We start from the raw sequence: 119,062 nt of genomic DNA, 5'->3' as shown, positions 1-119,062 counted from the left end.
CAAACAATATCAATTGGATATCATGATTGAGGAATCATGGGTCATTTTTGGGGAGCAGGCTTCGTTCGTGATGAAGGGAACTTAATCATAATACTCAACATAGGGAACTAAGCAGCTAATATTTTATTAAGGTTTTGAAAATAAAATGCAAAGGGCATTGGAAGTCATTAATGTTAGTTGTTAAATTTGCCAGTACTGATTCATAGAAATCATAGAAACCCTAGTGCAGAAGGAGGCCATTCGGCCCATCGAGTCTGCACCGACCACAATCCCACCCAGGCCCTAACCCCCCATATTTACCTGCGAATCCCTCTAACCTACACCTCTCAGGACCCTAAGGGGCAATTTTTAACCTGGCCAATCAACCTAACCCGCACATCTTTGGATTGTGGGAGGAAACCAGAGCACCCGGAGGAAACCCACGCAGACACGAGGAGAATGTGCAAACTCCACACAGACAGTGACCCGAGCCGGGAATCGAACCCAGGACCCTGGAGCTGTGAAGCAGCAGTGCTAACCACTGTGCTACCGTGCCGCCCAATAGGAAAGGATTCTAAACACAAGGTTTTCTTGTATCAGACATGACAACTCAATTACAATGTAACTTGAATTTTGATTTGATTTATTGTCACATGTATTAACATACAGTGAAAAGTATTGCTTCTTGCATGCTATACAGACAAAACATACCATTCATAGAGAAGGAAACGAGAGAGTGCAAAATGTAGTGTTAGTCATAGCTAGGGTGTAGAGAAAGATCAACTTAATGCAAGGTGAGTCCATTCAAAGGTCTGACAGCAGCAGGGAAGAAGCTGTTCTCGAGACGGTTGGTACGTGACCTCAGACTTTTGTATCTTTTTCCCGAAGAAGGTGGAAGAGAGTGTGTCCGGGGTGTGTGGGGTCCTTAATTATGCTGGCTGCTTTGCCAAGGAAGCGTAGACAGAGTCAATGGATAGGAGGGTGGTTTGCGTGATGGATTGGGCTACATTCACTGACCTTTTGTAGTTCCTTGGGGTCTTGGGCAGAACAGGAGCCATACCAAGCTGTGATACAACCAGAAAGAATGCTTTCTGTGGTGCATCTGTAAAAGTTGGAGTCATAGCTGACATGCCAAATTTCCTTCGGCGTGGTGGACTTTCTTAATGATAGTGTCAGCATGGGAGGACCACAACAGGTTGTTGGTGATCTGCACACCTAAAAACTTGAAGCTCTCGACCCTTTCTACCTCATCCCCATTGATGTAGACAGGGGCATGTTCTCCTTTACGCTTCCTGAAGTCGATGACAATCTCCTTCATTTTGTTGACATTGAGGGAGAGGTTATTGTTGCTGCACCAGTTCACCAGATTCTCTATCTCATTCCTGTGCTCTGTCTCGTCATTGTTTGAGATCCGAACCATTATGGTGGTATCATCAGCAAACTTGAAAATTGAAAATCGAATAGGAGTCTGACATAGGTGTCTTTGTTATCTAGGTGTTAATAAGAAATAAGAACCAGGAGCAGGAGTAGGCCATCCAGCCCCTCGAGCCTGCTCCGCCATTCAATAAGATCATGGCTGATCTTTTTGTGGACTCAGCTCCACTTACCCGCCCGCTCACCATAACCCTTAATTCCTTTACTGTTCAAAAATTTATCTATCCTTGCCTTAAAAACATTCAATGAGATAGCCTCAACTGCTTCACTGGGCAGGGAATTCCACAGTTTCACAACCCTTTGTGGGAAGAAGTTCCTCCTCAACTCAGTCCTAAATCTGCTTCCCCTTATTTTGAAGCTATGCCCCCTAGTTCTAGTTTCCCCGCCAGTGAAAACAACTTCCCTGCTTCTATCTTATCTATTCCCTTCATGATCTTATGTTTCTATAAGATCTCCTCTCGTTCTTCTGAATTCCAGGGTTGAGTGCAGGGCCAGGGAAATGGCGTCTGCTGTTGACCTGTTGCGGCGGTAGGCAAACTGTAGTGGATCCAGGTAATCCGGGTGGCTGGAATTGATTCGTGCCATGACTAACCTCTCAAAGCACTTCATGGATGTCAGAGCCACCGGCCAATAGGCATTAAGGCACACTACTTGGTTTTTCTTAGGTACTGGGATGATGGTCGTCTTCTTGAAGCAGGTAGGAACCTCAGATTGTTGTAAAGGTTGAAGATGTCTGTGAATACCCCCGCCAGCTGATCCGGGCAGGATCAGAGTGCACCTCTGAGGTCCCCCATCCGGGTCAGTCGCTTTCCGTGGGTTGACCTTCAAGAAAGCTGCTCTGACATCTGCAATGGTGACCGTAGATACAGGTTCATCCAGGGCTTCCAGGGTAAAGGGCATGCTCTCGCTAACATGGTACAGTATGAAACCATCCATTGTTTAAAAGAACAAATTATGTACATTTCTATTCGAGAACAAGTTTAGTCTGGGAATTCTGCCAGATTTACGGGCCCACATCCAGCAGAAAACTGGTTCTAACCTCCTTGCAAAACACTGAATAAGTTAAAAATATAGTTTTGTTAGCTAAGCAACAAGGAAGTCATTTTTATTTAGGAGTATGATACACTATCAATCGAGCCAAGACTAGTTGTGAGCAAGACAAATAGGCTTTTATTAGCAAGAACTTGGAGCCGTCCCTGTCGGTGATCTGGTCTGGACTGAGGGCAAGGGGGAGGAGCCACCGCCTTTATACCCAGACCAGGGGGAGGAGACTTGGGCAGAACCGACAGGGATGTACCACATATACAGGTACTGAGAAATACTAACTACGGTGGTTAACCACTACAGATAACATATAACAGTGGTTTACCACAGAGTATACTTCCGATAGTTGAATGGACAAATGACAAATCATTATTTCAGGTGTCAGATTATAATTCGATTTGACAATGTGTCATGAATAGATTGAAAGTTAAATATTAAATTAGATCATGTTAAGTTAATTGCTGGGCTGTATCTAAGATAACCAAATTGTATAATTGTCCAAGTTTTTGGCATGAAAGTCGAGATCTGCGGAGAAGACTCGAGGTGCTGTTGCATCACCAGATCCCCCTTCGGCCGAAGTATTGTACGTCTCTTGTTCTTTGTATTGTTTGCATGTTTTATAACAAAACCAGTTGTGGAAGTAATTTTATTACGCTTTAAATCTGGGTTTCATTTACCTTTGCAAAAAATATTAAATAAATTTACTTTTTAGTCTTTCTAAAGTAAACCGGCCACTGAAAACAGAATTCCCCACTTCATTCAGTTATATCTTTTTTGTAAATATATGCTCATGTAAATATTGATATGTTTGCATTTGATATCCTCAGTGATCAACATTTGGACAACAAACGGGTTGTAAGCAATGTTTACGTATGAAGATCTATGCTGTGATAACACTGCAATGACTTCAGGGACATTCGCTCTGTTGCCATTTCTCATGATATAAATATAAATTAATACCATTCCATACACAGAATTCTGAACGAATAATTAGAGATATTGCTCCTTTAAAAAATTACCATTATAGTGAATGCAGTCGTTGATAAGTTTGTGCAGCCCTCCGCTCCTGTCCAAGTAAACTAGGGCCATCTCCTTCAAAGCCAGATCCTCAGCTGCCATTTTAACACAACAACGTTAACCTCAGCCTGTGGAATTTACCAGAAAGCGGCTGTACCGCCGCCATTAACCGGAGAAAGATTCCTCCCTCCCGCCTCTCCCCAGGTCCCGACACCTGCGAGTGCCTGCACGCGCTGCTAGTGCGCATGCCTAACAGCACCCCCCCCATCCCCCGGCAGGGCGCGTGGCCCGCACTGTGCCCATGGACAATCTTACAGCCCAGCCTGAGCAACTTGTCCAAACCGAAGCAAATTGATTTCTAGAGCAAAACACACAGCTGTCAAATCCAAGATCACTGTTAGTCTGAGATTTATGACCAAAGATGAATCATTCTGCTTTGGCAGTCAGTAACATTGAGCAGGCTGATCTACTGCAAAATTTAATAATCTCTTCTCCAAAATTAAGCACCAGTATTTCCCCCACTTTCAGTTTTCTTCTGAACTTTTGACACTGTTGTCTCCTTGTCAAAAAGCGGTAACAAATGAATTCCAGGAGATCACAATCACTAACCAATAACCCACCTCCAGTCTATATAAGGTGATGCACCTCAATGAGCACCCGGAAACAAGGCTTTAGTACTGAAGGCTTTAATACATTAACAATGAAACTACTAACACAAATTCACCCGTTCAGACTGAAGGGGTCCTGCCGGAGCAGGGGGTCTTATACCCTGCCACCGGAGGCGGGACCCCACTGGAGTGTGCCATGATAACACTTAGGACAGGTAAACACCCTATCCCAACAACATAGTACAACCCCCATAACAACAACACCCTAGCCCAACAGTAACACAATAACAACCCCAGTGGTGAACCAACGATGGTTCACCACATTCACCCCTCCTTTAGGAACCAAAGGTGGCGGGGTGGATGAAAACAGACAATGACAAAAAAAAATAACAGGATTCACAAGTCCAGACGGTCTGGAGGACCACACCGACGCTGCGATCTTCTCAACACCGGTTGCGAAACCGGAGCAGGTGCTTGCGGTGGCTCTCTCAAAGCAACATCTGGCTGTCCCCTCAAAGACTCCCGGGCCGGCCGGCCCTGATGAGGCGATGGTGCAGGGGATCCTGGAACGTTTGGTGGTGGTGGTGGTGGTGATGATGGTGGCGCCGATCTCCGAGTCTCAGGCAAGCTGTACATGAGAGTAAAAGTGTTATGCACTGGTCCCGGTGCTGACCGCGCCACGTCTGGGGAAGTAATGAGGAGTAGTGGATCTGTGACTGGGGGAATAGGAGCGACAGGAGTTGCTACGTCCCCTGCGGGCGCCAGGTCTCTAATGGAGACAGTGTCCTCTCGCCCGTCAGGATATGCCACATAGGCATACTGAGGGTTGGCGTGGAGGAGTTGGACCGGTTCGACCAAGGGGTCGGACTTGCGAGCCCTCACATGGCGCCGCAGAAGGACGGGTCCTGGGTACGTCAACCAGGCTGGCAATGAGGTCCCCGAGGACGACTTCCGAGGGAATGAGAACATCCTCTCGTGGGGAGTAGCATTGGTTGCCGTACACAGGAGGGAGCGGATAGAATGGAGCGCATTTGGAAGGACCTCCTGCCACCGGGAGACTGGAAGGCCCTTGGATTTCAGTGCCAGTAGGACAGCCTTCCAGACTGTAGCATTCTCCCTTTCCACCTGTCCGTTACCCCTAGGGTCGTAGCTCGTGGTTCTACTAGAGGCAATCCCGAATGAGAGCAGGAATTGCCTCAAGTCGTTGCTCATGAACGACGAGCCCCTGTCGCTATGAATATAGCAGGGGTACCCGAACAGGGTAAAAAGCTCACTGAATGCCTTGATGACGGTGGCAGTCGACGTGTCCGCACAGGGGAAAACAAACGGAAACCGGGAAAATTCGTCTATTATGTTAAGAAAATAGACATTCCGATCCGTTGAGGGAAGGGGGCCCTTAAAATCTACACTCAGCCTCTCAAAAGGGCGAGTGGCCTTGACCAAATGTGCCCGGTCTGGTCGATAAAAGTGTGGTTTGCATTCTGCGCAAATCCGACAACTTCTAGTAACTGACCTGACCTCCTCCACCGAGTAGGGTAGGTTGCGGGCTTTTATGAAGTGGTAGAGTCTGGTGACTCCAGGATGGCACAGATCATTGTGGAGAGCCTTCAAGCGGTCCTCCTGCATGATGGCGCATGTTCCGCGCGAGAGGGCATCCGAGGGCTCATTGAGCTTCCCTGGACGATACATAATATCGTAATTATAGGTGGAGAGCTCAATTCTCCACCGCAAGATCTTATCGTTCTTGATCTTGCCCCTCTGCGTGTTACTAAACATAAACGCCACGGATCGTTGATCCGTGATCAGGGTGAACCGCTTACCTGCCAGGTAATGGCGCCAGTGTCTGACTGCCTCCACAATGGCCTGAGCCTCCTTCTCCACCGCTGAGTGCCGAATTTCGGGGCCTTGAAGGGTGCGGGAAAAAAACGCGACGGGCCTGCCTGCCTGGTTTAGTGTGGCGGCTAGGGCGAAATCAGATGCATCACTCTCCACCTGGAAGGGGATGGATTCATCCACCGCGTGCATCGTGGCTTTCGAAATGTCGCTTTTCAAAACCTTGAAGGCCAATTGGGCCTCCGGCGTAAGTGGGAAGGTCGTGGACTTAATGAGCGGACGAGCTTTGTCCGCATAGTTGGGGACCCACTGTGCATAGTACGAAAAGAACCCGAGGCATCTCCTGAGTGCTTTCGTGCTAGCGGGCAAGGGAAGTTCAGTGAGTGGTCGCATACGGTCTGGATCAGGGCCAATGACCCCGTTTTCCACCACGTATCCGAGGATGGCTAACTTACGCGTACGGAATACGCACTTCTCCCTGTTATAGGTCAGATTCAGGCGAGATGCAGTGCGCAGAAAGTGTTGGAGATTCGTGTCATGGTCCTGCTGGTCATGGCCGCAGATGGTGACGTTATCCAGGTACGGGAAGGTAGCCCGCAACCCGTTCTGGTCCACCATTCGGTCCATAGCACGCTGGAAGACCGAGACCCCATTGGTGACACCAAATGGAACCCTGAGGAATTGGTATAGACGACCATCCGCCTCAAAGGCCGTATATTGTCGGTCCTCTGGGCGGATGGGGAGTTGATGGTGGGCGGACTTAAGGTCTATGGTAGAAAACACTCGGTACTGCGCAATCTGATTGACCATATCAGAAATGCGCGGGAGAGGATACGCATCCAGCTGCGTGTATCTATTAATGGTCTGACTATAGTCGATGACCATCCGAGGTTTGTTCCCGCTTTTGACTACCACGACCTGCGCTCTCCACGGACTAGCACTGGCCTGTATGATCCCTTCCTTGAGGAGCCGCTGAACCTCAGATCTAATAAAGATCCGGTCCTCAGCGCTGTAACGCCTACTTTTAGTAGCGATGGGCTTGCAGCCAGGTACCAGATTTTTAAAAAGGGATGGTGTCGTGATCTTCAGGGTGGATAGATTGCACGCGGGGCGTTTTGGGCAATTTGGAGGCTGCGGCTGGTTCCCTACGGCCAGTGAAGGGAGTGGCCCACCGTACTGTAGGATCACACTCTTCATGTGGACCATAAAATTTAGTCCGAGGAGAATTGGCGCGCAAAGGTGAGGTAACACAAGGAGCCTGTATTGCTCGTAGACTGTGCCCTGTACCTCAAGAGTTACCATACATCGTCCTTGGATCGGTACAGACCGGGACTGTGATGCCATGGAAATGGTCTGCTTGGCAGGGAGAACCCGGAGTCCACACCTTTTAGCAGTTTCAGGGTGTATGAAACTTTCGGTGCTCCCACTGTCAAACAGACAATTTACAGTTCTGCCACTAACCTTTACCTCCATCATAGAATGTTCCAGTCTGAAATGCCTGGTCTGATCCAGAGAGATCGACGCCACCGTTGGCCCCTGGGCGTCACTGCATGCTGCCGATGTGGATGCTGAGGACCCCTGCTGGTCGCTCCTAGTCGTCGTGGACCATGATGGCCGCCCCCATGAATAGCACATGGGCGAGGGCGCCAAGCGCAGCGACTCCTGGTGGTCTTCCTCCTCCTCTGTTTGCCACGATGGCGCCGTCCTGAGGTCGCACGTGGTCGGACCTCGTGAGTACTGCAGCGCCGAAGGAGATGGTCTCCGTTCTGGAGGGTTACAAGCTGCACTGCCGTTTTTAGGTTTGGACCTGCAGACTTTGCTGTAGTGGCCTTTTTTACCGCACTGGCTGCAGATTGCCGTTCTTGCCGGACACTGCTGCCGTGGATGCTTAGCCCCACCGCAAAAATAGCATCGCTGGCCCCCTGGAGCTGCCGCCGTCGTCGAATCGATCTGGGAGCGCGGGTTCGCGGGGCGAGGAGGGAGCAGAGCTTGCTCCAACCACGTTGACTGCACGTGGTCCTCGGGGTACAGCGCCAAGCTCTTCGACGCCGCCTCCAACCTCACGGCCATCCCCATTGCCTGGGTCAAGTTGAGTTTCCCCTTTTCTAGTAATTTAAGTCTGATATACGAGGACCCTACCCCTGCTACGAACGCGTCTCGGGCGAGGTCGTGCATGTACTGCTCGGCGGAGACGTCCTTACAGTCACAAGCCCTGGCAAGCTGCAGGAGTTCATTGGCGTAGTCTTCTATGGTCTCGCCCGACTGCCGACGTCGTGTAGCGAGGAGATAACGAGCGTGAATCTCGTTGGGTGGCGTAATGTACCTATTCTTTAGGAGCTCGACGGCACCCTGGTAAGTGGAAGCTGCACGAATGGCTAGGTAAATCGTGTCGCTTACCCTTGCGTGGAGGACCTGGAGTCTATCACTGTCCGTAGTGATAGCTACCGAGGCTGCCAGGTAGTCCTCGAAGCACTTCCACCAATGTTCGAACGTGTTAGCTGCACCGACCGCACGTGGGTCCAGTGTCAGACGATCCGGTTTTAGGATCTGCTCCATATTCTCAGTTAATGTATTAAATTGATGCACCTCAATGAGCACCCGGAAACAAGGCTTTAGTACTGAAGGCTTTAATACATTAACAATGAAACTACTAACACAAATTCACCCGTTCAGACTGAAGGGGTCCTGCCGGAGCAGGGGGTCTTATACCCTGCCACCGGAGGCGGGACCCCACTGGAGTGTGCCATGATAACACTTAGGACAGGTAAACACCCTATCCCAACAACATAGTACAACCCCCATAACAACAACACCCTAGCCCAACAGTAACACAATAACAACCCCAGTGGTGAACCAACGATGGTTCACCACATAAGGTGATGTTCTCCAAAGACTCATCTTGCTCCCTCCTGTTTGGAAAAAGTCCCTTGTGACTCACCTGATGAAGGAGCACTCCGAAAGCTCGTGCTATCAAATAAACCTGTTGGACTTTAACCTGGTGTTGTGAGACTTCTTACTGTGTTTGGAAATGTTAACATCGTTAATTGAAACAACAAAAGATATAAGCAGAAATTATGTGAGGCTTTCAAAAACAGGTCTCTGGTTTACATAAACAACTGATAAGGAAGGAAGCAAATGCCATATGACCAAGTGGTAAAAGAAAACTGAGACAGAAGAGATGTAAAGCCTTGAGAGGGTCTTGACCCAGATGAAATGCGGCCTATGCAGTCTAATCGTTCATAAAACAATTGGGGAGATGGTGATACTATGATAAAATCACCGGTAATCCAGAGACCCTAAGGACATGGGTTCAAATCACAGTTGATGGAACTTAAATGCAATAAATAAAATCTGGAATTGAAAGCTAGTCTCAGAGAATGAAATAATCAGCAATTGTTGTAAAACCCCATCTATTTCCCTTCAGGAAAGAAAATGTGTCATGTTTACCTAGTCTGCCCTGGATTGCCAGATCAGCAATGTGGTTGACTTTTTTTAAATTGCCTTCTGAAATGGCAAGCCACTGGACAATTAGGGATGGGCAACAAATTCTGACCCTGCCAGTGATACCCACATCCCATAAAAGGATAAAAGCACAATATATGAAAACAGCAGGACCAGCACTGCAAATAAGAGCCTAATGAAGCTCTGTCAGAATAAGAATCAAATGCCATGTGAGAGCTGATCACTTGGCTCCCTTGATGTTGATTTATTGGTTTAAAGAATGGCGTTTGTATGCTTGTGAAAATTGCTTTAATGCGTGCAAGGTAATTTTGATTAACATAAATCATATCATTTTCTTTGGTTGGCATCACTGAATGGGCAGAAATAAGACTTTTTGGGCAGTGACAGTTATCAAGGAAAGAAGATTGGTTTCAGGTAGAGTACTGAGTCAGATTTTTCTGATGTATATGCTGATAAGTGGAAACATGTATATTAGAAGAATGGCCAAAGATAGCGATGGAGAAGGCACTGGAGAAGATGTGCCAGCAGGAACTCGACAGTGCTAATCCAAAAGCAAAATATTACGGATGTTGGAAATCTGAAATAAAAATAGAAAATTTTGGAAATACCAGGTCTGGCTGCATCAATGGAGAGACAGAGTTAATGGCGGAATTTTCCAATTTTTGGCCAAGTATCAACTCGGGCAGGAAAAACTGAGTATAACCCATTGGCTGCAATGCTGTCTTTTCCTGCCATAGTTTTTGACACCTAAAGTAAAAAAAAACTAAGGAGCAAGTCCCACAATGGGTGGACTTTGATTGAGCCTTCCCTACCAGCAACTTAGGCTCCTGAAAGATCGAGGCACCCTTTTTAAAAAGGCACCCCAAGTAAAAAAATAAATAAAACATCTTGGGCATGACCCTCTCCCTCCCCAGGGGCTGAACTCACCTGTGCACTTCTGGTGGGTTCTGTTCACCAGGTGCATGTCATGGGGAACTTGTCCTGATTCACATCAACATGCCCTCATGCGGATGTTAATAGAGAGTCAAACATGGAGGGGACAATCAGGTATAAATGCCCAGTGAGATTTAAATTAATACAAATAGGTATCCTGACTTTTAAAGTTGTGATCCCTGTTACATCATTGACAGGAGGACAGGGACAATAGAGTAGGGAAATTCTGCCAGCATTTTGGGTCTCCCGCAGGATTCTCTGACCTCCACCTGCATTCCCGCTCCCAAAACCAGGGGTGGAAAAATTCTCCCCAGTATTTCAGGTTGTGATCTTTCATCAGAACTATCTGATGAAAAGATTACAACCTGCAATATTTACTCTGTTTCTCTCACCACAGATGCTGCCAGATAAAAAGACAACTGACACTGTTAGTTTCTTGGGCTGAAAAATAAACTGGTGATATGGTTGTTTGAATATAAGATTCACATTTGTGCACAAAGAAATAAGGCCAAAATGGATGAACTAATTCAATTGAAAGAAGTGTCCAAGATGTTGTTCATGAATTTGGTAAAACAATAGGGGCAGCTTGCTCAGAAACACATAAGGTGGGATTTTCCAATCTCGCTCGCCCCGAAACCGGAAAATCTTGCCCACAGTCAACAGACTTTTCCATGGTCTGCCCCTCACCCATTCCGATTTCCGTGGTGGGTGGGACAGTAAAAATCACCCTATAAAGTTTCTTTGGGGGAAAACTGAAAATATTGCGATGACCTTAGACCGGAAACTGTAAAGGAAAATTTGTAATTTCATTAAAAAGTCTCTGGAAACCACAATTGTTTTAAGAATAATTGAAAAGGATTTCTAAGAGTTTGTATCAAAGGTAATATTCTTGAATAAGAATTACTGGTCTATGCGATCTGGCAGTGCTTGATATGGAAGCAGTATCAACAGAAAGGAAGTTAGAACATAAGAACTAGGAGCAGGAGTAGGTCATCTGGCCCCTCGAGCCTGCTTCGCCATTCAATAAGATCATGGCTGATCTTTTTGTGGACTCAGCTCCACTTACACACCCGCTCACCGTAACCCTTAATTCCTTTACTGTTCAAAAATTTATCTATCCTTGCCTTAAAAACATTCAATGAGGTAGCCTCAATTGCTTCACTGGGCAGGGAATTCCACAGATTCACAATCCTTTGTGTGAAGAAGTTCCTCCTCAACTCAGTCCTAAATCTGCTCCCCCTTATTTTGAGGCCATGTCCCTTAATTCTAGTTTCAACTACCAGTGGAAACAACTTCCCTGCTTCTATTTTATCTATTCCCTTCATAATCTTATATGTTTCTATAAGATCTTCCCTCATTCTTCTGAATTCCAATGAGTATAGCCCCAGTCTACTCAGTCTCTCCTCATAAGCCAACACTCTCAACTCCAGAATCAACCTCGTGAATCTTCTCTGTACCCCCTTCAATGCCAGTATATCCTTTCTCAAGAAACCAAAACTGTACACAGTACTCTAGGTGTGGCCTCACCAGCACCTTATACAGCTACAACATAATCTCGCTGTTTTTAAACTCCATCCCTCTAGCAATGAAGCACAAAATTCATTTGCCTTTTTAATTACCTGCTGCACCTGCAAACCAACCTTTTGTGATTCATGCACAAGGATAGCCAGGTCCCTCTGCACAGCAGCATGCTGCAATTTTTTACCATTTAAATAATAGTCCATTTTGCTGTTATTCCTACCAAAACAGATGACCTCACATTTACCAACATTGTACTCCATCTGCCAGATCCTTGCCCACTCACTTAGACTATCTATATCCAGATATACCACATCCACAGGTTCCCCATTGTCTGCTGCGCACGTCATGTTCTCAAAGAATTCCACCAAATTAGTCAAACATGGCCTGCCCTGTATGAACCCATGCTGCGTCTTCCCAATGGGACAATTTATATCCAAATGTCTTGCTATTTCTTCCTTGATGATAGATTCAAGCATTTTCCCTCCTACAGAAGTTAAGCTAACCAGCCTATAGTTACCCGCCTTTTGTCTACCTCCTTTTTTTAAACAGTGGCATCACATTTGCTGCTTTCCAACCTGCGGGAACCACTCCTGAGTCCAACGAATTTTGGTAAATTACCACTAGTGCATTTGCTATTTCCCCCGCCATCTCTTTTAGTACCCTGGGATGCATACCATCAGGGCCAGGAGACCTTTAGCCCCATTAGCTTGCCCAACACTACCTCTTTTGTGATAATGATACTTTCTAGGTCCCCACCTGTCATAGCGTTCTTGTCATCAATTTTTGGCATGTTCTTTAGAAAGAACAAAGTTATTTGGCAGGCAAACATAAATGAGAACTGCAGACACAAAGGAGAGCTACAAGCAGAGGAGCTGGAGGGTGAAGGCTCAGGTGCAGACACAGAGTCATAAAGAAGTGTTCTCGTGAGGAAAAGCAAATCACTCAGGAAGAGGTCCGTTTTTCTGTTTGGCAAAAAAGAGACAGAAGCTCTTAGAGGCAAGTTGTGAAAGCTCTTGAAAGCTGTGCAAATAGCATAGAGACCTAAAGAGCTGGATCTTTTCCCAGAAGTGGCCAAATCGTGAATTGTGATGTTACTGGTTGGTCAGTTGATAAGGAACTATGGAAAGAAGCTATACCATCAGGACTGTCATGACCCAATTGGGAGAAGGTTCACTGAAGTGTGCTGCTGATGATAATTAAACCTGTGAAACTCAAGAGAAAGCGGTTGTTGATTTGACTCCTGACCTACCCTGCACGAATATGCACACCTCCTTGTGGAATGTGCCTTTGCAAAGGAGGTCTGGAGTGAGATGCAGTGGTATTTGTCGCGGTTTGTCCCGAGCAGCTCGGTGACACAGGACTCTGTGCTCTACGGGCTGTTTCCGGGGACGCACACCGAGACAAATATCAACTGCTGCTGGAGGGTCATCAACTCGGTGAAGGACGCGCTTTGGTCCGCCCGAAACTTGCTGATCTTCCAGCTGAAAAAATTGTCCTCGACCGAGTGTTGCAGACTGGCACATTCCAAGGTCCAGGACTACGTGCTCAGGGACACGCTCAAGCTTGGGGCAGCTGCCGCAAAGGCACAATGGGGAAAGGCCACCATGTAAAGCATCTCAACCGAGGCAGACCGAGGGCCCGGTAACTGCAGAATACCCTCGGCCTGCGTAACTGTGTGCCAATCTGAAAAATAACGGCACACAGTAAACTCTGTCGCATGTATATAGTTTTAAGAAATGAAATGTAACAAAATGTAATGTTTTTGTAATTAAGCACTGTATTGTACTGTAAAAATGATTCTTTTTTGCACTGTTTATGACTTTTGGATCTGTCATTTTGCAATGTTTTATTGGAGAGTTTCTTTTTGTGAATAAAGTATATTTTTGAAATAAAAAAAAATTAGTGCATTTTGAAACTGTGCAGCTACGTAATGCATACATGCTGAAAGGGAATGCTTGTGGAAGACATCTTTCTCATACTAACTATTTAAAGTGAAATTTAGTTTTTTCAAATATAATTCATGTTTAATTGACATTGATTTTGGGTCATGTTAAAGTAAAAACTACAACCAGTGGAATCTTATTAGTAATTCCTTCATTTGGAAGTCATTCAGTAAATTTGGTTATTTTGCATTATCGTTTCTGCATGGGGATCATAATTTAACTTTGTAAACATGGTTTACAGGAATGCAGCATCAGAGCTGGAATTTTGAAACTAGCAATAAAAGAGGCAATAACAGTGTTTTTTGAACATCTGTAGTAAATCCACAATCACTGTATGAGCTGGTGGCAATGTATTCCAAAGACTTGCTAAATAGAACAACCTCCTGAAATCTAACATAGTTCTATGCTTGCATATCTTATGCAAGTCCCCTCATTCTGCATAACCTAATTTAAATTAGCATCATGCATACAATTGTTGCCATCCTGATTTTGGATGAGATGTTAAACTGAGGCTCCATTTCCCCTCCCAGATGCATGTTAAAGTTTCCACTGCACTAAGGGAGAGGGGAAGGGAACTCTGCTCAGCTGACCAATATTTATTCTTCAACCAACATTAGATAACTTTTTTATTGTTACTGTTTATGGAATCATCTGGAGTACAAATTAGCTGCCACATTTCCCTACATTATATTTGGTCAAGAAAGATTTTGAGAAGTCTTGCAATCATCCTTTCATTGAAAATGTTTTAAAATCTTAAAACTTTTTATGGTAATAATGATGCAGATTGCCAGCCACAGTGAAAAGCTGGAGTTTTACTTTGCATTCACTGACTCGTTTCAGAGAGGAAGTTCAGCAAAATATACAGAAAGACAAAGAGTATTGGAACATGCTTAAAGTTCAGAGCATGGATAGCTACAGGACATGTTATATAAAAGGTTTGAAATTAATTCTGACAGCAATACCCAAAATTTGCCTTGTGAGAAGAGTGTAAAGTGACTTCTACAGTTAAACCTATCACATACAGTTCTTGTAAGTAGTGTTGTGGGAGTTAATCACATTTATGTAAATTTTAAAAAGGTTTCTTAGATACCAAATGGGGATTTATCCTCTTGTTCAGATCTCAATTTCACAGATAGACCAGTTAAAAAAAAAGATTGGTTAAGTTATAGCTGTGAAAATAGGGTGTTTATAAACAAAATATATACAGTTATGGTGAGGTATCGTAAATCTAACTATACAGTAAAGTAATATTTGAAACACTGCTGTTTTATTTGATAAATGTATTTTGTTACTTTAAACTTATTTGGAACTATTACTGTTTGTCAGAAAATCAATCTAAATCTTAAGAGTCAGCTGCAGGAACAAAAACAGTTTTTCCTTGCATGGATGTGAGCATCGCTTGCAAGGCCAGCGTTTATTGTCTGTCCCTAATTGCCCTCGAGAAGGTGGTGGCGAACTGTTTTCTTGAACTGCTGCAATCCATCTGATGTTGGTACAACCAGAGTAGTTAGGAATAGTGTTCTGGAATTTTGACACAATGTCAATGAAAGAAGGATGATATAGTTCAAAACCAGAGTATTGTGTGGCTTGGAAGGCAACCTGCAGGTCCTTCTAGGTGGTAGAGATCGTAGGTTTGGAAGGTGCAAACAAACAAGGGAGGTTTGATGAGTTGCTGCAGTGCATCTTGTAGATGGTGAACACTGCTGCCGCTGTGAGCTAGTGGTGAAAGGAGTGAATGTTTAAGGTGGTGGATGGAATATCAATCAAGCCTTGTCCTGAATGTTGTCACCAAGCTGCAGGAAAGCAGAGATTATTCCAAAACACTCCTGACTTGTGCCTTGTAGATGGTGGTCAGAGGTGAGTTACTCAGTGCAAAATATGCAGCCTTTGCTCTGCTCCAGTAGTCAGAGTATTTATATGGCTTGTTAGTTAGGTTTCTCGTGACCTACGATGTTGATGGTGAGGGATTTTGGCAATGTTAATGCCATTGAATGTAAAGAGAAGGTGATTAGATTTGCTCTTGCTGGTAATTGCCTTGTACTTGTGTGGCATGAGTGTTACTCGCCACTTAGGCCAAGACCAAATGCTATCCAGTCTTGTTCCACAGGGACACAGACTGCTTCATCATCTGAGAAGTTCCAAATGATATTGAACATAATGCAATCATTAGCAAAAAAACCCACTTCTAACCTTTCATCCAGAAATGCAAAAATAACCCTTGGCTTCTTTTCTGAATCCTCAACCCCAATCAACAAGTGCATGTTCATGGACTTTTCATTAAAATTGAGACCATCTAGTCAGCTGACCTATCCTTCCCCCAGTCCTACTGGGTCAAATCTCTATAAGATTTCCCCTTGCTCCTGCCTGAACTCTTATTCTTTTTGCGTTTTTCTCTTCCATCATCAGTCATACTCTCTCCAAGCTCATCTTGTCCACAAGACCTAACTCCTGATCCCTTGACCCTATTTTCACCAAGTGCAGAAGTAGGCCACTCAGCCCATAGAGTCTGCACCGACAACAATCCCACCCAGGCCCTATGTCTGTAACTATTTACACTGCTAATCCTCCTGACAACTAAGGGGCAATTGAGCATGGCCAACCTAACCCACACATCTTTGGAGTGTGGAAGGAAACCCACACAGACACAAGGAGAACGTGCATACTCAACACAGATATTGACCCGAGGCCAGAATTGAACCTGGATCCTGGCACTGAGAGGCAGCAATGCTAACCACTGTGCCATCGTCCAATCCAGATGATCTACAATGGTTTCCAGTTGAGAAATTCAATTTGAAAATTCTTTCTTGTTTTCAAGCTGTCCATAGTTTTGTGTCTCCTTATTTCCGTAACCTCCTTCAGCCACACAACCTTTAGGGGTTTCTGTTTTCCCTCCATTCTGGCTTCTTGTGCATTGATGTGGAGATGCCGGCGTTGGACTGGGGTAAACACAGTAAGAAGTTTAACAACACCAGGTTAAAGTCCAACAGGTTTATTTGGTAGCAAAAGCCACACAAGCTTTCGAGGCTCTGAGCCCCTTCTTCAGGTGAGTGGGAATTCTGTTCACAAACAGAACTTATAAGACACAGACTCAATTTACATGAATAATGGTTGGAATGCGAATACTTACAACTAATTCAGCGCCAACAACTGCCAGTTTCCAGATGCAATTTTACATCTCATCCGCTTCATCCTGGACCACAATATCTTCACCTTCAACAACCAGTTCTTCATCCAGACACACGGAACAGCCATGGGGACCAAATTTGCACCTCAATATGCCAACATCTTCATGCACAGGTTCGAACAAGACTTCTTCACCGCACGGGACCTTCAACCGGTGCTATACACTAGATACATCGATGACATTTTCTTCCTTTGGACTCATGGTGAACAATCACTGAAACAACTCTATGATGACATCAACAAGTTCCATCCCACCATCAGGCTCACCATAGACTACTCTCCGGAATCGGTTGCATTCTTGGACACGCGCATCTCCATTAAGGACGGTCACCTCAGCACCTCACTGTACCGCAAGCCCACGGATAACCTCACGATGCTCCACTTCTCCAGCTTCCACCCTAAACACGTTAAAGAAGCCATCCCCTACGGACAAGCCCTCCGTATACACAGGATCTGCTCGGATGAGGAGGATCGCAACAGACACCTCCAGACGCTGAAAGATGCCCTCATAAGAACAGGATATGGCGCTAGACTCATTGATCAACAGTTCCAACACGCCACAGCGAAAAACCGCACCGACCTCCTCAGAAGACAAACACGGGACACAGTGGACAGAGTACCCTTCGTTGTCCAGTACTTCCCCGGAGCGGAGAAGCTACGGCATCTCCTCCGGAGCCTTCAACATGTCATTGATGAAGACGAACATCTCGCCAAGGCCATCCCCACACCCCCACTTCTTGCCTTCAAACAACCGCACAACCTCAAACAGACCATTGTCCGCAGCAAACTACCCAGCCTTCAGGAGAACAGTGACCAAGACACCACACAACCCTGCCACAGCAACCTCTGCAAGACGTGCCGGATCATCGACACAGATGCCATCATCTCACGTGAGAACACCATCCACCAGGTACACGGTACATACTCTTGCAACTCGGCCAACGTTGTCTACCTGATACGCTGCAAGAAAGGATGTCCCGAGGCATGGTACATTGGGGAAACTATGCAGACGCTGCGACAACGGATGAATGAACACCGCTCGACAATCACCAGGCAAGACTGTTCTCTTCCTGTTGGGGAGCACTTCAGCGGTCACGGGCATTCGGCCTCTGATATTCGGGTAAGCGTTCTCCAAGGCGGCCTTCGCGACACACGACAGCGCAGAGTCGCTGAGCAGAAACTGATAGCCAGGTTCCGCACACACAAGGACGGCCTCAACCGGGATATTGGGTTTATGTCACACTATTTCACATAAATATTTCTGCTTTTTTCCTCCTGAGTCTTTATCATGCGATCCTAGAATCAGAATTTATGTCACACTATTTGTAACTCCCACAGTTGCGTGGACCTGCAGAGTTTCACTGGCTGTCTTGTCTGGAGACAATACACATCTTTTTAGCCTGTCTTGATGCTCTCTCCACTCCCATTGTTTTGTTTCTTAAAGACTGGATTAGTTGTAAGTATTCGCATTCCAACCATTATTCATGTAAATTGAGTCTGTGTCTTATAAGTTCTGTTTGTGAACAGAATTCCCACTCACCTGAAGAAGGGGCTCAGAGCCTCGAAAGCTTGTGTGGCTTTTGCTACCAAATAAACCTGTTGGACTTTAACCTGGTGTTGTTAAACTTCTTCTTGTGCATTCCCAATGTTAATCTTGGCATGGTAGCCGTGTCTTTAGCTGCCAAGGTCCTAAATCGCTAGAGTTTTCTCCCTAAAACTCTCCCCATCACTTTCCTCCTTCAGGACTCATCTTAAATCTATCCTGTTAACCAAGCTTTTAATCATCAGGTTGAGTATCTCATGTGATTCAGTGCTAAATTTTGTTTAATATGCTTTGGGAAGAAACTTGGGACATTTAATTACATAAAAGATACTATATAAATGCAAACTGTTGTTGAGAAACATTTTGACAGCATGCTATATCTATATTGAAACTCATCTTTTCTCTGATAAAGATTATAAGTAGAGCTGAATTTTCCAAGAGTCTCCCTTCAGTTTTGGTGTTGGGCTTTGATTTGCATAGAATAAATGAAAATCCCTTAGGCAAAACAAGCAAATGAAAGGTGTCCCAATTACCATAAATTATCTGAATGCATTGTTAAAAGATTTTCCTGTGCGACCTTCAGATATATTAGAGACTACTGTCTCTTACAAGAGACTTTGAATTACAATTTTAATTGTGGTCCAAATAAAAGAAAATGGATAAAAGATTACATATATTGAATATATTTTAAAATAAAAATTGTTGTTTATATTCCATACTATTATGCATCATTCCACAGTTGACAGGGCAGGCAGGATGCATTATTTGACATTAATGGATATGGGAGGCAGCTGGATGACATTTCACACACAAATCTTATTCCTTATCCCAAAAGAAGCACCTCCTGTCGCATCTGCTTGATAATTTCTCATAATCTGGCAATAGAAATAATTCACCACGTAGGTGAAAACATCTGTCCTACCAGTCCAAAACAGTGTAGGCATATATCAACATATGGTACCATTGGAGTAAAGGGGCAGAAGTACTTGCTTGGATTTTGAACCAACCTTTTCATTAGGGTTATTCTTGAATCCTTGCTTTTTTTAAAAAAACAGAACATTAAAGCAAGCTAAACAAAAAAAGTCATTAAAATTCAAGTTGTTAGAATATATATATTTTTTTTCTGAACATGTGCCATCAATTCTTGTTATCAATATATATCCATCTCCAGAACATGGCATGGAGTTAAATACACTTATGCAATTATAAAAGTTTCATCTAATTCAACTAGTTTGTTAATTTGTACATTTCCAGTACAAATCTCAAACAAACAGGCATGATTAATAATTCGTGGCCAGAACACATTAAATAACTCAAACAAATCTTCACATCTCTCACCTGAGTGACCACAACTCTCCCTCCATTATTCAAGTAATGTCTATATCATATATGCAATTTTATATACAATGACAATTTAATTGGATCTTCTAGTAAAGAACTGAAGTTATAACCAAAACCAATAGATGATCTTGACATGTTACATCAACATAAGATGGCAGTGAGGTCAAAATGTGTAAAATATCATAATCAATTTGCCATGTTATGATATGTGATCTCAACATTCTTTTTGGACCACAATACATTATTAATTCTTAAAGAAATATCACACAGCATACATATCCAAACTTAATTATCCAAAATTGATAAGCAGTGTTCACAATATTTAAATTTTATATATAGAGTATGTCATCAAAATTTCAGCAGAGAAAATCTTACATAACAAGTAGGCTCTCCTTAAAAATGCATCACTTTGGAATCTTCAGACTTAGAAAGAGTGAAGCAATTAAATATTTGGATCATTTGTAAGTTGCGCAAGGAATGTACAATTTCTTTATAGTATTTTTAGGGTGTAAGCTCCATTAATTCATTGCTCTTCACCCAATTGCTACAAGTTTTATTTCAGGCATTCAATAGTTGTACAAATTCAAAAGCCCATATGTAGATACCTTGAAGCTGAATGGTGCTTTCATTTCCTGCTAAGTAGTCTTTTTTTCCTATAGAAACATTCAGTGAAAGTGTCCTTTATAAGAATGAATCTTCAATTGGTGGGGCATAAGAAAAGCCAATAAATGCATCATCAGCTTCTAAAACACTAGCATTAACTATTGAACGGTCAGGAGATCGACAAATAGATTGAGGAACCTGTTCTTCTGTGAATTCTGGATCGAAGTTTTGTAAATCTTCAGGTCCAGCCTGAAAACACAAATATTACTGTCACATACTCACAAAACAACATTGCATACAGTTTACAGTACCCTGATATTAAGTAGTATTTACGATTTAGTTTTTTGAATTACTGAAAGACAGATACATACCACACTGGGGTTAAATGGTGGAGGAATTTCCTTACGATCTAGATCTTCCCAGTTGATAACATCAAAAAAAGGATGGCTTTTGATTTCAACCTGCAATAATGCAACCCACAACAAATCAATGTACAGCAGAAATTCTTAAGAGCATTTATACACAAAGGCATATTAGTACTAAATACACAGAATGATACAAATTTGGTAATTGGCTCAACTGACTATCTTTAAGATGCAAGTTCAGATAGTGAAGCTCCCATTTGGCAAAAAACTGGGCCTAAGTGTCTCCAAATTATTTTACACGGGAAGCGTAATTGCCGAGTTTAACAATATTCACACTCAATTTTATATGTTCAAAGGTTGTTGGTCATTATTGCTGTTGGATCAGTCATCTTTTCAAGAACTGGGTACATAATCTGGATTAAAATTTAAGTACACTATAAAGGGCATGCTGCATTGTCAGAGGTCCTGGGCTGAAGCTTAATTTCTAAAAATGGGTGGGTGGGGATCATATCGGCAGTTAAATTTTCAAAAAAATCTGAAATAGAAACCCAACGCACTTTGAACCAACAAACCATGCCGATTTAATGGACTTGGGATGAGGGACAGGGAACCAAACCACTCATAGGAAGTGAGTTGGCCATTTAAATATTATGAGGCTACCTGCCTTCATTAGAACAGTTATTCTTTAAAATTCAGACCAGGTTTCACAGGCTTTAGGAAAGCTGGCACGTGCAAGGAAGCAAGAAAGGTTGGATCTGTAAGCTATGGTGTGAAGATCCCATGGATATAACTTCTGTTAGGTAGATAATTTTGAGATGTTAGGACTGGTTTCCTTGAAAAAGAGGTTAAGTGGAGATTTGATAGCGATATTCGAAATCATGAGGGTTATGGATAGAGTAGATAGGGAAGAATTGTTCCCATTGGCAGAAGGATTGAGAACAAGAGGAACAAATTTAAGGTAATTGGCAAGAGCAGCAACGATGACATGACAAAAAACTATTCCATGCAGTGACTGATGAGGATCTGGAAAGCACTGGCCTGAGTGGGGTAGAAGCAGGTTCAATTGAGGCATTCAAAAGGGATCTCAGAATATCTGATTATGAAGGACGTGAAGGGCTACAGGGAGAAGGTGGGGAAGTGGCATTAGAGGAGTTGCTCATTCAAAGACCCAGCACAGACATGATGGGCCAAATGGCTTCCTCCAGTGCTGTAATCATTCTATGATTCTGAGAAGTATTTAAAGTAATTGTCAGAGGTCCTGGGCTGAAGCTTAATTTCTAAAAATGGGTGGGTGGAGATCATATCGGCAGTTAAATTTTCAAAAAAATCTGAAATAGAAACCCAACGCACTTTGAACCAACAAACCATGCAGATTTAATGGAGATGGGATGAGGGACAGGGAGTCCTTCCAACATCTTGGCCAATATGCCTTTCGAATACTACCACTTAAAAAAAGGAACTGGCTGCTGTTCGTAGGACCCTATTTGGAACTTAAATCCAACTATAGGGAAAGACTATTTCAGAACCATGGTCCAAGAGTGAACCTTAATTTTCACACCAGTATATCAAGTCTCAATTTCACAACACACTTGTGAATAAATTTAGATTAGGCATTGCAAGAAGGGTTTTGAAAATTATCACCAAAAAACCAGGCTATAAACCACTTGCCAGATAATTATTTGATCTTTAAAGTCGACATGTAAATTTGTTCATATTTCCGTTATTGTCACAACATCATAATCCCACATGGCAATCTGCGCCTGTCACTCCCTAATCTATACTCTGTGCATTCACGTACATGCCGTATAACCCTAATTTAGACTACATTACTTTTTCCCCCCTACTCCATCTATTAATTTACTATTCTCTGGGCTACTCTTCAGATTCCCACCTCCCTAACAAGCTAGTTTAAAGCCAAGCCTACCCCACAGCTGTAGCAAATCTCCCGGTGAGGATATTAGTCCCAGTCCTGTTAAGGTCTTAACCTGTTTAGCTTGTACAGGTCGCAATGCCTCAGAAATCGGATGCCCTCCTTCCCACAGCAATTCTCCAATGTTCAATTGCTCAGTCCTCCCATTCCTATGCTCACTAGCATGTGGCATTGGAATTAATCCCGAGAGCACTGTTCTTTAGGTTCTAATTTTTAACTTCCTTCTTAACTCCCTAAAATTTGCTTTCAGGACCTCATCCTGCCTATGTCATTAGTACAAATGTGGACCATGACTCTGGCTTTTCACTCTCCCCAGAATAATGTCCTGCAGCTGCTCCATGACATCTTTGACCCTGGCACTAGGGAAAAAACACACCATCCTAGTCACATTTATTGCCACAGAAACACCTGTCAGATCCTGTAATTATGGAATCCTCTATCATGGTTGATCTTCTACTCTTTTTCCTTCCTTAACGTGCAGCTGAGCCACCGATGGTAACACAGACTTGACTCCGACTGCGCTCCCTTAAGGAGCAATCACATTCATCTGTATCCAAAATGGAAATCCATTAGCAAGCAAGATAGACTCAGGGGATCCTGCACCACCTGCCTGGATCTCAGACTGCTAGGCAGTCACCCATTCCCCTCTGCCTGCATGCTCTTAACCTGCAGTGTGACCACCTCCCTAAATGTGTCAACCACATAGCTCTCGGATATACAACAATGATTCCAGCCACTGCTCAAGTTCAGAAAAACTTGAAGCTCAAGCTTCTGCAGCCATTGACACTTCCTGCAGATGTGTTCGACTAGGAGGCACGGCGAGTCCATGACTCCCCACGTACCGCAGGATGCACATGACCCTCAGCCAAACCTGCCATACCGTACCCTTAAAAACTATTTCTTACAAAACCAAATGCTGCTATGATGTACAAGATTTTATGAGTTAGGAAGAACCTGGTTTATAATCCTAAATGCTAGTAAATGGTGCATGATTTCAAGGATTCATAAGAACTTCTTACAAAATCTTCCTTTGCTCCTAATCTTTTCTGCCTCTCTTTTTCAAGTAGACCTTCCAGGATTGAACAGGCTTCATTACTTGCCCCAGGTCTCAGATGCAATGGCTTGTGAAGGATATATTCATACATCTCAGCAGTATCACGACTGTAGAAAGGAGGCTGCAAAAAAAAAAACATTTGTTTTTCAGAATTACTTATTTTACTTTGAATCAATTTGTTGTTATCCACTCAAAAAATATTTTTGCTTTCTCTCAGAAATTCATTTGTTCTCTGGGTACAGAATATCCCAGGCATTAAGGGAAGCAGATAGTGTCTTTACCAAATTATGTCACTTTAGACATAGCCCCCATGGCTGACTGCAAGAGTGATATGAAAGTTATTTTTTCTGCTGTGGAATATTATAGCTGCTTCCAATACCATGTATAGATGGAGAACATTAACAGCCAATCATGCAATATGAAGTTGAGTCACAACAACTAGACCAAGTAAGAGTGGCAGCTTTCTTTCCATGAAGTAATCAACAAGTTGGATTTTTAATAAAAATCTGTCTGCTTTATAGTCATTTTTTCTTGTGCTAGTCAATTTTACAAATGGCCATGACAGGATTTGAGTTCTAAACCTATGGGTTGCTTTGGACTACACTATTGTACCCAATATGCAGTGTAGTCTGAAAACAATGGACTTCATTCAAGTTGATTCATTCACAGAATCATAGAAACCCTACAGTGCAGAAAGAGGCCATTTGGCCCATCGTGTCTGCACCGAGCACAATCCCACCCAGGCCCTACCCCCATATCCCTACATATTTACCTGCTAATCCCTCTAACCTAATCATCTCAGGACACTAAGGGGCAATTTTAGCACGGCCAATCAACCTAACCCGCACATCTTTGAGCTGTGGGAGGAAACCGGAGCACCCGGAGGAAACCCACGCAGTCACGAGGAGAATGTGCAAACTCCACACAGACAGTGACCCAAGCCGGGGATCGAACCCAAGTCCCTGGAGCTGTGAAACAGCAGTGCTAACCACTGTGCTACCGTGCCGCCAATTGTAGAATACTTGATTCAAAATGTATGATAGGTGCTCAATAAAATACCCGATTATGCAAGCTAGATTACATACCAGGCCATACAGCATTTCAAACAGAACAGAGCCAAGACACCACCAGTCAACTGTATTATCATAAGGTTGTTTTTTCAGCACTTCTGGTGCAAGGTACTGAAAAATGGAGAAATAAACAGTTACCAGAATGCTGTAAACTCTTATTAAAATACATCCTCATCATGGATTTGTTTGCATTAAACAATTGTTTTCTCTAGTTCAAGATTTAATTTTTTGGATTGGGCTGAGCTCATTCCCATGTTCTACTCCATCTTTCAGGTCCATTATAAGGATACACATGAAACTAATTGGTATGGGTAAGGACTAAACATGTTAAATTGGCCAGTAAACCAAATATAAAATCTGACAGAAGCATCCTGATTAAATCCTGAGTTAACCATTGGATCCCTTCAAATAGTAGGTTGTGTAGGGAGTGTTTAATTAGATTGCACTGGTTCTTAACTATTTATAGAGGGAATGTCAGACCAAAGTATTGTACTCATGGGGTCAAAGTTCTTATTAAAAAAATGAAAAAGGACAATGCTAATTTTTGTCCTTAATTAAATGATTCATATGAATTTGAATCTCAAAATTTGCACATTTTAAAAGGCACATTCTCGACTACAATGGAACATAGGCATTTATTCACTTTTTATTAAGGAAAATTTCAAGTTCCCAAGTTATTCTTTTAAAATTGTGTTCTGTTGCCATATTGCATCTTCACTTCAGCTATCCATGTTGCTTCAACTGACAGGCTTGATGATTCACCAAATATTTTAAATGGTCAACATCATGCAGTGCACCCATCCCAAAAGAAATGGAGATCCATCCATGAATCGTTGCTCATTCGCACCCAAACAATTGTCACTGTGGTCAATAGATCTGGCCTGACAACATGGCAGGGACAAAAGGCAGCCTAAAAACACAGCAGGGATAAATTGCAAAGTTACATGACAGCACAGAAGTCACTTGGGGCAATCAAATTTTTCATTAAATGTGGATTAATAAAGTGAGGCTAAATAAATTATTTGGTATCTAAACTAAAGCCACTTTGATAATTTATCGATTGCAATAAATGTTTAATGAGTTAATCAAGTGTAGGAAGATAAAGTTTAAATTAAATAACAACGTTAAATGATTCTGAATTTTTCAGTAAATTATAAGTATATCAATAATAAGACATAAGTAAAAACATACAATTTACATAGGACAAGGAAAGCAGCTGAAGGCTGGTGAGCCTTTATTGATTTAAGTCTTAGGATTATTTCTGTTAAGCCTGTTAATATTCTAATAAACAGAGCTGTGGTGGGCATTTTGGTCCTGTCGAATGGCATATTCTTACCCATGTGGGAATTCCAGGATGCTTCTCAGATTCTGAACAACCACATGAGCAGGAAGTGTCAGCAGTTGGAACAGCTGAGCCCTGGTTTCAGAGCTGGAGCCACTGCCATTCTTCTGTGAGATTGAGAATTTAATGGATACCATGGTTCTGGCTGTGATCACCCTGCAGTTTCAAAAAGTGCAGACATTGAGGAAATGGGTGACTGGGTAGACAAGAAGGACCAGGCAGGGAGTGGAAGAGTTACTTGAGTGCATTGTGCTCTCTCACCAGTACTCAGTTCTGTGCACTGCTGAGAGTGATGGTTTCTCTGGGGAGTGCAGCCAGACCAAATCCATGGCACCACGACTGGCTGCGGGCTGGTGGTAGGGATGCATGAAGAAGATGGGAAAGCAATAGTAGGGAATTCTATAGTCAGGGGTAAAAGACAGGCATTTCTGTGGCTGCAGACACAAATCCAGCATGGCACATTGCTTCCCTGTCAGGATCATGGATGACATTGAGCAGCTGCTGAGCACTTTGAAAGGAGAGGAGATGGTGAGGGAAGAACAACTACCAGAAGCATATCTTAGGAAACTAGGAAGGAGACTAGCAAGCACCACCTCAAAGGTTGTAATCTTCTGATTACTCCCAGTGCCATACGCAAGTGAGTATAGATGCTTGGATGGATATATGGTGGAGGAAGGAGGGCTACAGATTTTTGGGGCAGTGGGACTGTTTCTGGGGAAGTGGGAATTGTACAAACTGAACATATTGCAACTCAACAAGACTGGGACCAATGGCCTTGTAGGGTGGTTTGCTCGTGCTATAGGGGGCTGATGGTTTAAACAAACTTGACAAGATGATAGGAACCACAGCAAAACATTAGAAAGGAAAAACAAGGTGCACAAAGGATTAGGAGATACAGACTACATAAAGACTTAGAAAAAGAAACAGTAAGACATCAGATGGAGTAAGGAAGAGAAATGAAGTAAGTCCAAATTAAGTTTACAGTGCACACATGTAAATCCATGGAGCATGATAAGGTGGTGAGCTTCTTGCATAGGTGTACACATGGGAAAATGATGTTGCGATGAGAATGGAGATAAGGTTCGATAGAAGGACTGGTTAGTAACTAATTCTGAATACTAGGAAAATTTACCATTATACTGTATTCAATAGGCTACAAACTAGTAGGAAAGATATAGAGAAGTAAATTTGCACAGGAATTACAGGGAGGTGCAAAAACCATAAGTAATTTAAGTGGGGAGTTTTAATTATCGTAAGATAGACTGGAAAAGTAATAATGTAAAGGGTAAAGAGGAGGAATAACTTATGAAGTGTGTTCAAGGTAATTTTCTACATTATGTTTCTGGTCCAACAAGGAAGGAGGCATTTCATGATCTGGTTCTGCGGACTGAGATCGGTGACAATAGAGGGAACATTTAGAGGGCAGTGACCACAGTATCAAAAAGGTTTAGGTTAATGATGGAAAGAACAAGGGGCAATCCATCTGCACTTGGAAGGATCAGCATTCAGGTCAGAGTGGGCATGACCCATGAAGGAATCCCATCCATGCAATTTCAACACTCCCCACCGCCTCAAAACCTGCCTGGCGGGGAGGGGGGGGCGGGGGGGGGGGTAGTGTAAAATTCAGGCCGGAGTATGATGATACTGTGCCACTTCACTGTATTTTGTGTTTAAAGAGGCAATGTTTTGCTACAAGAGTCGATTGTCTGGTAAACATGTAGCAGATGCTAAGAATGCAAGCTAATAATTGATTTTAGCTAGGGATACGTTCCTTTGTAGAGTTAATGGATCTTTTACTTAGGTTCTCCTGGGATTTCAGGTTAGGTACACAGAGTTACACAGTTAAGCTTGCAGGGAAGAAATACTTTTTCAGTTTCATTTTTAAAATACAAGCAGTCGCTGTATGGACTGCCCCAAGAAAGCAGTGCCGCTGTCTCTCTTTCTCTCGCTCTCTCTCTCTCTCAGAAGGCCCGGAGAATTTCAAATTGCAACACGCTTGTTCAAAAAGGGGAGTACGGCCAAGTTCAGAAACTGCAAACCAGTCAGTTTAACCCAATTGATAAAGATTTTCAAAGCAATAATCTGGGACAAAATTAAGTGTCATGTGGAAAATTGTGGACAAATCAATTGAAAGCCAGCAGTAATTTGTTAAAGAAATATCACATTTAAATAATTTGATAGAGTATTCTGATGAGGTACCAGAGAGGGTTACTAAGGGGGAAATGTTGTTGATGTAGTGTACTTGGACATTAGAGGGTGAAGAAAAAATTCACGAGTTCCAGGGATGAGGGACTTCAGTTACTGGAGAAACTAAGATTGTTTTACTTAGAGCAGAGAAGGTGAGAGGAAATTTGATAGAGGTGCTCAAAATCATGAGCGATCTGGACAGGGGAAAGAAGATGAAACTTTTCCCATTGGTGGAAGGATCGAGAAACTGATGTCACTTAATTAAAATGATTGGCAAAAAGAAAATGGTGACATGAGGAAAACCTTTTTAAAAAAACTAAGTCATGGTTAGGATCTGAAATGCACTGCCTGAGTTTGGAGGCATATTCTATTATGTCCTTCAAAAGAGAGTTGGTTAATTATCTGAAATGGAAAAAAAAAATGCAGGGCTACAGGCAAAAGCTGGGGAATGATTCGAGGTGTATTGCTCTTGCATAGAGCTGGCAGAGATATGATGGGCTGAATTACCTCATCCTGTGCTATAAATGTTCTACACGTATTTTTAACCTGGATCGCAAAATAAAGTTTTTCATGCAAATCACTAAATACGGTAAAACAGATCTAAATTACATGTCAAGCAGTATGAAATTTTCTATAAAATGTGAGCACCTCTGGCGTTCCACAAAAAGTAGATGTGGTGTCAGTGCAAGCAATTCCTTCTTTACAAAGGCCAAAGTCTGTTAAAGCTATGTGCCCCTGCAATGCAAAATAATCAGCATCAGATAATAATAACAAAAATCATTTAAACAAAGCAACAGAAAATACTGGATATAAACAGTAAGCCAATCACCATCTGTAACAGAAGTCAGGGTAACACTTGGGCGTAAAAACCTTCCTGAGTTCTGAGGAAGGCTCTTTCCATTCACTTGCCTCTTTACAAATGCTGAGTAACCCGCTCTTTTGGGTTTATGGCATTTACAAATTTATTTAAAATGTAAACAATCAAATAATCGAAATATAATTTCAATAACCTGGTAACCACTCCGGCAATTAACACTAGTGACCATTTAAGTTGACTAGAAGCTTCAAAAATTGCAACGTTGAAGTAAACTGGCAAGCACAGACAAATATGTACTTAAATGATTATGACAGGAAATTTTCAGAACATGGAGCCACTAATGACCCCTATACTCTTATTGCTTAATTATTGTAAAAGCATTTGTGCTTTATGCAAACAATGGACAGATTGGTAATTGGTGCAAAATTCAGTTATGTAGTGCAATTTCACATCCAAAATATGCATAGACTTTTCTGAAGTGTGCTATATTAGATGGCATTGTGGGTACACTGTTAGCCAGAGGCAGCAATCACTCCAGAATTTGGGTCCGGCACACCCACAATTGTATTGAAGCATCAAGTGCAATATGATGCATCTAGCAAACCTGAATATTATTGCACTTTGTGTGATGGCCACTTTGAAATGTTTGCAATGTTTGATGAGATATTTTACAAATAAAGTACATTTTTGCAAAAAAATAATTTGGGTCTGACGCATATATGGTGGTTATTGTGGGAATAACAGTACTGTCCACACAGTGATGTGAGAGCTGGGGTCAGTCTGGTGTTGGACAGTGCCTTGTGGACCAGCAAGCATGGAGACTGCTCCTAGCTAGTACCCTTTACTGTATATTTGTAAAGAGTTCGAAGGGGTAATAAAAACTAATGGTAAACCTATATATGACTGTAAAGACGGAAAATGCTGGATAAACTCAACAGGTCTCACAGGATATGTGGAGAAACAGAATTAATGTTCTGTGTTCATATGGCTATTCTACAGAACTGCTCTGTAAAAGGGTCATTTGGATTCAAAACGTTAACTCTGTTTTTCATTCTCCACAGATGCTGCCAGACCTGCTGAGTTTAGCCAGCATTTTCAGCTTTTATTTCGGATTTCCAGCATATGACTGAAGATTTCTTCAGACATATCAAGTATTAACCAACACCATACAACAACCACTACCAAGAAGGACAGGCAAAGTCGAGCGCAAAATGGCAACATTTTGAGATAACTTTTGGCATTGGATCAAGCCCAAGATGGGGTGCAATGCCTTTTCTTGTCAGCTTGGATCTTGTATGTCTCTCTTGTGGGGACTATGAATTAGATACAATTTTTGAATGATGGAGAGGTTCAAAAGTCTGAATGGCCTACTCCTGCTCTCAATTCATATGTTCATATGTTAATCTTGTACCACTGGTGTGCTCAACAGCTGAACCAGCACTGTTTAAATGGATCGATCATCATATGTTTGGGAGTTAAATTGCTGATTGATTTCTACTGGTTCTTGCTGAGCTAGTAGTGTTTGGAAGTTTGTCTAGTTCCTTAGAGGAGGTGAAGATGACAGGGAGTGGTGTTGTATATGGCTAAAGATATTGGTTTTTACTGGAAGATCACTTGCTCTCAAAGCATGGGTTCTGTAGTTTCTATCACCCTTGGTTTGTCACATGACAGGAAAAACACTCAGTGACGCAGAGAAGGACCAGCTGCTCAGAGGGAAGAGGAAGAGGAGGGGAAGAAGGGTTCCCAGCAGGAGGTGCCATCCAACCAGAGTTGCAGGCAAATTCTTTGCTCCTTGCTGTGGCAGAATGAAATGAATGCGATATCTGTTTCACTAAGGAAGTACTTACTGAAATCTGCCACCTCTTGCAAGCAGTACTCAAGCCTCAGAGCAGGCTGAGGGTGTGTCAGGCTCCTATCAAACTGGATTAGTGACATTTCCAACATCTTGTAGTTGTCTGACCACAGTTGCATCAGGGAGGTCACTGATGCTGTATATGTGAAGAGAGGGGAGAACACTGCATTTGTTTTTTTACAAAGGGAAGCAGGTGGAATGACCATATGACTTTCACCATGATAAAAGGCTTCCTCATGGTTTAAGGTGCATTGATCACACATACATGCAGAGCCTGTAAAGTGATGTCAATTCTGAGATATACTGCAACTGCGAAGGGCTAAACTTCCTCAATGTCCAGTTGGTGTGTAACCCACATTCAGCACATCATGCAGGTCAACGCCCAGCATTTTGACAACATTCATGATGCCTTCATTCTTTGCGTCTTCTGTACCTTCAGGATTTGACCCCCAAGAAACCACAGAATGGTACTGGCACCAAGGGCATAACTCTGTGGGAACCCATGCACGTGAGCTGCATGCATACAGTAAGAGCTGGGGCAAGGAACCGAGAGGGAGCAAGGGGAGTGGTGGTGCCAGGGTGGAGCGTGGGGTGGAGGATAGGCACAGCAAGGAGGATGCAACCAACATACTGGGCCATCAGTGATCGACTCATCTGACTCTAGTGCCAGTGAATTCAACTTCAATTCCCCATTCACCAATCTTACCCCTTCCCCCCATTACTGATCATCGGAGTGTCCACTTGTTTGCAACACTGAAATAAATTCCACCACAACGTTCCAAATAAACCTTATTAAACGATCCAATATTCCAGACAAAAGTCAACTAATCACTCTGGAGCACTCCCTTAGTGCCATCTTTGGTGTACCTTTGCCTGTCCTAGTGATCCTATGCAATGCTGCTCCAGTAACTGCAGCATGGCTGGTGGAAGACTGCTGACTTTGATTCAGATGGCCTTGCTCAACTCTGGCCCTAGAAGTTCCAGCTGCATTTTGCAGCACCTCACTATGGACAGTAACAGTATCAGTTAGCTAGCTGACAGGCAAAGATGCTTGGTGTAGTGGCAGTATGGAAAAATGAATTCTGCCATCTTCAGAGAGGACATCAGGTTTATGCACCTCAGGATACTGCCACTCTTCTGCTGCAATGCTTCAGCCATCCTAACAATCTGTTGAACAGCTGATATTACTGTTAAACACTGGTACGCACAGCGATGATGGTAGCAAGTTATTATTGCAAGAGTTCAGTCTGAGCATTTAATGAAGAACAGAGAAGTTGGGTGGCATATTCTTCAAGGAAGCTGGCACATCACCATCAGATGCTGCACCATGACTGGGCCTACAAATGTAGTAATGGATTTGGAGCTGGAAAGGATGGGCTTTAAGTTCTATGCAATTATATGCACAAGGTTGGTGATGTACACCTCCAGGCTCCTTGACGTTAACAGCAGACTTTCTGGCAAGCCTGCCAATGCACTAAACATCATCAGCCTTTTTCAGTACACTGCACCATTGAAGTTTGAGTGCTGCCTGAAATAGCAGCCGTTGGTTATTTGTGTAGCATAATCCCCGGGTCTATTTTCAAGCCTCACTGAATTTTATGGCCATTGCCTTCAGTTATACCACCAACGTCAATGCCATTGCATCATCTGCACCAACAACCATGGGATTTGGTGTTTACAATCACTAAGTAATCTGTAATTTTTGTTGAGAAACATTTAAATTCGCATTAAAACCTATCAAAATACTGCATCTAATACTTTAGCTCTATTCCTTAATTTCCTGTTTCCACATTACAGACTAACATTGAGAAATGGAACTTAATAGTGGCCCCTATTTCAGTTTTCTTAAAGAATCAAACTGGCTTACTAATAGGAAATTCATGTGCATACCTGAGAGTCTAAAAGGATATTTTCTGGTTTCAAATCCCTATTATAAAAAGAAATAAATTAATATTAAGTCAAACAGCATGTAATTTAATACTGCAATAAGAAATGAGAAAATTGAAGAGAGAACATTTGGGAAAAATCATTGATTAATCAAACTTCAAATGTAAAAAACTGACTCAGTTTGCTTCTGGTACAAACAATTCAGATCAATAAATATATACATGCAGCCACTGCAACACCACACTGCAACACCACCATCAACAGCACTGCCAAAAATATCACTAGCACAATACCCCAATCCCACCAGGAAGCATTCACAAACTGGGAACAAGCAATATTGGCAAGGTTAAGGGCAAGATGAGTATTGTCCAAATAAACAGAATACAAGTGCCAGAAGTTTTAAAAGTGTTGAGGGTTGTATATTGTGAAGGTGAAAGGCTTGGAAAATGTGAAAAAATTGTTCAGATATTCCTGTCTAATTTTCCCATTGAGCTGTTTTGCCAAATGGCTGCAAAGTCCACTGTAAGGGGACTCCCCTTTGCAAAACAAAAAAAAAGGCCTGTGCACTTAAACAAATTGTTTTCACAAGAAGAACTAGATGGAATGTTGTTTCTGCCCACAAAAAAGCAGGGCAAATTGAACCCAGTCAAATAATACCTTAATAGCTTAATCCCCATCATCAGTAAATTGATGTAAACAGCATTATGAAGCGGCAGGTGGTCACCAATAACCTGCCTGCTAATATTTAGTTTGGATTCCACCAGAATCATTCAGCTCCAGACCCGATTACATCCTTAATTCAAATATGGCATAAGAGCTGAATCCCAGAGTGGAGGTGAGAGTAACAGCCTTGAGATCAAGACAATACTTGGCAGACTATGGCACCAAACAACCTGGTAAAATTGGGGAAAGCTCTCCAGTGGTTGGAGTCACACATATTGCAAAGGAAGATCATTGTGGTTGCTAAAGAACAATCATTTCAACCCAATGATATTGCAGGGTGTTCAGCTACACTGACAATTCCTCAGAAACAGTGCGAAACCACATGCAGCAAGGCTTGGGATGATTGAGAGGAAGTAATATTCGTGACATTCACATGCCAGCTTTCCAACTATCTCCAATGAATTACTTCCTCCCAAAATCAATGAGATTATTATCAAATCCCCACCATCAATATCCTGAGTTTCAGCATGAACCACAAACTCAAATAGACCAAGCACAGGTTACTGGAGAAGTTCAGAGATTGGGCCATAACTGCTGAGCTCCAGGGCGTAGTATTTCAGGCATACCCCAAAGGTGCAGGTGCACTAAAGAACCCATACCAGCCCTCCGTGAAGGCTCATAGGTAAAGTTGGCACAGTGCAAACTTTCCATGGACGATTGTCCTGCACTGGGAACCATCCAAAAATGTGATCTCAATCTCAAAACATCAGATGCTTCCTGATTACATAATAGTTACGCAGAAACAATTAAAATAATTAAAACCAATTCTAGCTTCTGGGTAACTACTTACAGACCCGACCCAGGGCATTCCCCTACCACCTGGACACCCCATGTGGCTCCCCACCACCTCCCCCCCCCCCCCAACTACCTACCCACCCAACAAGGGATCACAACCCCAACGTGAACTTCCCAGCAAACAGAATTCCCCTCATTCCAATGGAACTCTCCACCCCCATGGGAACTCTTTCTCCTCTCCCACCCTCACTAATGCCTGACTCAACCCCTCCCAAATTTGACCCCAACCCATCACCCCTTCTCCAAGGCCCAACCTGGCCCAACCCTGCCCCTCCTCCCCCTCCACCAACACCAAGGGTCGTAGTTAGTGACCTGACACTACTCCCTCCCGTTCCCCCCAAAAAAGTCCTACCCCTTATCTTATATACTTAGCTTCTCCCTGCCTTGTCAAGGAATTTTAAACTTACCTGGTTTACATTTACATACCCAAGACTCTACAGCCCTTAATACTAGGCCCCAGAGACAGTGTTCAGATCACACTCGGCTTGAGTTGGAAGATCAAGCGAGGTAGAATCGCTTGGATATCAAGGCAAAAACTTTTGAGGGGAGTAGCAATCCGACTCAATTAGAATTCCATCACAGGTTTCGGCCCAATGTGTAGTTGCCCAATGTGAGTTCTGAACTCGCCTATGTCTCTCCAAAACATACAAGACATAAGTCAAGAATATGATGGGATATGCTCCACACCTGTCTTTGATGCAGGTCTAAAAAAGCACTGCTAACATTCTCTAAAGGCTTCGCTGGTACAGTTTTCATAGTCAGATGAGTATTGCTTGTACTCCCACTTTTGATGTGTAGAATGTGATGCAGTTGAAATACTTAAGCGTAGAGTTTCCATTTCCTTTTTTCACTTGGTAGTATTGTGCGTTGATATAGAACATAGAACAGTACAGCACAGAACAGGCCCTTCGGCCCACGATGTTGTGCCGAGCTTTGTCTGAAACAGATCAAGCTATTTCCTCCCTATCATCCCGAAGTACTCCATGTGCCTATCCAATAGCTTCTTAAATGTTCCTAAAGTTTCTGACTCCACTATCCCTGCAGGCAGTCCATTCCACACCCCAACCACTCTCTGCGTAAAGAACCTACCTCGGACATCCTTCCTATATCTCCCACCATGAACCCTATAGTTATGCCCCCTAGTTACCGCTCCATTCACCCGAGGAAATAGTCTTTGAACGTTCACTCTATCTATCCCCCTCATCATCTTATAAACCTCTATCAAGTCTCCTCTCAACCTCCTCCGCTCCAAAGAGAAAAGCCCAAGTTCCCTCAACCTTTCCTCATAAGACCTACCCTCCAAACCAGGCAGTATCCTGGTAAATCTCCTTTGCACTCTTTCCAGTGTCTCCACATGCTTCTTGTAGTGAGGTGACCAGAACTGCACACAATATTCCAAATGTGGTCTCACCAAGGTCCTGTACAGTTGCAGCATAACCCCACGGCTCTTAAACTCAAACCCCCTGTTAATGAACGCCAACACACTATAGGCCTTCTTCACGGCTCTATCCACTTGAGTGGCAACCTTCAGAGATCTATGGATATGAACCCCAAGATCTCTCTGTTCCTCCACATTCTTCAGAACCCTACCTTTGACCCTGTAATCCACATTTAAATTTGTCCTACCAAAATGAATCACCTCGCATTTGTCAGGGTTAAACTCCATTTGCCATTTTTCAGCCCAGCTCTGCATCCTATCTATATCTCTTTGCAGCCTACAACAGCCCTCCACCTCATCCACTACTCCACCAATCTTGGTGTCATCAGCAAATTTACTGATCCACCCTTCAGCCCCCTCCTCCAAGTCATTTATAAAAATTACAAATAGCAGAGGACCAAGCACTGATTCCTGTGGCACTCCGCTGGTAACCAGTTTCCAGTCCGAAAATTTTCCATCCACCACCACCCTCTGTCTTCTGTTAGATAGCCAGTTACCTATCCAATCGGCCAAACTTCCCTCTATCCCACACATCCTTACTTTCTTCATAAGCCGACCGTGGGGGACTTTATCAAACGCCTTACTAAAATCCATGTATATGACATCAACTGCACTACCTTCATCTACACACTTAGCTACCTCCTCAAAAAATTCTATCAAATTTGTGAGGCAAGACTTGCCCTTCACAAATCCGTGCTGACTATCCCGGATTAAGCTGCATCTTTCTAAATGGTCGTAAATCCTATCCCTAAGGACCTTTTCCATCAACTTACCGACCACCGAAGTAAGACTAACCGGTCTATAATTACCAGGGTCATTTCTATTCCCTTTCTTAAACAGAGGAACCATATTCGCCACTCTCCAGTCCTCTGGCACCACCCCCGTGGACAGTGAGGACGCAAAGATCAATGCCAAAGGCTCTGCTATCTCATCCCTTACCTCCCAAAGAATCCTAGGATATATTTCATCAGGCCCAGGGGACTTATCAACTTTCAGTTTATTCAAAATTGCTAGTACATCTTCCCTCCGAACATCTACTTCCTCCAGCCTATCAGCCTGTGACACCTTCTCTTCCTCATATATATTATATATATATATTATATTGTAAAATTAAAATTATATTGTACAATGTAAAGCTTGTACTGATAATGCATTAGTCATAGTGGACTGTAATGATTTACATTAAGTTTAGAACAATAGGATACCTGTAAACAATGTTGAGTGAATGCAAATATCCCAGTGCACTGGCCATTTCTGCAGCATAAAATCTGGCTCTGTCTTCTGGGAAGCATCGCTCCCTTTGTAGATGGAAAAACAACTGAAAATAGTTCAGGATAAGTACATTAACTCATGATGCTCAAATACAGCACAAGCTTTCCAGGAACTAAGAGGAAACGTTTCTGTTTTAAATTTGTTAGTACATGTGCTGCCACTTTTTAAACAGACAAATTAATCATGGCTTATATACAGAGAGGGAAGGTTTCATGTGAACAGTAGTTACAGCAAAATTGTAACATCTTGCATGATATTATGCCTTTAATGTAGTAGAACAGCCTATAATGTGTTGAGTGTGAGGTTTTATGATAATTATGTTTAATTACTATACCTTTAATTTAGTGATGGGCAACCTAGGCTAGCAAGTGGGCCGCATGAGTGGCCCTATTCATCTCAGCGGGCCGCAAGATTAAAATGGGGCATGTTCACTAACTATGGCCCTTAAATAAGATTGAATACATTTAATACAGTGAATATTTCTTAAGTGATAGAAAATGCTTAATCATTCATATATTTTTAGAACTATCAATTTCAAGTGGCAAAAATAAATTAAATATTTATGCTTGATTGGCTGACAGTCAATGTTGTTTGCAATCAGCATGCCCCTCACTTCACACGCTCTTGCTATACGTGCGTAGGAAACATGCTATGCTGATGGAAAGCAGCAGAATGTGGCAATTCTGCATGTGGGCAACAGTCAGGAATGTCTCATGGGCCCCACTCTGAACCCTGATGGGCTGCATGTGACCCCTGGACTGTTTTGCTGCTTTAATTCAAGGTAAAGTGGAGGGTGGCACAATGGTTAGCAATGCTGCCTCACAGCGCCAGGGACCTGGTTTCGATTCCAGCCCTGGCTGACTGTCTGTGGAGTTTGCACGTTCTCCCCGTGTCTGGGTGGGTTTCCTCCGGTTGCTCTGGCTTCCTGCCACAGTCCAAAGATGTGCAGGTTAGGGGGATTGGCCATGATCAATGTGTGGGGTGGGATTACAGGATTAAGGTGGGGGTCAGGTGCATTTTCGAAGAGTTTGTGCAAACCCGATGGGCCGAATGGCCTCTTCCACACTGTAGGGATTCAATGAATGGAGGGTCATGTAATCAGTTATAAGTTCTGTCTGGCAAGAAGTCAGGTGGCTTAGTTGTCATGGTGATTGGGGGACCAAGCAAGATGCAAAATATTCACACCTGCAACAAAGGTAAAAACAGCTGTGGTGCACTTTGTCGCTGAAATTTCAGAAAGAAAGAGATACAGAGAGGGGAGTTCTCACAGAGAGGTGTAGCTGGTATAGTCAGTACAGCAGTGTATGTCTTTTCTGTAGACAACCAGGCAGGATACGGGAGGAAAGATGATTTCTGCTGAAGAGATGCATCCCTTGGCATAATGTGCTTGACTATGGGAATTAACTTTTTATTTCTGGGTGAAAGGAGTTTCAAATCAAAAATGCTGGTAGGAAATGGAAAAGATATTAAACTGAGGCTAGCTGCTTCCTCACACGTAAGTGGCTGCATTGTAATACACTAGTGGCCCTATTATAAGGAATTGCATATTATGTTTTTGCATATTTAACGTAACACCAGTGCGGAACTTGGAACATATTACCTACACTAATGCTACATATGACAAATTAGCAACATACCACAGATTAAGGGGAGGGAAAAGAAAACATGAAGAAAAATCAAAATAAACAGCAAGTGTTATTATATGCGATTACCAACAAGTAGTTTTCAGTAATGCTGTCTTTGTCTTTTCATTTTAACAAAAGTACCAATTTTCTAAAGTGTTAAACATACTGAAATCTGTTTCTCTTGGTGTCAAAGCAGATCGCAATTCAGTGTTACCTGTTTGTAGTTGTCGACTGGTTCAAATAGAAATACTAACCTCTCCACCATTAACGAAATCCAGAACAAAGTAGAGCTTGTCTGTGGTTTGGAATGAATAATGAAGCCCAACCAGGAAGGGATGTTTCGCATTTTTCAACAACACATTTCTCTCAGCCATAATGTGCCTTTGCTGCATTAAAAAATATTTTAACATCTGAAATGCATACACAAATCAAGAAAATACTAAAATAAATCTGGTAATAAATTAAATGTTTAATGTCACCTCTTTCTTCTTTAGGATTACTTTCTTATGCAAGACCTTAATTGCATAAAATTTCCCATCGATTTTATGTTTCGCAAGTAGAACCTAACAATATAATTTTAGTCATTGTTAGGTCAATAAGACACAAAATCAAGACCGTATATATCAAAAACTTTAATGGATTTTGCTATTTTAAAATTGACTTTTTGATTACCCAAAAGGTGGCTGCACAGGGATTGGCCCTTTGTTCTGGAAGCTACCAACAACAGTTACAAGAACAAAATAATGCCTCTCTCAGCCTGTGGAATCTCACACCTCATTACACAAACTCCTTGTAACCACGAAACGACTTGCAGGTTGAAACTCATGCCTGCAGGGCTATTAACAGACTCATCTCACACCTGGGACCATCCAGATTCCTTTCAAAAGGGGACAATGACATCATTTGCATCTCGATAAGCTGACCCCTTTAGCAGAGTAAGAAGTTTAACAACACCAGGTTAAAGTCCAACAGGTTTATTTGGTAGCAAAAGCCACAAGCTTTCGGAGCCTTAAGCCCCTTCTTCGGGTGAGTGGGAATTCCCACTCACCTGAAGAATTCCCACTCACCTGAAGAAGGGGCTTAAGGCTCCGAAAGCTTGTGGCTTTTGCTACCAAATAAACCTGTTGGACTTTAACCTGGTGTTGTTAAACTTCTTACTGTGTTTACCCCAGTCCAACGCCGGCATCTCCACATCATGACTACCCTTTACCAGAGTCAGAGGGTCAGCCTAGATAATGACTTCCTGCAACAAGAACCTGAAACTAATGGCTAGGACATTGTCAGTCCTGAATCAAAGGCAGTTCCAAATACCGGATAAACATCCTTTTTGAAATCATCATGGAGAAAAGTCACATGACTTGATTGACCATTTTTAAATTTCCATATTCCTTTCAGAATTAAGAAATCCTCAGATTGTTGTTTTAACACCAACTTGAAAGGACTATAGCAGCCTCAGCAAGCACCAGTTACTGTCTCTCAACTTCCTGAAGCCTGCTTGATTTTACGAGTCTCTGATCAATGCCTGCCAAGTGGTCTAAACACAGAAAGCCCAGCATGCAACAGTGTCATTCATTTCACGAATTTTTATATAGTTGTCTCCGATCAGAAACTAATCAGGACTGAACTCCGCCATGAAGGAACAACCCTCTGAAATTTGACTTCTTGGACTCTGGAAATCATGTGAACTAATATTCAATTCTGTGATTCTTGTGCTGTTAAGGCAAGTTACTAGAAAATTGGATCACACTAACCAAGTGTTTGGGAAAACACAGTAAGAAGTCTCACAACACCAGGTTAAAGTACAGGTTAAAGACACCGGCTCCAAGTGAAGAGGATCTCCAAGAAGATCGCGCATATTGACATGGACTTTAACCTGGTGTTGTGACACTTCTTACTGTGCTTACCCCAGTCCAACACCAGCATCTCCGCGTGTTGGGAAAACACACCAAAGCATTCTTTAAAAAATAATTCAAAGTAGCTTCTGCTTATGGACTTTTGGTGTGAGGAAAGAAGTACAGTTTGCCCATTTGCCTGTAACATTATGATTCACAAGGGCCATCGCTTAATGGATAAAAATTGTGGCACATTGAACCTGCGAAATGTTGCAGCTAATGCATTAGAGTAAGCAAGAAAAAAATGGAATATTCAAAATCTTACCTTGCCAAAGCTTCCTTTGCCAATTAGCTTCAGGAAAGCAAAGTCTGTTGGCTGAGCCCTGAAATAAAATACCAATCCCATAAAAGTCAAAAAGTGAAGTAGTGTGGGTTAAAATACGCAAAACATGAAATTGCAATTTTGTGTAACACAAAATTGGACAACGTAACAATATGACACAGTTATTTTTAAATGGCAAAGTGATTGAAGTTTTTATTACAATCAAATACCAAAATAAATGACCAGAACTATAAAATACTCACTGGGGATTTCCTGACACACCAAGATAAATGCTTTCAGAGGTAGAATGTTGCTGTGGAAATAAAAATGATCTTAGATTTCTGTGGCATGAGCATGAAAAAAGATGCCCAGTTTGAGGCAGTAAGTGCATTTTAAAACTAAAGAATTTATCTGTGACACTACCATATGACCAAGCTTTTCATCCTCATCTTCTGATGGATCTGACTGATTCTTTGGGTTGTCCATTTGAAGAAATGCTCGAAACTCAAGGCTAAAGAAAAGAAAGAATCACATTTTTAATGGCAACGTGCTTTGATATTCTAAAGGAATGGGTATAATTTTAAAATTGTAAATACAAAAATGCTCATAAAATATCAAAAGCCATGCTGACACCACCGGAAGTTTTAAAAGGGAGCTGCTGCAGCAGCTCATAGTCCTCAATATACATAAGCTAAGTGATTCCACTCCCTTGATGTCAAGGTGGAATGTGACCAAAGGCAGAATGCCATGCAGATCAAAGTCCAGTATCCTGGCAGTAGTCATGATAATGCCTTCATTCTGTGGCATTCATATTTGAGCTATGATGGCAAACATGGGGTTAAGAGGATAGGATCTGGGTGGGATTGTTGTTGGTGCAGACGTGATGGGCTGAATGGCCTCTTTCTGCACTGTAGGGATTCTATAATTCTATAAAAACGAAGGCTGAAGGGTGATCTGACAGAGGTCTTTAAAATTGCGTAAAGGCAGACATAGACAAGATATTTCCATTTGTGGGGAGGCCAGAACTAGGGGTCATAAATACAGGATGGTCACTAATAAAACTAATAGGGAATTCTTCACTCAGAGAACTCATTATAATGTGAAGTGGTTGAAGATAGGTAAATTTAGGGGAAGCTAGATAAACAGATGAGAGAGGAAGGACTGGAAGTATATGCTGATAAGGAGAGATGAAGGAGTGATGGAGGCAGCTCACGCGGAGCATAAACACCAACATGGACCAGCCTGGCTGAATGAACTGTTGCTGTGCTATAAATTTGATGTGAATGATTACAGGACATCTCTCCTTGTTTGCAACTTGGTCTTCAAGGCCTCCAGAGCAGTGTCTGAAAACCTTGAAGTCTGTTATCTCCCACGTTATTTTAAAAAAGTACTCCGCAAATCAGATAAACTTCTTTCATGGCTGCAGCATCTGCTCCAGTCAACACGATAGCAGTGAAGGCTAGCTTTAACTAGTGATAGTGGCCTCTTGCTGTCTTGTCCAGCCAATTAACAGCATAGTTGGTGCAGGTTGGATGCTTAGATCAGTTAAATCAGTGGGAAGCATGAAGTTGAATACTGCCTGCCTTGCAATAAACAAAGATGGGTCAACCTTGTATCACAATCTATGCAACCAATCTCAGGGGCTACCCTAGGCTATCCCAACTTCAATCTGATCATTCTTTGATTCAATAAGTTGCAATTCCAATATGTTGCAAAATCATATTTATTTTTCACAGCAGCTATCCTACAACTTTGTCAAGTAGAATTACAGAAATAGCATTTATAAGAAACAGGGACAGTAGCATAGTGGTTATGTTACTGCGCTCATAATCCAAAAACCTGGACTAATACTATGGAGACACGAGTTCAAATTCCATCAGGGCCACTGAAGGATTTGGTTAATAAATAAATCTGGAATTTGAAAAGCTACACTTGTTAATATCATGAAACTGTGGATTGTTATAAAAACCCATTCAGCACTCAACATTCATTCAATCTACTTCTGACTCAGACCCACAACAACATGATTGATTTTTAACTGCCCTCTAAAATGGTCTAGCAATTCACTCATTTGTAGGTGACTCACCCCCACCTGCTCACGGGCAATAAATTGGAGCCTTGCCAGCAATGCTCACGTGTCAAGAATGAATTTGAAAAAACAAATATTAAAAAAAGATGGTTATTCAGCTGCATTTAATTCAGAAAGCTGCTTTAGCTGCTAACAAAAATTCTCATATTTAATACATAATGCATCGATTAAAATGAAGATGGTTACCATTTTATGGAAGAAATGACATGAAACTTACTGTTGACTTAATGATGGATGTGATACTAGTTTCTGAATGAATTCATTCAATCCTGCTCTTCTTTGCTTAATAAATGCTGTTAAGAAAAGAACACAAGTCTTATCCTTCCACTCCTGATCAAATACGGATAAACACTACACAACTCTTGTGCTACTAATTCAAAAACTACAAAGCATTTTCCAAGTAATATCTATTGAGGCTCCCTCAATTACAATAAGCCCACAGAAACACACAAAATATGAAACTGAACTTGAAGAGCACACATGGCTTCCAGATGGTTTCAGTAATTTATAAAATGTTTGAGATGCAAATTTACCATTCTATTCCTACATACAAAGATGCTGCATGTGACTGATGTAGAACTTCAAATAGTGAAGAACGTTCTACTGCAGACACTCCCTCATTCATTTAGTTTCCATATGCAGGGGCTTTGCATGTGGAGGCTGGAGTGCAAAGAATAAACTCACACCAAAATTAGGCAAACTTAAGCCACATTTATACTGATGCTGAGGCAGCTGTGCTCAAGTAGAGAAACAGAGTTCTCTCTTTTTACTTTCACTTTTCACTAGTTCCATTTGGGCCAGCTGAAGACACAATAGGAAGAAGCCATACAATTTCTACACTCGATGGTGGCTTTTGAACCCCAAGAAAAGTTGGATCCTAGACATGGTCAGACACAAAGATTCCTTCCTTAATATTACAGAACACAAAATTTGCATTGAAGTGCAATGGAAGCTATAAATTACAGAGAAGTGAAGGGCTGGCAGCAGCTGTCTTTATTTTGCAGGTGTCTTCATATTTAAAATGGTCATTGTATATCCTGACAGTTGCTGCAATGAGTCATTGCATTCTGCCGCTGGAAGGGGCGGTTCAAGAGTAGATACTGTCAAAGACCAGGTTTCAAATACAAAGAGGCAGCAGGTAAATTTGCCCTCGCAAGCCCCCAAAAGGCCCAGATAAAATCAGTGACAGGAGTGATAAATGAGAGAAAAGTACATGAGAGAGACAGAGTCTGCAAGGAACTGCCCCAAACAGATTCTGCCGCTCCCACGCTCATTGCTCCACTTCCTCCAACCACAGGCTCCGTCTCTCCTGCTCTTGCTCCTCTTCAGGAGGCAGAATCTATGATTGGAGAATCAGCAAGGGTGAGAGAGCAGGGTCTTGTGACTGGGGGAACCGGAGCAGTTATTCCAGCTGGTCCTGCTTCTGCCATCACACTGAGCACAACCTGAATGAAAGAGGGTAAGATAGCAACAAGTAGCAGGAGGTTTCACCCAGCAGTGTTCATCCAAAGTGAGGGTCTACAGTGCCCAAGTTGGGCTGGGATCTGGCTCAGGTTCAACGCATGCCAGTGGTGGAAGAGAAGCAACTGCAGCAGTAGGAGTCGATAAAGGACAAAGAGGTGGAGAAATGGCAGGGTTTCCACCTGGATGAATTCTATTCCCTGACTCTCAAAATTCTTTACAGACACTGAGACTCTCAAGAAGATACTGATTTTGACTCTGTGCAACTTGGAGCACGAGTATAGCCACAGAAATGATTCCTTTTAGAAACTAAACAACAGTTAATTCAAGAATAAAGTCTGGTTATTCAGGTATATACCCAGTACTTCGATATATTCTATGGCTGCAATCGAATGTATTTAATTAATAAGGTTATCTCATCTCCCCTTTCACCTACTTGACCTTTCTCAAGAATTGAAAAGAAAAACTGGGATATTAAGCTGATGAAAGCAAGATTCTGTAAGAGAATCATCAACATGCCCATCCATTCTAATTAATACTTCCAGTTCCCTGATTTAATTTCAAATGCTTATACATTCACTTGCAAAGACTGCTACCGTGACACATTTGTCTTAAAACATAGAACAGTACATCACAGGAACAGGCCCTTTGGCCCATGATGTTCTGCCTGCCCTTCGTCCATTTCTTGCATTTTCACGTGTTCATCTAAAAGCCCCTTTCGTACAAGCCTGCACCACCACCCCTGGCAGCGCGTTCCAGAGGCCTACTACTCTATTGTGTAAAAGACTTGCCCCGACATCTCCTTTGAATTTTCCTCCTCTCACCTCAAGTGCATGCCCCCTAGTATTAGACATTTCAACTCTGAGATAAAGATTCTGACTGTCAACCCTATCTATGCCACTCATAATTTTATAGACTTCTATCAGGTCTCCCCTCAGTCTCCATCGCTCCGGAGAAAACAAGCCTAGTTTACCCGACCTCTCCTTATACCCTCTAATCCAGTCAGCATCCTAGTAAACCTCTTCTGCATCCTCTCCAAAGCCTCCACATCATTCCTGTAATATGTCGACCAGAATTGAACGCAGTACTCTAAGTGCGGCCTAACCAAAGTTTTATAAAGATGCAACATGACATTCTGACTCTTGTACTCAATGCCCAACCAATAAAGACAAGCGTGTCATATGTCTTCTTTACCACCTTATCTACTTGTGTGGCCACTTTCAGGGAGCTATGGACTTGAACCCCAAGATCCCTCTGTACATCAATGCTGTTCAAGGTCCTGCTATTAACTGTATACTTACCCTTAACATATGACCTCCCAAAGTGCAGCACCTCACACTTGCCCGGATTAAATTACATCTGCCATTTCTCCACCCATATATGCAAATTATCTATATCCCACTGTATCCTATGAAAACCTTTTGCACTATCCATAACTCCACCTATCTTTGTGTCATCTGCAAACTTACTGACACACCCATCTATATTTTCAATGCATATATCACAAACAGCGGAGGTCCCAGAACGGATCCCATCACAGACCTCCAATTAGAAAAACACCCTTCCACACTCGTCTCTGACTTCTATTGGCAAGCCAATTCTGAATTCAAGTGGCCAAGTCACCATGGATCCCAGGCATCTTAATTTTCAGGATGAGCCTACCATGAGGCCTTATCAAAAGCCTTACTAAAATCCATGTAGACAACATCCACTGCTCTACCCTCATTAATCATCTTTGTCGCCTCCTCAAAAATCAAATTAGTAAGACATGAACTGCCCCGCACAAAGCCCATGCTGAATTTCCCTAATTAGGTAATACTTTTCCAAATGCGCATAAAACCTATCCTTAAGAATCCTCTCCAATAGCTTCATATCCCTTCTTCAGTATTCTTGCTCAGCAATTTGGTAACCAGGTTCCCATCTCCAGCATAGTGCTGTGTTGAATAGTGCAGTGCTGTTGCTCAGTCTTATTACTCAAGCTCAGCAAATTTGAGCTCACGTGAACACATTTCTTACATCAATTGTTGTCTTTGACAGGGATTTAAATAACTGCATTATGTAAGTTCTATTGACTTGCTATAATGAATCACTATAATGGGCAGCACGGTAGCACAGTGGTTAGCACTGCTGCTTCAAAGCTCCAGGGACCTGGGTTCGATTCCCGGCTTGGGTCACTGTCTGTGTGGAGTTTGCACATTCTCCTCGTGTCTGTGTGGGTTTCCTCCGGGTGCTCCGGTTTCCTCCCACAGTCCAAAGATGTGCGGGTTAGGTCGATTGGCCATGCTAAAATTGCCCCTTAGTGTCCTGAGATGCGTAGGTTAGAGGGATTAGTGGGTAAAATATGTAGGGATATGGGGGTAGGGCCTGGGTGGGATTGTGGTCGGTGCAGACGCGATGGGCCGAATGGCCTCTTTCTGTACTGTAGGGATTCTATCATTCTATCAATGAATGAAACTGAAAGTGTTGAAAATACAAATAACTCAAAATACTTTCAAGACATCTACATTTTAATGTCAAACTCAAGTTCAGCCAAATTCTCTGGCCCATGGGGAGTCTAAAACTAGAGGGCATAGGTTTAAGATGAGAGGCAATGTCCAGAGGGGCAATTTTTTCACACAGAGGGTGGTGAGTGTCTGGAACAAGCTGCCAGAGGTAGCAGTAGAGGCAGATACAATTTTATCTTTTAAAAAGCATTTAGATAGTTACATGGATAAGATGGGTATAGAGGGATATGGGCCAAATGCAGGCAATTGGGATTAGCTTAGGGGTTTAAAAAAAAGGGCGGCATGGACAAGTTGGGCCGAAGGGCCTGTTTCCGTGCTGTAAACCTCTATGACTCTATTCCAAGAACTGAACTGGCTGAATAATGCCCTGTTCTTTCAATCTCTTTAATACAGTATCTACTTTCTCTCATAAAGCGTATGGGGTACTGATCTCGCCCTAAAGAACCGGAGGGGTTACCACAAAAAGCATGGGACCGAGCATTGAGCCCTGTGGAACACTGCTAGAAACAGCCATTCCAGTCATTAAAAAAAAGTTGACCATTATATTTTGCTTCCTGCCCCGAGCCAATTTTGGTTCCAATTTGCCACTTTCCCTTGGATCCCATGTGCCTTTACATTTCTGTCTCTCATGTAAGGACCTTGTCGAAAGTTGCAATATCCACACAGACTTCATCAAACATACAATCGTCGTCTACCCTACTCGTTACCTCCTTTAAACATTCAATCAAATTAATCTGCCAAACCGGCGAGGTGATGAATGAATACTTTTCTTCAGTGTTCACCAAGGAGAGGGGCCATGTTTTTGAGGAAGAGAAGGTGTTACAGGCTAATAGGCTGGAGGAAATAGATGTTCGGAGGGAGGATGTCTTGGCAGTTTTGAATAAACTGAAGGTCGATAAGTCCCCTGGGCCTGATGAAATGTATCCTAGGATTCTTTGGGAGGCAAGGGATGAGATTGCAGAGCCTTTGGCGTTGATCTTTGGGTCCTCGCTGTCCACGGGGATGGTGCCAGAGGACTGGAGAATGGCAAATGTTGTTCCTCTGTTTAAGAAAGGGAATAGAAATGACCCTGGTAATTATAGACCGGTTAGTCTTACTTCGGTGGTTGGTAAATTGATGGAAAGGGTCCTTAGGGATGGGATTTACGACCATTTAGAAAGATGCGGATTAATCCGAGATAGTCAGCACGGATTCGTGAAGGGCAAGTCGTGCCTCACAAATTTGATAGAATTTTTTGAGGAGGTAACTAAGTGTGTTGATGAAGGTAGGGCAGTTGATGTCATATACATGGATTTTAGTAAGGCGTTTGATAAGGTCCCCCATGGTCGGCTTATGATGAAAGTGAGGAGGTGTGGGATAGAGGGAAAGTTGGCCGATTGGATAGGCAACTGGCTGTCTGACCGAAGACAGAGGGTGGTGGTCGATGGAAAATTTTCGGATTGGAGGCAGGTTGCTAGCGGTGTGCCGCAGGGATCAGTGCTTGGTCCTCTGCTCTTTGTGATTTTTATTAATGACTTAGAGGAGGGGGCTGAAGGGTGGATCAGTAAATTTGCTGATGACACCAAGATTGGTGGAGTAGTGGATGAGGTGGAGGGCTGTTGTAGGCTGCAAAGAGACATAGATAGGATGCAAAGCTGGGCTGAAAAATGGCAAATGGAGTTTAACCCTGATAAATGTGAGGTGATTCATTTTGGTAGGACAAATTTAAATGTGGATTACAGGGTCAAAGGTAGGGTTCTGAAGACTGTGGAGGAACAGAGAGATCTTGGGGTCCATATCCACAGATCTCTAAAGGTTGCCACTCAAGTGGATAGAGCTGTGAAGAAGGCCTGTAGTGTGTTAGCTTTTATTAACAGGGGGTTGGAGTTTAAGAGCCGTGGGGTTATGCTGCAACTGTACAGGACCTTGGTGAGACCACATTTGGAATATTGTGTGCAGTTCTGGTCACCTCACTATAGGAAGGATGTGGAAGCGCTGGAAGGAGTGCAGAGGAGATTTACCAGGATGCTGCCTGGTTTGGAGGGTAGGTCATATGAGGAAAGGTTGAGGGAGCTAGGGCTATTCTCTCTGGAGCGGAGGAGGCTGAGGGGAGACTTAATAGAGGTGTATAAAATGATGAAGGGGATAGATAGAGTGAACGTTCAAAGACTATTTCCTCGGGTGGATGGAGCTATTACAAGGGGGCATAACTATAGGGTTCGTGGTGGGAGATACAGGACGGATATCAGAGGTAGGTTCTTTACGCAGAGAGTGGTTGGGGTGTGGAATGGACTGCCTGCAGTGATAGTGGAGTCAGACACTTTAGAAACATTTAAGCGGTTATTGGATAGGCACATGGAGCACACCAGGATGATAGGGAGTGGGATAGCTTGATCTTGGTTTCAGATAAAGCTCGGCACAACATCGTGGGCCGAAGGGCCTGTTCTGTGCTGTACTGTTCTATGTTCTATGTTCTATGTTCCCATAACAAATCCATCCTGATTGTTCTTGATTAACACACAATAGCCGATTTTTATTACTCACTTGAACAACTATGGTTCTGCACGCAAATTGCTGTGCCCCAAAATATTGCATTGTCATGGTAGAATTAGAGATATGATACCATTCTAATCACAGGAGGTTGAGCAGTTAGAATTGTTTTTAAGTTGTGCTGTGGGATGCAAAGTCCTTCTTGTTAAGTCAAAATGCATAATCATTGAAAAATAAAGCTATTGGTTAATGCATCGGAATCATCATCATCTTAGATCGCATTACATAATTAGAATAGGTAAGAGTTAAAAGCTAACACCAATACTATCTTTATCTTGGGGGTTAACTGTTCTCTGCTACATTGTTCATGACAATCCCTTGACCGAGAGTCCACTTGCCAACCAATCAGCACCCTTTCCTCAAGCAGTATAAATTGTTCCCTTTGAAATTTGCTATTCTTGCCTGTACCCTGATGAATGCAAGGTAAAAAGCTTCAACAGTATGTCTGCATTTCCACAATATTATCTTTAAAAATAGCTAAAATTATGCAGACACAGTCAACTTGTATATCAAAATGTTCTATCCACAAATGAAAATTGATTTCACTATTAAACTTCGCTGAAAAGTGAAAAAAGGGAACCATCCATTAGTTTCAGAAGGATTTAACACCTTTCTGATTAAAATCAAAAGGAGAAACCATCACTTTCCAACCTTAAGGTCCCATTCTATGCTGCATTCCCACCAAGGGGACCATGAACTTCTTCTGGAGACTACATTTTCATTGACTTCTTGTACTTCAATATTTTTGTCTCGGGTTTTTATTTCTTTCCAGTTACGAAGAAGCTTGCTGAAACATAGGCTGGGAATTTTCTTGGAGCAGCTGCAGTTATTTTTCAGCAAGTATGATGAAATCCTGTTTTGCTGCACTCTCAACAAAGTTATGGCGAGGAAGCAAGAGCAGTTTCAAGCTAGTATTAGACTAACATAGTCCATTATCTAGGTCAATTAGACATGGGCAATAACTGCTGGTCTGGCCAGCGATGCCTGTATCCTGTGGACAAAGGAAAAGTATACAAAAAGGAGAGTAGCTAAAGTAAACATTTGGGGGAAAACTATCACAGGAAATGAGGAAATGTCAGAGACACTGAACAAATATCTTGTGCCTGTTTTCACAACAGAAGACACAAATCACACACTAGAAAAAGAGGGTAACAAAGAGGCTAATAATAGTGAGGAACTTTAGTTAATTATCAGAGAAATGGTACTGAATGAATATGGGGCAGCACGGTAGCACAGTGGTTAGCACTGCTGCTTCACAGCTCCAGGGTCCTGGGTTCGATTCCCGGCTCGGGTCACTGTCTGTGTGGAGTTTGCACATTCTCCTCGTGTCTGCGTGGGTTTCCTCCGGGTGCTCCGGTTTCCTCCCACAGTCCAAAGATGTGCGGGTTAGGTTGATTGGCCAGGTTAAAAAAAAAATTGCCCCTTAGAGTCCTGAGATGCGTAGGTTAGAGGGATTAGTGGGTAAATATGTGGGGGTAGGGCCTGGGTGGGATTGTGGTTGGTGCAGACTCGATGGGCCGAATGGCCTCCTTCTGCACTGTAGGGTTTCTATGAATATTATCAATGGAGAAATGATATTCAAGGAATGTAAAGCACTGAAAGTCAACAAATCCTTAGGACTTGATGGCTGACATTCTAGCATTCTAATTGAGGTGGCTGCAGAGATAATGGTCATGAATTTCCAAAATTCTCTAAATATTAGAACACTCCCGACAATCCATGAAGCAGAACCATGTCCAAATGCAGCAAAACCTCGTCAATATCCAGGTCTGGGCTGATAGGTGACATGTGCGCCTCACAACTGCCAGAATGACAATCTCCAACAAGAGAGGATCTAACCATCGTCCCTTGACATTCAATGGCATTACCATCGCTGAATCCCCCACTATCAACATCCTGGAGGTTACTTACCATTGATCAGAAACTGAACTGACTAGCCATATAAATAATATGCCTACCGGAGCAGGTCAAAAGCTAGGAATCCAGTGGTGAGTAACTCACCACCTGACTCCCCAAAGCCTGTCCACCATCTACAAGGCACAAATCAGGAACAGATACTTTCCATTTGCCTGGATGAGTGCAGCTCTAACATCAGTCAATAAGCTGGACAGCATCCAAGTCAATGCAGCTGGCTTGATTGCTACCCCTTCCACAGACATTCAATCCCCTCCACCACCAGCAATCAATGGCAGCTGTATGTGCTATCTACACGATGCACTGCAGGAATTCACCAAGGTTCCTTGGGCAGCACCTTCCAAACCCACAATCACTACCGTCTAGAAGGACAAGAGTAGCAGATATCTGGGAACAGCACCACCTGAAGGTTCCACTCCAAGTTGCTCACCATCCTAACTTGGAAATATATCATTGTTCCTTCACTGTCACTGGGTCAAAATCCTGGAACTCCCTCCCTATATCTCAGGGGCTGCAACGGTTCAAGAAGGCAGCTCATCACCCCCTTCTGAAGGCAACTAAGGATGGGCAATAAATGCTGGTTTAGCCAGCGACACCCACATACCATAAATGAATATGAATATAAAAGATTGAAGTTAGCAAATGTAACACCGCTATTCAAGACAGGAGAAAGAAAATGGGAAATTAGAGGCCAGTTGGCCAGTCATCATTGTCGGGAAAATGCTGGAATCAATTATTAAAGAAGCCTCAACAATATACTTGGAAAATCAAACTATGATCAAACATAGTTTCATAAAAGGGAAGTCCTGTTTAACGAGCCTTTCAGAATTTTTTGAGGATGTAACTAGTAGGATCAGAGAGTTCCAGTCAATGCAGAATATTTGGATTTCCAAAAGACACTCAAAAAGGTGCCACACAAAAGGTTAATGTGCAAGGGCTCATGGAGGTAGGGGTAATATATGAGCAAAATGGAGGATTGGTTAATGGACAGAAAGCAGGGAGGAGAGATTAACAGGGCATTTTCAAGTTGGCAGGCTATAATTAGTGAAGTGCAGCAAGATTCAGTGCTGGGCCTCAGTTATTTCCAATGTATATTCATGATTCAGTCCAAGGGAATGAGAGTGATGTATCCAGGTTTGATGACAATACAAAGCTAGGTAGGAACATAAGATGTCTGGATGGAGGGCACAAATAAGCTACAAAGAGAAATAGACATCTTAAGTGAGTGGGCAAAGTGGATTATAATGTGGGGAAGTGAGAGGTTATTCACTTTGGTAGTAAGAACTGAAATACTTTTTAAAGTACATGGATCTGCTAAAAGTTAACAACACAAAGTTAGCATGCAGGAACAGCAAGCACCAAGATTTCTCATGTACATTGGCCTTTATTGAAATGAGATTAGACCACAAGAATAAGGAAGTCTTTCTGCAATTGTATAGGGCTTTGGAGAGACCATGAGTACTGTGCAGTTTTGGTCTCCATATCTACGGAAGGCCACAGCTGCTAATTGCTCTTGAAGTGGTGCAGTGAAGATTCAACAGATTGGTTCCTGGGATGAGAGGCTTGCCCTATAATGAGAAGCTGAGTAAATTGTGTCTGCACTCTCTGGAGTCTAGAAGAACGAGAGGTGATCTAATTGAAACATAAATAATTCTGTATGAGCTTGACAAAGTAGACACTGAGAGGTTGTTTCCATTGGCTGGGGAACCAAGAACATAGGGGCACAGTCTCAGGATAAGGGGTTATCAATTAGGACCAAGATGAGGAGAAATTTATTAACTCAAAGTGTAGTGAATCTTGGGAAATCTCCATCTCAAAGTTATGGGTGCTCCATTGTTGGATGTATTTAAGGTCAAGATAGACAGATTGTTTTTTGGTCTCAGGGAATCTGGGGAAATGGGGTGTAGGCAGGTAAGTGGATTTGAAGCTAAAGCGCAGCCATGATGGTATTCAATGGTGGAGCAGATTCAAGGGCATATATGGTCAATACAGGTTCCTATTTCATTCTTAACTTTTAAGAAGGGGTTCAAGAAATTCTGTTGTGAATCTCTTTTACAAGTCACATTTATTACTCAATATGACACATTTAGATTCCCTTTACATAAGTAGCATTGCTGGAAGAGAAAAAGAAAAAACTATTCAAAGTGTAGCCCAACTTCAACAATATTGCTTTTTAAAAATCTATAGTAGAGATTACCTGGATCAAAATTGTCGCCAAATATCCTTTTAGCAGGAAGCTTCAGGGGAAATTGAGGGTACTGCTTCTTTAGCTAACACAGACAGGAAAGGAAGCCATATCAGTATTTGTTTCACAAAAACATTTTTATTGAATACATTTCTGCTGCATAGAACATATTGATGTGGAGATTCCCCTAGAACATATTGAGCCATGGAAGGGTGTTTCTGGACCACAAAAAAAGTGGATCTCATGATCTTTTTCATGGGTGGTCTGTGGTTTGACACATGGTTATGATGTTTAGTGGTTTGCCCATGGTTAAAAGTTATGTCCCATGAAAAAGTCACCAGATCACATAACTCGAGATCAGCAGACAATGGTTTTGAAATTTCTGGCCACAGTTCAAAACATTGAGATGATTGCCTTTCTTTTGCTTTTTATATTATATCTGTATACATTGTGAAATACGAGTGTGACTGCTGGAATACATACCAATTTAGACCTTACTGTTCCTGACTCTGGGGGACATCTTCACCCAGCATTCAGTTGATAGCTTTTAGCTGCATCGGTCCCACTCTCAAGAACTCTCACCCAAAATCCCTTCATTTTATAACTTCCTGGCTACTGTTAAAAAGCTTATTCAGAACCTTCCCTTGACTTGGCTTTTCACCAACTTTCTAGAATCCTCAAATACTCAGTCCATATTTTATCATGCGAAGCATGAAATGTCTAAAAAGGGCTTCAGATCAATGTTTAACTGTTCTTTTATAAGGCAAGTTTGCAGATTGAAGTTTGCTAAAAAAGTGTATTTTAAAATTTATTTTATACTTCTGACACTATTGTGTGACATCTTGAATGTGATACTTTTGATTCTATCCAAGATACCTGTATAGGAGCTCCTCACTACCTGGCCATCCATTGCTTTGCTCCTCTAAATCCTCACTTCTACTGATTAGGTTCCCCTAATTCTAACAACATGTCTAACAACATTAGGTATGAAAATGCATGACATTAGGTTCCCCTAATTCTAACAACATGTGACAGTAAATGGTGATGATAAAGGCTGAGAAAGGTGCTAAAAGCGTCCATTGAGTAATTGGAATGTGTGAATGGCAGAACAAAAGTACAGATTGTTAGATGACGAACTAAGAAATGTGGCAGTTGGCCCTAGAATAGTCCCCAGTTAGTCCCCTAACAATCTGTACCTTTGTTCTGCGATTCACACATTCCGATCACTTAAAGGATGCTTTTAGCTCAACCTTTCTCATCACCATTTACATTCCCTTTGTCCAATTACACCAAACATTTCTTTCCCCTTTCCGCACACACGAGGACGGCCTCAACCGGGATATTGGGTTCATGTCACACTATCTGTAACCCCCACAGTTGCCTGGACCTGCAGTTGCACTGGCTGTCTTGTCTGGAGACATAAGAACATAAGAACATAAGAAATAGAGACAATACACATCTTTTTAGCCTGTCTTGATGCTCTCTCCACTCACGTTGTTTTGTTTCTTAAAGACTTGATTAGCTGTAAGTATTCGCATTCCAACCATTATTCATGTAAATTGAGTCTGTGTCTTTATATGCCCTGTTTGTGAACAGAATTCCCACTCACCTGAAGAAGGGGCTTGGAGCTCCGAAAGCTTGTGTGGCTTTTGCTACCAAATAAACCTGTTGGACTTTAACCTGGTGTTGTTAAACTTCTTACTAATTTTCTTTGCCTTCAGCTCTGATGAAGGGTTATCTCGACTCGAAACATTGGCTCTATTCTCTCTCCACAGCTGATTTCAGACCTGCTGAGTTTCTCCAGCATTTTCTGTTTTTGTTTCAGATTCTAGCATCCGCAGTAGTTTGCCTTAACCCCTGATTCTAACTGTGGGTGCATTTTAACTTAAAGTTCCAGTTAATTGTTAGAATAGCCCCTGTCTGATAGTTCAACGTCCATTCCCCAATGTACCGTCTGAAACAAGCTAGCTCCAGATTTTTTTCGAAATCTGGCTTCATAGAACATAGAACATAGAACATTACAGCGCAGAACAGGCCCTTCGGCCCACGATGTTGCACCGACCAGTTAAAAAAAAAACTGTGACCCTCCAACCTAAACCAATTTCTTTTCGTCCATGAACCTATCTACGGATCTCTTAAACGCCCCCAAACTAGGCGCATTTACTACTGATGCTGGCAGGGCATTCCAATCCCTCACCACCCTCTGGGTAAAGAACCTACCCCTGACATCGGTTCTATAACTACCCCCCCTCAATTTAAAGCCATGCCCCCTCGTGCTGGATTTCTCCATCAGAGGAAAAAGGCTATCACTATCCACCCTATCTAAACCTCTAATCATCTTATATGTTTCAATAAGATCCCCTCTTAGCCGCCGCCTTTCCAGCGAAAACAATCCCAAATCCCTCAGCCTCTCCTCATAGGATCTCCCCTCCATACCAGGCAACATCCTGGTAAACCTCCTCTGCACCCTCTCCAAAGCCTCCACATCCTTCCTGTAATGTGGGGACCAGAACTGCACACAGTACTCCAAGTGCGGCCGCACCAGAGTTGTGTACAGTTGCAACATAACGCTACGACTCCTAAATTCAATCCCCCTACCAATAAACGCCAAGACACCATATGCCTTCTTAACAACCTTATCTACTTGATTCCCAACTTTCAGGGATCTATGCACACATACACCTAGATCCCTCTGCTCCTCCACACTATTCAAAGTCCTCCCGTTAGCCCTATACTCAACACATCTGTTATTCCTACCAAAGTGAATTACCTCACACTTCTCCGCATTAAACTCCATCCGCCACCTCTCGGCCCAACTTTGCAACCTGTCTAAGTCTTCCTGCAAACTACGACACCCTTCCTCACTGTCTACCACACCACCGACTTTGGTGTCATCAGCAAATTTGCTAATCCACCCAACTATACCCTCATCCAGATCATTAATAAATATTACAAACAGCAGTGGCCCCAAAACAGATCCCTGAGGTACACCACTTGTAACCGCACTCCATGATGAATATTTACTATCAACCACCACCCTCTGTTTCCTATCCGCTAGCCAATTCCTGATCCAATTTCCTAGATCACCCCCAATCCCATACATCTGCATTTTCTGCAGAAGCCTACCATGGTGAACCTTATCAAACGCCTTACTAAAATCCATATATACCACGTCCACTGCCTTGCCCCCATCCACCTCCTTGGTCACTTTCTCAAAAAACTCAATAAGGTTAGTAAGGCACGACCTACCTGCCACAAAACCATGCTGACTATCACCTATCAATTCATTACTCTCCAAATAACTATAAATCCTATCCCTTATAATTTTTTCCAACATCTTGCCGACAACAGAAGTGAGACTCACCGGTCTATAATTCCCGGGGAAGTCTCTGTTCCCCTTCTTAAACAATGGGACAACATTCGCTAACCTCCAATCTTCTGGTACTATACCAGAGGCCAACGACGACCTGAAGATCAGAGCCAGAGGCTCTGCAATCACTTCTCTTGCCTCCCAGAGAATCCTTGGATAAATCCCATCCGGACCAGGGGATTTATCTATTTTCAGACCCTCCAGAATATCCTGCACATCCTCCTTATCAACTGTAATACTGTCTATTCTACTCCCTTGCAACCCAGTGTCCTCCTCAGCTATATTCATGTCCCCTTGCGTGAACACCGAAGAGAAATATTGGTTCAATGCTTCACCAATCTCCTCCGGTTCCACACATAACTTCCCTCTGCCATCTATAACTGGCCCTAAACTTGCCCTAACCAACCTTCTGTTCTTGACATACCTATAGAACGCCTTAGGATTCTCTTTAACCCTATCCGCCAAAGTCTTCTCATGTCCCCTTTTAGCCCTTCTAAGCTCGCTCTTCAACTCCCTCTTAGCCAATCTAAAGCTTTCTAGTGCACTACCCGAGTGCTCACGTCTCATCCGAACATAAGCCTCCTTTTTCTTTTTAACCAACAAAGAAACTTTTTTGGTGCACCACGGTTCCCTAGCCCTACCAATTCCTCCTTGCCTGACAGGGACATACCTATCACAGACTCGCAGTAGCTGCTCCTTGAAAAAACTCCACATGTCGGACGTTCCCAGTCCCTGTAATCTCCTAGTCCAACCTATGTTTCCTAATTCTCTCCTAATAGCCTCATAATTACCCTTCCCCCAGCTAAAACCACTGGCCCGAGGTTCATGCCTATCCCTATCCATCACTAAGGTGAACGTAACCTGGATTTCATGAGACATCTCAGCCATGTTTCTGCATTGGAAAAAAGCAAGACCCTGTCTCCACTGAGAATCTGCTGCTATTATTTTCTTCTTTCCTGATCTGCTTCTTGTGGAAATAAACTAAATCTAGATCTATATCATCTTTCAAGCTTATCAAATTCCTGGACTCCTCTCGATATCTGCTCTGGACTACATTCAGGTCAGTCTGTTGTCTTTTCCCAGCACTGCAATGATTGAGAAACTTCAGTTTCCTAATGAACCTCTATCTAGCTACAGGTTTTTCTGCTTCAGTCTATTTCTGGCCACAGGTTACATACATATCTGTGCACGATCATCCACAGCAGAGCCTGGCCTCCAATTGTCTTGGAATGCCCTTGCCATTGGACCAAGGCCTTCCAAGGAGAAATTCTACAACAACTTTCAGAAATCCCTAGTCTGAGTCCCAGGAGGTGAACAAACTGATCCTTCTCAGAGATTTCAATGCCAGTCAGAAAAGACACAAATCTCTACAAGGGTGTGACAGGCAAAGAAGAAGAAGGGAAAGTTGGAATTTCCAACTCCTCATGATGAAACATCTACAACATGGACCTCGTCATAACAAACACCCTGCTCTGCCAGCAAGATAAGCACAAGACCGCATGACAATCCCTATGGTCCAAACATTGGCACTTGCTGGAATCATTCAAGCAAGGGTCTGCAGAGTTGCCCACATCACCCAGCCCATGATAGGTACTGTTGGCTAAAAGCAAATTACTGTGGATGCTGGAATCAGAAACCAAAAGAAAAAATGCTGGAAAGTCTCAGCAGGTCTGGCAGCATCTGTAAGGAGAGAAAAGAGTTGACATTTCGAGTCCAAATGACCCTTTGTCAAAGCTGTTGACAGCCCTTTGTCAAAGGTATTGTTGACTGTTGGACTGATAACTCCCTTATCTAATCCACTATCTCCATCAGCCTGTCCCCCAAACAGAGGAGGCAACAGAAACAATGCTGCAAAAAAATTATGATCTCATACATCCCACCAAGGTAGCCCTTCTCAGTCAGAACCTCACTGCCAACCTCTCAATCTCCAGTTACAAGGAGCTATAATGAGCCCATAGTGCCTGGTTCACCCTAAAGTCCACCTGTAAAGAGATCCTTGATGTCTCTACCAGGAAACATCATGACTACTTGGACAAAAATAACCAAGAAGTACTTAATCGGGTAGATGTGCAAAAATTTGATTTGACTGGAAACTTAACCACAGCGCAAGGAAAAAGCAGTAGTTTTACAGGTGGTTGAAGGCAGTGGTACAGCATAAATCCTGCAAAAAGAATAAATGGTGGGTAGAAAGGTAGGAGATCCAACAGTTCACAGAGACTACTGACATGGACAGTTTCTTGAGCACTATCAAAACAATCTGGCCGAAGCACTCAAGGGCACACTCCGCTGAGAGTCAAGAATGCAAATAAGCTCAACAAGAACAGGGAGGCATTCAGGGCTCACTGGAGAGAACATTGAAGAATTCCTCAACTGAGACTCTGCCTTTAAATGTATATGTCCTCAATATTCCACCTGATTCGATCTTGGCACTACCCTGATTCACGGCAAATCTAATAATCCATTTGACAACTGATAAACAACAAAGCCCCTGGAGAAGTTGGAACCTCTGCTGAATTTCCAAAATACGATAGAGATATAAACCACAATTGTAACCCAGGGTGTACGATTATTATATTTTGGGGCTGTAGCAAAACTTAAGGTTAATGAAGTCATGTGATCTCTTCTGCAGTCTGCCTGCCAGTAAGCCTGGGTGGTTTGATGGAGAGAGATCAAAAGAATTCTGAGATTGACAAAATGTTTAAAACAAATATTAAATTTAGACGAATGATTACTTAATCACGGTACGGTGGCAGAGTGGTTAGCACTGCTGCCTCACAGCGCTAGAGACCCGGGTTCGATTCCCGGCTTGGGTCACTGTCTGTGCAGAGTCTGCACGTTCTCCCTGTGTCTGCGTGGGTTTCTTCTGGGTGCTCCAGTTTAACTTTTTTAAATTGGTTTCGATGGTGTTGGTTGAGGAATAAATATTGGCCTACACAGAAAGTTCAATGCTTAATTGCTTGTAAAATATCGCGGAATCTATCTTGAATTTGCATCTTATTTGAAAGAAGTGTCAGGTCAGATTAGTAGTTGAGCTGTGGAGTTGGCTTGAGCTCAACCTTGCAATTTTATAAAGAACTGTATGTTACTATCTATTTGCAAAAAAATATATTATATATCTACATCTGACATTATAGCTCAACCCCAAGTCAATTTATAATTTGGCAATGAAAAGCTTAAAACATGGTTAGCACTGCTGCCTCACAGCGCTAGGGAACCAGATTCGATTCCCAGCTTGGGTCACTGTCCATGCGGATTTACTCTGGGTGTTCTGGTTTCCTCCCACAGTGCAAAAGATGTGCTGGTTAGGTGCACTGGCCATGCTAAATTCTTCCTCAGTGTACCCAACAAGCGCCGGAGTGTGGCGATTAGGGATTTTCACAGTAACTTCACTGCAGTGTTGATGTAAGCCTACTTGTGACACAAATTAATAAACTTTAAAATCAAAAATTGTTGATTGAGGTAATCCTTGGTTCAAACAATATTTAGTGTCATGGACACAAATGCGGGAAGCTGAGGTTAAGATCTATTGTTTTTCCATCCTGATCGTACAGAGAAAATTGTAGCCTTAACTGTGTGCCAAACTTTTATATGTTAATTTGAGAAACAAATTATTTATAAAATAAATGCCATTTTATGAGTAATATATATTTGAAGAAAGATCATAAGACCAAAACACCATAGGAGCAGAACTAGACCAATTGGCCCATCAGATTTGCTCCGCTATTCAATGAGATCATGACTGATCCAACATGACAATCCTCAACTCCATTTTCCTGCCTTATCCCCATAACCCTTAATTTCCTTACTGATAAACATCGATCTACCTCAGCCTTGAACATGCTTTTAGTGACCTAGCCTCCACAGCCCCGTGGTAAACAATTCCACTGATTCAGTATCCTCGGAGAGAAGAAATTCCTTCTCATCTCTGTCTTAAGCGGGTGACCTCTTACTCTGAGATTAAGCCCTATGGTCCTAGACTCACCCAGAAGGGGAAAACAACCTCTCAGCATCTACCCTGCGAAGTCCCCTGAGAATCCTATATGTCTCAATAAGGTTGCCTCTCATTCTTCTAAAGTCCAATGAGTACAGGTCCAATCTACTTAACCTCTTTTCATAAGAAAATCCCTCCATACCTGGAATCAACCTAGTGAACCTTCTCTGGACTGCCTCCAACGTCAGTATATCTTTCCTTAGATAAGGGGACCAAAACTATTCACAGTATTCCCGTTGTGGTCTAACTGGTGGCTTGTATAGTTTCAGCAAACTTGTCTATTTTTATGCCATTCCCTTTGAAATGAAGGTCAACATTCCATTTGCCTTTCCTATTATCTGCTGAACTTGCATGCTAGCTTTTTGTGATTTATGCAAGAGGACCCCCAAATTCCTTAGTGCTGCAGTTTTCTGCAGTCTTTCTCTGTTTAAATAATATTCAACTCCCAAGTGCATAACTTAATATTTTTCCACATTATATTCCATCTGCCATGTTTTTGTCACTCACTTAACCTGTCCATATCCCTCTGTAAACTCTGTCATCCTCACCACTTGACTTCCCATCTATCTATGTGTCATCCACAAACTTGGCTATAGTACATTCATTTCCCTCTTCCAAGTCATTAATATATATTGTAAATAATTGTGGCCCTAGCACTTATCCCTATAGCACTCCACTAATTACAGGTTGCCATCCTGAAAATTCCCTTCTTATCCCAACATTGTCTTTTATTGGTTAGCTGATCCTCTATCCATGCTAATACACTACTCCCAACACTATGGGCTGATCCTTGCACTACAGAATGTCTTTAAATGAAAGCTGCAAGTTCAAGGGTAGAGATGAACATACAGAACCGAGAAAATGTTGACACTACTGATAACAACCAATTGTAAAATCACTTTGAGAAAGTAAACATACATATTCTGAAAGATAAAATAGCTAAAGGCTCATTTTGATTGGTGTTCAATAGAGTACTTGGATGATATGCATACACCTGTAGAAGAGCATGAATTAAGTTTTATTGTGCACATGCATACAATTGCATGCACAGAAACGCTGCACTTACAGTGTTGTACAATTTGTCAAACTCGGCGTAGCGTCTCAAGACAAACCATTCATTCCTACCCACTGTCACCATCACTTTGTACACCTGTAAGAAAGAAAGAAGAACATAAGAAATAGGAGCAGGCGTAAGCCATTCAGCCCTTTTGAGGCCACTCTGCTATTCAACAGCTGTTCTTCTACTTCAACATCATTTCCTGCACCATTCCCACATCCCTTGATGAACTTAACATGTAGAAATCTTTTCAACCTCCACCTTCAACTGAACGATTGAGACTCCACAACCCTCTAGGGTAGAGAATTCAAAAGATTTACCATCCTCTGACTGAAAAAATTCCTCCTCACCTCAGTCCTAAATGGCCTGCCTCTTACTCTGAGACGGTGTACCTGATTCTAGATCGCCCATCTAGGGGAAACATCCTTCCTGCATCTGACAAGCCCTAAAATAATTTTGTATGCTTGAATAAGATCACCTCTCATTCTTTCTAAACTTCAGGAAATAAAGGCCTAGTCCATTTAATCTTTCCTTGCAGGATAATCCCTCAAACCCAGGAATTTAGTTTGGTGAACCTTTGCTGCACTCCCTCAATGCAAGTATATCTTTCCTTCGGGAAGGAAATCAAAACTGTGCACAGCACTCCAGGTTTGGCCTCAAAAAAATTGCAATAAGACATCTTTACTCCTACCCGCAAATCCCCTTATAATAAAAACCAAAATACCAATTTTCCTTCTTAACTGCTTGCTGTGCCTGCATGTTTGCTTTCAGTGATTCATGAACAAGAACAAACACCTAAGACCCTTTGACATTCAACTTAGCCTCTCACCATTTAAGAAATACTCTGCATTTCTGTTTTTCCCTACAAAAGTGGATGGTCTTACATTTTCCACATTGCATTCCATCTGCCATATTTTTGCCTGCTCAGTTAACCTCACCAAATCCTCTTGAAGCACCTTTGCATCCTCCTCATGATTTGCACATCCACTTAGTTTTGTGTCAACTGCAAATTTGGAAATATTACATGGGTCCCAAGTATTGATGATGATCATCACACCCCACTTGTCACAGCCTGCCAACCTGAAAACAACCCATTTATTCATACTTTTTGTTTCTGTCCGTTAACCAGTTCTCAATCCATGCCAGTATATTCCCTCCAATCCCATGTGTTCTCATTTTGTTTACTAACCTTTTGTGCAAGACCTTATCAAAAGCTTCCTGAAAATCAAAGTATACCACATCCACCACGGTTATCCCTTAACTATTCTGCTAGCTAAATCGTCACCAAGTTTTAACAGGTTTGTTAAACAGGATTTCACTTTCATCTCAACTCTGCCCAATCCTCCCATTAAATTCTAAGCTTCCTGTTAATTTTTTTTAAAAAGTGAATTACCATTGATAATTTACTTGTCATGGCCTGCTGCTCACTCAGGTTGAACTTGATGGTGCATGATCTGTCCTGCCGAACCACAAGATGAGCTTCAAATTACACATCCAGTATCACCATGACATCTAATTTCACCTTCAGTAAATCATTTGCCCACATTGTTAGCACATGCCATTGGCAAATAAACACTCATACATGCTTTCATTATCCTTTAATCTTCATTCTTAATTGTTCAGATTCATGGCCTTCCCAGTTCTACACTGCATCAACTCCAATTCATCCAGAATTTTGCTGCTAATACTGTATCCTGCACTAAACTCTCCAGTCATATTGTCTCCACCCTCATCCCCATCCTAATCCTCACTACAGTCCTTGCATTTTTCAGTGTCTTCTATCTCCCAGTACATTAACATTGAATAATCTCATCTAATTACCCTTGTTACACCTACTCCATTTGCCTGAAAGGTACAAAAAAATGTTAGTTCTTATTATATAAATGGTGGCATTTATCATTCACTCAGTGGCTTTACATAACAAAATTAGATGCACATATGCATATCTGTGTACGTACGACGTGTGTGTGTCTGAAAATGAAGGGCCGCACAACAACAGATGCATGGATTTTTTCAATTAAACAAGCTCCCAAATTGATTACTTAGTATGAAAATATTCTAATTATGACCATAGGCCAAATAATTTGCAAAGTACTTTTTGCCTTAAATTATTTTAAAGGTTTAAATTTAGAAAGTATTTATATATTTTATCAGCAAAGCTCCCAGATTGTTAGTTCTGTTTTATACTTACGGTGTATCGCTTTTTTTTCTCACGATGTTCATCAAAGCTAGGAATACTGACATTGGGGTGGGTTGATTTTGAATCCATTTTTGTTCCGTGTCAAACAGTTGCAAATAGTTGCTTCAAAACTGATAAATGGTGAAAGTTGAATTTTATGTGCATTTATCCAAAATCAGTAACTCATGTGTACAGACCCGTATATCCATTATGATACCTAGAAGAGAACAAATGATCTTATTCAGCCTGTAGGAATAATGGCCATCTAGGCTTAATGTTATATCAATGTTAAATTACAGCTATTTTCATGCACTCGGCTTCAACGTTTAAGTGGAGTTATTTTATGCTGTGTTTAACCAATTTCCTTCTTCTTGATAAGAGGGTCAGGGTGTAATCTAGAACTTGCTGCCTGGAGTGAACAAGGAAATTCTTCATAGAGAGGACAGCTCACCTTTGTTTACTCTATCACACAATTAATTTTTGTACACAGTGAGATGGCAGCCAGATTGTGCAGGAGGCCATGCATGCTTGTGGTGGGAAATCCTCCCCTGATTAAGACAGAGGTAGGAAGGGATTGATGGATGCAACTTGCACACATTTGGCAGATTGCTAATTAGGTTCATTAATGAGCCACTTGACACCAGCTATCCCCGAGCCCATCAGAATTTAGTGGTGACTCAATTAAATTGGTTTGCTGTTGACAAGCTCTCAATGATTGATTAAGAGACCTGACATTAGGGGGGAACCCTTTATTTAAAAGCTATAAGGATTATTTACGCAGGTCATTCAGCATAACTTTTTTCATATTATGTAGTAAAGATATAATGTCAATGGCATTCTTCATATACAATCAATTAGGGCGGCCATTTGAGCATTTTTGTGTGGCAGTATGAGAGACGATAGCAGCACATAGCTCTCAGCTGAAACGGCCAGGAACCTCTAAGAACTCTGAGACATCAGAGGGGTTTTCTCTCTGCCACTGGGAGTCAAAGAGGAAGTTATAAAGCTACTGTCTTGCCAAAAGATCCAGGCAATCTTCAAATGTTGCAATCGCAGAACGAGTGAGGAACAAGGACCCTCCTCTCTCCCAGAACTTGCTACACCTGTTGAGTCCACCTGAAAAAGGCAAACACCAAGTACAGAAGCCATCGCAACTGCTAAACCAAACCTCAAAGGAACTCAAGCAAAGGGCCCCCAGCAATATCTTAGAGACTAATTTGAAATTTCATCTTTTTAATGTCTTTATCTTTGTATCTGTATTTTAGGTAATAACTTTAGCACTTTAGATGCAATTGCTTGCAGCAGTTTTTGTGATAAATTAATTTTTATCTTGTTTAAGGCTTGCCTGCTGGGTTATTACATGCACCTGCACACAGCAGGTCTACAGACAATGTTTTCTGACAAGGAGATGAAGAAAGAGTTGGCGACAGTCCAAATGATAACACTTGTATTATTGCAAGAAACGCAAATGAAGAAAAAATGGATCAATCAGAAGACAAAGAAAATAATGTTTAGTGGTGTCCCTTGGGGATCAGAGTGGAGTCTTTGTGTTTCACTATAGTTCTAGATAATGTAGATGAAGAACAGAGAGCTGTATAGCTAAATATGCTGATGACATTAAGTTAAATGGCAAAAGGTAGAAAATAACAGGTGAAGTGACTCTAGATCTGGCCGAGCAAAACAAACCAATGATAGCTGACCAAGTTATGGTCCGGGAGTATCTTGGAAATAGTGACCATAATATAATTGAATTTGGTGTCATAGTTAAAGAAAGATGGACATTGAGTAAAATGGGGAAACATATAATGAAGAAATACTGGAATTGATAGTTAAAAGTAATTGAGCTTGGATGAGAAATGGGGTACAGCGATTACAAAGATAATTGATATCAATGTTTAATAAACAAAATGAATTTGTCCTGTCCTGGTCCCCCCCATGCCGACACTATAGTTAAGAAAGCCCACCAACGCCTCTACTTTCTCAGAAGACTAAGGAAATTTGGTATGTCAGCTACGACTCTCACCAACTTTTACAGATGCACCATAGAAAGCATTCTTTCTGGTTGTATCACAACTTGGTATGGCTCCTGCTCTGCCCAAGACCGCAAGGAACTACAAAAGGTCATGAATGTAGTCCAATCCATCACGCAAACCAGCCTCCCATCCATTGACTCTGTCTACACTTCCCGCTGCCTCAGCAAAGCAGCCAGCATAATTAAGGACCCCACACACCCGGACATTCTCTCTTCCACCTTCTTCCTTCGGGGAAAAAGATACAAAAGTCTGAGGTCACGTACCAACCGACTCAAGAACAGCTTCTTCCCTGCTGCTGTCAGACTTTTGAATGGACTGACCTCGCATTAAGTTGATCTTTCTCTACACCCTAGCTATGACTGTAACACTGCATTCTGCACTCTCTCGTTTCCTTCTCTATGAACAGTATGCTTTGTCTGTATAGTGCGCAAGAAACAATACTTTTCACTGTATGTTAATACATGTGATAATAATAAATCAAATCAAAAATTTAAAAATATCAGTGGCTATATCAAAGGACATAACACAAAGGAAAATGACATATAAACAAGAATAAGTTTAGATATAGCAAAATGCCCCAAGATGCTTCCTGAAAACATGATCTGATAACTAAAGTTTATTGATTATTATCGCAAGTAGGCTTACATTAACACTGCAATGAAGTTACTGTGAAAATCCCCTAGTCACCACACTCCTGCCTGTTCGGGTACACTGAGGGAGAATTTAGCCTAGCCAATCCACCTAACCAGCACGACTTTCGGACTGTGGGAGGAAACCGGAGCACCTGGAGAAAACCCACACAGACATGGGGAGAACGTGCAAACTCCACATAGTGACCCAAGCTGGGGATCAAACCTGGGTCCCTGGCACTGTGAGGCAGCTGTGCTAACCACTGTGCCACCATGCTGCCGCTATGGGACTATGACTTTGGGACTAAACCAAAAAAGGAGATATTAGGGAGGGTTAATTAGAAAAAAGGAGGGTTTGGAGCAGGTCTTAAAGGAGGCAAGCAAGGAAAGAGATTCAAGGTGTAAATTCCAAAGCACAGGACTTAGATGCTGAAAGAACAGCCACCAATAGTCCGTTTATAGGTGACTGAGGCATAAGTAATTTCAGCAGCATATGGTTATGTTCTTACGAAGGTGGAAAAAGATGATCTTTGTAATGGAAGAATATGGTCCCAAAATATAGTCCATAGGTTTAGTGGTTGATGAACTAGAATATGAAATGATGAAGATAGTTAAAAGGGCAAAATTTATAAGACTGGAACGCATGTACAAAAGATGAGTGAAAACATATAAAATGATATGCAGTTATCTGGAATACACAAAGAAAAGACCAATGGGGCAGCATGGTGGCACAGTGGGTAGCACTGCTGCCTCACAGCGCCAAGGACCCGGGTTCAATTCCAGCCTTGCGTGACTGCCTGTGTGGAGTTTGCACATTTTCCCTGTGTCTGCGTGGCTTTCCTCTGGGTGCTCCAGTTTCCTCCCACAGACCAAAGATATGCAGGTTAGATGGATTGGCCATGCTAAATTACTCTTAGTGTCCCAAGATGTATAAATTCGATGAAATAGCCATGGTAAATGTGCGGGGTGTGGGGGTGGGGGTGGGTTAAGGTACTATTATTCGGTGCAGACTCGATGGGCCGAATGGCCTCCTTCTGCACTGATTCTATGACTAGGAAACGAAAAAATGGTCATAGATCCTGAACAATGCCTGAAAGGGATGGTTAATTTTCTTGAAAATAAAATAGTTAGTTAGTTACGTTCCAGCAGGAAACTTCAAGGAATTACATGTTGTACCAATAAGATTAAAGAGAAGGGAATATAATATCTATGTTTGAAAATGTATAAAAGAACCATGTAGAACTTAGACAAAACGTTAAAAGGTTAAAATGCTGAGGGAAGTATAAAGTCATCGCAGCAGATCAGCATGGCTTTATGGTAGCATAAGAGGGCAGTGATCATGTTCAACAGATTGGATAAAAGGGAACTGTTTATCAGGGCTTTTGATTTACAAGTTGGAAAACCAGGAAATAGATGCGCAGATATTGCAGTGGATTGACATCTGGCTGTATCAAGGAGTCAGTGTTGGAATCTTCACTATTTTCAATAATTAAGTACAATTATAATAATGGCAACTACCTGACAAAGTGAAAAATGGTCCAAGTATCTTGGATCTTCATTGGACAAACCTAATCCAGACAATTAGTTCTCCATCAGTCTACTCTTAATCATCAAAGAGATGGAAGGTATCCTTAACAGTGCTATTAACTGACATGTACTCAGGGGAGTTGGTGGCATAATGGTAGTGTCACTGGACTTGCAATCCAGAAACTAAACTAATGCTCTGGGGACATGAGTGCGAGTGCAGGTGACTGACTGTGTTGGGTGAGTGCGAATGACTGAATGAGTGTTTGGGGTGAGTGCGAGTAATTGAATGTGTGCGCGCGAGTCTGCCTTACATTCAGTCTCAGGTTTCTCACTCACCACCACTAACCAACCCATATACCTACAACCCTTACACTCACCCACCTACACTGACCCTCTCACATGCTGGTCAATTACTTTACCCTTTATTAACTGAACAATTTATTGCTCTTGCGTTGCCTTACTTTTGCTCAGAAATTTTTATTTTCCTTAAAACCTCTAACTTATTTTTTGAAATCCAGCATATTGTTCTGCCAAACCTGATCTTTCCAAAATGTTTTCATCAACCCTTTAAGAGAGGATTATGGATGGGTGGAAATTGCAGAAACACTGGCCATGATCTACCAATCCTGCTTAGATCCATGGCCTGGAGAACTGGAGATTTGTGAATGTAACACATTGTTTAAAAAAGGGTACAAGAACAGGACAGGAACTGCAAGCCAGTCAGTTTGACTTGGAGGTGGGATAAAGTTTAGGGACAATAATCAGGAAAAAGCTAACAGTCATGTGTACGAATTTGGATTGATCATGTGGTGCAGGGGGCTCTTCAAGTAGAGGAGTAAAAGGGAATTTAGCTGTGGTAGGGAAAAGTATACTTATGGAGATAGATAGCAGCTGACAGCATGACTCCCGTAGACTGCATTTCAAGTTTAAGTGCAACCTATCTAATACATCCTCATTATCAATTTCTAGTGTATTAATTATCTCTTCTTTCAACATGGCCTGTGTAGCATCTTCTTCTTTGATAAGGACAAAATAGAAAGTATTCATTTAATACTTCACCCATGCCCCCTGTCTCTCTGCATAATTTGTCTTTTTGGTCCCTAATCAGCCCTACTTCTCCTTTTATCACCCTTTTACTAATTATATGCTTATAGGAGACCTTTGGATTCCCTTTTATGTTAGCTACAAGTCTCTTTTCATAGTCTTTCTTTGCTTCTCTTATTTGCATTTTCACTTCTCCTCGGAACCTTCTATATTTAGCCTGGTTCTCCATACCATTAGCCATCTGACATCTGTTATAAGAATACTTCCCTTCATCTTAACCTCTCTCTCTTCTGGCATCCAGGGAGTTCTGGATGTATTCGCCCTACCTTTTATCTTCATGAAAACATATCTTATTGGTGCCCAAACTCTCTCTTCTTTGAAAGTAGACTATTGTTCAAATACCATTTTTACTGCCAACCTCTGATTTATTCAGCCTAGATCCATCCTTACTCCACTGAACTGGATTTCCCACGATTAATTACTCTTACTCTGAATTGTTCTTTGTCCTTTTCCAAAGCCAACCTGAACCTTATGAAACAATGATCACTGTTCCCGAAATGTTCACCTCCTGACACTTGATCCACTTGGCCCACCTCATTCCCATGAACTTATCAACAGGTCTAGCCTCTTTTCTCGTTGGACTGCAAGCATACTACTGTGGAAAACTTTCCGGAACATACTCTCAGAACACTTGCTCCTCTCTGCCATTTACACCACTACCCCAGTCTACATTCAGATACTTTTAATTCCCCCATTATAACTACTCGGATCATTCTTGCATCTCTCTGTAATGTCCTTGCAAATCTGTTTCCCGACTTCCCACTGGTTGCTGGCCATGGACTACACTAAACAATGTAATTGCAGCTTTTTTGTTCTTTCACTTTAGTAAAAGAGATTCTGTCCTTGAACCCTCTGTAACATCATCTCTCACCAGCACTGCAATGTTCGCCTTAATGAATACCTCCACCTTTCTCCCTTTGCTGTCTTTCTTCAACATCTTGAAGTAACTTTTCTGGTCCCGCCTGCCATGGGAATCCAACATCCAGTCCTGCCTTTCTTTGTGCCAGATCTATGTTCTAGCTATAATGCCATATTTCTGCACATCAGTCTGTACCCGAGACTCACCAATCTTATTTAGCACACATTGTGCACTCACATACTTGCACATTTACCCTGAGTTACACTTTATTACTTTTTCTTTTATTCTGACCCCACCTAATAAATTTTTCCCTACTCAAGTGCCATGTATCTCTCCCAGTATTCTGTGCCTTTGTTGTTCCTCCAATATTTACTCCCGATTCCCACAGCCCTGCCAAATTAGTTTAAACCTTCCCCAATTGTACTAGCAAATTGCCCCACAAGGAACCTAGTCCTGGATATATTTAGATTCAAGTTGAGGTGGGGGGGGGGGGGTGTTTGGAAAGTTAAAGAGAAAGGACAAGGCAATAGTACAGGGTAGCAATATGGGTAATGGTAACTGGTGTGTGACAGGAAAGGATGGACAGTGCATCAGCAAATGTGGTCAGAGGAGGGAAAAACGGCTTTAAACTAGGATTCGGGTGAAGGAAGACTTAGAAATCCAAAGAGAAAAGTTGAGGCAACAGAATACTGCAGCCATGTGGGTAAAGTTAAGCTGCTTGGGACAGGAAGGCACAAAGTTTAACAGTAATAGTATATTAGTGAGGGGACAGCACATTACATGCCAGAAATGGTAATAAATACACAAATTCATTTAGCTGAATGTGCAGAACATCAGCAATAAGATAAATAAACTAGTGTCACAAATAGAGACATGGCTACAATGTGACTAAGGTTGGGAATTAAACATTCCAAGGTATCAAACATCTTGAAAAGACAGGAAGAATGGAAAAGGAGGAGGGGTAGCCCCGGTAATAAAGGATAACATAACGACATTAGTAAGAAAAGATCTTAGCTCAGAAAATCAGTATGTAGAGTCAGCATGGGTGGAGATTAGAAATGGCAAAGGTCAGAGAAGGCTAGTGAGAGTAGTTTATAGCTCCAATAGAAATTATACCATTGGACAGAACATTAAATAAGAAATTATTAGAATTTCTAATTCTAATTTCTAATGTCTTTAAAGGAAGGAAATCTGCTGTCCTTACCTGGTCTGTCCAATATGTGACTCCAGACACACAGCAATGTGGTTGACTCTTAACTGCTTTCAAGGGCAATTAGGGATGGGAAACAAACCCTGGGTTTCCCAGCGATGTCTACATCCCATGAAAGAATTAAAAGAGGACTAAAATTCACCAAATCCCCAGGATATGGGGAGCCTACGGTTTTCCAAGAATAGCTGCAAAGGCAGTGAATTCACTGGCTATGATTTTCCAAAATTTCCTGCACTCTCGAACTCCCTCAGCAGATTGCAAGTCAACAAATGTAACGCTGCTATTCAGGAAAGGAGGGACATGAAAACAAGGAACTGCAGGCCAGTTAGTTTGACATCAGTCAGCAGAAACTGCTGTTGGAATCTATTATTAAGTAAGTCTTAATCGTACAGTAAGAAAAGCGCAGCATGATTAGAAGTAAACATGGTTTTCAGAAAGGGAAATAGTGTTTCACAAATAGAGAGTTTTTTGAGGATGTAACTAGTTAGGTATATATAAGGTGCATATAAGTACCTTAGTTAGATACATATAAGGCGCAATTTTCCCCAAAAAACGTGTCATAACGGTACGAAAACAGGAGTGATCCGTGCCGGTCTTTTCGGTGTGGTGCAGACAGTGATTGCCCCACACTTAGTGCACTGAAAGAGCCTCCACATGAAACACGCTGTTATGGAGTCCCCAGCATGTGACTCACCCAAACTGGCCGCAGCTGTGCGCCGTTAACAAGGGTGAGCTCTATTTAAACACTCCCACTGCACTCTGAGCCAGTCACGCCTGAAGGATGACAGCACATAGACCAGCCCCCTGTTTCATGAAGAGAGACCTCGGATGGCTTCTGGACATCGTGGAGGAGAGGAGAGGAGAGGAGAGTCTTCCTGGATCCCCGAGAGGGCAGACGACTCAGGAGCGGCTTGGGATGCAGTGGCCATGGCAGTCGGTGTTCATGACCTGACACAGAGCACTGGCGCCCAACACTGGAAGATGACAAATGACCTCATTCGGGCTGCAGGTTGTGGCCATTTGTCTTGTCCTAGCAGCAATCCTGTTTGTCGCACCTGGAATGTCCTTATCAGTCTACTCCCTAACACCCTGTGGCCATTCAACACCTGCCCCCACTCCCCCCCCAGCATCTCCCTCAAATCCCTCTGCCATCCCTCATCACAACCCCACATCCTCCGAGCATTGGGCCGCACGGTGGTGTCCCCAACCCTCACTCAGACATGGGCCTGGGCATCTGTGTGCAGTCAGAAGGCAGGCAAGTGTCAGACTTGGTAGTACTAGGGCAGCATCACAGCTTACCTCACAGCAAGTCATCATCACACTCCTGCCTGGACAAGTCACTCACTGGCATGGCCAACCCAAGCCCATCACCCTGGTGTGATGTCAATGAGACTCTTGGAGAGGAAAGAGGATGCACCATGTCAGGGAGTATGGACAAGGGTTTTGGAAGGTGGGGGGGTGGGGGGGGTTGGAGCTGCCGGACACCATCCCCTAATTGGAGAATCTTGCAGCAATGAGGGCCACCCTGGTCCTCCCTGCCATACTGAACCCTTGCCACTGCCTGCCCCCTATCCTCCACACCCTCCTGGTCTACCTCCTCCTCATCTGTCTGGTCCTCCTCCTCCAGAATGTCACCCCACTGCTGCGCCAAGTTGTGGAGCACACAGCAGACCACCGCCACCATGCAGGAGATCCTCTGGGGGCCGTACTGCAGAGCACTGGTTGGAGTGGAGCACAGAGTGGTCCAGGCAGTGGAACTGCATCTGAGCAGGCTAATGCACCACTCAATGACAAATCAGGTGGCAGCACGGGCTTCATTATAGCAGGTCTCCTGCCTCGGATCATACTTCCACTCTGATGATATCAGCTACGACCTCAGCAGGCAGCCCTTGCCCACAACGAGACATCCTAGCAACCTGATCCTTGAAGACCGTGGGAATATCTGAGTGTCCCAGGATGTAGCTGTCATGCACACTCCTCGGATAATGTGCCACACCTGCATGATGTTGAGCAGGTGGTCGAACACAACTCTGCGCTGTCGTGTGTCGTGAAGGCCGCCTTGGAGAACGCTTACCCGAAGATCAGAGGCTGAATGCTCGTGGCCGCTGAAGTGCTCCCCCACAGGAAGAGAACAATCTTGCCTGGTGATTGTCGAGCGGTGTTCATTCATCCGTTGTTGTAGCGTCTGCATGGTTTCCCCAATGTACTATGCCTCGGGACATCCTTTCCTTCTTTTCTTCGGGTAAGCGTTCTCCAAGGTGGCCTTCACGACACACGACAGCGCAGAGTTGCTGAGTAGAAACTGATAGCCAAGTTCTGCACACATGAGGACAGCCTAAACCGGGATCTTGGATTTATGTCACACTATCAGTAACCCCCACAGCTTGCTTCCTGGACTTGCAGAATCTCACTGGCTGTCCTGTCTGGAGACAATACACATCTCTTTAACCTGTGCTTAATGCTCCCTCCACTCACATTGTCTGTATCTGTAAGACCTGGGTGGCTGTAGAAATTCTCATTCTAATCAGTATTCTGTAACTTGATTTTGTGTCTCTGAATGCCCTGTTTGAGAGCAGATATCCACTCCATCTGACGAAGGAGCAGCGCTCCGAAAGCTAATGGCATTTGCTACCAAATAAACCTGTTGGACTTTAACCTGGTGTTGTTAAAACTCTTACTGCACTTGAAACACAGAGGGACCAGTAGTGATTCACATCTGTGTGACATCCCACCAGAGAAGTAGGAAAATTCCAGCCAGTGTGTGCAAGTTTGCTCTCCCTATTTAAGGATGGGCATACTTGACTTCGAAGCAGTACATCAAAAGTTTACTAGATTGATCCCTGGGATGAGAAGATTGTCCTTTGATGAGATGTTGAGCAAATTGGGTCTTTTTACTCTGGAGTCTAGAAAAATAAAAGGTGATCTTATTGATGATGATGGGGCTTGATAGGATAGATACTGAGACATTGTTTCTCCTGGCTGGGGAATCTAAAACAAGGAGGGTACAATCTAAGGATAAAGGGTTGATCATTTTGGACTAAGGTGAAAAGTTACTTCACTCAAAGGATTGTGTATCATTGGAATTCTCTACCCTGGTGGGTTGTGGATATTCTATCGTTGAATATATTTAAGACTGAGATGGTTACATTTATAGTCTCTCAGGGGATGAAGAGGTATGGGGAGTGGGCAGGAAAATGGAATTGAAGCCCAACATCAACCATGAACATACTGAATGGTGGAGCAGGCTTCATGGGCCAAATGTTCTTCTCCTGTTCCTATTTCTTAGTGTGTGTTTTTACCTCATTAGTCTAAGTCAATGGTGATAGCAAATATGTAGTATTTATTAGTATGTGAATCAAATACCGTGTGCCATCAAATTGTCTATAGCATCAACACAGAATATTCATTCATGGGAATATTCATCATTTTAATTTTAAGTAAATTCATAGAATTGTGTAATAGATAGTCGAGAATTTTATTCTTGCTTGATGTGTTAAGGCAACAGTTAACTTGTTCATTATGAATCATCAAGGTGCAATGCTTGCAGAGAAAATTCTAATATTATTTTGTTTCCAATTTTTCTCCCCTTTTCCATGCCAACATAGCCACAGGGAAAATATCCTGTTCCAAGCTATAATTATTCTTATACAGCTATGCAACTGCACAACCTTACCAGGTACCATGGCCACATATCAACACAGAGCCAAGGTGGGGTACAGAAACATTCTACACAAGAGAAAACACATTCTTTGCATGACTTCAACATTACCAAATGATAAGGTTGTCAGAACTTGCCTTGCATTTTCCAACATCAAGGAAATATTGGAAATACCACTTTATAAAAAGAGTACATTTCTAAAAAATGTACTTCCAACATTTACTCCCTTCACTAACAATGCACAGTTGCAGAGTGTATACCATTTACTAGATGCACTGCAGCAACTCACAAAGGCTACTTTGACAGCACCTTCCAAACCTGACCTCTATCAGGTCAAGGGCAGCAGATGCATGGGACCACCACCACCTACAAATTCACCTCCAAGCCACACACCATCCTGACTTGGAACTATATTGTCGTTTCTTAACTGTCGCTGGGTCAAAATCCTGGAACTTCCTTCCCAATAGCCGGCACCAGACTACATCGGTTCAGGAAGGCAGCTCACGACACCTTCAAGGGCAATTAGGGATGAGCAACAAATATAGGCATAGCTAGTGAAGCCCACATCTTGCTTTAAACAAAAGTAAAAACATGCTGCATTTTTAAAAAAAAAATGATTATTACTCCTAACATATACCATTTGGGAGGCTCAGGCTAGCTTACTTTTTTGCACCCTAAGTTTTTCTCAAAGGCTTGATGCAATTACCCTAGTAGTTTGGGTGAGGGGTGTATAGTGCCTATTCTTTTACATTTACCTGCAGTTGTTTTATTATTGTCTCAATCAATAAAGAATAATACATTAGGACAAAGTAAAACAATTTGTACTCATCTACTACTCTTTAAAGACCTTATGGCAATGGAACACTAAGAGTCCAAATTTTGGGGAAAAAAGCGTTTGTTTGCCATTAAAAGAATGTTTGTGGCCCCCAGGCATTTTGCCTGTTTGGATGGAGATACGGTCCCTCCCTTCCCTCCCCTCCTCCACAACCCCACCAGCTCAATGCAACACCACCCCACAAAGTGCACGGTTCAATTGAAACTCCTCTGCCTTTTCACTTTCAAACTCTTGTCACTTGATAATAAGACTAACTTAAAATCCTTTGGCCTGATGTCTATTGCATAATTAAATTTGAGTGTAGCACTTCACATGAAGGCAGAGACACTTATATCAATGCCAGGAATAACCAAGCGTGGCTGCTGCTCTCACCACCTCTAGAGCCCTGAGACAACTGAAGCTATAGATCTGAAAAAAATGTGAAGTGTTTGACAGCATGAAACACAACTGATTTTTGAACAAAGTTTTGTTCATGAAATAAAAAGGACAGCATTGGCTGAAAGACAGGAAACTGACTGTAGTGGTTAAAGGATTATATTAGTCTGGAGGAAGGTTTGTTTGTAGCAGAGTTCCCAGAGGTCAGTATTGGGACCCTTGTCTTTTCTGATATACGTTAATCACAGATATTGGTGTCCAGCAGACAATTTCAAAGTTTGGGGACGATACTAAATGTAGAAACATAGTGAACAGTGAGGAGGATAGTGAAGAATGTCAGGACAATTGTGAAATAGCCGGACAAGTGGCAGATGATGCAGATTTCAATGCAGAGAGGTGCACAGTGATTTATTTTGGTAGGAAGAATATGGAGACACAATATAAAATAAAGGGCATGATTTTAAACAGGGCGCAGGAGAGGGACATTGGTGTCTATGTGCATAAGTTATTGAAGGTGGCAGGGCAGATTTGAGAGTGCAGTTTATAAAGCATAGAGTAAGTTTTATTAATAGCGACATACAGTAAAAGAGCAAGGAAGTTATGTTGAACTTATATAAGACATGAGTTTGGCCTAAGCTGGAGTCTTGTGTCCAGTTCAGTGTGCTGCACTTGAGTAAGGATGTGAAGTCATTGGAGAGAGTGCAGAAAAGATTCATAAGAATGGTTCCACAGATTAGTAACTTCAGTTATGAAGTTAGATTGGAGAAGTTGGGACTGGTTTCCTTGGGGAAGAGAAGACAGAGGAGATTTGATAGAAGTATTCAAAATCCTGAGAGGTTAGGACAGTGTAGATAGGGAGAAACTATTCCAAATCGTGAAATCATTGAGAATGAGAGGGCACATATTTCAAGGGTCATTGATAAAAGAAGCAAAAACAACAGGAGGAAAAGCTTTTTCACGCAGCGAGTGACGGAATGCACTGATGGTGTGATGGAAGTCAGTCCAAAAGGGAATTTGACTTATCTGAAAAGGAAAAATATACAGTGTAGGAATCTACATGATTACTGGGAAATGGAGGGAGAATGGCACTACATGAAACCAGTGCAGATATAGTGGGCAGAATGGCATCCTTTCTGAGCTGTAACAATTCTGTGATTTTGTGAAGAGTGCTATTGAAGCAAAAATAAATCTGAATCATTTCATACTGCACTTGGCACCTTGCTGGAGATTTCAGCCTGTGTGTACATAGGTCAATTACAGGATTTCCTGCGTGTCCTGCATCAAGCAACATCAATATTTTAACCAGACAGATATAGGAAATTTTAAATATCAGAACCAAATCATTCTACTCCAAAAGAATGTATATATCCCACTTCATCTCCTTTACTAATTATGTGACTACATACATATCCATGCTCAATGAACTTTGCAAGATCAGGACACTTTGAACAATAATTCAATATTCCTAGTTTGCATTATTCTTTTTGATATGCAGTTCATGTAAAACTTCACATCTTTATTCACACCAAAATCTGATCCCACCCTTGCAAACAAGGATCTTTTCATTGTGTAAAGCAAACCCTGTCAACTAAAATCCCCATAATTCAAACCCCTTCTATGAATAGTTTGTATTCATAGAATACAAACTATTATTCTATGTTTGTAGCCCATCTACTAAGCCTTGTTCAACCTGAAAATTCAGTTTCCTTCATCTACAGTCCAACTAAAGATAAATTAATCCTATATAAATATACAATTCTTTAAAGTGCGCATTAATTTTTGACATGTGCCTCAATACCACTGTTAATTACAGCTTACTAGATCAACAGATGAGAATCTACCTTCAACATAACTAATGGTGATGCATTATTTACGGATGAATAGTAAAAGGTTGCTGGCAAGAAGATGCACAGCTAAATAGGAATATCTAAACATTGTGGGTTGTGGCGCTTCACTGTTAGCTTCAGGCAAGTGACATCTCATCTTTAGCTGTCCAATTTGCTTCTTTCAAGAACTTGCTTTACTTGCCATTAAACTCACTGTGTCCTGTCATTACACCTGCAAGTACCATTTAAACAATGGAAAATGTTATTGACCGCCAATCAATCTTTTTGGCACTGAAAATTAATTTTACAAGTGTGGACTCACATTCCTTCAAGTTTGAATATTTCAGAGAGATTTTTTAAAATGTCAAAATTATTGTTTAATCATTTCCTTCTCTTTATTTCTCTAGTCATACCTGATTCGATATTGAATTCACCCCATCCTCTTTCCCAATTTTTAAATCTCACTGGTTAAGGACATGTCCTGTTGGTTGCCCTGTTCACTTTTGTTCAATATGCCCCATTTCTCTTGCTGCACTGTTATTAGTTTGAACATTCAGCAACTTTGCAGACATTTTGTTTAAAGCTGGATGGTGCAGGTTAATCTAAATAACAGCAGACACTAAGATGTCCTGCTATTGCCAATTCTGGCCCAATATGCTGTTCCACATCCACTCATAAATTTTCATTTAATAGCATTAGTAACCATGGCTTTTATAATTGTTAGGCAAAATATCCTAAAATCAACTTGATCAACTTCATAAGTGGCAAGTCTATTTGAGCCAACAGAATTTCTGCGAACAGGAGCATGTGCAGTAGCTGACCTATTAATCACTAGGCTTACTTAGCGTTTTGGCCAACAATGTGAAAGAATGTGCATTTATATAACACCTTTTCACATTCACATTTGGACATTCCAAAATGCTATATAACCAATTAAATATTTTTCACTTGTGTAACAAAGAAATATGATGTTCAATTGGTGTATAGTAAGGTCCTATGAACAGCAATGAGACAAATAACCAACTCATCTTTTTTGGTATTGTTTAATACATCTGAGAGTGCAGATGGGTACCTTGGTTTAACACCCCAATTGAAAAAGAACACCTCCAATATTGCAGCACTCCTTCAGAACTGCACTGAAGTGTCAGCTTAGATTATGCGACGTCTCCAGAGTGGGACTTGAATTCATAACCTTCCGATTCAGCTGAAACTTCTATCCTTGAACTAACGCCAGCATCCTGATGAAGGAGCAGCGCTCTGAAAGCTCGTGATTCTAAATAAACCTGTTGGACTTTAACCTGGTGTTGTGACTTCTTACAGCATCCTATGAACCATGATATAAAAACAGAAAATGCTGTAAATACTTGACAGGTGTGGAAAGAGAAAGAGTTAACATTTTTAGTTGAATATGACTCTTCAGAACTTTCATGGTATGTATGTCATAATTTTTAAAAACACACACTTAAATTTTAGTATTGTTAAAACGCATTTATTTTGTATTTAATAATATGAAAGAACTTGTATTTAGATAGTGCATTAACCTTTTCTATTGCACGTTTTCAATTGCTTTGGAAATCCAAATAATCTACATTCACTGGTTCCACTTCATCTACCTTATTAGTTACATCCTCTAAAAACTCTTAATAAATTTCTGAAACAATATTTCCTTTTCGGAAAACCTTGTCTGATCATATTCTGAAATCCTAAGTCCATTGTGAAGACTGCCTTAATAATAGATTCCAGCACTTTCCCAATGACTGATGTCAGGATAACAGGCGTGTGGTTTGTTGTTTTTTCCTCCCTCTGTTGCAAAGCGGCATTTTATTTCTTAACTTGTAGTCTGCTGGGATCATTCTAGAATCTAGGAAATTTTATCAATCATAACCAGCACATCCATTGACTCTGCAACCATCACTTTTAGAATCCAAGATGTAGGCCATCAGATCCTGGAGATTTGTCAGATTTTAATTACTTCAATTTCCTCACTCTTATTAGCCTAGGCTATACTCTTATTCTGATATCTACCTGATGTCTTCTACTGAACAAATTTCTCAGTTTGTGCCGTTACCTCATTCCCCACCTGTCTGATTCTGGAGTGGCCAACATTTACTTTAACTACTCTCTTCCTTTTTATATACTTGCAGAGCTCTTGCAATCTGTTAATATCTTCCTGACCAGTTTACTCTCATTCTATGTTTTCTCTTTTTATCAACTTTTTAGCGGTTCTCTTTTCAAAAACACTCCAAATCCTCAGGCTTATACACCTTTTCTTTTAACCTAATACTATCCTAAACTTCCTCAAGTAAGCTATGGTTTGATCTTGCTGAGTTTTTGTTATTGAACAAAAATGTATTTCATTGATATTTTAAACTATTTATTTAAATGTTTCCCACTATTCATTTACTTCCAAACATTTTAGTCTATTTACCCAATCAACCTTGCCACCTCTCCCTTCATCCCTATGTAATTAAGTTTAAGCTTAAAATTCTTGTTTGTCATTGGATTGGAATATATCACTGTCAAACTTAACTTGGAATTCAATTGTATTATGATCATTATTTCCCCAGAGGATCTTTAACTCTGCCATTACTAATTAGTCCTGCCTCGTTGCACAATAGTAGATCTAAAACATTTTCAGTTGGTTCCATGACATATTGCTCCAGGTTATAAGAAAGAACGCATTCCACAAACAAATCTTTGATTCAACCTTTACCAATTTGATTTGTTTAGTCTGCGGATGAATAGTCTGCGTTTGCTTCAACTCCAATATTTTTCTTGTTTAATGTTCTGCCCAATAGTATCACTACCATTAGGGGACTTGTAAACTATTCCTGCCAGTGTTTTCTGACTCTTGGTATTTCTAATCACCATGCATACGACTGATTCTACTTCCTGATCCTCTGAGCGAAGATCCTTTCTCATTAGTGTCCTTAAATCATTCTTTATCAGGGCTCTTCCTTTTCCATTCTGTTTGTCTTTTTGGAATATTGAAAATCCTGGAATATTTATTTCTCACACTTGGTCACTTTGTAATAAGCAGGATTTTACACCTCGCTCGGGCGAGATTCCCACTCGAGGCCAATGGAGATTTCCGTTCGGGGAACCTGGATGGTAGGGTTTCGGCCCATATTTCCGTAATGGCGATTAGATTTAAACCATTTCTCAATTTGTGCCTCCTCTGTCTTGTGGAAAATGCTTTGCACATTCAGCGCCTTAATTATGTTTTACTATTCTCTGCATGAACTGTACTCGCTGATGTTCCTCTAGCTTCAGAAGCACATTACAACATGCTAATGCCAATAAGTAATCAATGACTGGATTACTACAGAATAGTCGAATAAACTGCAAAGTAATATGGGAACCTAGGAACAGGAGCAGGCCATTTAGCCTTTTGAGCCTGTTCCACCGTTCCACGAGATCATGTCTGATCTGCAACGTAATTCCATATACCACTTTTGCCATATTCCTTAATATTTTCAAGAGTTACAGTCCAATTTTACATATCCTACTAAGCCATATTAAAAGCCATCTTAAATGAACAGGTACATTCTATGGTTCCTCTGATTTTCCCTATCAAATTTAAACCTGAAGCTCTACAGGACACAATGAGACCAGGGGTATATTTAGAGACTTCATAATGAAAAGGGAACAAATCACCACAATAGAAGAACCATCAGTAATGAAAAAATAAAATCTAGATTGTTAACAGTTTCTAAGCAGAACCCCACATAAAATATCTTTAAAGTTTATTTATTAGTTACAAGTAGGCTTACATTAACACTGCAATGAAGCTACTGTGAAAACCCCCTGGTCACCGCAGTCCGGTGCCTGTTTGGGTACACTGAGGGAGAATTTAGCATGGCCAATGCACCTAACCGGCACATCTTTCGGACTGTGGGAGGAAATCCTCACAGACATGGGGAGAAAGTGCAGACTCTGCACAGACAGTGACCCAAGGCGCTGTGAGGCAGCAGTGCTAACCACTGTGCCACCATGCTGCAACTCTGAAACTGAAGAATTTGGAATACCTTTTATGCTGATTTAAAAGGGCTACAATCAGCACAATAAGTAAAGCTACAACAACCCCACTGCTTTTATGTTCAAACAGGATATCAGTGAGCATACTTCCTTTTTATGCCAGCATCAAGGGGTTGGGGGGAGGGGGCATGAAAGTAATGCTGTAGTATTCAGTATTATGTAACAGAGGGTTTTTCCACCAAGCTGAGTCACTTACTCTCTTTACTGCCAAGAAAAAGTGACTCACCACTGACTTCAAAGGAATTGTACGTGTGAAGAGATAAAACATTGCAGCAATTCTGCACATTACTCATACAGGTTATTTAATTTATTTAATATAATGTATGTGGATCATTTTGATAAATTTTCACTTGGTTGATTTCCCCCTTCCTTCTTTACACCATATTCTACAGCAAACTGAATCTAGTTTTGCTGCATTAAAAGTTAATTTTATCCTACCTAATGCATTTTCTTTTGCACCAAGTAACAGGCTGCAGAAGCCAGACCAGAGACATCGCACATGAAAATGCAGTAGTGCATGAATAAAACAGATGTACAACAGCATTTGAAACTCTTGTACTCTAAAGTCCCTAGTTACTAAACCCAAAGCACCACAAATTTTATTAATAGAAGCTAAGAGTACAAGAAAAAAGAAATATTGGATGGGATTGATTGCGCAACCTGCCGTGAAGCAGTATCTTCTGATGCCGCTGTTGTCAACAGGGTCTCCTGTTCAATGCACCCCTCGCCGCTGAGCAACCCGGTGCGATGGTGAGCCGTCAGTGGGACTGGAAGGTCCCACAGGCGTGAACGGCCAGAAAGTTCCGCCAATGATAAAGTTAACAAGGCAATAGTTAGGCCTACATTAAGAGTACAGTATGCAGTTTTGTGAAAGTGCATGAAAACCATGGATAGCATGAAGTGTTGATACTGTGCATACCAGAATAATGGCAGTATGTAGTGATGACAAAATATTTCAAACACTGGGTACAGCAGCCAGTTTTGGTCAGGAAAACTGTAAGGGTGAATACTGAATTAATATTTCCTCTAGTACAAGAGTTAATGCCAAGAGGTCATGAATTTAAAATTGCAACCAAGACAGTGAGGAATAGGGTTAGAAAACATTTCTTGATGGCATTGAGCTGCTGGAAAATGAAATCTATTTCTACAAAAAGGAGATTGAGGCAGAGATCATTCATCTCTGAAAGGAAAATTCTGATAAATATTTGGAACAGAGGAAGAGGAAGATGTCCAAATTAGATTTGGACTAGCGCTGTACTGCAAATAGCTCATTGATAATGGTGAGCATGATTAGATGTGATTTTATAGGTTTATTTTCTAAAATTCACAATTTTATGCAAAGTGAATGATTTATTTTCCCCATACTAAATACTTCAAACTTCTTTTAGTTACTTATCTGTGGCAACAATAAAATCTATATGCACGTAATAGATTCTTTGTGATTTTAATAAGTACTTTAAATGTTATTTATTACATCCCAATGAAACTCAGCAATAAAAGAAGGAATCAGCACCCAAATTATATCTTAATGCAAAGTGCTAAAGTTAACAGCAAAAAGGAAAACTAAGGCTATAGTTACTGTCCTTGTTAGCTTGAGTGTTCAAAAAGAATTTGGGTAATCTCAATCTACACACCATAGCTAAAAGAAAACTGCTACGATGATCATTAAACTGGCAATGTCAGTCAAGGTCACTTGATTGAAAAGGGAAGAATTCAATTTGGCACAACAGAGGTGTTCTCATAAAGCTGAATGCAGGATGCATTAATCGGCAATTGGCATTTCAGCCTTTAAATGGTTTAAACCAGTGGCATTGTCTTTGTTCCATTCATAAATACTATTAAATCTCCCGGGTAGAACAAAACAAAAACAGTTTATAACTGATCTGCTAATTTGATATTTACAAAGAACATGATACCGCATTGGCAAAACCAGTCTATTGTAAATGTAATTCATTACATTATCAGTTGTCTGTGTAGTGAAAACAGCAGACTATGCAATTCATGTAAATAACTATAACTGTTTCAATATTAAAAATGATGTGGAGATACCAGCTTTGGACTGGGTGGGCACAGTAAGAAGTCTCACAACACCAAGTTAAAGTCAACAGGTTTATTTGGTAGCACAAGCTTTCGGAGTGCTGCTCCTTCATCAGGTGAGTGGTGAGTTGGGTTTACAAACAGGGCATATATAGACACAGACTTAATTGCAAGATAATGGTTGGAATGCGAGTCTTAACAGGTAATCAAGTCTTTACAGGTACAGACAATGCGAGTGGAGAGAGGGTTAAGCACAGGTTAAAGAGGTGTGAATTGTTTCAAGCCAGGACAGTTAGTAAGATTTTGAAAGCCCAGGCAAGTTGTGAGGGTTACAGGTAGTGTGACATGAACCCAAGATCCCGGCTGAGGCCATCCTCATGTGTGCGGAACTTGGCTATCAGTTTCTGCTCAGCGATTCTGCATTGTCGTGTGTCTTGGTGAGACCACATTTGGAATATTGTGTGTAGTTCTGGTCACCTCACTATAAGAAGGATGTGGAAGCGCTGGAAAGAGTACAAAGGAGATTTACCAGGATGCTGCCTGGTTTGGAGGGTAGGTCTTATGAGGAAAGGTTGAGGGAGCTGGGGCTGTTCTCTCTGGAGCGGAGGAGGTTGAGGGGAGACTTAATAGAGGTTTATAAAATGATGAAGGGGATAGATAGAGTGAATGTTCAAAGACTATTTTCTCGGGTGGATGGAGCTATTACAAGGGGGCATAACTATAGGGTTCATGGTGGGAGATTTAGGAAGGATGTCCGAGGTAGGTTCTTTACGCAGAGAGTGGTTGGGGTGTGGAATGGACTGCCTGCAGTGATAGTGGAGTCAGACACTTTAGGAACATTTAAGCGGTTATTGGATAGGCACATGGAGCACACCAGGATGATAGGGAGTGGGATAGCTTAATCTTGGTTCCAGATAAAGCTCGGCACAACATCGTGGGCCAAAGGGCCTGTTCTATGTCTATGTCTATGTCTTGAAGACCACCTTGGAGAATACTTACCCGAAGATCGGAGGCTGAATGCCTTCGACTGCTGAAGTGTTCCCCAACAGGAAGGGCACACTCCTGCCTGGTGATTGTCGAGCGGTGTCCATTAATCCTTTGTCAAAGCGTCTGCATGGTCTCACCGATGTACCATGCCTCGGGACATCCTTTCCTGCAGCGTATCAGGTAGGCAACGTTGGCCGAGTCGCATGAGTATGAACGTGTACTTGGTGGATGGTGTTCTCTCGTGAGATGATGGCATCCGTGTCGATGATCCGGCACGTCTTACAGAGGTTGTTGTGGCAGGGTTGTGTGGTGTCGTGGTCACTGTTCTCCTGAAGGCTGGGTAGTTTGCTGTGTAACAGTTTTAACAACACCAGGTTAAAGTCCAACAGGTTTATTTGGTAGCAAATACCATTAGCTTTCGGAGCGCTGCTCCTTCGTCAGATGGAGTGGAAATCTGCTCTCCGGCAGATTTCCACTCCATCTGACGAAGGAGCAGCGCTCCGAAAGCTAATGGTATTTGCTACCAAATAAACCTGTTGGACTTTAACCTGGTATTGTTAAAACTGTTACTGTGTTTACCCCAGTCCAACGCCGGCATCTCCACATCATAGTTTGCTGTGAACAGTGGTCTGCTTGAGGTTGCGTGGTTGTTTGAAGGCAAGTAGTGGGGGTGTGGGGATGGCCTTGGCGAGATGTTAGTCTTCATTGATGACATGTTGAAGGCTCTGAAGATGTGGTAGCTTCTCCGCTCCGGGGAAGTACTGGACGACGAAGGGTACTCTGTTATATATATGCCCTGTTTGTGAACCCAATGCGCACTCACCTAATGCTACCAAATAAACCTGTTGGACTTTAACTTGGTATCATGAGACTTCTTACAATATTAAAAATATGAGTACAGCTTCATTTGTCCTTAAAGATCAAGAAGGGCACGGTAAGAGTTTAGACAAAATACTGGGGAACAATCAAATGCTCTACTGCATTAAGTTTCTATACACAAATGTATCTTTTATATTATTTCTTCTTACAGAATCTGATATCTTTTGATTACATATAATACATAACAGGGCTCAAGGCCATGAATGAATGCTTTATTCTGGATGTTAAAATATGCAAAAGATTTTATCAAACATACAACAACTATTTGATAGTAACTATTTTTCTGAACTTTGAACAGTTTTAGAATGACTTTTATTCTTTTCCTCAAAGATGGAGACTGTTATAGTTTGAGTTACAGATTAACAAGTGATATAAATCAAGCAATGGATTGTGTTCACACGAGAGTATTATTTTTCTTCCATCATAAACAAGGCCATACACCTAACAATTCAACTAAGAAATGGCAGAATTCACTCCCAATAATCAAGATCAAGCAAAAGATTACTAAAAGATCAGATATCCACAATTAAGTCCAGTACTATCTGGGCTCCTGAGTTACTCAAAACAGTTCTTTTTTTACATGGCAAAACAACGATGAGATAATAAACCATGAATGTCTCTAAATTTTTTATTCTGTCATGTCTTGGGGCCATTTAAAGTTATATCATTCATAAAAAATACTACTGTTTGTCAGTTTTGGGCTTAAACCAATACTATAGTTTCAAGTGTAAACAATAAGTAGGTGCATCATGAAGTTTCTACAGTACTCTTCACATTCCACTTTAACAATAGATTTTAAATGATATCTGACTTTTATACACATTAGATATGAAGTACAAAAAATTAGGTGGCTGTCGGTCCAAATGAAAGACTATTAAGGGCTTGCATGTTAGAGAAGTTATGAACTCAGAGTTAGACATCAAGGTTAACTTTGCATAAAAATAACTGGTTAGCAAATAAAATCATCGGTTACTTAGAAGTACAAATGCTCAGAAACTCAGAGATATGGAGATCACCTAGAGTCTTCCCTATCATCCCCGAGTCTTGATCATTACTGAGTACCTAAAACTAGCAATCAATATAAAAATTGCAAACAGAGTAGCTGACGATTTAATAAGCAGTTGCTGCCATTTAGATAACATATAATGGGTGGCATGGCAGCACAGTAGTTAGCATTGATACCTCACAGCACTAGGGAGCTGGGTTCGATCCCCGGTTTGGGTCACTGTCTGTGCAGAGTCTGCACATTCTCCTTGTGTCTGTGTGGATTTCCTCTGGGTGCACCAGTTTCTTCCCACACTCCGAAAGACATGCTGGTTAGGTGCATTGGCCATGCTAAATTCTCCCTCAGTCTACCCGAACAGGTGCCGAAGTGTGACGACTAGGGGATTTTCACAGTAACTTCATTGCAGTGTTAATGTAAGCCTACTTGTGACATTAATAGATAAACTAAACTAAAGTACTGTAGTTCTGATTTATATAACTTTGATTACACTTTCCTACCAGTGTAACAGCCATCATGATTTAACCAAAAATACTTCATTTTGCTTTATGTAAAGTATTGTAAAGGGTCGAAAATGTGTGCTTCATAAGCATGCAATGGTGGTAACTCACTTAGCATAGAGAGACTTTAGAATGTGAGGAGATTACTAATTATATTCACGTCTTTTTTCACGATGAAGTAAATTTAAAAGTTAAATCAAATGCTATGATATTTAATATTTTCACATCAACAAAAAATTAGCTAAGACTTCATAATACACTGGTTAAAGGATACTTAGAATACTACATTTTGTTCTTGATAACACACCATAAAAAAGTGGTACATTGGAAAGAACATAGAAGAGAAATAAGGTCTGATCCGAAGTGTAAAACTGAATAAAAAAGGAAAAGGCCCAGAATCCCATCAGTTAAGTAATCTTCCCAAAAAAAAAGGAAACAAAGTTAGATGTTCATCAGAAATCTAAAACACAAAAGGAGGAAATTGGGAAAGAAAATAAATGATTGAGACCACCAGTCCACAAAAGGGCTGGTCAAAGACATAAAAAAAGTAGGAGCAGGAATCACCATTCGGGTTCTTGAGTCTGCTCTGCATTTAATATCATCATGGCTGTCCTCTCACCCCTTCCCCTTCCTCCCAGAACCATGATAGGGTTCCCCTTGTTCTCACCTTCCACCCCACCAGCCTCCGTATTCAATGGGATTGTCCTCCACCATTTTCACCATCTCCAGCATGATGGAACCAAACACATCCTATCCTGTCCTTCCCTTTCAGTATTCCAAAGGGATCATTCTCTCTGCGACACCCTAGTCCATTCCTCAGTCACACCAAACATGACCTCTCTTTTCTATGGCATTTCACCTCCTCCCTTCTCACCAACCAATACCCTAAACACACCCTCCAAGTGAAATAGCAATTTTGCTGTACTTCTTTCAATTTAGTATACTGTATCTGCTTTTCACAATATGTTCTCTACACTGGAGACACCAAATGCAGAACACATTCATTCAGTCCACAAGAATGACCCCAAGCTTCCTGTCACTTTAATTCTCCACCTTGCTTCCACTCTGACCTTTCTGCCCATGCCCTGCTACAGTGTTCCAATGAAGCTCAAAGCAAACCTGCGGAACAGCACCTCATCTTTCATCTTGGCACTCTACAGCCTTCTGGATTCAACAGAGTTCAACAACTTTAGATCATAACCCCTGCTTCCATCTTGCATGTGTGTTTTTTGATATTATTTTTCACTGGCTTGTTTCTTTCCTTTTTCCTTCATGTTGCATCCAAAGATGTGCGGGTTAGGTTGATTGGCCATGCTAAATTGACCCTACGGTCAGGGAGATTAGCAGGGTAAATGTGTGGCGTTAGGGAATAGGGCCTGGGTAGGATTGTAGTTGATGGGCTGAATGGCCTCCTTCTGTATTATAGGGATTCTTCTATAGTTACTATACAGCCATTGATACCTCATCTGTACATAACCTTTGTTCATTTGTTACACCCATTACAACTCTTCTTTGACTTTTGCATCATGAAATCTTTTGTTAGTTAATCTCTCCAGTTTTCCATTCTTTCACAGGCCTTCCCGTCTGTTCTTCCTAATCCCTCCACTCCCCACTCCATCCCCTCACTAGCTCTAAAACTTTTACACTTCTATTTTCCTTCTGTTCTGATGAAAGGTCATTGATCTGAAACACTGGGAAATATTTTATGCCCTCCACTGTGGCATGGAAGCAGGGAGCACTTTTAATCAGGGGGATAGTGGCGGGTGGGGACCCCACCACCTCCCAACTCCACCCTGATTAAGTTGATGGCAGAAAGGCCTATGAACGACCTCCCCACCCTGCCATCAAATGAAGCCCTTAGGTTGGCACCTGTTGGGGAACACTTCAGTGGTCACAGGCATTCGGCCTCTGATCTTCGGGTAAGCGTTCTCCAAGGCTGCCTTCACGACACACAACACAGAGTCACTGAGCAGAAACTGATAGCCAAGTTCCGTATACATGAGGACGGCCTCAACCGGGATCTTGGGTTCATGTCACACTATCTGTAACCCCCATGACTTGCCTGGGCTTGCAAAATCTCACTAACTGTCCTGTCTGGAGACAATACACATCTCTTAACCTGCGCTTAACGCTCTCTCCACTCACATTGTCTGTACCTTTAAGACTTGATTACCTGTAAAGACTCGCATTCCAACCATTATTTTGTAAATTGAGTTTGTGTCTTTATATGCCCTGTTTGTGAACAGAACTCCCACTTACCTGATGAAGGAGCAGCACTCCGAAAGCTAGTGGCTTTTGCTACCAAATAAACCTGTTGGATTTTAACCTGGTGTTGTGAGACTTTTTACTCTTGTTGATCCCCAACATCCTTCATCCCAAAATTGGTAGTGATATCTTTTGTCATCTCGGCTCCAGTCTCAGACATTTTCCCACAAGTCTCAATCTCTCTCTTCTCCTTTATGACCTTCATTACAACCTCTTTGAATAAGCTTTGGGACACCGATCCATGGGTAGAGACATCAGGACAGGTGTCAATTTTTGTCTGATAATGCACCTATGAAGCACTTTGGGATGTTTTACAGAATAAAAAAAAGCTGTCATTGGCAAAGGCATTAAAATATCAAAAAACTGTAAAATTAAATCGGATGGACATTTGTAAATATTATAAAGCACAAAAGATTAAAACTGTTAATACAATTTTCATCTTTACAATCTTCCATTTCCCATACCTATCTGTAAGAATGATTGAGTCATATCAATCTTTCTTCATGATTTCAAAATTCAGTAATGCTACATGTCTAGTTTGCAGGAAAATATAACAGATCATTTCCTATTTTGACAAAATAGTATTTATAAGCTTTTTATTATTTTAAAAATAAGTGATGTTAGGACTATACATGTATAATAGTTGGAGGCTACACTTTAATAATGATAGGCCAATGACACGTCTTATGCCGATTCTGAAGTAAAATGGCAAGAGAGTTTGGATAAGATTAATGAAAGTGAGAAAAAAGGGCTGAGCATAAATTGTAAGAAAATATCATGTATAGTAGTAGTCAAAAAGAAAACCATACCAGATAGTAAGATCAGAGAGAAGAATGAAGAGATAAAACAGGTAGACAAATTTTGTTACCTAGGAAGAATGTTAACATTGGATGTAAAGTGCAACCAATAAATAAGACAAAGGATTGGAATGATACATTTCAAAAAATGAAAACGATTATGATCAACTCACAACTAGCCTCAAAAACAAAGCTGAGAATCCTGGAATGCTATAATCACACCTATTTTGACATACGGAAGCTGCAGAGTTGTGTTTTTTAAAGTGAATATTGAAGATATCATTAACAAGTCACACCAATAAGAGGTGCTAGTAAAATCAGAGAGCAAAAGAACTCCACTGACTAAGATCAGTTGAAATTTCTGATCTGCACATAAGAAATCATGATTTAGAAAGTCTGATACTGATGGGAAAGATTGATGGTAAAAGAGATTGAGTTAGACAAGAAATGATCTTATTAAAGAGCCTTGCAAACTGGATGAATGTACTTCAAATGAAGGATGGTCCATGTGTCTAGAACAAGATTAATTTTAGTATATGTGCTGCCGAAGCGAGCACAGCAAGATTAGCATGTCGGTCCATAGTCACCTGAGTGGTATCTGAACAAAGAGAGACTTGTTTGGCAGATGACGTCAATAAATCATGTGATCATAGCTGTCATGGTTTCTGGCATTTTCTCAATTAAATTACAGCACTGTAATCAGTCCCTTTTTTCCACTTTTCTATTGATAAAACTATTTTATCAAAAAAAACTGAAGTCTGTTGCCCTTTATAAAGTAGCAACATCTATGACCCTAAATATACAAACTTCAAGATTCCAAATTTGACTAAGTACCACACCCATACTTACAAACAAAAGTACCAATTATCAAAAGTACTTAGCCAAAAAAAAAGCATTATGATAAGAACAAAGAATGCTGGAAAATCTTTAATAGGTCTGGCAGCATCTGTAAGGAGGGGAAAGCAGTGTTAACGTTTCAAGCTCTTATACCCTAAAACACAATTATTTTTACATTTCAAGTGAAAAAAAATCAACATGTAGTACACTATTCCTAATAAAGGTACAGGCATTTAGGAACTATTTTCAGAACTTATGCAGAGTAACAGATAGTTAGATCCTGTAAATCTCAGCAAATGTCCAAGATATGGAGAGTTGGGAAACTACAAAATTAATGAAATTGTATTTCCTTCACAATTTAATGCATCTGCTAACTGAAAAATTGTTGATCTTAGTAGGGCAGGCCAGATCTTATGTATATGGTCAGCAACTTATGTCACCAGATACTTTGCTTGTTCAGTACCGTGCCAGATATAATTCTTCACAAGTTTCTAAGATTTAAAAACTTAGAAGACCCATAATTAAGGAAAAGGTCCATTTTAACAAAAAGGTCAGACATTTATTTCAAATTTACTCAAGCTTTCTCAGGAGGATAGGAAGACAATCTCCTAATTTCTAGTAAACACTTTATTTATAGTGGTTTCTCCATCATCCATAAGGAACAGTTACTGTTCGATCAACCTCTTTAAAACTAATTTTAAAATGCTTGAACTCCAGAGCATCGATATGGATGATGACATAATGTTTATGGTGGTACAGTGGTTAGCACTGCTGTCTCAACACCAGGGACCCGGTTTCAGTTCCAGTCTTGGATGACTGTGTGGAATTTGCACGTTCTCCCCGTGTCTACATGGATTTCCTCCAGGTGCTCCAGTTTCTTCGCACAGTCCAAAGATCTGTAGGTTAGGTGGGTTAGCCATGGTAAATGTGTGGGATTACAGGAATATGGCAGGAGATGGGCTTGGGTAAGATGCTATTTCAGACAGTCGGTGTGGACTCAATGGGCCGAATGACCTCCAACTGCACTGTAGGGACTCTATGATTCAAGTAATGTAATACAATGTAAGGAATCTGAAAGTTGACAGGTTAAGAGGCTGATGACAAGTTCACATCATATATCCAGGTGAAGAAGGCCATATGACCCAACTTAACATACATAGAAACATACATTGAAAATAGAAGCACGAGTAGGCCATTTGGTCCTACTCTGTCATTCATTATAATCATGAAATTTAATTAGCTACCCTCCAATCAGAGTCCAAAGAATTTTGGAAAATGATCACAAATGGATCTACTAATTCAAGGGCCACTTCCTCAAGTATACTGGGATGAAGATTATTAGGCCCTGGAGATGTATCCGCCTTCAATCCCTATTAATTTCCCCAAAACATTTCTCTACTAATACTAATTTCCTTCAGCTCCTCATTAAAACTTGTGTTTCTCAGAACTCCTGGTACATTGCTTCAGTCTTCACAAATGAAGACATGAATAAATTTCAAATTTAGTTCCTTAGCCATTTCTTCGTTCCCAGTTATGAATTCCCCATCTCTGACTGTAAGGGACCTACATTCATTTTTGTCAATCTCTTTCTCTTTACATACCTATGGAAAATTTTACAGTCAGTTTTTAGGTTCCCTGCTAGCTTACTTTCATGTTCTATTTTCCCCTTCTTAATCAATCCCTTGATATACCTGTGCTGAATTTTAAACTGCTTCCAATCCTCAGGACTATGGCTTTTTCTCACTAATTTGTATGCTACTTCTTTGAATCTAATACTACCTCTAATTTCCCTTGTAAGCCAGGTTTGGCCACAGTTCCCTTTCCACTCATGCCAAATAGGAATAAACAACTTTTGGAGCTTACCTATTCGTTCCTTGAAAGCTTGCCATTGACTGTCCACAGTACTTCCTTTCAGTTATGTTTCCCAGTCCATTATAGCCAACTCATGCCTCATACCATAATAGTTACCTTTATTGAGATTCAGGACCCTGGTCTCAGAATCAACTACCTCACTATCCACCTTGATGAAGAATTCTATCATATTATAGTCACTCATCCCCAAAAGTTATCTAACTTTCCTTTCTCATTGCACAACACCCAATCCAAGATGGCTGTTCTCCCTTGTTGGTTCCTCAACTATTGGTAACTGATCAGAACAAGCCTAACACCCACTATTGTAAAAGCAACTGCTGACTAAATCCATTATCCCAAGTATTAATTGTTTACTGCATGAAGAACTACTTCCTGATACCAGTCCGAATATTATCTTCAACTCTTTGAACCAGTCTCTCCTTGACCTACGTCCTGTTTAATTGAAGTATTCCAGATGAATTCTTTACTACCAAATCATTTGTGATGTTATATACCATTACAGACTGAAACAGCTCAAGTCTCACCAGTCTTGCTTCATAAGTCAGATCCCAACACTGAAGATCAGCCTTGTGACTCCCCACTGCACTGAATGGTTCCCTTGTTTCTTGGTGATTGGTCACAGTACACAAAGAGCAGCTTTAACAGGACACTGTACGTCATGATCAAGAATTCCTCTGACTTTATTCTACTTTTAATATGTAGCTCGAGTTTCTATTAGTTTTGCTGATTGCTGTTCTGCATTGGTTGTTCGCACTGTGCGTTATTTTAGACTCTTCTGTCAACGTTACCCGAATCTATTTCAACGCCATTTGCAAAATCACAAATTTTTATTTCCTATGTGCAATACTTTATACATTTAACTGCAATCAATTTTTATCTCCTATTGTTCAGCCTGTTCATATAAGGCTTGACACATTTGGTGGTTTCTAAGCTGTATCTTTTAATTCTACTACAATTCCTAGTTTGGTAGCACCTGCAGATTTGGCCAGTTTACACTGAACTTTGATATATATACAGTTTTGCATATTATTATAACAAATGCTTTCTGAAGACTAAATATACCAAGTCAAAGGAAGTGAAGTGATGAAGGAAGGAGGAAGGAAAGGGAGAGAAGGAACTTGCATTTCACCATGTCAAGATATCTCAGAGCACTTAACAACCAATTAGGTACTTTTTCTTTTAGTAGTTACTATTTTAATGTAGAGTTTACCAAATTAAATTAAGTCATCACTTTCTCAAATAAATCACAGATGCTGGTCTGACCAAATCATCCCTTTCGAAAACAATGTTAAGTACTATGTCCTAATTGATGGCTGCTTGAGCCAACATAACAATGCCAACATTTTAGAAGCAATGAAGTCTGTAAACTACTCAAGTATAAAAAAAACAAAAACCACTATTTAGTCATTTTAAATTGGAAGAAGTTGTTTTACTTCCTCTTTTTGGGTTTCCTCGAGCCTGGTCACACACCATTTCATTCCTGATTGGGGTTCTAAACAGTTTCAATCATCTGTAACTAAGCAGTTGGACACGTGTGAACCAGAACAAAAAGTGTTTCTTCATTTTCCTTTCTTTGTAGAGAAGGCACAAAGCCTGGACCTAACGGGTTGGATTAGGAATTCACGTTGTTGTTAATTGGAGAAATTAGATAGCCTGCATCACAGTTGGTTAGAGCGTGGAGCTAATGAAGCCAAGGTCATGGATTCGATCCCCGTACTGGCCAGACGCAATTGTCTGTGCTTACAACTGTTATGCTCAACACCAATATCACAGACCAATGAAGCATTATCAATGCTATTAACTGGGATAACAAGTGCAAAATGTTAGCTGAGGCAAATCGTGATGCTCTGTTTGAGAGATACTGGGTAGCCAAACAGCGATTATTTAATAGACTGGCAATAGAAAGTTGTTAGTTTTCTTGGGTGAGAATAAAGAGCTGTTGGATGTCTCCATAAAAGCCTTCTCTACAAGATGGACCAACCCTTTCTCTGCATAGATTTTCAGGTTCTAATGCACTGATTCTCACATATATCTCTGCACTCAAAGAATCAAGTCCTTCCCTGCAATGAGGACATAAAGCAATAACAATACTTACTTGGAGCCCAATATATACTATGTCATGAAAAGTTTGGCAAAAATTTTGTTTAATTCTGATCAAAGTAGGTTTTAGTGAACTTGATCAGCTGTCAGAGTTAGCACTACACATTACTTCTGGAGATAAGTCTTTTTTTCATATTTGCAAACTGAAAAGGTGTCAGGAAAGTTTAACAAGAAAGCTTTGATTCAAAACCCTAGGTCTGTTGGAGAATAACCATGTGAGCTATTCTGGATGTCACGCTCAAATGTATTATGAGCTTTCAGACAATATTTTAAAACTTTTAACAGTCAATTAAAATGGCCACTGTAAATCATGTGACCCTTAGCATTCTGAGCTAGGCAGTCCCGAGTCTCAAGCAAACACCTAATTAAATAATTCACAGCCATCCAGGAAATTCTTGCATCCTTTTCTTTAAGGATGAATTGTCAAATAAATTTAAAAGAACGGCCACATTCTAGCTGACTCGTCTTTGTTTCACCATGGACAAACAAAATACTGCAACTCAATTTACATTAATGAAGACAAAATGGATGCTATTGACCTTTCATTGTATTATGATGGTTCCTTCATCCAAACTGGACAGAATGAATTTCCAAGTGTAAAATGACAACACAGGATGTGTAATCAACACACTACCTTTCTTTGGACAAAGAACATTGAACTTGTACAAGCAACGCGATGGTCACAGCCATTTTTTTGTCTGCTTTTGAAACAGCAAAAGCAGAGGTGGAGTTCCATCCAAATCCATCAGATAGCCATCAATCCAGCCAACATCAACCAGGTCCCAACTTCAAGTTCACCCTAAAACCAACCTTTTGGAAATTCAAATGCAAGAAGCCTTTCAGCTTACTGAGAATCCTCTGTTTATAAGATCTTTAACTAAAAGCATCAACTTACCTAAGAAATTAAGACCCGCCATGAAAGTAAGACTGAGATGTTTTTTTTTCATCTGTATCTAAATTTTGTACAAAGCGATAATGTGTGTAAATTGAATGAATGAGACGTCACATTTTAAACCTCCTGAGCTAGTGTGGGATAATAAACAAGCTTCTTTATTTTAAAGTTTGCTGTTAGAATCATTTAAATTGGGCCAATCACTCCTAGGGTGAGAATATGTATATACCACATAAAACACACTGGTCATGGACAATAAGAAAACACAATTTTTGCCTATGACATAGAACAGGTGCACAACATTTTAAGGATATGAAGACTGTGATTACTGTAGAAAATTAACTTTGCGGTACAATAGTCAATGTGGGGGTATTTTCCATCCCTGCATTCAGCAGGCAGGAAGGCTGGCGGGAGCAGATAATCCAACAGGAATTCCGAAATGGCTTTTACACCAGTGCACTCACTCCCTGTTCACATTGTTCCCCCACTCTCCCCAATTACATAATGATGTTTCCACCATGAAAGGTCGGGAATCCAACTACCTTAAATTTAAATATCATTAGCGGGCCTCCCCAGTGTATTATTCCCCCCGTGTAAGGAATTCCCGCCCTCCCCTCGCTGGCATGACATCATGTTGATGGAGGGAAAATACAACTGATCTGGACCAACAGGGACCTGCTGAATGGCTCCTGCCATGGATGTACAGATGGACGTGATGTGGAGATGCCAGCATTAGATTGGGGTAAATATCATTAGCGGGCCTCCCCAGTGTAGTTAAAGGTTGTTAAACTTCTTACTGTGTACAGATAGATACAGTCCCAGGCTGAGGCTTCTGACAGAGGGGGCTGCGGCTCCCAGCATGATGTTGTGGATCTTGCCCATTCCTTTTTTTCTCCCTAAGTGCTTGAAAATTTGGCAAGAAAAGCTGGCAAGTCAGCTGGCAGGCAGCCCCTCTGCTTTTCCCGCTCATGACAACACTGAGAAAAAAAATCATAAAATTCCACCCAATGCATTTCTCATCATGAAGGAGCTTCAGTCATTCAGTAAACTGAAATGAGGAGGCTATTTCTACCAAGTACAGGGAATTTTAAAACTCCTAAACATAATTATCATCTGAGTTTCTGAAAAAAGGGATAGGTCAATAAGAGCTGAAATATGTAAACCTCGGGTTTTCTGGATATAACATTCTTGGAAATCCCCAAGACACAATCTCAGAGAATTAGATCCTTGTGTACTATAAGCAGACACTTTCATTTTTCAGAAAATAACCAATCAATTCAGTTTTCCTGGGAATGACATTACTTTCTAATAAAGCTGTTATTGATTTTACTCACTTTTCTAGTCTCACCAGTCTATGTACCCAAGATGAGAACATAGTCTACCTCCAGGCTACCAATATTACTTGAGCTCATTACTAAGTGATAGCAAGGGCATCACATGATAATTTTTGCTCCGGTTTATTCCACTTCCTTATGAAGCCATGCTATTACTTTAAAACACTTCATTTTCAGACACTGCACTGCATGTGGGGAACCTCACCCGCTGGCAGCACTTAACAAAAACTGAACTGTGCAGAAAAATTATACGCGACACAATTTCAGTTCTGGTATTGCAACACAAAGCCAGAAAATTTGTCAAGTGCTAGCTTGACAACACCCTAGACTTTAAAACATAACCTTGTGAATTTAGAACTTGAGCAGAAAAGCTACACAAACAAAAACATATTGAGGAAATTGAATGTTAAATTTAGTCTCTATTTGTTTCATCCTAATGGATAAGATCTCAAAGCATTACTCAAATGACAAGGAGTTCTCCCAATTCCTTGGCCAGCATTTCTTATCCACCACTAAAACCAGATTAACCAGACTGTCCAAATCTTTGTCGCCTTAGGTCACTTCGGAAGCACAATTGAGCATTTTATGTTGTGCACGAACTTTAAATGAATGTTTCCATCAACTCGTATATATCTTAGTATCTCACCAATGCTATGAAACTGTATCTTAAGATGTAGTCTGTTGTGTGGCGTTTGTCAAAATCTTTTCAAAACTACAAATATACATAATTAACCAGTCATTTTAGAAGAACAGTCTCACATTATTTAGGTTTGATGTGCAACTCCTAATCAGATCAAGGATTAAAAATTATCCAAGTCTCTTGAAACTCCTGAACGTTTTAACTTATCTGGTTTAACTTAAATGTTTAAATTAGCTGCCCAGCCTTTCTGTGTATTTAAATTTTAGCTGTTGGATGGATAGTTCTGTGCATGTGTAACCATCAGAACTCTTTGCTGGGCAGAGAATTGGAATTTCAGTCATGTGACCTAAATGAGGAAGTGCCTGACTAAATCAGAAACTTCAGCTACTGGTCTAACGCCAAGGACTGCAGTATAAATGATTCATAAGATATTATTTAGTGAAGGTAGGAATTTAACATTATTACTGCCCATTTAGGATGATTAGAAATATATTCAAATTTGTGAAAGAAGAAATTCAAATTGCAACTTCACAGGTTGTAAATAGAAGACAATCTGGTGAGAATAAAAATCAGCATTTAAAGGCACTATATTGGCCTTTCTCTCAAACCTTTGGAGAAATTATATTATTCACTGCAATTAGATGCATGGTTCTATAGCCTTTTCCCCAAAAATAGTACTTTGACTGCAATTAATCTATCATTGTGAGAAAAATATTCTACCCAATTCAATGATCAAAGCTACAATGTACTTGGTTAGGAACAAAATGGTGATAAAACAGTGTGCAGCCAGAGAGATAAGTAATAAGGATGGCTAAGTCATCATTCTTGGTTCAGTGGTAGCATACACATCTCAGTTAGAAAATTGTGGGTTTAAGACCTAAGCGTATTATGTAGGTTGCTAATTCAGCACAATACTGAAGAAATATTGCATTATTGGAAGCGCTTTTTCTAGGATGTGAAACCAAGAACTTGTCCCATTGCTCGTGCAGATGTAAAAGATCCCTCAACACTATTCAAAGAATGGGAATTCACTGGGTGTCGTGATTAAAATTTATTATTTAATTTACACCCTCAATAAAAAGTTTAGCTTGCCAATCATCTCATTATCATTCTTGGAATATTGCTTGATGCAAATTGGCTGTTGTATTTGCCTTCAAAACAACAATCACCATTCAAAAGTAACTGGCTATAATGTTTGGGAAATCCTGAGGATGGAAAAGACACCTTCCTAAGTGCAATTACTCTTATACTCAAATAATTGCTGATAGCACAAAATCGTACCAGGGTTGCAATAAAGTAGGAAAGAGGTTATGTGTGGAACATATCAGTTCAAAGCTAAAAGGGTTTGAGATCCATAACAATAACTTGCATTTATATCACAGTTTTAATGTAAGCACTTCACAAAGGAAGTCAGGAATCTTTATGGGAGCTGGTGGGGTGATCAATGGCTTGGTCAAAAGAGATAGGTTTTGAGTGGACTGTTGAAGGTGGAGTAGTGAGATTTAGAGAGGGAAGGGCCAAGACATCTGAAGACTCCAATGTCAAGGTTATAGTGGAGAATGGATAAGTAACCAACTAGGGGATACAGAGGCTGGAAGAGATTGCAGAGGTTAAGTGACGTGAGAGATTTGTAATTGAGGATTTAAATTCAACATGTTTGGGTGGGGGGAGGAGGAGGAGCCAGTATTGGCACAAATATCCGATAGCTGGACTTGGTGCAGAACAGGAAGCAGATCTCTGGATGAATTGAAGTTTAGGGAGGGTAGAGGCCAGGTGGTTGATAAGTAGGACACTGAATAGCATCTAGAGGTGAAGAAACATGGATAACAATTTGACAGCAGTAAGGTTAAAAGCAAATAATGTTGAGAAGCGCTAGAACATGGCAAGGAACAAAAGAAGTGATATTGTTTTGTGCACAACATTAGACCCTTTCTGAAAGACTGCTTTACCAATTAGCATGCTTAAATCAGAGTGTTAATACTTTCAGGAAGGTACATTTAGAGTAATAAAGATCCCAAAGGCTTTAAGAGTCTACATTACAAGTACAATCTTTTAAGAATATTAGCTCATGGGATGTAGGCATAATTCCAAAAGCAGGATGGTACATGGCTTGGAGTGCAACTTCCAGGTGGTGTTCCAAAGCATCTGCTGCCTTGTCCTTTTAGATGACTGCGGTCGTGGGTTTGGAAGGTGCTATCCAAGGAGTCGTAGTAAGTTCCTGCAGTGCATCTTGTACTTTACACATCTGCCACTGTGTTTCAGTGGTGGACGGAGTGAATGTTTGCAGATGGGGTGCCAGTCAAGTGGGCTGCTTTGTCCTGGATGGTGCCAAGCTTCCAGAGTGTTGTTGGAGTTGCACTCATCCAGGCAAGTGGAAAATATTCCATCACACTCCTGACTTTTGTGCCTTGTACATGGTGGACAGGCTTTTTGGGAAGGGTGGGGAGGGTGTTAAGAGATGAAGGAAGCTAGGCTTATTTTTACTTCTTGATCCATTTCTTAACAATGAAATTTTGTAAAATGGGCCAGCTGAAAACGGGAAAATTCTGCAGCCAATTCAGGAAAATCTCTGGGAAATTCTTCCTGACTTCCAAAGACAAGCACGACTCTAAAAGACCACAAATATTTCATTCCTCATGTAGTTCCAGCTAACTAGCAACTTACTTTCCAGAAATCAGACCCAACAAGGATCATTGGATTGCAATCAGGAATAGGAATACTGGATTATAACCCTCTCTCTGGTACCTTGACTGCCATCAGATAACAAACAAACCAGCTATTATGTACCAGAATCAAGCTTGATTACAATCTGTGTGGTGCAGTTACATACCATCCAAGTTGGTAAAAACAGTCTCTCAACACTTCTAGTACATGTGCTAGACTGCTAACAACTCCAAAATCAAAGTTCTGTTTCATCAGCTAAGTAATCAGTAGGTAAGGTAATTCAGCTGCTTTTATTTTGAACGTTCATTTACTTTCTATGCACAGGCCACTGACATCATTCCCTCCTTTATCGCTGGCACTCTCGTTCTTTCAGCTTGGTGCATTAGGCAATGGTCTCATTTTTAAATCTAAATTTCCTAGCTTTAATAGCAAAGGAAAATCTAGTTGCTCAGTATTCTGTTCTTCAAAAAAAGGTTGCAGATTAATGCTACCCTCCCACATTGATGTTAAAACAATATTTACTTTGGTCACATTTGGTCCTTAGATGATCTTCCAACTTCATTTGTGCCATCACTAAGGCCACTTATTTTCATAACATCACTTGACTATGCTCAGTCTCAGCTCATCTGCTGCTGAAAGCCTCATAGATGTATCATAAACTCTAGGTTTGACTATTTCAACACACTCCAGGCTGACCAACATTGGCTCCCAGTCAAGAGATTTTAAAATTCTTGTCAAATTGTTTTCAAATCCTTCCATGGCCTTGTCCCTCCCATGGCCTTGTCCCTCCCTATCTCTGTAATATCCTCTAACCTCACAACCCTCCAAGATATCTCTGCTCCCCTAATTCTGCCCTTTGAGCATTCCCAATCATAATTGCTCCACCATAGGCAGCTGTGCTTTCTACTGCTTAGGCCACAAACTTTGGAATTCCCTCCCTAGACCTTTCCACCTTGCTTTCCTCCATTAAGACACTTCTTCATCCTCTTTGACCAACCTTTTGGTCATCTGACCCAATATCTCCCATATGGCTTGATGTCATATTTTCTAATACTCCTGTTAAGTACCTTGGACATATTACATAAAATGTACTGTATAAATAAGCTAAAAAACAGAAAATGCTGGAGAAACTCAGCAAAACTCAAAAGGTCCCATGGACTTGAAATGTTAACTCTGCTTCTCTAGTCACAGATGTTGCCAGAAGTGCTGAACTTTCCAGCATTTTCTGTTTTTATTTCAGATTTTCAGCAATCTACAGTATTTTGCTTTTACATAAGTAACTAGTTGTAGTTAATCCATCTTTTTATGTAGATATATTTGGTCTCAACAGTACTGTACTACATTTCATTACTCACTCAGGCTTTCACTAAGGGTTAAATTGAAGGGGTAATAATTGCTGAGAATTGATAATCAGACTTGTTCATACTTTCTCATTCTGGCAATCAGATCCTGATGAAGTGGAACTGGACAGAAGTGGAACTTGTTCCCTCCAGTGAAGTACACAGCAATGCTGTATTCTCAGATTCAGGTAGATCAAACATTGACAAAAATAGACGTTTGAGCAGCAGGCGATCGGAATCAAAACCATCCAAATAAAACAAGTTGGCAAGCGTGCAAACCAGTTAACACTTATAGACCAACATTAAAGCGGGTAATAATGTGGCACTTCTAACATTGGATGGCTAAACAAAGATGAGCCTGGTGAAATCTTTTAGAAACACATAATGGCGATTTAATTTTTTTTTATAAGTCAAGAAAATATTAACTACGATAGTTGCTCTTTGACTACTGATCTTATTGTCAACTTAGTTTTGGAAGATATACAACTATTTTGTCAAAGAGTATGCGGATGAACTAATCTTCCTATTTTTAACAGTAAATAGATGAGGACAGTGTATCTGCATTGTGCTTTGAGACTGAATTTGTGGATGGATGGGGAAGGCTCTGTGGGGAGCAGGGATTTGGGGGAAGGCTCTGAACTCACCAAGGTCTGTAATTGCTGCGTGGATTGCGCTTTCCCCCCACACTGAGGGAGACTCCAGCTCAGACCAGGTGTTACTCACACTCGGCAGAGCCTTTGATCAGGCCGCTCTCTCAGATTTACACCAAACTCCTCACTCAACTTCAGCTGCTCTTCATCAGCACCCGCGCGCCCGGACTTCACATCCCCGTGACTGCGCTCGCTCCCCCCCCCCCGGGCCGCGCGCTCCCCCCCCCGGGCCACGCGCTCCCCCCCCCCGGGCCACGCGCACCCCACACTCTCCCCCCCGGGCCGCGCGCTCCCCCCGGGCCACGCGCTCCCCCCCCGGGCCACGCGCACCCCACACTCTCCCCCCCCCGGGCCGCGCGCTCCCCGCTCCCCACCCTCCCCGCGCCGCGCGCGCCCCCCGCGCCGCGCCCCCCCGTCCCGGGCCGCGCGCGCGCCCCCCCCACCGTCCCGGGCCGCGCGCGCGCCCCCCCACCGTCCCGGGCCGCGCGCCCCCCCCCACCGTCCCGGGCCGCGCGCCCCCCCCCACCGTCCCGGGCCGCGCGCCCCCCCCCGTCCCGGGCCGCGCGCCCCCCCCCGTCCCGGGCCACGCGCCCCCCCCCCGTCCCGGGCCGCGCGCCCCCCCCCACCACCGTCCCGGGCCGCGCGCCCCCCCCCCCCACCGTCCCGGGCCGCGCGCCCCCCCCCCCCACCACCGTCCCGGGCCGCGCGCCCCCCCCCCCACCGTCCCGGGCCGCGCGCCCCCCCCCCCACCGTCCCGGGCCGCGCGCCCCCCCCCCCACCGTCCCGGGCCGCGCGCCCCCCCCCCACCGTCCCGGGCCGCGCGCCCCCCCCCCAACCGTCCCGGGCCGCGCGCCCCCCCCCACCACCGTCCCGGGCCGCGCGCCCCCCCCCCACCGTCCCGGGCCGCGCGCCCCCCCCCCGTCCCGGGCCGCGCGCCCCCCCCCCCACCGTCCCGGGCCGCGCGCCCCCCCCCCACCACCGTCCCGGGCCGCGCGCCCCCCCCCCCCCACCGTCCCGGGCCGCGCGCCCCCCCCCCCACCGTCCCGGGCCGCGCGCCCCCCCCCCACCGTCCCGGGCCGCGCGCCCCCCCCCCACCGTCCCGGGCCGCGCGCCCCCCCCCCACCACCGTCCCGGGCCGCGCGCCCCCCCCCACCGTCCCGGGCCGCGCGCCCCCCCCACCGTCCCGGGCCGCGCGCCCCCCCCCCGTCCCGGGCCGCGCGCCCCCCCCCGTCCCGGCCACGCGCCCCCCCCCCGTCCCGGGCCGCGCGCCCCCCCCCACCACCGTCCCGGGCCGCGCGCCCCCCCCCCCACCGTCCCGGGCCGCGCGCCCCCCCCCCCACCACCGTCCCGGGCCGCGCGCCCCCCCCCCCCACCGTCCCGGGCCGCGCGCCCCCCCCCCCACCGTCCCGGGCCGCGCGCCCCCCCCCCACCGTCCCGGGCCGCGCGCCCCCCCCCCACCGTCCCGGGCCGCGCGCCCCCCCCCCACCGTCCCGGGCCGCGCGCCCCCCCCCCCACCGTCCCGGGCCGCGCGCCCCCCCCCCACCGTCCCGGGCCGCGCGCCCCCCCCCCACCGTCCCGGGCCGCGCGCCCCCCCCCCCACCGTCCCGGGCCGCGCGCCCCCCCCCCCCACCGTCCCGGGCCGCGCGCCCCCCCCCCCCACCGTCCCGGGCCGCGCGCCCCCCCCCCCCACCGTCCCGGGCCGCGCGCCCCCCCCCACCACCGTCCCGGGCCGCGCGCCCCCCCCCCCCCACCGTCCCGGGCCGCGCGCCCCCCCCCCCACCGTCCCGGGCCGCGCGCCCCCCCCCACCGTCCCGGGCCGCGCGCCCCCCCCCCCACCGTCCCGGGCCGCGCGCCCCCCCCCCACCGTCCCGGCCGCGCGCCCCCCCCCCAACCGTCCCGGGCCGCGCGCCCCCCCCCCCCACCGTCCCGGGCCGCGCGCCCCCCCCCCACCGTCCCGGGCCGCGCGCCCCCCCCCCCCACCGTCCCGGGCCGCGCGCCCCCCCCCCCACCGTCCCGGGCCGCGCGCCCCCCCCCCACCGTCCCGGGCCGCGCGCCCCCCCCCCCACCCCCCCCCCCACCGTCCCGGGCCGCGCGCCCCCCCCCCCACCGTCCCGGGCCGCGCGCCCCCCCCCCCACCGTCCCGGGCCGCGCGCCCCCCCCCCCACCGTCCCGGGCCGCGCGCCCCCCCCCCCACCGTCCCGGGCCGCGCGCCCCCCACCGTCCCGGGCCGCGCGCGCGCCCCCCCCCACCGTCCCGGGCCGCGCGCGCCCCCCCACCACCGTCCCGGGCCGCGCGCGCCCCCCCCCACCGTCCCGGGCCGCGCGCGCCCCCCCCCCCACCGTCCCGGGCCGCGCGCCCCCCCGCCGTGGGCCGCGCGCGCTCCCGCTGCCTGATCTGTTGCTGTGTTTTATTCAGTAAATGGCCAGTTGCGGCTGTTGAGCGCTGACAGGCGGAATGTGTGTTATAAAGCCGCAGTGTAACCCGCTCCGCACACACACAAAGAACAGCCTTTCACACCGTCTCCCGCTGAATCCGCCACTCTGATTACTGAATTCCTGCCGCCTGTCAGGGTGGACAGCTGGAGCTCCACTGACACCGGGCAGGCCTCTGCAAACAACCCAAACTACATCGCAAACTTTCCCTTTCGCACAAACCCTCAACTTACAGTTTGCAGTTTGCCGACCAGTCGCCCCAGGTTCAGGGTCAGTCTTGTGTAAGTCTCCGGATCTTTGTGACCTTTGGTCGATCCGAGAGGCAACTCGTCCCAGCTTCTCCCAGAATTTCAGCTTCTTTCTCTTTTTGCCGAACTTTAACTGAAGTCCCTGACGTGTCGGAACTCTTGGCTCCTTTCCAATTACTGCCAAGAAAGGAGTATCAGCAAAACCATCCAACGCAGCCCAGTTGTAGAAGAAGTAATGTCTATTTTAACAAACAGGACGCGACTTTTGATGCGAAATTAGGCTCCGGCTAAGCTGTTGTGCTGTCGTTTCATCTTCTGTCTCATTTAGCAATGTTTCAGTGGGTGCATCATCTGATTTGCAGCCCCTACTGGCAGCTTCAACTCAGTGTAAGATTACTTGAAGTTAACAGAAGCAAAATACTACTGAACCTGGAAATCCGAAATAAAAACAGAAAATGCTGGAAATACTCAGCAAGTCAAGCAACATCTTTGCGGGGGGTGGGGTGGGGTGGGGTGGGGGGGGGGGAAACAAAATTAACGTTTCAATTGGATGACCTTCATCAGCACTGTCGTTGACTTTCAAATCTGTACCCATTTTCCCTTGTGAATCTCTCAGTAGTTTCCACCCACCCCAGTACTCAGATTGACCCATTCAAAGACACAAACGGTATTAATAAAAACACCAACCCAATTCAAAACAGGTCATCTGGCATCTATTTGGTTGTTTTTAGAATTTTGCTGTACATTACAGCGATGACTTGTGCTTCAAAAGCAATGTAAAGTACTTTGGGGTGGCCAGTGCACACAAAATGACCTGCACAAATGCAAGCTATTTGACATCCCCATGGCTTCTTCATGCCAACTCATGCAATCAGATAAACCATTACAGTATCAATACCATAAACTATTCAAACATTCAAACAAATACATAAAGGGCAAAAGAGTAACTAGTGAGAGAGTAGCGTCTCTTAAGGATCAACAAGGTCATCTATGTGCGGATCCACAAGAGATGGGCGAGATCCTAAATTAATATTTCTCATCAGTATTCACTGTTGTGTTATTTATCATTTATATTAATGATTTGGATGAGAATTTAATAGGCATGGTTAGTAGGTTTGCAGATGACACCACGATTGGTGGCATAGTGGACAGTGAAGAAGGTTATTTAGGATTGCAATGGGATCTTGATCAATTGGGCCAGTGGGCTGACGAATGGCAGATGGAGTTTCATTTAGATAAATGCAAGGTGATGCATTTTGGTCAATCGAATCAGGACAGGACTTACTCAGTTAATCGTAGGGCATTGGGGAGAGTTATAGAACAAAGAGATCTAGGGGTACAGGTTCATAGCTCCTTGAAAGTGGAGTCACAGGTGGACAGAGTGGTGAAGAAGGCATTTGGCATGCTTGGTTTCATTGGTCAGAACATTGAATACAGGAGTTGGGACATCTTTTTGAAGTTGTACAAGACATTGGTAAGGCCACACTTGGAATACTGTGTAGAGTTCTGATCACCCTATTACAGAAAGGATATTATTAAACTAGAAAGAGTGCAGAAAAGATTTACCAGGATGCTACCAGGACTTGATGGTTTGAGTTATAAGGAGAGGCTGGATAAACTGAGACTTTTTTTCTGGAGCGCAGGAGGCTTAGGGATGATCTTATAGAGGTCTATAAAATAATGAGGAGCATAGATCAGCTTGATAGTTAACACCTTTTCCCAAAGGTAGGGGAGTCTAAAACTAGAGGGCATAGGTTTAAGGTAAGATTGGAGAGATGCAAAAGTGTCCAGAGGGGCATCTTTTTCACACAGAGGGTGGTGAGTGTCTGGAACAAGTTGCCAGAGGTATTAGTAGAGGCGGGTACAATTTTGTCTTTTAAAAAGCGTTTAGACAGTTACATGGGTAAAATGGGTATAGAGGGATATGGCCAAACGCGGGCAATTGGGACTAGCTTAGGGGTTAAAAAAAAGTGCTGGCATGAACAAGTTTGGCCAAAGGGCCTGTGTCCATGCTGTAAACCTCTATGACTCTATTCCACACTTCTTAATCTTATGCATGCATGCCTGAGAGCTCAGAAAGCATAAGCTCAGCAGGCATTCTGTTTTGAAGTGAAATTGCTTAATTGACATCTTTAAGTTGTTATAATAAATTCATTGTGATTCATTTTACCAATGTTTCAATGTTTAATTGGACAATATTAAACGGTGTGAAGTATTTGAAACCTCAGTTATTGATACTTAAATGGTCTGCCTGATTGTAGGATTATAGAATCATAGGAGCAGGTTTTTTCAAAGAACATTTTTTGGGTTTTTTTCTCAACAGTCCAACGCTAGCCATTTTTTTGTATTGGTTTATTGGTTTTGTTTAGTGGTGCATACTAGGTGTGTGGGCATAGAACTGGCATTGAGTTGGCATGGGGAATACGAGGGACAATGAGGAATGGCTCTGGGGCATAACTTGGCATGGGGGACATGTGGAACCATGGGCAAAACCTTTTGAACTTACCTTTCTCAACCAAATACTAGATTCTTGACACTTCAAATTTCCATTCATCACTCACAAAATCTTAAAATATCAAAATCACTGTAAAATTCAAGTGATCAATATTTCTTAAATACTAATGCATTTCTCACAGCAAGGTATTAGATGAATAAAAGCAAAATACTGTGGATGCTGGAATCTCAAACAAAAAGAGAGAATGCTGAAAAAACTCAGCAGGTCTGGCAGCAGCTGTAGGAAGAGAAAACTGAGTTAACATTTCAAGTACACTTGACCCTTCTTCAGAATTAAAAGAGAGGGAAAATGTATTAGATATTATACTGTATAGGTGGAGTGGAACAGCTGGAACACTGATTATGAGAGGTGGGAGAGATTGCAACAAAGATGTAGCAAACTTAAAAACAAGAGACAATCGGGGAAGGGGGCATGTTGGGCAGGGTGGATTTGGGGCGGGGGGTGGGGGGGGTACTTTTGCATTGAGACAAAAATGTATGCGATATTAAAAAAAGGGATTAAGATGGAGGAGCAAGGTCACAATCTAAAGTTGTTGAACTCAATTTTTAAGATATTAGATGTACTGTTTTACATGTCATAGGAACATAGGACCAGAAATAGGCCATTCAAACCCTTGAGCCTGTTCTGCCATTCAGGGAGATCAGAGCTGATCTGTATTCTAGCCTCATTCACCTGTCTTGGCTGGTAAAGATCTATCAATCTCAGATTTTAAATTATTAATTCAGCTAGCATCTGCTGACTACGTCAGTAGTCATCTCCTTCCAAATAGGGTACACACCTATTAATCCATAATCCCTGTCTTCACCCACCCAATCAATCTCCTAACCAAGTCAATAATTTGTCTTCAATTCTATATACTTTAATTTTAGCTACCAGTATATTGGGGAAATGATCTCATAGTGTTAATGTTCATGGTTCGTTATTAATTCCCTTGAATGTATATTATCCTCTTTCTCTACAGTGCAAAATGACAAATGTAAGTAAATTGGGGCCCCGCTATAACACGGCAAGCGATAGCTCAGAACTCAGTATAATGCAGGCTCATCTTTGACCTCAAAAATTTTAATTTAAATATCTCAACCAACAGTGCAAAGGTAATTTAGATTCATCTTGGTGCTTCAAAATAGATTATCATGATATAGTAGAGTATCATTGTCATTCTCCAATAATCAATCTATTCACAGTACGTTTTATATTATATCCACTGCAGAAAGTATTGCATTATAGCAAAGTTTTATATTTGCTAATGAGATTATCATAAGCAACTAGAAGTCTAACTTTGGCTTTTTGTAAATTAATTAACTACCAATTTAAACTACACAAATATAGGAACCATCCAAAAGTGCAATTTAAATCTCAAACTTTGGATGATTCTGTAACTGTGTTACATCAAACAGTGGCACAGTGGTTAGATTTTTTTATTATTGTTACAAATAGGCTTACATTAACACTGCAATGAAGTTGCTGTGAAAATCCCCTAGTCGCCACTCTCCGATGCCTCCGATTAGCACTGCTGCCTCACAGCACCAAGAAACCGGTTTCAATTCTGGCTTTGGGTGGCTGTCTGTATGGAGTTTTCAAATTGTCCCCATGCCTGTGAGTTTCCTCCAGGTGATCTGGTTTCGCCCCTACAGTCCAAAGATGTGCAGGTGGATCGGCCATGCCAAATTGCCCCTTAGTGTCCAAACATGTGTAGGTTGGGTGGATTAGCCCTGGTAAATGCACTGGTGATGTGGAGATGCCGGCGTTGGACTGGGGTAAGCACAGTAAGAAGTCTTACAACACCAGGTTAAAGTCCAACAGGTTTATTTGGTAGCAAATACCATAAGCTTTCGGAGCGATGCCCCTCCATCTGACAAAGGGGCATCGCTCCGAAAGCTTATGGTATTTGCTACCAAATAAACCTGTTGGACTTTAACCTGGTGTTGTAAGACTTCTTACTATGCACTGGTTTACAGGGATAGGGCAGAGGGGAGGGCCTGGGTGAGATGCTTTTTTGGAGAGTTGGTATAGACCCAATGGGATGAATGGTCTCGTTCTGCACTGTAGAGATTCTATGGATTCTAATAGATACCCAGAAACAGTTAGAAGAATTAAAACTAATTCTAACTTCTGGATAACTATTGTAAGGTCCCACATCGGCCCCCCCACAAGATTCCTAACTCCCCCCATCCCTCATGGGATTCCCCTACCCATTGACTACCCCCACCCAAGGCCTGTACCAACAGATCTGTGAAAGATCTACATGACACTAAAGAAAATGCATTGGCAGGCACCTAATAACATAGGAAGACAACACATACAGAATAAAATGCTGCTGGAACCACAGAAAGTGTTGGAGTGGAAAGTAGGGGAACCAGGTAATTGTCAGAAATTACACAAGAGTAGTGGCTCTCAAAGTGTTGTACAAGGGACCATATAGTATAGTAGATAAAGCAGGCCCTTTGTATATGCAATACAACTGCCAAAACAGATAAAATGGTTGACATTAACCAGTGTAAACTCTATGATCCTGAAGAGAGGAGAACAAAACTGACAGAGACCCAGGGAGCCATCACGTATTTAATCACTATAAGTCTTCCTCCCATGTTTTGGGATGATAAAGATATTCAGATCGGCAAGAAGGAGTTGTCAGAGATCTCGACCCAGGTTGCCCTGGATGCCTTTTCCTACATAAACTCCAAGCTGCAAGAGGTCCTAATATTGGGGAAATGAAAAGGGAATCCAGTAATTGGAACTTATGGTGTAACGATGTAGATAACTTAAGTCTGACATGTGGTGGGAAGACCTCTCAAAGAGTGATGCTATCTCCTATTTTCTTTTGTAGAAGTGAGTAGAACCAAAGACGCATGATGAAGTGCACAATGTGGTTGGAGGGGGAGGGGGGGAGGGGGGTCAAGGGGACATCAAGATGTCCTTTACTTGTGGATGTATAGGAGGAGCTGGGCCCACTGTAATACAAGGGGATACAACACAGGTTGATAATGAGGCATGTACATACTTCCATAAGGGAAATAGGCCAGGTCAAATTCTACCAAGTATTCCAATCATACTGGTTACAAACTTGGGGAAATATCAGTAGCCTGCCCAAAATTAAATCTCACAGCAAGCAAGGTACTGTTAGAAAGAGGGCAGATGAGTTTGCCTGGAATGTCAAGGGAGCACCTTCATGGGCTGGTGGTGATTCCAAATGACAGATTAGAAGAAAGGTGATGCATCTACGGATTGGGAAAAATTGGAGAACAACTTGCAGTGGTGGATTAAGGAAACTAAAGAAGGAGTGAGAAAGTATTGGGACAAGTGATGGAAGAAGGATCATGGAGTTTATCTGTGTGTATGCAAGTATGGGGGTGGAGGGGGGAATATGCCAAAAAGAGGTGACCATTGCATGGACTCAGGGTCCAAAATGGATTGGACCCAGGGTTTGGACTCTGATGTGGTCCCAGATCCTCCTTAATACAGTCAATGCCACCCATGAAAAGAAGCCCCTACCAATAATCCCAAAGACCCAGGATAAAGAGGTTAAGTGCTCATAATGACAACCGGAACTAGGAATGGGTTGGTGCTGATTCCAACAGGGAAAGTATTGTATTACGATGTGCATTATGAGGCAGCATCTGTCATTCTTGATTTAACGGAGTTACAGCTGCTCAGGCAGTACCCACCAGAAATGGAAAAATTGTGAGAAACTGTTAAAGGAGATGTTCTGGCAACTTTGTGAATGGAATTATCGGGACAAAAGTCAGGAGAATTTGTATAAAACTATTAACACAGACTTGGGGAGACGGACTAACGAATTGATCAATGAAGCAGCTACAGTGTTTAATACAGGAATGTCACTGGTCAAAAGTATGGTTGATGCTCACCTGCAAATACAGGTGACCACCCTATGGAACCAGCTAAAGAAAATACTGGGGGAGAATAATAATATTGAGTAGCAAAAATTGAAGGAAGACCAAATAATGACTATTCTTCTAAAGAAAATAGCTGAGTTGCGAACTCATGCTCAAATCATAAACAGTTAATAAAGGAGGACCGACTAGTGTTGGACCGGGCCGCCCAAAATTACATATGTGCCATGTAAGGCATCTGGTTGTTAAAAGGGGAGAATAGTAACCTAGAGGATTTAAAACAAGGCCATGTACCATCATGGATTGACAAAAGGCATCTATAGGCTTTAAGTACATATGACAACCTTATGAATCCATGTCAGCTATGGTCAGCCTCCAAAGCATATCCTGTCCCAATCAACTGTGATTAGAAATTACCAAACTATAATGGGGATAATTCCCAGTACCAGTATACCGGGTGGAAAACAGTGATGTCATTCAAAATGGTGAGGCATTATTAGGCCCCTCTCTATATAATTAAGTGGAGGAACTCCATGACAGCACTAATCAGGAGAGATACCAAGGAAGAGGTGCATATGTGATGTTGTGTCCATACCATCTGAATCTTTTCAACCGACCGGTATGTGGGTTTGAATCTGAAGGTGGGCAGTCTATCACCTGCACTGTGGGGTGATGGCCCAGAGTCTTGTCCAGCCCCAGGTTGCATATGAGGATAAGGGAACCTACTATGTCACCACCACTAGTGCAAGTTAGTATAGGGTACACACTGATACCTGATACGCAGTGCACAATTCTTCCTTTTGCTTCAGAGCCCAGATAGAAGCTCAAGTAGCATAGAAAAGAATAATCCCTACCTCAGATTACATTCCAGTAACTCTCACAGTGAGTGGTACTTCATCAAATCTCCAAGAATAAATATCCCGTTTTGGATTTGATATTCCCCATTATCTAAACATTTGACTAAACTGGTAAAGAACATTGAGCTTTCCCAAAAACATTATTATACACTATAACAGGAAAATAGGAAAGTGAGAGAGAAGATTGAAGAAAGAGTTATCCTGTCTTGATGGGATATTGGGCTCAATACTGAGGTTCTTTCTTGGGTTTGAGTCACATCATATGTGTTTGTGATTGTGCAATTGATTATTGCACAATATTTGTTGATATTGTCATGTAAGCTAAAAATGCTAAAAAGGAGAAACTTGAAAGATTATTAAAAAGAGGATTTGGGATATTGGAATCAAATGTATGGTCAATTAAACAAATGTAAATTTGGCTGAGACTGGCAATAGTGGGAGGAGGACCGTCAGAAGTACTAACTTTAGGGTAAAAGAGATATTAAAGGGGGAAGAACTGAAGGACAGGAAACAGTAAACCTCAATGTACAGAAGGACTGAGTTAACTGAAACCCTGACTCATGATTGGTTTGAAGAACATTAACAATTAGACAATGGCACAAGTTAATTGCAATTATGAATCACGATCAATTCCTGGAATGAAAATTAACACCAGAACAATGCGATGAGCTAAGTACCTATCACCGTGATGTAAATCACATTCTCTTCTGCTGGGTAAACAGCAGGGGGTGAGATGAGGAGTTGTCTCTGATCTTGCAGTTCTGCATAGCTCAGGAGACTGAAAGTCCAAGATCAAGAGATACAAAGAACCAGGAAATCCAGCATGTTGCTCACTGAACTGATGCCTGAGGCCCAGGTGTATAAAAGCATAACTGGGACACTATAAGAAATGACATCATTGAAACCTGGGGACTGCAGTCAGGTGAAGAAAGACAAGGCCAGAACAGAAAATGCTGGAACATCTCAACAGCATGCCCTCCATCCTGGAAGCCCTGGATGAACCGCTATCTGGGGTCACCATTGCAGATGTCAGAGCAGTTTTTTCGAAGGTCAACCCATGGAAAGCGACTGGCTCAGATGGGGTACCCAGACGAGCACTCAGATCCTATGTGGATCAGCTGGCGTGAGTATTCACAGACATCTTCAACCTCTCTTTACAACAATCTGAGGTCCCTATCTGCTTCAAAAAGACGACCATCATCCCTGTACCTAAGAAAAAGCAAGCAGACTTAATGATTATCAACCGGTGGCTCTGACATCCATCATTATGAAGTGCTTCAAAAGGCTAATCATGGCACGAATCAATTCCAGCCTCCCGGACTACCTGGATCCACTACAGTTCACCTATCACCGCAACAGGTCTACAGCAGACGCCATCTCCCTGGCCCTGCACTCAACCATGGAACACCTAGATAATAAGGATACCTATGTCAGACTACTTTTATTGACTACAGCTCAACCTTCTACACCATTATTCCCACGAAACTCATTTCCAAACTCCATGGCCTGGGCCTCAGCACCTCCCTCTGTGACTGGATCCTGAACTTCCTTAGTCACAGACCACAATCAGTAAGGATAGACAACAACACCTCCTCATCCTCAACAGTGGTGTCCCACGAGGCTGTGTTCTCAGCCCCCTACTATACTCTTTATGTGGCCAAATTCCCCTCCAATTCGATTTTCAAGTTTGCTGACAACACCACCATAGTCGGATCTCAAACAATGACGAGACAGAGTACAGGAATGAGATAGAGAATCTGGTGAACGTGTGCAGCAACAATAATCTCTCCCTCAATGTCAACAAAACGAAGGAGATTGTCATCGACTTCAGGAAGCATAAAGGAGAACATGCCCCTGTCTACATCAATGGGGACAAAGTAGAAAGGGTCGATAGCTTCAAGTTTTTAGGTGTCCAGATCACCAACAACCTGTCCTGGTCCCCCCATGCCGACACTATAGTTAAGAAAGCCCACCAACGCCTCTACTTTCTCAGAGGACTAAGGAAATTTGGCCCTTCAGCTACGACTCTCACCAACCTTTACAGATGCACCATAGAAAGCATTCTTTCTGGTTGTATCACGGCTTGGTATGGCTCCTGCTCTGCCCAAGACCGCAAGGAACTACAAAAAGTAGTGAATGCAGCCCAATCCATCACACAAACCAGCGTCCCATTCATTGACTCTGTCTACACTGCCCGCTGTCTCGGCAAAGCAGCCAGCATAATTAAGGACCCCGGACATTCTCTCTTCCACCTTCTGAGGTCACGTACCAACCAACACAAGAACAGCTTCTTCCCTGCTGTTGTCAGGCTTTTGAATGGACTTACCTTGCATTAAGTTGATCTTTCTCTACACTCTAGCTATGACTGAAACACTACATTCTGCACTCTTTTGTTTCCTTCTCTATGAACTGTATGCTTTGTCTGTATAGCGAGCAGGAAACAATACTTTTCACTGTATGTTAATACATGTGACAATAATAAATCAAATCAATTAAAAACAGGTGTGACAACATCTGTGGAGAGAGAGAACAGAGCTAACATTTTGAGTCTAGATGACTGTTCACTAGAGCTCGTTAGAGAAGAAAGACAAGGACTGGTCACCTCCAAATCCAGGTCTACAATTAATATCGATGATGACCAGCTGCATGGTGATTGTAAGTTTCAGTTAACTCTGAAAGGTTAGGTGGTTTGGCCATGCTAAATTGCCTCTTAGTGTCCCAGGATGTGTGGGTCAGGGGGATTAGTGGATAAATATGTGGGGTTGTGGGGACAGGGCCTGGGTAAGATGCTCTGTCAGGGTCAGTGCAGACCCGATGGGCTGAATGGCCTCCTTCTGCACTATAGGGATTCTATGACTTTGTGGCTGATTGGGATGACATTTATGCTGAATGGACTGCTGAGCCATCATTTCTGTGTCTCCTCTAGTTCTTGTATGTTGTTTGTATCTTTGTCCTTGCAATACAAAAAGAAACAATACTGTAGCCATAGCGTTGCTGTCTTTCTTGATGACAACACATCCCAACCATTACAGATGACTTCATTGATGACAAGGCCAGGTTTCCCCCACACTGCAGAAGACCAGCAGACTGAGCAGCATACACTCAGAGGTCAGGAACCATTTTTACTCCAGGAACTCCTCACACATGCTCACCGTAAGGCAACTCATTGGCTCCAATCAGGGTAATTATACTGAGGAAAAGCACCAGATTAGATAGTCAAACATTACACATAGCCATTCATCGGGACAGAAGGGGACAGGGAATGGCAGGGGAGAGTATTGTTATAGTTGACACTAGTTTCAGAGAAACAAAAGCTTGGTAGTTAACTGTTTCCCCGTGCTTTTTCCATGGCAACACTTCTACCAATCAGAGTCCTCTTACCAACAAATCAGCATCCTCTTCTCAAGCAATATAAATTATTGTTCCCTTAAGATTTGGTATTCTTGTGAATCTGTCCTGATGTGTGCAGACAAAAAGTTGTGACAGCAAGTCTCTGTTCCTTAGCAATACTCAATGTTTAAATTACTAAATTATAGAGGAAGCAGAAAACCATGATAATCTGGAAAGTGCTGCTCCAACAAGGCCAATGGTGCTTGATAATAGATCTGGTGGAGGCATATATCATATTGTTTCGGTACTCAGCAGGTGGGCAGAGATGCCACAAGGGGGTCATAAGTTTAAGCAGGAGTGGGGATATTTGGTCTCAATGAATCTAAATCTTGATGTGTTGAGTATCTTCAAATGATAGTGGAATTCGTTATAACATGAATGTGTTTTGACTGATAACTGGGAAATCAGGCATTGACTTATAGATGGTTGTCTTCAAAATGCATAATGTAATAAAAGTTCCTGTGGTTCATATATGGGCACTCCTGTTTTCAGGGCCTTGTGAGGCTCTCCAAAGACATCAATGGATCAAGAACTTAAGGAATCTTTCCATACTGAAAAAAACCGTAAGTTTCTCTCCAGTTCCTTCCCGTTGTCCATCAGGAAAGTGATGAATTTGTTTGCTCTGATCTAAGGACACATAACTGAAATTCATTATCAATCTATTATGCTGGTAATACTTCTCACGACCCTCTCCAAGGCTTTAATATATTCCTGAAGTGTGGTGCCCAAAATTGTATATAATACACTAATTAAGACCTAATCAGATATTTGTGAAGATTTCTCATTTTTGTATGTGTTCTATAAACTATTTCATAATTTTTCTTAACCTCCTTCTCAAATTGTTCTGCCACTTTGAAAGATTTGTGAATATGTACCGCCAATTCCTCTGTTCCTGCAGCTGGCTCAAAATAGTACATTTAGATTATACTGCCTCTTAATGAAAGTGCATCATTTGACATGTGTACATGTTAAATTATATCTGCCATGTTTTTGCTGACTTCACATGTCCATGTCCTACTGAATTTTGCTACAGTTGTAGTCACTAATTATGTTGTTTTGCATCATCCACAAGCTTCAAAATCTACTTCCTTTATTCAAGTCCAGGCCATATCTCTATATTTACATATACACATAAAAAAAGCAATGGTCCTAATAACTGAACTCTGGGGACTCTATTTCATATATCTCTCCAGTCAGAAAACATTTCAATTGATATGTGTTTCAATTTATATTGTTATTTGAGATTGTTATACTGACAAATATTAACATTTTTAATAATACATAATAATTATACAGTCAGTAGATGTCCTATAAAATTGTTCATGTGCAGTTGGGGATTCGGAACATGTTTACCAGTGATTACTACTACTAACCCCACCTCTTTTCAGTTCCATACATTGGTCATTCACTGATCTGATGCAGTTAGTCTTAAATGCACACAATACTTAATGTAATAGTTTCTAGATGTATTGTAGCACTGTTTATGGGTAGTCTGGGGCTGGAGATCAATTACAGATGTTTATTGAGCTCATTCTGAATTCCCAGACAACACCTAACACCTGATGATGCAATTGTAAAACGTAATCTCCCACGCCTTTACTCAGCAACAGAATAAACCTCAATAATGTAAGGTGTCAGGTTAATTAACAGGTCCACGTCCAGCACCCAGATGTAATTTATTTTTATTTTCCAAATTTCATTTTTGTACAAACCTAGGGCATAATTTTCCCATCCAATCCGCAATGGGTTTCATGGGGGGGGGGGGAGCAGAAAATTTAGAATGAGGCCAAAAATTGGAAACCTGCCATTGGAAAGCATATAGAAATTTTCTGCTCACCACTTTTGTGGTGGGTGGAGGGTGGGTTGGATTTCCCACTGATCCATGGCAGCAAGCCCATTTGGATGTATTACCATTTCGTGAATACTTATTAAAAATACTACGCACTGGAATCACGAAGCCCCTCCCAATTACATGCAACATTCGTGGAAAATCAGCAGTGTGGAACATGTTTGATATAAGTGGTGTGCACCAATAGCCCTCATTTTGTTCATAACTCAGAGGTGGGTGCAACATTTGGAGTCTATTTGCAGCAGTGCTGCTCTGGATCCTCAGCAAAGCCAGTGAGACACTACACAGGTGGAGTTTAAGCTTGCTCCCATCACCAGCTCCCTCTGTTGTTTGAGAGGATGTTCGCTGGGGCTCAGACATAGCAAGCATTTAGACAGAGACCAGCATTGCGACCGGGGTGGGGACACAGATAAGGGAAGGAGACACAGGACACAGGAGACAATGAATGGGAGGGAGGGGGGAGGAATCAGGGAAAGGGGGGGGATTGAGGAAAGGAGACACAGCAAGGGTGGGGATTAGGAGGAGGAACAATGGCAGGCAGAAGGGTTAGGGTAATGGGGGGAAAACAATGGCAGGCAGAGGGGAGACCAAGGAGGTGGGGGAGAGGGGGGGGGTGGAGAGCTGGAACCTAACATTAAAGACAGGAATGCAGAAACAGTAGGGTATGGAATGGGAACAGACCTACACAAATTGGAGGGGAAGCATGCAGACTCAGGAATTTGAGGGCTGGGGGTTGGTGTGAATGTGGCACAAAGGAAGGTTTGCATAAAGACTCATGCAGGTGGGGGAGGAGAA

At 42.4% G+C, this 119,062-nt stretch overlaps 1 protein-coding gene across 2 annotated transcripts; it reads right to left on the bottom strand.

Moving 5' to 3' along the window:
• Positions 1 to 19,099: 19,099 nt before the first annotated feature.
• On the bottom strand, positions 19,100 to 106,178 carry sgk3 (serum/glucocorticoid regulated kinase family member 3). Of its 2 annotated transcripts, none has more exons than XM_078216282.1 (17): positions 105,791 to 106,178; positions 64,247 to 64,451; positions 62,065 to 62,148; positions 53,650 to 53,722; positions 43,262 to 43,337; positions 41,379 to 41,466; positions 41,219 to 41,268; positions 40,959 to 41,016; positions 39,281 to 39,364; positions 39,056 to 39,187; positions 37,110 to 37,222; positions 32,952 to 32,988; positions 29,041 to 29,127; positions 24,879 to 24,974; positions 23,759 to 23,914; positions 20,816 to 20,905; positions 19,100 to 20,693 (listed from the first exon to the last, which is right to left on the bottom strand). In XM_078216282.1, the coding sequence occupies exons 2-17, from the start codon at positions 64,322 to 64,324 to the stop codon at positions 20,523 to 20,525; spliced, it is 1,473 nt and encodes a 490-aa protein (XP_078072408.1). In that variant the 5' UTR covers positions 64,325 to 64,451; positions 105,791 to 106,178; the 3' UTR covers positions 19,100 to 20,522. The 2 variants fall into 2 exon arrangements, with proteins under 2 accessions (XP_078072408.1, XP_078072409.1); XM_078216283.1 differs by lacking the exon at positions 105,791 to 106,178 and adding an exon at positions 91,284 to 91,385.
• Positions 106,179 to 119,062: the final 12,884 nt, after the last annotated feature.

Source organism: Mustelus asterias, chromosome 7 (genome assembly GCF_964213995.1).
Source record: "Mustelus asterias chromosome 7, sMusAst1.hap1.1, whole genome shotgun sequence".
NCBI lineage: Eukaryota > Metazoa > Chordata > Chondrichthyes > Carcharhiniformes > Triakidae > Mustelus > Mustelus asterias.
Note: the sequence above shows the minus strand (reverse complement) of the source record. Positions and strands in the feature narration are given on the sequence as shown.

What these genes read in the sequence shown, in the direction of transcription:
- sgk3 (XM_078216282.1), bottom strand. Translation starts at nt 64,324, where the DNA reads ATGGATTCAAAATCAACCCACCCCAATGTCAGTATTCCTAGCTTTGAT. An exon ending in CTTTTTGTGGAACGCCAGAG is followed by an intron (nt 24,975 to 29,040) that starts GTGCTCACATTT and finishes TCCATTTTTCAG; the next exon opens with TACCTTGCACCAGAAGTGCT. An exon ending in CACCATTTAACCCCAGTGTG is followed by an intron (nt 20,694 to 20,815) that starts GTATGTATCTGT and finishes TTGTGTTTTCAG; the next exon opens with GCTGGACCTGAAGATTTACA.